We start from the raw sequence: 144,179 nt of genomic DNA, 5'->3' as shown, positions 1-144,179 counted from the left end.
ATATAATATCCGATACTATTCTACGTCCCATGGATTGCAGAATATGTTTACTTGCGATGTATATACGACGTGAAAAAGCTAGAAAATGTAATAATAATAAATAATATTGAGCGTCATTCCACATAATTCTGCTGCAGTATCATAAGAGTATCAATAATAGTGTTTATCGCTACTACAATGCGCACGTTTTCTTAACTATCTTTGCACTAGCATTGCAATCACGATTTATTATATATTATTTAGGAGTTGATAATTTTTAAGCCACTGTCGTGCGTCGCAAAATATTATTATTTTCCCATTTAGCGTTTGTTAGTACCTACATTATTACCATTATATTTACACGCCAGTCTCCGACTATCACACGCAAACACGTACTTTGTAGAGATCAACCTCCTCCCACCCACCACCACCCAAAATAGAATCACTATACACGCGTGAGAAATCGTTCCGCCCGATGATATTATAATATAATAATATACCAGACTAATTTTTACAATAACATTATGTTGTTTTTTACGACGTATTTCCAGCAACTATTTGTCAAATCCCTAATATTCTGCTCACCAGCAAAACCATACAAAAGTTTTCGCAATAAAATATGACGGTGGCTGTTTATCCCACGTGCAATCAACGAACTTTTATTTTCTTTAGGTTAAGAGTTTAAAACACAAAATTTATACTTTTAAGCTGCGATAAAAATTTAAAGATATATACCAATTTATTATACACTATATCATTACCCATATAGAATTATATTATGCTGAATTTTTTTAACGAAATTTTAGCATAGGTATCTTATACTGCCCCACATATGAGTTTCAAAGTTAAATTACGTTCTTGCTACGAACTAATAATAGTTATTCTTTCAAACTATTATAATTTTCAAAATTTAATTATTTAAAATTTAACGTCCTGAATTTTAACACTGTATAATATAATGTCTATTGTTTTAACTAAACACATAATGTATAGGTATATGAGCTATGGATTGGGATTAAAAAATTATGCAAAAACGATTAATATCCTCAATTATAAACATTTTAGCACGTAAATATTGATTTATGATCCAACCTGCACGACGTTTAACATTAATGAACGCATAGATAAAATTTAAATACAAAGCACCGTCGATTACCATATAAGTATTGCAACAATATTCAAATTGCATTTATTTTAATTCACGAAGTAGGAAATGAAATTTATTTTTACCTTATGGCGTGTAATTATTTATTAGTTTTTTTTTTCAATAGTTAACTGAACAGCTAGATAGAGTAGGTATATAGTCTACATCACTCGCGATAATGAATAAGAAATAATTTCACAATAATAATATAGGAACCATATTATGTCTATATAAGACATAATGGAAATACATACTTTGTACAGAAATCATATTATATTTTACATTATATGTTTGAGTGTCTAATTTTTATATTATATATATTATATCATTAAAGTGCACGTCCGTCGGTCGGTATGAATACAATTATTACAAGGACTCGTGCACACATAATACAATATGATATCATACATCAATATATTCTTAAACATTGACTACGTTACCATATGTATCACTATAATGATCGGAGTAAATAAATTTCAAAGAAATGCCTACCTATATGACTTTTCATTCCTTAATATACATGTATCATCGACCACTACAATACAAAATCAGTTTTTTATTTATTATATAGACACCCTATATTATATTATGCTAATGATTGACATTTAAATGATAGGCATTTTATTTTTCATCGATGAGCACAATAGAAAAGTTACATTATCTGCAGACGAAGAATAGTGTTTACTGATTTCCTTATTATTAAATCATTTCGGTCGAAAATACCATAGGTATACAACTCAATCGTGATTTATGTGATTTATGTAGAATTTAATAAAATTATATACCTATATACTGGTACATATCGGTATACTCTTCATTTTATTATTACTAATAAATTAGGTTTCGCGTCAAAACGACGTGTGTATTTGAACGCAGTGATAGACGAATATTATAGTTGTCCATATTAAATGCCTTAATCATTAATGTATTATACTCGCGGGTAACCGACTGGTTTACAACAACGTAACTTGATACACTTGTCGAACTGCATAAAATATTATGAAACGTATGCGAGTTATTGTGAGTGTTTTGTGTAAACAAACGCCCAAAGAGAGTTCGTTTTACAACAATATAGGTAACTGTTAACAATAAATATTATTACTGTTTATTATTATTATTATAATTACTTTTTGAATGAGCTGATTGTTGATATAGTCAATTATTAATAGGTATAATAGGTATGCGACCCATAATAATATTATTATAATCGCGTGAACGTTAACCGTTTTCTGTTTTTTCAGGCTGTAAGAGTTTTTTCAAAAGGAGCGTGCGCCGGAATCTCACGTACTCGTGCAGGGGAAGCCGGAACTGTCCCATCGACCAACACCACCGGAACCAATGTCAGTACTGTCGGCTGAAAAAGTGTCTGAAAATGGGCATGCGCAGAGAAGGTAGGAAAAAAATAAAATCATAAATTACATACCGTCCCACAACGGTAACAATTATTATTACGTTACCTATAACTTATAAGCCATAAGGTATATATTATACTATACACATTATAATATTATAGTATGATGATGATAATAATAATGACGAGCGAGAGAGGGAAAGATGGAAACAAAGAGTGAGACGGACGGGGAGGCCGATGCGAGTATAACGTGAATAGCAATTATAATAGAGATCCGACCGTCGATATAAAGACAAACCGTGTCAAATCGGCGGTCTATTGGTCGTCTTCTTCGTCGTCGTCGCCGTCGTCGTTTTCGTCGTGTACAGGTTTCAATCAAATCGTCTTGTCGAATATAATAACACAACGTGAGAACTAAAACATGTATAGATAGCGCGGTGAAATGCGCGTATAATCGACTACTGCAGCTATATCACGCGTGTAAAATTTTTTAGAATCAAAATTAACGCGCCTATATATATGTATGATGTGCTATAGTGATATGTTATAATAGGAAAGCTATCGCGAGAAAATTTAAAAATATCCGAAATTCCCAAGGACAAGTATATATAGGTACAAGGTGGCCACCACAGCATCTCGGTGAACGTCTCGTGGGTACCGTCTCGGCGACCCTTGCATCATATATTATATTATAATAGAAATACGCTTACATTTAATCTATATAGTACCTATATTAGGTGTAAAGAGTTTATAGGTAGGTACTATATAATATCATAGATAATTTATTATTGTAAGGTGCTGTAGCAGTTGTGCATTCCTTATTTTTATATACTCAAATCTTATCGTTCTGCAAAAGATGATTCCGTGCATAACATAACATATCAAAGCGTGGAAAAATTTTCAACGAGTCATCTCACATCACGCACAATTTTTTTTCCTCCACTCCACCTCTATCACAACCGCTTCGGCACTAAATATACAATATTATAATCGTCCGACTATATCACCTATATAGGTATACGCACTAAATAACTATTATATCACATAATATTAGGTGTACACGATTTCACGGGTTCTCGAGGGGGAACGGGGTGAACAAAAAAACGTGTCTACATGTATAATATTATCACACTGTATAGGTACCGCGAGTATTATTATATATGTAGACGAGATTTGTTTTTTTAACGCATATATACACTTCGACGTCGCAGCACCACCTCCACACCATCGTCCGCCTCCAATAATGTGTATACGTAATATAACTTGATGCAGACACACCGTCCGCCACGGTCTACTAGGACCCGAACACTCCGGTCGAGGGCAATATCCGTGAAATCGTCCTGTTCGAGAAGGTCGGCGGCAGTGGAGTTGTCTGTGCGTTAACGAGGGAAGAAGTGGCCGCGACTAAACGTGCCCGCCGCGTTCGTACTAATCAGTGTTTCTGTATTACACACACTGCAATAAATTTACCTCCCCTGAATAGGGTGACGATCAGTGTAACCGCCGCCTCGAGCCTACCGTGATACCGTAATAATGGTATATATTATAGGTATATAAGTATTATAGACATTATCTTCTAATAAGTTTTACACTCTTTCTCCCTCGACCCTCACGCACACGCGCGTTCTGAAGAATACACGAAAAATCGTGAACCAATGTTATGAACATAATAACATTTTAACACATAAACGGTGACTTATTGCTGCACAATAGTACAAAAAGGTCTCAATTATGCAACGCCTACGTAGAAAAAGTCTCATCCGCATTCATTTCCGCGTCGCCCGTTGATCGCTGTATATAGCTGCAGTTGATATATTTTTTACTTTATATTTTGACCGCCATGAAACCGTTGTAGGTACAAGCTGCTGCGGTAGAAAGTAACTTCCATATAACATAACAATATGACGGTAGTCAAAAAAACTAAGCGAAAAACAAAGATTTCGGAGTTGGAGGGTTATACGATCCCCAAACCACCCCTCTGGTTCCACCACTGGGCACAAGATACGTATGCTATATACATAAATAGGACATAAGGAGGTGGACGGATTAGTGATTACATGGGTACGCACGATATTATAAGCTTCGTGTTTTGGCGTATTCGCTTTGCGCATGGACGCTATACAACCTACGAAAACGTGCGCACGCCGAGTTCGAAAACCAATGACTATCTGGGAAACATACATATTATAGAATATTATAGGCATATCGACATAATATTGATGAGAGCCTGGAAAACGAAAGACGATAATATACGCGTGAATCTTACATTGTATATATAGGTACACTGCAAGAACACGGATATCGCGGTAAATCCGCACACACAATCATTTATTAATTTTTTTTCCTCCACATCACCACTATATAATTTATATTCGTCGTCGTCGTCAATCGCACACGAGTGTACCGGCGGTACGTGCGTGAAGTTGGCCCCCCCACCTTTGCAAATTTCTGTGAAAATTATGTAATCATTTTGCAAATAATTTGCAAATATTTGCAAATTGGTTTTCAGAATTTGCAAATAAATTCCCCACCCACAATAAAAAAAATAAGATAGGGGGGGCCAACTTCACGCAGCCCCCCCTATATGTAGATAGTGGATCCAAGATACTACCAACATTTTGCAAATCATTTGCAAATATTTGCAAATTGGTTTTCAGAATTTGCAAATAAATTCCCCGCCCGGTATAAAAAAAATAAGATGGGGGGGCCAACTTCACGCAGCCCCCCCTTTTGAGCAACGAACTTCAAAATGCTACCAACATTTTGCAAATCATTTGCAAATATTTGCAAATTGGTTTTCAGAATTTGCAAATAAATTCCCCGCCCGGTATAAAAAAAATAAGATGGGGGGGCCAACTTCACGCAGCCCCCCCTTTTGAGCAACAAACTTCAAAATGCTACCAACATTTTGCAAATCATTTGCAAATATTTGCAAATTGGTTTTCAGAATTTGCAAATAAATTCCCCGCCCGGTATAAAAAAAATAAGATGGGGGGGGCCAACTTCACGCAGCCCCCCCTTTTGAGCAACAAACTTCAAAATGCTACCAACATTTTGCAAATCATTTGCAAATATTTGCAAATTGGTTTTCAGAATTTGCAAATAAATTCCCCGCCCGGTATAAAAAAAATAAGATGGCAGCTACGAATTGTGCTGACATTTTGTAAACAGCCCGCTAACTTTTTTATAATTTCGAGTTCAAACTCATACCAATCGTTGGTGTTTATACGTATGTATAGTTTATAGTATAGTATAAAATTATATTATATAATACACAATTGAAATAATATACTAGGTACTTATAGAAGTATTTTACATAATAATATATCGGGCTACTATTTAATATAAGTTTAATAAATTGAGCATAAACATAAAAGTAATTGTTTCTTACCTACCCTTATAGTCTTAATACATGATACTATTATAACATTAAATATATATATTAATTAATTATGACATTTTTCAGATCTACATCCTATCTACCTACCTATAAAATAACAAAACGAATCAACCACAAATTTTAAAGAGTATTAATAATTTAATATTTTTAAATCAATAAATTATGCTTATCAGATCTTCAAATTTTATTCATTTTAAATTTAGGTTGTTAATTTTTAATTATTGAAGTTAGAAAACGTTGTTCCTAGTTTTTGCCATTTATTATAAAACGTCAGGTCCATACATCAAAACAAATTAACACCACCGGCAATTTTCTCATTTTGATGCAGGATCCTGGAGTCATGTCACTATCATAGAATTGGTAAAAGGAAAATTAAAAAAAGACAATTGTTTTAATAGTTTGTTGATTCGTATTACTTTTATTTATCTTGTAACAAACTCATAATATAAATTTAAAATTATTAAAATATAACCATTTTGTCTTTTTGTTTTATAAAAAAAAAAAAAAATAAGCTTCTCTTATTACTATAGTTGACTTTTGTACCTATAAACATAACTTTTTTTTACTCTTTCACATATAAAATTATATGTGGTTTTATTTTTGTTGAAAATGGGGTACTTTTTATTTTTTTTGCCAAATCATTGTGTATCTCCCATCTATTTACGCGGCGTACATACGCTACATAATGATCATGTCCATAAGATACTGCTCCGGATAATATATATTTAAAAATTATTCAAAACAATTAATTAAATAATATATTATTTTAAAATAATTATATTCAACACCTGTTACTGTCAATTATCAGACTATACTGCAAGTCAGCCAGTGAGTACTCATGGTGTTCAGCAATTAAATCTGTTTCAATAAATAAATGATTTCCTAGAACTCTGGTTACATTTAAAAATCCCAAACAGTTTAGTTCTGTGCATTTAGTTTTTTTTTCTTCACAAAGATTCTCATAAATAGTTCAGACCGTAATCAAAAAATCTAAAAAATAAATAATAAGAAATTTAAAAAATATTTAAAAAAATGATTTTTATAATTTTTTTTTAAATTCTTTACTTAGTTTCATTTTTTATGATTACAGTTTTTTTTACAAAATTTTTGATTTCTTATCAAATATTGATTTTTTATTGAATTAATATAATAAATACATTTTTTATCAAGTATAAATGTTTTTATTTAATATATATTTTTTAGCAATTTTATAAAAATGGAATATTTTTTATTCATCTTTAACCTTCAATATATACCTTGTAAAAAATTAACTGAATAAAAAATCAAGATTTGATAAGAAATCAAAAATGTTGTAAAAAACACTGTTATAATAAAAAATGAAACTAAATAAAGAATTTAAAAAAAATTATAAATTATAAATTTTTTATTAAATATATTTTTTTATAATTTGCATTATTTATTAAAAAATCGATTTTTATAAATATTTTTTTTTTATATATTTTTTATGAAATTGAATAACTATATGGTGGGAGGAGGACAGGCTCCAACAAATTCCAACAAATGTTCAACAAGTCCGTTTGAACATTGTTGGAAGGTTTTTGAACGATTTCAATAAAAATGTAATGCTAGGGGTGAAGTTGGCAGTACAAAATACATGGTGGGATAGCTGAAAAGTGGGGGTCCAACAAATTCCAACAAGTTTCCAACAATGTCCAACAAGTCCATTTGAACATTGTTGAAAGGTTAGTTCTGCTAACATTGTAATGCTAACTTCACATAGGTAAAGGATCATGCCACGCGGACTAATGAATAGTGATTAATTAAATTAAATAAATTTAAAACAATTAAATTACTAATACCTTTTAAAATTTGTGATAGGTTCATATTTTTATCTAGGGACACCTATCGTGTAATAACAAAACCTATTAATAATTAAGTAAAAAAATTGTCTTTTTAATTTTCCTTTTACCAATTCTATGATAGTGACATGACTCCAGGATCCTGCATCAAAATGAGAAAATTGCCGGTGGTGTTAATTTGTTTTGATGTATGGACCTGACGTTTTATAATAAATGGCAAAAACTAGGAACAACGTTTTCTAACTTCAATAATTAAAAATTAACAACCTAAATTTAAAATGAATAAAATTTGAAGATCTGATAAGCATAATTTATTGATTTAAAAATATTAAATTATTAATACTCTTTAAAATTTGTGGTTGATTCGTTTTGTTATTTTATAGGTAGGTAGATAGGATGTAGATCTGAAAAATGTCATAATTAATTAATATATATATTTAATGTTATAATAGTATCATGTATTAAGACTATAAGGGTAGGTAAGAAACAATTACTTTTATGTTTATGCTCAATTTATTAAACTTATATTAAATAGTAGCCCGATATATTATTATGTAAAATACTTCTATAAGTACCTAGTATATTATTTCAATTGTGTATTATATAATATAATTTTATACTATACTATAAACTATACATACGTATAAACACCAACGATTGGTATGAGTTTGAACTCGAAATTATAAAAAAGTTAGCGGGCTGTTTACAAAATGTCAGCACAATTCGTAGCTGCCATCTTATTTTTTTTATACCGGGCGGGGAATTTATTTGCAAATTCTGAAAACCAATTTGCAAATATTTGCAAATGATTTGCAAAATGTTGGTAGCATTTTGAAGTTCGTTGCTCAAAAGGGGGGGCTGCGTGAAGTTGGCCCCCCCATCTTATATTTTTTATACCGGGCGGGGAATTTATTTGCAAATTCTGAAAACCAATTTGCAAATATTTGCAAATGATTTGCAAAATGTTGGTAGCATTTTGAAGTTTGTTGCTCAAAAGGGGGGGCTGCGTGAAGTTGGCCCCCCCATCTTATTTTTTTTATACCGGGCGGGGAATTTATTTGCAAATTCTGAAAACCAATTTGCAAATATTTGCAAATGATTTGCAAAATGTTGGTAGCATTTTGAAGTTCGTTGCTCAAAAGGGGGGGCTGCGTGAAGTTGGCCCCCCCATCTTATTTTTTTTATACCGGGCGGGGAATTTATTTGCAAATTCTGAAAACCAATTTGCAAATATTTGCAAATGATTTGCAAAATGTTGGTAGTATCTTGGATCCACTATCTACATATAGGGGGGGCTGCGTGAAGTTGGCCCCCCCTATCTTATTTTTTTTATTGTGGGTGGGGAATTTATTTGCAAATTCTGAAAACCAATTTGCAAATATTTGCAAATTATTTGCAAAATGATTACATAATTTTCACAGAAATTTGCAAAGGTGGGGGGGCCAACTTCACGCACATACCGGCGGTACCTTATAATGCACACTGCACGAGACGACTTGTACATTAGATAGGTAGGTACCTATATATATATATATATATAAGCAAGTACAATATAGTCGGTGTATACCTACGTTGGTATAAACGGTATAATATAATATTATTATTACGTACAGCCGTTTCTCCTTATCCGCTTTCCAAGCACGACCGTCGTCGCGCGCGTCTTCACCGTGAAACCAATTACTGCAGTGATGTGCATTACACTCATGCACTCACACAAAAAATATAATATATTATTATAATTATATATGTATGTATAGAAATATAAAACACACTCTCGAGGAGAAGATAGTGTAATGTATTATTATACATATTATATATACCTACGTTGTTTGATTCGAGCGCGCTGCAGAAAAAACAGCGACACAGACCGCGATTTGTGAAAACTCTTTAGGTACCTACAATATATTTCTATACACATATAATACCGCTGCAGCAGGTATGTGTAAGTTTATTATGTGTGTATACACGATTCACCTCTTAATATACATTTTACGCACACACGCGCCATTTATAAACACATACCCATTTACTAATGTATACATACACTGCTGCAACCCGTTAATTGCTCGAGTCACGCACACACACACACACTAGCGCGTACCTATATAAATATTATATTACGCATGTTATTCGTATATATAATGTAATACGTATACGCACTCGGTCGAGCGCTCAATAATATATATATATATATCTACAGTATGTGAAGTCGCCGTCGGCTGTGTCTAATCTGTCTTGCGGTCTCCGTCGAGTGCAGTGCGTGTACCACAACATATACCAGCCATAGCCATAATATAATATCATATTATTGTGGACTTTTACTCGATTCGCACGGGGCCGGTCTCTCGCTCTCCCTCGGGCATCCGTCTCGCCCCCGCGGTCGATCTCACTCCTACGTGACCCACCGCCGCCACCGCGGTGTACCTTACCGACTTCTGTGTAATATACCTACCTACCCGGTTATAATATTATTATTGTACAATAAATGAAATATAGCGCGTGTACGAGCCAATAATCCGCGTACACACACGCGAATTACATTTTATGTACGGTATACATTACGCATATATATATATATACATATATGATATATATACTATATAGAAATATAGGAATACGACCGCGTGTATCTATATAGGAATCGACAATCGAATTATCTGTAAATCCTAGGTAGCCTAAATAATATATATAGGTAACATGGCGAGGCGAGAAAGAGAAAAGTAACGCGATATTAATATGTATTATAAATACGTCTTATATTATAATACCGACGGCGAGTGGTGGACGAATCGAACATAATGATATTATGATATCGATAACATATAAGATTTTTTTAATCTCGTTTTTACACGTAGACTACATTATACACTACTATAATGTGTAATGTACCTATACTGGTATTTTATGCGTTTCGACGTCCTATAACTTCATCTAGCAGACTCATTTGAATCTCTCGCGTGGTTTCACCGCGGAGTATTATTATTATATTACTTTTTGTTTTTGTTTTTATTTTTTTGCCCCGACGGTCGTGACAGAAAAACGGTATTGCGTCACCGACCGACCGACACACCGGCGCACAACAACTTTGCGGCGCATTTGTCGGATGAATCGTTTATCGTGCAACCGTATCTCACTCTATCTACGCCAGCGAGCCCGCGCGCGTGTTTATATATATATATATTATAAGAAATTGTTATTATTATTATTATGTATATATCTCTCTCTCCCTACCATCCTCTCGTTGTGCACAATAAGTATGGTATAGCAAAAATACGGACCGGCGTCAGAGGACTTCGAGTATTGCGTATTATTATATTATGTATTATATTATGTTATTATCATTACTATTACTATATGGCTATTGTATACACAGCGGCGTTGAGCAATCATCGAACAACTCCAGTCGACCACTCGACCAATATATAATATATATATATAAATTATTTTATACATATACACGTATAATAATATGTAATTTACTAATGCGTGGGCGATATTTCGTTTATACCGTTACGAAGCATACGATTTCTACAACACTATATATATGAATGGTGCAGGTTTGCACGAGATTCTAGTTTTGAAAACTCGGTCAAAAAAACAGTTACATATTATTATTATGTCTTATTAAACACGTGTTTTTTCATTCCCCGTCTCGATGTATACGATAATTATTATTCTCGTAATATATTCCTATTCGTACCGCAAAACTGCGTTTCTGCATTCAAACACTGTACAACTATACGTGTCGCGGTCGGCCGTCTGCCAATTTGTCGGTCTTACGATCACGCTATGTCGGCGTGGGCACGAAAATATAGTGTTATCGGGTGGGTACAAATCAATACAAGATCGTCAAGATAAAATAAAACGATAAAGGGGTGATTTTTTTTTAATTATTATTTATATACGTAGTTTTTTATGTGTCCGATGGAACGACGAGTGAACTTGATCAGAAATCAAATATTACGCAACTGCGGCTATAATATTATAGGCTCATTTATGATGACAGTATTGCTACTGCAGCAATAATTCTATAATACTTTTTGAAAATCTGTCGCAGTACACGCGTTACACCTGGTACCTGGTGGATTTGTGTTATTATTATGAAATATTTATTAAATTGTGCGAATAAACGATGTAGCTGCTAATTGTTTCATTATTCGTAGTGTAGAGTGATACAGAGATAGAATTATAATAACATTGCGATAAAGAAAACATAATATATTACAATATAATCGTAGTGGTATAAAAATATAATCGCTCAAAATGCGCGCGTTTGGCAAAGACAATACGAAGCGGATCAATCGTGTTTCGCAATTACCTACGTTCTGTATGAAAATAATGATTATACGTTCGGAGGAATAATAATATGTTTTTTATTTCAATTTATCAATGATAAGAGCGCAATATCATTTCGCAATCGAGGCAAGTCGTTACATACCCATATATACCGATATTATAGCGCGAAGTGCGTGCGATATACATATACATTTTGTACGCGGAAGAAATTTAAAAAAATATAATATATTATAAAACGCAGCGTAGATCCCAGGACGGCGATCGGTCTGTATACGACCTCGTCCGGGGACGATAATAATATAATATAAACATTATACATCGTATTATAATATACATTTTTACGATATTAATATTGTTATACCCGAGCATCTTGAATATTATTGTCGAATGTCTTTGAATTTATATCATCGTGATTCTCGCGTGTTGAAGATTTTCAATTTATCGACGACGACGGCGTTTGGCTTGGTTTCTGATCGACGGTATTTCATTGCGTCACTTGTTTACCAGTAGTTTTTATTACAATATTATTTATTCATTGAGTTACGTATAGTCCACTCATTCGTATATTATATTTTATCATTCGAAAGAGACGCGTTATTATCGTATTATTATCTCATGGCGGTTTTCACGGTTACCGTAGTTATTGCACACTTATACAACAACTGCACAATAATGATAATAATGATCAACGGTAATACGCGGCTGCGGGTTCCAAAAAGACGTGTAATTTTAATCTCGTCCGGAGAGGAGGATAATATTATACCCACGAAAATCGCGATGCGGCTCTCTTCCTAATTCCGGTTCATTAGGCCCTCGTTCCGCAGCGGACGATAACAAACGCATTGAAATATAATATTGTACAACAATAAATTTCGAACTTTCGCGCATACATTAGATTATAGCCACGGTCTGCTCGCTGGTTTAAGTATTGTTCTGTACTTCTGTATCGCATACGGCGCCGCACAACTGCAATTATTATTATTGCGCTGATTTTTTTTTCACGATAGCAATAATTGTCGGGCTTGAATTATCGTAGTTTACAACATATACCACATTATCGTCCAATCGACGACGTTATTGCAATGTTCCGTCTTGTAATAATAATACGATCGGTATTGATCTCGCTGCCAGTGTGTATATATATATAGGTACTCGTCGATATCGACCTAGATAAAAATATTATAACTTTCGATATCCGTTTTTACCGAACTTTTAACTGCCGGCATTACAATGTACTATTGCCGTATTATTCAATAAAGTGAGGTTTCTCTCGATATCAGACGCTCGTAGGTCATTTCTCGAGTCCTTGGATCGTATACCATACATATTTTTATAAAATTAAATATAAAAAACATTGTATAAATATAGCGTGCACAATTGTTATTATAACATATAATAGGTATCGGAAGTATGTCTCGGAAATTATTCCAAACGATAATTTATTTACAATATCCGTCTGTGATAGTTACGGCGGCGTCGGTGGCGGTGGACGGTAAAAACGAGAAATCGAAAGTGGTAAATGATAATGTAAGGCAGCCGTGTATCGCACCGCGGTAGATCGCGAGTGATGGCGATCGGGGCAGAGAGGATAGTTGAACCTGTTTGCGTGTGTAGTATATGGGTAGGTAAGTACAGGAATAGTCGAAGGTGAAGGCCGCCTCGCCGATGCATACGCGCTCTCGCACACATACAGGCATACAGCACACGCCGGCGCTCTCGTATCGTCTTTCAGAGGTGATATTATAATATTATTATAATAATATTTTAGAAAAACAGCCGCACACATGTAGTGGTTTAAACACGCGGTATATTCTGTACTGCACGTCATACACGCGTATATGTGTAATATATGTGATGTGTTAACATTTAGTTTCCGGTGAGCTTACGCGTTTATAGTCCTCGAATTGGCGCCTAGAGGGTACGAAGTGTGATTGAACTAATTTTTTGTCGGTACCCTCCGCTGAAACGGACGAACTGGTGACCGATATAATGTATTTTCAATATTCTGGTTTTATGTTTTTGTCAACATCAGATACGTATATTATGTATACCTACGTCATTGGATGCTATCATTTAGTTGTGTGAAAACTTAGTTTAGACATTGCAGGACTTCAGTTTATTTGTCAACACCATACGCGTGTTAAAAACTCGGGTTCACGTCATTTCTACAAAATAATATAATTGTGCTTATATGGTATTAGGTCTTATCTATATATGTTATCCATCCTTGTATTATAATTGTTTTTTACGTATAAGTGGCTTTGAAATTTGAATTAACTAACCTAATTTTGCTGTTTTTCATTCGTGATGATCTATTTTCATGTAGGTACAGTAAATGTTTATGCCCGGACGATTATTAGTTTAATGCATTAATTTTAATTTTTATGTGCCAATATTATATACCTAAATATATATATAACTTTGGAATTTAGTATATTGAACATATTTTAATGTGGTATTGATTGGGGGGGGGATATACTGTAAGGCGTATATCATGATTATAATTACATTCATTTGTTGAACCCCGATTTATTTTTATTTAGCAGAACACTCCTCTTCTACATAATTTTTCCAATTCGAGCGCGAAACGGAATTCGGTAGTTGTTCGTCTCGCCGTTTTATATCGTTATTTCATTATTGGAGCAAAAAAGAAAACGCGTTACAGTAATAACAATATTACAATATAATAAAACACTTATACACGTCATCATCGCATCGTCGCCATGTACTATATCATTATACTATACCTATCTATTATACGGCCGAACGGTGCAAGTCCTCTCTCCGGTACGCTGTATAATAAATATCTCTCACGACTATAATATGTCGCATTTTCTCGTCACGTCCATATTATTATATTGTCACACGTCGCGTCAACCGGTCGCGGTCGTCTATCCGGGCTGTGGAAAATGGATTCTTCATGCGAAAAAACGAACCGTCTCCCGGCAAAACTAGAACTCTATACGGTGTAAAAGATTTTTATAAATACATAGGTATCACACCTATACACAGCATTGATATACACCGCGCACGATAGCGTATGTGTGTGTACGTACACGTATACTGATTACGTGTCTACGTGTTATATGTGTGCACGTCGTCGCCGTATTATGACGGTTCAAATGAGACGGCCCACCCATGGTGGTCGTTCGGACGACGACGACGACGATGACGACAACTACGCTATATGGAATCGATTCAAACACGGTGTATTACACGTCCACTTGATACCGAAACGACACGTTAATAGGGCTGTCCCCCTCGGGCGACCGCCTGCCCACCACCGCCGGTCGTCGTCCGACGAAAAACGTATTAACGCCACCGCCTCCGCGAGAAGCATATACGTACAATATTTATTATATACCTAGTTATTAGTAGTTATATATATATATATATATATATATATATATATATATTATATACACAACATAGGTAACTGCATGTCAATTCTCATGAGCATGTGTCCGGAACAAATCGCTGCTGCGACCGTGGTCGACTGGGGACGTGAAATTTCGCCAAAAACTATATACGCGACTACGACACCCAAGTAATATTTGATTTCGCGCCGCGTAGAACGACTGACGTCGTTATTGGTACCGTAAAGTGTGCTATATACGTATATAATGGTCTGATTCCACTACGAACACAGCTTTGTATTACATTTTTACCTCAACTCTCCGCAATTAGATGGTAGCTGGAGGGAGCTAAGCCTCCCTCAATTTGTCTAGCCCCAAAAATTGTATTATTATTATTTAAGTTATTATATTCATAAATAAAATATATATGGTGTAACAGCTAGAAAGACCTGACCAAAAAAAAAAAAAAAAATTATGGTAATTAAACGTATGACAAAAATTGTCAGCAAATTCTAAAAATCCATATTTTTTTTTAAGTTATTACATTCCAAATTAATTTAACCAAAAAAATATTCAATTTTAAAAAAATTCTACAAAATAAACTACTTTACTTAGATAAATCTTTTTACCATAAAAATTTTTCTTATAATCAGATTCACATATAGGCCATTATGAATTTATCCAAAATATTTTTTTGTTAAATTGAATTTTTATATTTTCAGTACTAAAAACTAAATATAAAAAATATTATTTTGAAAAAAAGTTATTCCAAAAGTCAGTTCTATCTGCCACACTTTGTATATATAATATATTATATATATTATATGATTTAAAATTCTAGCCCCTTCCTAAAAATTGAACCAATAAATGTGTTGGGCGCGTAGATACCAGCCGCGCTTTTTCGGACGTTAAAATTCGTCATCATAATAATCACACGAGCACGTTTTTTATTTATTTTTTTTTTTAACTAGCCGTCGTTTTATCGTTATGACATAAATATAATACAGTTATATAATATATTCTATCGAAAGTGCGCACAAGAGCTGCTGGGCTGCAGCTCTTAAATTATTCCCAGCAAATACGACGCGAGAAATAATAATAATAATAATCCGCCCCGTAGATGACCATAACGACTTTAACGCGATTCATAATAAGAGTAATACGCGCGCGTGTGTATACGATACGACGGTATAACAATGCCTGCGTACTGCGTAGTGTGTGCGTGTGTGAGCACAGACTTTCATTAGTGCTATAAAAAGTGGCGTGGTCGTGCGAGGGAGGTGTTACGCATATTTATATTTAAGAATGAGATACATATATAGCCGGAGGACGTTAAAATCGCGCGTGCAGACCATTGTCCGCTGTTGGATACTTTTTTAAATATTGCATATAGGTACACATAATATATCTACACATCACATAACATTCGTGTATAACATATATTGGTAATATATTATTATAATGATTATATTTACCGTCGTTGACGTAAGTCGGCGCAGACTCGTTAAAAGCATTAATGAACGGAACGAACCTTTTTTGGCCGAGTCTCGTTGTCTTATTAGCTCATATATACGAAAGTTTCACGACAACAATGATCTCTATTTCGACCACCAAGGCGTCCCTCTTACAATAAAAATCATTGCATTACAATACTGTGCGAGCGTGTTGTCGGCCGACCGGAAGAATAAAAAAAAAATTAAAACAAAATAAATAAACACTCGGTGATCGAGCACATTTTCTACATAATATAATATATTAGGATATAGGCGTACAACACCCATGTTATAGTTTTTTTTCCATCATAATAATCGAACGCTCGTGTAAAAAAAAAAGTGTGTAGACATTAATTGGAATCATGACTGTTAGGTTTTTCGTAACTTTACGCAACTGCAGTAGCAACACTAAACCACTAGAATCTGATTTGAGTTTATTGAAAACGGTTTTGTTACGCGGCGGTAGTTGTCCAAAAATATATAACAATTACTCCATCTCTACACTGGACGATTTCCGATAGATTTTTTGATATAATATTATAAGCAAAGGTGGCTATTAACTAGTGAGCGTTAAGTTAAATAGTTAATGCTCTCTAACTCAACTATAATTAAGTAATTTCCTAATCAACCCCTAATTACTTAGATTTTTTTACTGAATTTTAAATATAATTGCAATTTTATTATGCTAAATCCATATAGTCTCACAAATTAACAAATTATTATACCTCATATCGTAATAAATTAAATTTAAAAATAAAATATTTTTTTGTTTTATCACGATGTAGACAATGCATGGTTGTATATTATAAAAGTAAACAAATAAATAATAATAATCATTATCATATTTCTTGATTTAATAATTTAATAGAACGATCTTATAATTGCCCAATACATATAGCAGTGAGTGAAATAACAAGGAATAGTTGCATATATATATTTTTTTTTAATAAAACGTTTATAGTTATCTAAAATATTTTAATGTTGCACAATCACTAATGTGACTACGGTTATTAAAAACGATGAATTAATTTTAAACTTTAATGTAGTGTTCAATCATAAAAAAATATTATTTAGTAAAACTATTAACCGATGACAATACTTAACGTTCATAACATTGATTAACCAACTTGAGCTATTTTCTTTCCCATTTACTTGCTCCCGTTTTGAATTTATTTGTGTAATAATTATACTTTATAAAAACTTAAAATAGCAAAAACGTTTTTAGTTTACGCATAAAATAACAATACCATTATAATAATATGTTCTAAATGTATTCGAACCGTTTTATACTGTCACGATCCGCAAAATGCCGTTAACGCGTCTCGTTATGTGCGGATGTATATAATAATGTGGTTATAATATTATGCTGTCGTTATACTCTATTATTTTCCTCGCCAAGATCTATATTGTACACTGTTCGGCGTTAACGCGAGAGATCGTATCGAGAAAAAAAAAATGACGAAGAGTTACAGTATAATATATGATATATATATATTTTTTTTTTCAACTTTTGATCCTTCCGGGACTATCGGTCCCGCGGGAGTTCAAACGTTAAAAATAATAACTATATATATCCACTGCAGATACGACGTTTGACACGTTAATTTATACACTGTGTGATGGGGAGATTTCGGAAAAAACCTCGTAGGACAAACGACGTTCTAAGCCGTCGTCGCCTGGAGGGGCTGCTGCGATGACGCTCAACGACGGTTTTTTCGGCGAGCCAGTCCCGAGACGGCATACATATAATGTATTATACCTATATTGTAAGCCGCATAAGGGTCGTCTGCGACAGATGTCCTGAAGAGAATTTTTCGGTGAGACGATGAGGAGGGAGGGGGTAACGGTGATTGATTCAGAATTTTCGTCCGTCTTCCAACGGACTTTGACGAAACTTTATCGGACCAATCGGTCGTATATTTAATATAATAATGTATTGCATGATGAGAGTTCGCGTACAAAGAAAACACGTTTTGTAAAAAACCCAAACAATTAAAAAACCGCGCTGGCACCAATATTTCGCAGGGGCGCGCGAGGTCACCACCATCAGTGCACTGCAGTATGTAAACGGGTGGGCTCGTTCCGTGGGATCGATAACTGGATCTAAACGGGTTCGGCGATCGGAACGGAATATCGGTTCGTTGTTATGTGTAGGCACCTATTTTAATATAATGATATATTAAATTCCCATACAGGACATCTTCACACGGGGCGACTTGGACGACGTCGGTCAAGGGTTCGAACTCGTTCGATCGGTTTTTGAGCTACGCGCGTAGTAATGCGATAAATGATAATATTTAAAATACGAAAACCGGACGCCGTCATCCGCAACAGCTGCGCAACAGTATGTATCGACAAGGGTGGGTCGTTATGTTACATTACAATGTCGCGTGTATTATTTTCTACCTGTGATCGCCGAGGGTATTGCGATGGTGGCAAGTGTCCGAAATGTGTATCACGGTCTTTGGCTATACATCATTTTCGTTCTGTGTAGTTATGTCCCGATTGTGTTTTAACGTTTGACAAGGTTTTTAAAAATGTTTATTTTAAAAATTATTTTGTAAAAGACGAATCACTCGTTCATCGTCCAATTACCATTTTTACAGTGGGTACAAAATTAATTATTTGTCTTGGTAATCGAGCTGATACTAAACTAGATTTATTCGTGCAGTCTGCAACTCCGCGCTGCGGTGACCTTTTAATACTTTAAACGATTATTATTATTATCAATATTATCCGATGATGAAGTGAGCTGATGAAGTTTCTCAGTGTCCGACACTCTGGCGCATTATTCTATTATTATTATCATAAAAATATCCATAGTATAATATATAATAATAATAATATATACCCAGAATTATCATATTTCTACTCGGTCGATGAAAAAACAAATAAATATGCGAATATGTCGTATTCAAATTCCAAATGACATGTTTCTTAAAAAAATGTATGATAACGATACATATCCATGTGTATACTAGCTTTATTACCAGATTAAATTCGGCGAGATTAAAATCTGTTATTTATGTTGGAAAATAAAATAATATTATTGTGAAGAATCGTTCGTTATTATAGTTATTATACATGCGATGTAGGTACTATAAAGTATAAATTATTACATGAATAATGTTAGTTAATTAACGAGAACTGTGGCGACATTTTTATTTGTTAATGTTGTATTTTTAAAATATGTTCCAAATAACCTGATAGTCTATAGCGGTATACTGTGGCTAGGTTAACTATAGTATATAATATGTGCGACTAAACAGAGTTATTCAAAACGATTTATCCGATTTTAAACGCTTATATATGTTTAATTTATAGACTTAGAGTGATAAATGTCACATTAAATAATAGTATAACAAATTTATTTAATTACCTCTATATAAATGTTCTATGTGGCTTCCCTCTAGGTCGCACAAATGAAATTTAGATTCAAGTCGGAACTAAAATAATTTATTATATTATATATAATATGTGGATGATCCATTTTATATCCGATATTTTTTTTTTTAACTTCTCCATGTTTGATGATATAAAGGCGTTTAACTTAGTATATTATTCTAAAATCAACGATACACTATATATTTAACGTATCCCCAAATTCCAATAGAAGTGTATATGTATAGTTATATATAGCTATATAGTTACATGGCATAAGATCAAGAATTTAGGAAGATTCATTTTTAATATTTCTGTATAATTATTGTTATCAAACTATTTGAAAATCGGTGCCTATTTCGTTTCGTAGAAAACAGTTCATTATTGCCTTAGCGTCACCGAGTACCGTAATAATAATAACACCCTGCAAGATACAATATTATCCTATATGATGATAACAATATGATATACCTACAGAGTGTCCGCGAAGAATTACCCATTGCGATATCTCACGGAATAATGGAGATATCAAAATTCTAGTTTTGTTATAAGACTCATGGATATAATAACTACAATCATAATATTTTGGTAAAAATTTTAAAAAATATAATTTTTTATTTGATTATTTCCGAGAAAATTAAAGATATTGCGCAATGGGTAAATCATCGCGGGACACCTGTATATATATATAGTATGTGGAATTGAAACTATAATGTTTGTCTGTCTGTCTTTCAACACAGCCGTGCAGAGAGGTCGAGTTCCGGCCAGCCAGCCTCCCGGGCTCACCGGACTTCCAGGTCAGCTGTGCCTGGCCAACGGCGAGGCAGCCGCAGCCGCCGCGGCCGCCGCTGGAGCCGTCGGACTCAACGGCCACTCGTACCTGTCCTCCTATATATCGCTGCTGTTACGAGCCGAACCGTACCCGACGTCTAGGTACGGTCAGTGTATGCAACCGAACAACATCATGGGCATAGACAACATATGCGAGCTGGCCGCCAGACTGCTGTTTAGCGCTGTTGAGTGGGCTCGGAACATACCCTTCTTCCCAGACCTGCAGGTGAGTGCGATCGTGCGGCTAATAATAATAATATTAACTCTGACCGAACCGCATATCCCGGGATATTTTCAGGCTAGGAAAAATTATGAGATTTCTCTAAATGGCAAAAATATTGTGTTTGCAGGTGACTGACCAAGTGGCCTTGCTGAGGCTCGTTTGGAGCGAACTGTTTGTACTGAACGCGTCGCAGTGTTCGATGCCACTGCACGTTGCCCCGCTGTTGGCCGCAGCTGGACTGCATGCATCTCCGATGGCTGCGGATCGTGTAGTCGCTTTCATGGACCACATACGCATATTCCAGGAGCAGGTGGAGAAACTCAAAGCCCTCCACGTAGACGCCGCCGAGTACAGTTGTCTGAAAGCCATCGTCCTGTTCACCACCGGTAAGTCCACTTCATTATGTGTATATAGAACTTTAACGAACAATATCAACAATACATCACGTCTTAGCACGGACTGGGGGGGGGGGGGCGGTAATTCGTTTTTGATTTTTATATTATTTTTCCGACTAAAAGTGCGTGTAGGTGAGTCTTACACCGTCCCTGCAGATGAGATGGTACACACCGCGTAATAGTGATGGCACACAGCAGCCGGCGTCACGTAATTTAGAAAGTATAGAAATTAGTTATTTTTCGCTCGACGATAGGTATTATAATATTAAATACTGCGAGTTGAAGGTTGAAGCATTCAGTGATCGGCCGTCACGTAGTAGCCCAAAGTCTTAGGAAACGATAAAGCGCGTCGCGTGTAGAAAGTCGCGAGAATATCGTTTTAACAATAATGCACATTAAATGTTCCTTTATACATATTATATATATATACAAAGTCGTCGCCGTGTATTAGTCTTCGTTTGGCCGGCGGGCACGCGAATCGTGTCCGACCTGTTCTCGTGCGGCATTATAGCTTTCACTCGGGCGGCAAAACGCCATCCCGAAAACGATTCTCGGTTGGCGAGTTTTTTTTTCATCCTCTACGCACTCGTAAACGCATCTGCTCCTCGGAATTCGTCGTTATTCCCATAGCGTCGTGCGTGTCGTCTTCTTTCCAGCGGCGCATCCTTTGACGGAGAGTCTGCCGCTAAGAGTTGCGCATGTTTTTTCAATATTTTTTTTCACAACGGACGAGATAGCGCAATATACCTAATACGTTATATAAAATAAAATACGAAAACTCTTCGCGCCTTGGTTTTTAATTGCCTTGTCGAGGTCTTTTACTCTTTTATTAAGACTATATATTTTTCACACAATCGTAGAAGACTCTAACTGGCAGTGTTTAATAATATTTTGTAGGTTTACGCGAATCGTGATGTAGGCTCGACCGTATATTTATATCTGAGCACAGCTCCGCCGATACCATTTATATTATACATCTTAAATATTATACAGCTTACGACTAGCACATTCCCGTGGAAGATTTTCCGTCGTTTCATGTCAATTTTCGCCCTATTTTACACTTCGATCCGAAAATTTGTTCTGTCATGGTATTTAACAAGCGCCTCCCTCTAACACCATCCTCCACGTAATTGAAATCGCGAACGACGAGTACAGGCGACGTTTGTGTTTTCTCGTTAGCCGTACGTCACGCCATGACAGCGAGATATTATAATGTGTAAATAATTATAAAAAAGGAGATCTACTGACTGAACTAATCAACGTATAGCTATAAGAAATGGGCAAATGAAAATCGAATATTTTTTGCATTATATGTTCACATATAGGGTTGTCATAGGGTTTATAAAAAATTAGATAGTTAGTCACGAAAACTTAATGCACATATTGGTAGTGGAGATTTATTTGGAAAAAAACATTACTTTTCTCACGGTATAAATATTATAAGTGACCATTAGTATAAGGACGCATTTAAATGTGTTCGTACATAAGACGAAAAACATCGTGTACCACACCCTTTTGGGAAATAAACTATTTCGCCATTATTTACCATCTAGTTTTTATTATTTATATAGTATACAAATACCAATAATGAACATTAGGTGTTTTCCTATCAAATTGTACATGTTGTGGTTTTTTTTAAACGTACCTAAGATTAAGTGCAATATATTAAACGAAACACGGCGAACAGATAAATTCGTCTGTCTGTCGTTTTTCCTACAAGAAAGGATTCGGAAACGGATCATTGATTCGATTATGGCGGGGTTTTCACAGGTATTTAACCTAATCCTGTCTACAAATATATATATTTATATGTATATATAAAGTATCATACTACGGAAAAACGGAAAACAACTATATATGTATGAATAAACAAATTAATTTTAAGCCGAGCGGAGATGATGGTTGGGGTAATTCAGCTATATTATTATAATATATCTCGTATAATTATAATATTATTATGTACCTACACTCATCGCGAAGAGACCGTGGCCGGTCACGACGAGGCGATTGCCGCCGGGCCGCACGTCACGGCGACGACGACGAGTGGACGTTTTGTGCGTGTACGCATCATTCGCCAGCCGCCTTATCGCTCTCCTCGGACAGCCGGACGATTCGTCGTGGCAGCGTGCGTATACACGATACTTATAATATAATACCTACGCGAGCGCCGCCGACCACCGACCCACCCGCGCGGCACGTCCTACTTTTTCTCGCGCGCTCATCCCGGATCCGACGACGAAGACGACGAAGACGAAGACGACGACGACGACGACGGAGACGGAGATCGCAATCGCAGCCGCGTCCTACATAACAAAACAACAGCAACAACAATAATAATATACGGCGATAGTTTATTAAATTTTCCCACGACCTACGCCCGAACGAACGGACATAAGGGAAGCCGAAATAGACGTATTATATTATTTATATATTTTCGACAGGAATTAATAATCGCGGTCGATAACCATACCGGCCACCGTGCCGTTTCTATCAGCGGCGCGCGAAACGTTTACGACTGTGGCGATCAAGATATTATGTTCTACGCCTAGACATTTGATTATTAAAAATATAGTAACTTATTAGATTTTATTCATTGAAAAATAAGATGTCACGGAGGGATCTATAATACCCTCGTCAACTACCAGCCCCAACCTCCTGCCCCTACAGTTTGACCACAACTGATTAAAGACATGCCATCGACAAAATCGTAGACTCGATATAAAATATATTTGCATCAGTCGTTTAAATAATAACAATAATAATTAATGATATAAAATATCGACCCACTCACGTACGGCTATAATATAACACTACATCGTACGTCTTCTCATTATTATTATTATCACCTATATATAATATATCATGCGCTTATAGTGAAAGCGAATGCAATAATAATAATAATAACACGTAGTTGTACTGAAAGAACCGACGCGAGGTACAATATCGCACACGCAGCACTGGTCGTAAAAAAAAAAATCGCACGATCGAATTATATTATGTTTTTTCAATTATTATTATCGCCAACTCGCGCGAAACCAGTTGTTGATGTCCGCGTACTTGAGCGCTCGCGCACGTTTAGTATGGGTAACTTAGACGACGACTTACAATAAATAACTTCGGCGGCGGCGCAGACAATAATATAATATATTATTACATTTTTTACTAAATTCTTTGGTGCGGTGGTGGTCATTAAGATCCATTAAGAAGTCTTTTGTTCCCACCCGGTGCAAAACCGCGCGTTCCAAGTGTGCTCGCGAGGTCCTAATGAGATCCGTCGGCTGATATAACGCCCATCGATTTTTCCTAATAGATACGGAGTGTTCGGATAAACGTAAGGCACTCATTATTATACATAAAATCACTAACGATTTTTAAAAATACTTGTTTTTACGAATCAATATTTTTCGGAAAAAATTATATTTTCACGACTATTTTATCGTTATCATTTTTTTTAAAGTTCTTTTTTTTTTTTTTTGAACGACAACATTCGTTTTTAATATATTATTTGGAATATTTCGATCTATATACAAATCAAATTTCGGACAAGTATTAATTTTTGAGTTACAACTTATAAGTATTTTAAAATGATGGTTCAAAATTGTAGGGAAACCCCTCATCATCATCAAAACTTAAAATACTTACAAAAACCATAAACTTCTCGTCCAAAATCTGATTTATAATTTATGTACCTACATCGTGGAATTCAAAAAATTATTTATTTAGATAAATTTTGCTTTTAACGACTAAAAGTTAAATTAAAAATGTATACTAGAACGAAAAAGTCAGTGTCCAATGTTAACTGGATCATAGTATTATAATAATGTTACTTTTTTATGACCGAGGCGTCGGACTGCGGACACGTGCGCCAGGTCGAGTCGACCCAATTTTTGTAGACGTTTATTAATATTTTTCATTCAGTTTGTTTGATGTAGCTTAAAATTTCACTGGCCACCGCGAACCTTCCGCGTCACGGCCACCACGCGCTACGGGGCTTCCAAAGTTGTGAAGCCACTGACACTCAATTGTGCCGAGTGCTGACTGGGTCATAAATCTTACTAGTATAAATACAAATGATAATATACTGCGTCAGTCGCTATATACTTATAATATTATTATATACCGGGAGATTCTCCAAAAATTATCGTGAGAAAATATTTTGAGTGGTGAAAATGTTTTCTATACATGAACTGCAGCAGTTAATTTTTTACGACAATATAAATTAGTTACACGTTTTATAAAATTCTTATTTTAATAATTCGTTACAAATAATCACAAACGTTACCACAGCATCGAAACGTACGTTTTTCACGTTTTTTTTTTTCTTGTAAACATATAGTTTACAATTTGTATGAATGTGCTAATGACTAAATTTTCCAAATTTGCACTAATATTTGTATAATATATTCTGCGTACGTTGACAAGTACGTCGACATTGATTTTTCGGGACGCCCGATAAATCATCGATTGCCCAAAAACAAAATACCTCAGTTGTCGTTGCAGCTTACATAAACACACACGTTCTCTTCGAGGCACTGGCGAGCGTCGTGCATATACGAGTATATATTATAATTTGTTTTTAATCCGACCGATTTCGAAACGCATTCGCGGTAGGTATATATAGATATGCTATTTAACGAATATTACGGCAATTAAATAATGGATAGGGACTTATATTATTTTATGAAACGAGTACGCGTAAAGAAAAGCGCACGTTTGAGTACCTGCAATACACATAATATATAGCTAGACTTAATCATAACAACGCACTAAAACCGGCCGAAAACATCGCCAGCGCGTGGGTGGGGGGGGGGGGGGGGGTTGACGGTTATTGCAGCTTGAACACAAGCCCTATACCTCATATACATACGCTACAGACTACTTATGAATATAATATAATATATATATATATATCATTATTATGTACATATAATACAATTATAATTTACACGTGTCATATATGTATACAATATAATATTTATTAAAACATATAACTATATAAGCGTTGTGCGTTTTCTACTTTTCGACGCTTCGGGTGAAAATCGACGACGACGATCGTTAGCAACCTGTGTGCCGCTGCGGCGTTATACTTATTACATATATACGATAAATCCTTGTGACCCAGTGGCCCCCGTCCGGCCACCGAGGTCAGCCGCGGCGCAACGCCGCAAAACGGACGCGTGGGCGTATTAGCTGTGTACGGCTCCTGCGCATTACACACCTATATATCATATACATACACTATATTATTATATAGATCTATATGTATACATCAAATGTTATAAGTGTGTGTGTGTGGCAAACGACCCGAGACCGTGCGAGCGGGTGCGCGCTAACCGTTAAATATATATATATATATATATTATATATATATATATATGTATATACGAGAGCACGCGCGACTCAACCGAGTCGTAGTTGTTATTATTATTAATATTATTATTATTCAATTAAAACTGATTCGTTTACCAAACGGTATATTTATAATGGCGTACTTAAAATAATACAACATAATGTAGGCGGTCCAGCACGCGCACGGAGCACGGGGGCGCCGTAAATTCACCGGCGAAACGAGGATTCAATGGTTATATACAGCTGCTATCGTGGGACTTTATAATATAGAGTCATAGAAAACAAAATTTCAAACTAAACCGATCGCTATCGATATATAATCTTATTAGATTATTATCTTTTCTATACTATAAAATATTCATTATAGCTAGACCACTGAATCTGTTTTGAGTCATAGCAGTCAGTAGACCTGATTTATTGTGTTTTGATTCTTTTCATACTTTTATATCATATGCGCGATTTTCATATACATAGACTTGTACATGATACATCTACGATATTAGTGTATAATATAGCTAATTATTAATAATTATTCTACACATATTGAACACATGACAGTTTATTTTTTCTGCGAAGATTTTGGTTTTAACGATGAGTGGTTAAAAAGCGAAAATGACCAACGACTGTGCACCCCTATTATAGACGCCCGCTAGTCAAGCTGATGTTGAGTAAATCTTTTTCGTACTATTTGAATTTATTCCGGTATGACGCGTGTTAATTACAACTGCACCCTCCCGCCAAAAACGGTTTTTAATTTTTTAGGGGCTGTTACGACCCTTAAAAAACAGCGATTACCGACACGTTCCGTTTGCGCGACGCCAACTAGTCTTCGGACGTGGCGGAGAGCTTGTGTGCTGCTGGTACGACGGCCGACGGGTGACCCCTGCGCACGCGCCCATAACGAGATATTTATAATTTTTTCTAGTTTTGGTGTTTATAACAATAATTTACCGTAACGACGTAGCTAGAACCGTAACGACGAGTAGCTGCTTTTTATTTTATTTTTAATTAATACAATATAATGAACGCGCGCCTGTGTAAAACAGAATAGAGAGGAATATATAGGTATGCTTCAAATTGGATGCCATCTCGACCACACGAATAATGTAATATAAAATAAATTGTATACTAGAGAAATACTCACCGAAAATGTAGGTAGGTTCACCTTGACCACGGTATCACACATACATTGCCTGTACGGTACAGTCTATCTGCAATAAACTTCGGTGAAGCGAAAATATAATTCCAGTTAATTGGTTAATGAGATCATTTTTACTTCCGACAAGAATGTATGTATCGTATAGCTCCAGTTGTTCGGGATCTGTTAATAACAATAATAATAAAAAAAAAAAAATCATCGTTTTATAAATTAGTTATTTGTGTAAGTCTCTCGTGATCAACCAAGTGTGATCAAGAGCGGCTATTATCCCGTCAGATTATTTACGGTCAGGTCGTTCGAATCTAACCGATTTACGAGAAAATGTGTTAATATTGACTTTTTTTCTAATTGGTGGTTCGACGTCGCAGCCGACAGTCTGCAGTGTATATGTACTATATAATATAAATATTTATATATATATATATATATATATATTTATAAGTACTTGTATAATAAACACCGGGCAAAAGACGATAGGGAAAAAAAACGGATTCCTTTCACCGAGACCGTGCTAGAGCTACGCTCATTAAATACTTATTATTAGGTATTATTATTATTATTATTATTATTATTATACGGTTCGCGATTGAAACACGCTGTATACAATATTATTATTATATTCTCTGTTCGACAGTCGCTAGCTTTTCTTATGATATGAAATCGTATCTCATCCTTCAGCAGTAGGGAAAAAAAACCTCATAATGTCGAACGATGCGTGTTTCGGTTGTGCATTCCGCAGCGGTGGCGATCGAGGTTAATTGATATACAACACTTGTATACGTTGAAGGGAGGTCGCCGCAAAAAATCACAATATCAATGGACGTTAACGCGCGAGTTTCCCCGAACCGTCGGCCGGAAACAGTTTCGGGTGTCGTCGGCGAAAACGCCCCCCCCCCCCCGGAAATATCTTCGGCATCGTCGTCTCCAGCATCAGGTCTATGTAAAAAAATATTCTCGCGGTCGGCACGGCATTCCTTTCGCGCGGGTGAGACGCACGCACGATCTCACATCATCATCGCAGTATAATGTGCCTATGTGTGTCTATAATACGAGTCGTGTATATTGGATAGAAGAAATGTGCGATTTCACGGAAGAAAATATAATGATTTCACACGCCCACGACGACCGACGCCGGCGGCGGATCGTATATACGGGACGCAAACAATGCTGCTCGGCGACGACTACACTATAATATATTATTATTATTTTTTTTTTGTCGTCCGCTGCAGCGGTCGGCGGACGACAGGATAGCACGTCATGAGGAACAAGCGTCGTGTGTATAGGTAACGACTGTGTGTGTGTGTGTGTGTGTGTGTGTGTATGTCGTCCTCGGGGCTGCAAATAACTTATACATTTATAATACGCATAATATACAGGACGATCCATTATTGAACGTAAGGCAATGATTATTTCAACAAAAAATCTTAAGTTTTATGAAAACGTTTCTTTTACATAAGGTTGAGTCGTCACTTTTGGAAAAAAGTCTGTATTTTTACTGTTTTTTATAATTTAATGACGACATTCGTTTTTTTAGTCTCTCGTCTAAAACACAATATTGTTTGGAGAATTTCATTAACTATAAAACCTATAATTTCTAAATAGTAGGTAGTTGATTATTATTGCAAAAATTGAATATTAGGTATATTTAACTCATAAACTACTGACAAATTCGATCTTTATACACCCAATAGTACTTATAAAGTGTTCTGTTTAAGGATATAAAATTAAAAAATATGAATGTCGTCATTGAATAGAACTTTTTTTTATAGTAAAAGTAGAGATAAATGTATTAATTTTTCCAAAATTGTTGCTTTTCAACAGCTTAAGACCACGTAAAAGAATTATTTTCAAAACCGTTCATGTTTTCTGAAATGACGAGAGTGACTGTAAATACTATTGTATCACTCCGTATACAAGCGTGTACACGTAAAAAGGGTCACGTGTGCGTCCGTGTCGGGAAAACGTATATAATACCTATTACCTAGGTACTACACCTATGTAAAAAGAAAGATGTATTATCATCATTATTATTATTATTGTTATTCCGCTCAGGTCCGATAAAAAAAAAAAAAAAAAAAAAAAAAAAAACAACGAATCGGGTTCTCACGATGTGGTCAAATTGTTTGGACGTGTCGGCGTCACGGTGATGGCCGGTAAGGCCGGCGGCGAACGAATCGCGGGCGCGTTAACAACGGCGCGCGGTCGCCAGCAGCTCCTCATCGTCAACCGCCGTCCGCCGGCGCGCGGTCGCGGGACCCGGTCGGGCGGACACGCCGGATCGGACATGGTCGCGCCGCCGCCGACGACTCGACATAACAATAATATTATTATTTTTATTATCATTGTCATCGTTGTTGTTGTTATATTATTGGTATATACGTTCGGTTATCGTCGATGTCGTGTGCATTCGTAGTCGTATCGCATTGCGTCCGACGCGTCGTCGTCGTCGTGAGTGTAATTACCTTGTAACAAACAGATTGATGACTAAATCGGCGTCCGGCGATCGTGTTTACACACGTGTCGTGCTACGGTCTATATAGACGATAAATGTACATTTTGTTATTTCGGACGCGACGCGACGTGTTATAATATTATGTGTGTATCATTAAAACAATTTTATAATGGCCGCGGAAACCGGATCGGTTGTACAATATCATAATATTATTATGCACTATATTAGATACCGGACCGACTACTCAGTTTACACGCGCGCGCGCTCGTCCGGCGAAAGCGTGGGCGTAGTAGGCGACTGTAAAATCGTCGATATTTTGATAGTCATTTTTTTTTTTTGCGCCCGCGATCCGAGAGTAATTAACATAAACCGCCGCCGCCGCTGTCGTACGGGTCAGGTCGAGATTAATCACGTGCGATTAGACCGGTCAGCGCGGCGCGCGCGAGCGACGGACGGACGAAGGCTACGCCTGCGGCGACGATGACGTCGAAATGAAAGTCACACTGGTGCGGAGGGGACGCGCTCGTTTCCCCGCGCATCAGTATATACCTATACGCCCCCGCCGCCGACGTTCGGATCACGTACACACGTCTTATAATAATAACACGACATGGTCAATAATCTACCGTTTCTTTTCTATACCTACATATATTTTTATTTTATTTTTTAAATCACTGTGCCTAGTGGTAATTTTTTTTTTGTGTTCGGTCCATTCACGACCGCCGCTATAATATGTTGTATCGAAAACCGCACTCCGACGGCCGTATAACGAACTCGACTTGTTCGTCCGTCTTTGGCGCATGTCCCGCAGACTATATAGCTGTATATACTTACACGCGTACCTACAATATACGACGCGTGACGTGCAGCTGACAATTTTCGAGTAAAACGCGAGTCGAAACCGTTCGTCGAAATAAGATTATGATATTATCACATCATCGTCGTATTACTATTTTAATAATCGAGTACAAAAATATTAAATATAATAATATATATAACACCATCATCACTAGCGCACGTCGTCAATCAACTGCAGTTCATAATAATGTATTATACAGATTTCAAATATTACCTACTTATTCCTTTTTATTCATTTTGCTTCGCTTTGGAAGGAAGGCTATGCCGTTAATTACACCTTATTGGCGCCTCTACTAGTAGATAGAAGTTTGTGGACTATATTATTCCTATTTTATAGCCTATTTATACCTAGGTTTTGTTTTCATTTGTAATGCATCGTATTATGTATATGCTGTCAATCACGACATCAAGCGCCCGAGGAGTGGGGCAAGAGGGGATCATGGTCACAGGGCAAAAGATTTAAGATTTTTTGAGGGCCTCGATAAGAAAATACCTAATGCCTATCTTAGTCGTTTATAACATAAACAAAAGTACAATAATTAATATTTTTATCTCATATCGAGCCGTCAAAAATCTTAATTCGAACTCTCGCACGGAATACGCAGTCCGCGTGCTTGCGTAATATGCGTATATTATAATATAGACACTTTGTTCCGAGACCATCGAGGCTGCCGCTTAGAAATCTCGACGACCCCGTGTCCTGTAACCCCTCCGAAACGAGCAGCGGGCATTTAGGCCATTTGAATAAAACCAGTGAAATTCTTTGCGGAATCGTAAAACGAGGGTGCCGCAGTACACAAGAGAGATAAGACCTTTTCTCCGGCGCGAACCCTTCTCGGACCAGATAAACGCGCGCGACCCTCACCGTCGTATACGCGCGTATAGTGCGGCCGATAACGATCCCCTTACACTAAAGGATGCGGTCATCTCTCGGGAGCCCCTCATCTCTTCCTGTGGTGCGCGTTTCCTTCCGGTCCGACACTTAACATGGTCATAACACAAAAGCCAGTTTTCATAACAGCTCGGCGGTGTATTATTATAATAATATATACATATATATGTAAACGGAGGAATATATAATATTATATTATTATACGCCACGCATATTCTCTGCGACGACGACGACGATGACAGTGTTTTTTCGTTTTTAAGTTCTTTCTCACTATATAGTTATTCTGTCGTTAAAAATAAAAATTGCCATCCCGCCGAGTGAAAATGCATACGCTGCATTATTATTGCGTATATATGCAATATATACACGAGTACCTATATTATTATTATTGTGCACCAGCTGTTGTTGGACAGCGGCGGCAACAAGCACAATATAAATATTCGGCCGCCCGTGTAAATCTCTCGCGCTGTATCGGTCACGATTCCTCTCGGAACCAGTTGCTATACGCTCTGTGTGTGTATGTGTGTGTGTGAGAGAGTTTATAACACTCGTATTACAAAATAATGGAACGTTTAAGCATGTTCTACGTGGAAACGATTCGCGGGGGAAACGCTCGTTGGTGTATATTACTACTATATATCATACTTATACACTACGTATATCGAATGTGTGTGTAGTAAGTTATATTATATTATAGGTAAGACGTCGTCGCGGGTCCGGCAAAGTACGAACCTTAACACTCTCTTCGCGCGTTAAATTTAATAATATTTTATTGGCCACAGAAAGAAACAAATTAAATGTGCCAGCGGCGCATCCCGTCTCGCCAAAAGCTATATATGCCGAAAAGTATCGTGCAAGCGCTCGTAAAAACGTAAAACGTATAATAATATTAATATTTCGTCGTGGAAAACTGGTATATGACTATATATGAGTATAATAATAATATATAATGCCTGGCGCACGGGTTAGGTGAGTCGCGGCGGCGAAGAAAAGGAGACTGTATGACTAGGCGGTTTGTGTTTTTTAGGACGCAAAGAAAGCCAAAATTACGAGCACGTAATACATATCTTTAAAGTATTTTAATGGTTTCTATTCGATGGGTGTACGGCACGTTATATTATATACGTTGGGTGATTCACCAACCATGTCACCGCCAAATGCATATTTAATTTATTAAATTCATTCAAATTTAATCGTTATGTTTTCATTTTTAAATTAATTAGATTTGCTGTAGGTTCCGTTTAAAAACCTATCCTTTGGTCCTACAAACTTTTATAAATGAAAATCACTTTTTATTTTATTGGAATAATTGAATAATGCAAATATTTTTATGAACATGCTAATACCTACTTAAAATAGTCAAAAATTGATCGAGCTGCACTTTACAACTTTCTGATTAACAGTTATCATAATAATAATAATAATAATAATAGGTTAAATATATAAAGGCGCTATAGTCATCTCAAAGTTATGGTTAATTTTTTAAATATAAATCAGTTATATTATTATATTAGCTCAAAATCTTACATTTTATAAAAGCAACAAACAATACAAATATTTTATATTTTATGTAAAACTATATTACAAAGGATGAATAGTCTAATCATTATAGCACATTAAGTTAAATACGTAACCAATCAATTAGGTATATATAGGTAGGTACTAGTTTAAACATTGATTTAAACGCATCAAAATATTAAAAACATGTGATGTGTAAATTACAGCAAAAAAGTGGGTTTCGTTAAAAAAAAAATATATAAAAATATGTACCACTACAGAACACAACTTAAATTCTATGAAAATCTGATCATATTTTGAAAACATTAACTTTAAGAATATACATATAAATTCCTAAAAATCAGAATAATTTGAATAAATACATTATTAAGGGATATATGGGTCGTGGTTTTATCTCGCAAGGCGGTATAAATTTAAGTCGTTTTATTTTTGTTTCCTATAAATAATATTATTTTCCGCGGGCCATCGTCTATAATATTATTATGTGTGTATATAATAGTACTGTGTATAAATACACGGCTACTGGGTACACTGCATAATTTAGTGTATATAGGTATTACATCAGACACCTTACCGTTCGTTTTACAACTATTATAATAGACGTGTACGATTTAATTACTCAGACAAAAAATGTGTAAACCAATACGCGCGTGTTATAAGTGGCGCGATAGATCGCTATCAATCGTGTCCTCTCGGCACGATCGTATCTATAGTCGTTATATATTATGTAAATCGGTCACTAGCGCATTGAAATCATAATAACAATAGCGTATAATATAATATATGATAGTAAAACGCATGCCGAAAATTCAAATTATTCTAACTCTGGAGGTAGTGATGCTGTAGTAGTCATTAGTAAGTTGTACGCGCGATTGGTCACCGTCGCGATGCAGTCGAAGACGACGGTCGTGCAGAAAAAAAATCCACCTCGAAAGAACCCCGCGTAATAACCGATTATCGTTCCGACCATGCCATTAGGAGGTACAATTGTACATTTGTATATGATATTATTTATATAGCGATTCGATTTTTTTTCCTTTGGCCTCACTCGTTTTGAGAAGCGTCTCGGAGGAGGGATTTCGCGTTGTTATTCTATATTATGTTATGTTTCACGGGTCCCGATAAATCACAGCGTCGTCGTCGAGTCGTTATCGTGTGTACACAAATAACACAAATAACATTACAATGCTAAATGTCAATATACGCGCTAAAGGTACTACACCACCACCACCACCACTACTGCTACTACTACTGTAGCAATTCCGATAATCGACGACCTGAGTTTACGAATGAGTACCTAGTTACCTACCCATTCGTCGTATTATTATGGCCGGGTAAAACGTATTTCAAGCCATTGTCGTAAATATACGCTCACAGCATCACATCATATAATATACATAATATATAATATCCACCCCACGATGTATATAAGACTGTTTACACACACGGATCAGTGAGCGCATCATCAACGAGTCATTGTGGCCCGCGCCGTCGAGAGGAGTCACACACACTGCACTCGCATAATATTGTTGTAATATATCACATTATATTATATAGGTACAAACGAATATAATCACACCTACACACACACACTGACGCTCGCGACAAACGGCATCGGTAGCGGTATATTACAATAATAATAATATATTATAATACGCGTGTAAACACGCGCACACGTCGTTTTGTGTGCAAACATAGTAGATATATAGTCACCGTCGTTATTATTATTATTATGTGCAGAGGAAAAGGACTTGCGACGACGATCATCATCTGCTGCTGCTGCCGGTCGTCTTTTTCTTCTTCTTCTTCTTCCTCTTCTCCGTATACAAACATTACAAACATAATATTATTATTATTATTGTTATTATCGTGTATATAATACGCGATATCACGTCGCCGGGTGCGCGAGTACAATGGGCGCGCGCATAATGTGTTAAAACGACGTCTCGACGCGTTCAATAGTGTGTAAATAACGCGCGATGCCGTTTATCTGTTAAAGTTTTTCGCGTTTATACGTTCATATTATTATTATTATTATTATCAATAATACCTCTTCGGTGGCAGAAGTGAATAATATTATATTGTACAAAGCCGTTCGCGAGAATTCCGAATTTTCAACATCCCCGGCCCTTCATATTATATAGGTAGGTACCGATTCACAAATTACTTTATATGCAGTGGCACAGGAAGCTTCGATGATGACTGCAGCATCTGCAGTAAAAAAATTATTGTTATTATTTACAGCACCTGTTTACGAAAACAAAATACATATTATAAGTAGTAAGATTTTTTTATTTATATTTATTTGTTGTAATTTGTTTTGCTCTATCTACTATATATTATTAATATAGGCATAGTGTTCTGCGCTATGGTCGGGTGTAAACACTCTAAACTGGACGCTGCGCCGCCGATATCGTAATAATATCGTTTCTGATTCAACAGGCGATTTGTATTATTTTGTCTATATTGAGGCCTGCTGTAGTTATAGTGCGCGTTCTCACATTATATGATGACTACGCATGCCGAAAATGGATTCGAATCGCCAGTCGCCATAATAATTACGCGCGGCTGTACAAAACACACGTCATCTTTATAATATTATAACATACATATTTTGAAAAAAGATAGTACGCAACTGATTTAACAATGGCTGGTATACCTACGAATAAATGTTTGGAAAAATTGTAGCTGACCTCATGTGCTATAACTATTAATATTATATAATCAATCTATAGATTTCAGCTGCTGTAACATATTGTGTTGTACCTGTAATATAGATACCACTGGTACCAGTTACGTACTTATTATGTACCTCACTGTAGAAATAATTCGAAAACCATTAAAATATTATTTATAATATCATAATATTTAATATTAATTCATAAATTTCTATAGGCAGACAAATTGTTTTTGTCAATAGTTAACTGGTTTAATATTAATTTACATTAAAAATATATATGTATATATTATATTATTATATTCCTGTAATGCATTCCCGAAAAATAAATGATTGGTTCTGTTCTCAAAAACATCACGTACGACAAAGTCGTATTGATAATAAATAATAATATATCATACATATATTATATAATATGTCATAACTGACTGCCAGTACAGAACATGGACAAAATATTGTCTGTCGTATGAATAACTGTAAGTTTTTACGAATCCTAATATCCTATACATATTATATTTTGTAAGTGGTTGTTTGACTACAAATAACTATGGAAATAAATGGTATGTACTATATTATTTATTATAGACATCCAATTTGTTCTGGAACGTCATTTTGCGTGTTTTCGGACTAGAAATATTATTATTATATTATCGCAGGTACGCTGTAGAATATTACACATTATTATATAATGTATATTGTTAGCCGAAAACACCGCTGAACGTCTTACACGTATATTCGTATATATATATATATATATACATAATATAGTAATCTAGACTTTTATTTACGCATTAGATATATATAATATATATATATACATCATGGTACGTACTTATATATAATATTTTATATACACTTTATTTTGTACCATGTCAATTCCGATGTCAAACAATATATTTATTGCGCTACACAATATATATTCGTGGCCAGTTTTTAATACGAAGCGAAATTGGCTTTGTTTAAACCCCTTCACAAACGGTTATATTGCCGCAGTATGTATACCACACTCGTGGTGGGCTCACCATCATGTATTCATGTGTGTTACCTTTATCATTATATCACATACACGCAAGTATTATTATACACGTGTATACTATATTATTTGGTACATATATATAGTTATTCACGTGTTCGACTTTTACGACAATGCTCGTAAATTCGTAATCCGAAATTGGGCAATGCCGTTTCACTGGCTGGGATATATCATATGTATATACATATATATATATATATATATACGATATATGTATAATTGGCCGAATAATATTGCGGTCTGACCACCCACTAACTCATTGTCAATATTATATAGGTAAATGCGTGCGTATATTAAATATATTATATACTATCTTAGACGTATATAATATGACATGTGTGGAAATAATAATAATATTAATATTAAGTATATGGCTACTAAAAAATATTATGGCAGACAACACGTCATTATGTTATAGCAAATTTCTCTATACCTCGGTCGACGTATAATGGGTACACTGCAATATATATATTATATATGCTATTAATATTTCGTATATATTTAGGTGCCTATACTACCTACACAAGCTTTGCAATATAGGTAGACAATGTTCTGAAAAATTATTATTGAAGTATTATCACCGAATTGTTGGTGCTCGCGGAAACTACAGACTTTGCGGCGCCTTATATGTATATATATATATATATATATTATATTATTTTAATTTTATAATATTTAATGTACCAATCGAATGCGTGTAGGGCACAGGACGATACCATAATGATATCATTCAATCATTGCAATGTTTATTATAGATGCGAACAACTTGGTCGTAGATATACCAGTATATTATATTGTATCATGATATATCACAAACAACATTTCATAAAACCACTTGTGGACAACAATGTCGTTTTACGTATAATATTATGGGTACAGACTTCGTCGTATATAATATACAGTTAGAATAACATCGAACATTTTAACCATGGCATTTAGAACTGCAGCGCTGCATATATCATCGCGTGTAACCCCGCAAGTAAAGGTATAAATGTATAATATATCTGTATGTTTCGAACGCATAATGTGCCCGCGCGAATATAGCCGGAGAAAGGGAGCAAGTCGAGATTTAGTTGGAAGAATAAAGTGAAAAAAAGGACAATATGAATTGCAAACGCATACGTGTTATCTGGTTAATAATATTGCAGTATAGTCGATTCGCGCATGGACGAACAATGTGCTGTGACTTATTGTCTCAAAAATATAATAGTAATAATAATAATAACAACGCATACCGATCATTAAGTTTGACGAAACCGCGGCTATTCTTTTGGTCATCGCAGGTTATTGTAAGACGTATTCACGTATTCCGAATGCGGTTTGACGTTCCGTTGCGCCCATCATAGGGTTCGCCGCAATGACCGTGAAGTGTATAACCTACTTTTTTCTTCCTTGAGAAACTCAAAAGTTATAGGAAAAAAACTGAAATTCAAACCACATTGAAATACATGTACGTGAATTTTAAATCTTATTATAAAAATAGTAATATTATATGCAGCAATTATGTAAAATATAGAGGTACGCGGTGTTTATACGACTTAAACTGCCGTTTTGATTAAAACCACGAATTTTAGCTATTTAACAATACCTTGACGTAAATATGTTTCCGTGAATTTTTTTGTTTTTTTAATTTTTATATAAATTGTTCATGGTGGTAGCGATGTGTTTGGCTACACAATATTAAAAACTTTTAAATGGTGGTCAAACTCAACACAATATATATGTATATATATTATAATAGGTAAGCCGGAAAACAGCACACCCGCGATTCGTTTCATATCGACACCAAATTTTACGACATTGTTTTCGAAAATTATTCTGCACATAATATTTATACACGTACTGACGTACCTATATATTATGTATAAGGGCGGGCCGTATAGAATTTTTGTTTTAATATTTATTACGTGGCTCGTACGGAACGTGACCGAAAAGGTTTTCGTTGTAATCCGAGAAACCGTGACAAAACCTCCTGAAGGGTCAAAGTGTGTTTTATAGTGGACCAGATTGTTCGTAAACAGAGGGGTGGTATGCGCCACGGCCGGCGGCGGAGGGTGGACGCTGACGATTAGCCGACAGTTGGCCGAAATTGAAATTTCTCGAATTACACGGGTCGTTGGTACGTCGTAAAAAATAATAATAATAATCCCTTTGCGCTTTTTTTCTCGCCTGATTCGGGACGGCTAAACGTATCAATCATATAAACGCCGCGAGATGACTGCAGGAATAATAACAAAGCACGTCATTATAATTTTAGCGCAATATTCAAGATTCGTACGAGTATCTCAATATATACATATATAGGTTATACATAGGTACTCGCGCGAGAAAGATTGTGTACACGTCCTAAGTATATTAATGTATGCATATACCTATAATATTGAGAATGCGACGTAATGCAGGAGATTTTAATACAGCTGCAGTATATATAGCTAAACCAAACGCGTTTCTCCTTTATATTTATAGAAATTATTACGCGTATTATTGGCGCGGACTTGTATAATATACATTATGTCTTACATACTCGCGGATGATCCAAATAAAACAAATTGAACGCCATGTTCATTAATATAATATTGTGTTTGTTGAACGTGTGCATCCCCTGCAGATCGTGTACACACGAAATTAATGTTAATTCGAAGATAATTGAAAAACAAAAAAATTTAATACGTGATGGTTGTCGTGCATACTATTATTATTATTGAATTGAATTGAATAACAGAAGACGATATTTAAAAAAAAGCGGGGAGATCGAGGTCGATATGTACTTAACTCGGAATTTGAATTCAATTAACCACAACCAATTGACTCGGTCACACAGCCCATATGTATCAACCCTTTCGCGCATGGTATGTATATAATATTATATGGGTTCGTAATCGGTGGATCGACCTCTGACACACAATCGCACATACACTGTGATGGCGTTGCTGCACCTCGCGCACCATATTATTATAAGTACTTTCGGCAGAATGCGGGCTGAATTGAATAATAATAATAATAAAGAACACCCCCCGAACGCTATGTAGTATATTTAACAAGTGAGAATAATCATTATGGTAAAAAAAGGCTGTTTAATTTTAATACTCGACAATAAATACAACGGACCTAATGTACAACTCTAATATACCACAATCGTATTTACCAATTAACCGACCTGCTTATCTTGATGAATACTAATAAAAAAAACCACAAAAATGCGCAAATGGAACCCTACCACTGCACCAGTGCACGGATCGTATTTGCGCCGAAACTCGTTTTTTAAGTGGGCCCTATTACATATATATATGTATATAAAATAAAAAACAAAACAATTAACCAAGGGAAAGGAAAATGACGATAAAAAAGTAATAACGAAAACAATTTCCGTAATCATTTTACGAGCGTATTTCGCTGCGTGCTGTGCGTCTCCACATTGATTCACGTCCATCATTCAATCGCCATTAAAAAACTACTATTAGCTATACTGGTTTTTAATGCTAAAATTAATCATCGTTAATCTGAATGCACGAATCTCGTTGTAAATTGTTTTTTATTGCGTATCCATGAAAACTTTTACGGTACCTATAATTTATCATTATTATTAATATTATTATTTTTTAAATGTATACGATTATAATAATAATAATTTAATCGTCGTCATATATGTGGAATTGGTTCCGGTCGTTTCCTGCTCCAGCGTCAACTTGCGACGCATGTTGTTCTAATATGGGTGTCCTCCTAATACCTACCTAATACGATTCACAACAGCGACAAAAATTAGATCACGTGTTTTTCAAAATAATCGATAAAAATGGCGTTGTTCAATTATGGCAATAATCTGTAGTCATGATGCAATCAAGATTTCGATCTGTGTACGGAAAAACAAAACGATTCAATTAGGTAGTTAAATATTTTAAGTGGTCCTCAAAAATCGTTCAACCGAACAAAACAACTGCCTACACTCAGCAAACTTTAAAATAAACAATTATATTTTAATACATATTATAATAATATATAATATGATTATCGCCACCGAGCGTATAACCGATGAGTTTGAAAAATGCAGCGATCGAATGTGCCTAGTATATATATATAGGTACTTTTAAGAAGTACCTATATACTACTCCCACGCATATATTATTAGCAAAAGCGGGCCTTGTTAAAAAAGTTAATTTTTCAAACTATTTAAAGAAAATCAATTATTTTAACAATACTAAGATCTTTTCCAGTTATTTTTACAAATATTATCTTAAATTAGTCATGTTTATACATATATACAACTATATAGTCAATAAGTTATGTTATTGATTTATTCACTCTGTGTATGTACTCGTATACAAAATACAAAATACAAAATACAAAATAAATATACACATGAATATTCCTCGATTTAATAATTAGATTTAAATGGCTTCATTATATTAAACCATATGACAGTAATATTCGATATAAAATCTTATACTGACTTGTAATTTTTTCATGTTATACTTAATTTTGATTTATTGATTTTCTCAACTGTTATACATTTTCATCGAGATAACTAAACAATTTTTTAACACGACGATTCCGGACACACGGACTGTCTCTCCGGAAAAAAAACGTCAAAATACGCCACTATATACATCATAATATTATCCTGCATGCGTCTAATATTATAAATACACACATAAATGTCAATTATTGTACACATACAGCTCTGTGTATGTTAAACATATAAATATATTATATATATACCTACATAATATTATTATAAAGCTGATGTGGCGATCGTCTCGGCGGAAACCTTACGTGCGCCACAAATGAGCTTTATATACACGTGTGCTACAGTAAGTTGTAGGTGGTACGGCAGGGTTAGCTTGTATATACGTATAATATACAGAACAAATCGTTGGCCGGTGTGTAGCGAGGCGGTGGATGCCGCGGAGAAAAGAGGGACTCGCCCTCGGACGAACACACCACGCCTTAGCCGTGTAAGCTCCGGGCCGGTGTGGGCGAAATCCCGTATCGCGTATTATTACACATACGGCCGGCCGTGTATATAAACAGGGCTCGTTGCCAAGTGCTGACGGTGTGTTGTACATGCTGCAGCCGAGAACGTCTTCTGGCAACCGAAACGGCAATGGTCGACCACGAGATAAATTCTGTATGTATACACTGCAGCCGTGGCTTATTCCCGACTATGTATATATATATTTATTTTTATTTATTTATTTAATTCCATATACATATAAATACTGAGGTCCAAAGAGTTCAAAAATATAACTACATATAAATAACAAATACTTATAATAAAGAAGTTACAAAAAGAAATAATAGCGTATATGATATGATCTAAAATGTTTACAATTTGAGTTAGCTTATATAATATATATATATATAGTTGTACGATTGAAATGAGAACAATGATGTTATAGGTATTATAAAGTTAATTCGTAAGGAAAATCCAATAGCCACCGTAAAATGTTTTTTTTTTTTAAATTTATTAATTGGGAGGTATGTTATAGGTATAAGATGATATTTTGTAATACAGTTTGATACCAATTATTTCGAAATGTCGGCTATAGATGTGTTTGTTTTAGTTTTTTTTTAGTTAATATATGTATATTATAATATAAGCGTATATACTTCAGCGCTACTATTATGCTGTTGTGTGCGACGACGGTGGCGTCGATTGAATAATTCAATTCCGAAAAAAATCTCCCTGGGCTAAGTTTTTGTTTTAATGTTTATGCAAATCGCATTTCGGGTTATTAGCCGCGCGCGGATTGCGAAGCGCCGACAACGTCACCTTGCGTGGCGAATTACTATATTCGCCGCGACCAGCCAAGTTTTGAACTTTGCCGCAGGTTTTCGCGCCTTTCGAATTATATTTTAATAATAACAATAATAATATACATAATATACAACGACCCTTCTCACGCGGTATACCGTACGTATATATTTATAGAATACTCGAAATTGCCGAGGTTTCCTCTTTCGTGGTGTATATTGTTTTTATTCTCATTTCGCAATTAGCTTAAAATGCTCTCGCCGACTTTTGTACTTATCTATATATATATATATATATATATATATATATATACGTATTACAATACAAAGTCTCCAAACTTTTGTCCGTCATTCCCCCGAGTCTGTTCCACCGTCACCGGCCTAATTGACAAAGAGTTGAAAAGTCGATGACTATATATATAGTTACACTCGTAATAACCCTGAGCTCGACCTACCCCTGCCGTGACACCGACGACGGTGGCTATTATTATTATTATTTATATACAATATTTTTATACATCAAAAGCTCTTTCTTCCCCAGATGGTTTTTATGTTTTCATCATTATGTTATATATATATATATATATATTGTATCTTGCGGCTGACGACCACGCGAAATCTCCCCACGACGTGAAAAATCGCCGTAACCGAAAAAAATAAACCAAATATAATAAAAAGGGGGACATACACATTCATGCACGCACACACATTCAAACTCTCTCGCTCTCTTTCTCTCTTTCTCTCTCTTCCTCTCTCTCTCTCTCTCTGTCGTCGCGATTTGACGTTTAATAAAAACGATTTTCGTGCAACTCGGTGCACTTGGGGCGCGCGACATTTGCGTTATCGTATATACATCTACGATATCTAAAAATATAATAACAACGACGACGACGTGAATTATATTATTATTACTATTATATCGGTCGTGGGTGATGAGAAGCTGTGTGTGTAGCCGGTGTGGCTGACCGCACGATACCGCGAATATTATATGCGCCACGGCTTTTATGCAGCAATGGTAGTCAGCGGAGGGGTGATTGGGTCGTGTGCGTACGTATTGAATGTGCGTATAATATAATATATTATATAGATATAGGGGAAGAGAAACAAAAAACTAATCGCGACAGCTCGTGATGAAAACAGCAGCCTTTGGTATATATACACTCGCCGCCGTTTCCCCGAAACTACCCTGTTTTTTCAACCCCCATTAGTAACATATATATATGTGTGTGTGTGTGTGTGTGTATTAGTATATACGCAATGCAATTACTATCTGCAATATTCGTGTTACCGCGATTTCCGTATAATACATAAAATATAATGTTTCATGATGGCCGTTGTGTCGCATTCACTCGGTCTCGAATTTTCAGTTAGATGAGACCAACAATATTGTATCGTTATTTATATAGCGAGGTTCCGCGGGGTAGTGCGGCGTGTTCGAAAATTGCTGTAATTTACGTCGTCTGCGGTCAACTGCGGCGCCAGCAAAGCGACCTCTACACACTTTTATAACTTTTATGATAAGAATAATATGATATATGTTTATAATGTTTAAATATTGTACTTGGCGGCGGCGTTGTTTGATCGACGAAATGCGAAGCCACGTGACGCGATTATATATGATATATTAATCAAAATATTATTCTCATTTCTCTGGCACATACAAAACCGTATATTACGATGATGAGAAAAATGAATTGTATACGTACACGATATAGCGTCTTCTTCGCGTATATTATATATAGTACCTACGAACCTACGTTAAGTATAACGTTTTCATTACTTCGCCCCACTTTAATTGATGGGCTCGGTTCGCGAACGATTGCTATTGACTATATACGGCCAGACACTCTCTGGAACATAACAAACATAATATTATTATAATAATATAATTTGAGATAATAATATATACGCGCGTATTGTGACAATTTAAAAAGATAAAATTCACTCCCGACGACGCACGCGTAACATATTATATTATAAAGACGCGAGACCAGTGAGAGGGAAAAAGAAGTATACGTCGACGCCGCGATCGACTGGAAAAATAATATTTAAGAAAAGATCGCGCCCAGCACGCGCGCGTTATTAATTTAAATAAACTACGCGTTACGTCATCGTCAATCGTCGTATAATGCGCATAAACACATAATATCATAATGGATATGAAATATTTGTGTGATTACCGCACTCGGCTGCAGCAGCAATGCACCGCCCGCCTGCAGGCCGTCGTCCGCCGAGGTCAAACGATCCATTAGGTGCTATTATATATACGACGACCGACAATAGACACAACTGCAGCACCAACGGTGTATCATATATTGTGTGGGTAGACGATGTTACAGCTGACTGCTGAGTATAACAATATACCACGGAACCAAGCAGGTACAGCTCACAAAAAAACAGAAAGTTTCCAACCACATTATTTCGAATACGACTTTTATACGCACTATAGCTGCAGGTGGTAGGAAAAAAAACCAAATCAAAAAGTACCCTATAAACCTAATTCACATACCTAATACATAGGTAACCGTCGGCGGCGGTTAGTGTAATCGAAAATCAAAGGGAGATCCTTAGCAAAATTTGTCGGAACGTGGTGTTATTCGTCAAATATATTTCTGTATACACTGTATTTATCTGGAACTATATCGATATGGGTAATATATTTTATCCAAATTATTTACTCAGAATCATACTCACTTTGTTTGAAGCCATTGGTAAATATTATTTTGGAATCTTATTTGATTGAATCTATTATTTTATCGGAAAATAATTTGTTTGGAACCGTATACCGTAACTCCATCGGTTCCACGAAAATAATAGGTTAGAATAACACAGTTCCGACAACATAATAATAGTATGTTTCCAACAGAACGTTTTCCACATTTTAATACATTTTTATAAACATCAGAAAATAATATCGAATTTTTATAATACACGAACACAACGTACACCGGTGACTGGACTAGTAGTATAAGTCAGTGACTACGACATACCCACTTCTATAAAAAATATTATTTTATCTATTTTTTTGTTGTGTATACGTATGGAATATTATATTATTATTACAGAGGCGCCAATTTGCGAGAAAAAATACAGAATATAGAAAAGTATAATATAGGTATCGAGAGGATCCACCGCGGACGGCGCGGGATGGAGATTAAAACCAAATTTTTTCATTCATGCATTTTAATCAGCTATGTTATTCTATACGTTATCTAAAATATTGTACGCTATTGAGGACGACGACCGTGACGTTTCACGCGGAAATCGATGTTTTCGGGGACAGCGTTTTTGCCGAGGGGAAGGGTTTGCTCGCACACGAGTTTTTGGCGTTTAAGACCCGGCGGCGGCAACTTGCACTCCGCGGGGATGACGAGTGGCGGGCCAGTCGAAAGGGCAAATATTATCATAACGCTCCGTAGTCGTATAGTACGCATACACACATACGACGTACATTATTACAGTCGCGCGTCATCCCTCTCATGTATGCTAATGCGGGCTGCGCCGGGGCCCAATTAAAGAATCATCCCTCGCGCGTGGTTATCGAAAACCGAAAAAACAAAACAGCACGGCCGAACGAAAAATTAAAAACCGCGCTCGCGGTCACGAACTCCGCGAGGGTGGCACGACCGTCCGGACGAGTGTTCGTACAAACAAACATCAGCGGCGCTCGCGTGCAGTTATAATATTATATTGTTGCAGTATATTATAATATAGGCGACTTTGATGAGACCAGTCGTATCCACATCGCTGCAGATTTTTCCATGATGTGCTGCAGCTGGCATAATCATACGTATATCATACCCCCCCCCCGGAGGAGTATATAAAATGCCTTGGTAATTCGTACGGGGGGCGCCCTGTTATATGAAATATCGGGAGTTTCATATAGATCTCCTATAGAAATATTATGACACAGTTTTGATATAACGAAAAATGTTTTTACGATGATTATATTATGATAATAATAATACTTCTGAATGTCAGCTATACCTACATGTATAATAAACAATTGAAATACGTCACACCTTTATAAACGCAACCATCATCTAATAATATTTTGTTTTTTTTTTCTATCGTTTTACAGACGCGTGCGGGTTGTCGGACGTGGCGCACATCGAGTCGCTACAGGAAAAATCTCAGTGCGCCCTGGAAGAGTATTGTCGGACACAGTACCCGAATCAGCCGATCCGGTTCGGCAAGCTGCTGCTCAGGCTGCCGTCACTGCGCACGGTCAGCTCGCAGGTCATCGAACAGCTCTTCTTCGTCCGGCTGGTGGGCAAGACGCCCATCGAGACGCTCATCCGGGACATGCTGCTTAGCGGCAGCAGCTTCAGCTGGCCGTACATAAACTCCATGTGACACTCCGTCTGGAGGCAGATGACGGGCACGCCAGCCCCGTTGTGATGCCGCGCCGCCGCTTAGTCTACATATTATTATACACTCCGCCGGTCGTTGTCGCGCGTCGCGAGGTAAACATATTCATCGGTATTGGGCGCGATGCGATGTCTGCCCACATAATATTATGCTGTTGGAATATTTCAACGCGGACGCCGTGCCATCGCCGCCGGGTACTGGACGTGCCGTCACCTTTTCCACGCGCCGAGAGCAAACCACCGCATCACCAACGCCGCCGTATCACCTGCACCGATCGTATATTATAATATTATAATTATTATTATTAACTGTGCGTTTTATTATTATTGTATCTTTATTTTGTTTGTTTTTATTGTTTATTATTATTATTATTATTATTATTTTTTTTTTTTTTTTTAATGTCCAAAAAATTAGGCCCTATAAGCGCGTTTTAGTCTACAAGCCACTTAGACGACTGGGAGAGTTGCAATATTTATTACGATTTTATGCCGTATAAAACATTTCTTTAATCGGGTCGAGCTTGATGAAAAATTCCATCGATGTACATCAAACAATTTTAATTTCATTATAACCATTATCTACCCATTATTTTTACTATAGACAAACTTGCAGCGACTGTAAATACCTATATATATACAAATGGCATGTACAAATGTTTGTGGGTAATGTTATATACATATTATACCAACCAAAAAAATATATTTAAATAAATAAATAATAAACACCATGCCTAAAAAGCACTGTAATATAAATAATAATAATAATAATAATAATAACAATAAACGTTTTTGAGTCAAATTATGATATTATTATTTAGGTTATTGTTTTGTTTCCCTTTGCAGACTTTTTTCTTTTTTTCTAATTTATATTACGATATTATTACGCATTTATGTATGATAATTATTATTAAATTATAATAATACGTTTAAAACCATATACTTTCATTATTACAATATTACTTTAACTAAACACGCCATTTATCTTTTACTTTATCTTTATATGGTATATATACCTATGTACGTATAAAATATTAATCTGCAGACGCTGCACGCTGTAAAAACATAATTATAATGTGTAGGTACGTTTTTTCGTTGCACATGCATTGCAGTGCTCTGTCATTTCTATATAAAATATAACGTAAATAGATACCTACACGCTTTTATTTATTTTCAAGATATTCGAATACGTTTAGATGTTTAAGTGGCATGTCTAGTTAAATTGATCAAGGTGATGGTTATGTAGCCACGCCTCGTCAAGAGCTCATAGTATAATCATTTTAAAGTTTGTCTTGTCTATATAACCATTATACAGGTATAAATATATATTATGACTTATTAATGATTGGTTTTATTTTTGTTTTTATGTTACCGTTAAACATATAGGCTTATAGGATATAGAAATTTTTATTTATATTCGATTCGGAAATCGAAATGTATAACTTTTTATTATAACTGTTTTGTTTTCCTGTAAACGCTATCATAACACGTTATATATATTATACTAGCTATACGTATACTTATATAATTTTTAAATAATATGCAACAATAATACATCTGCACCCACCCGGTTAGTTGTTTGGTTGTTATTAACATGAAATGTGAAAAAATAAAAATAAAATATCACTGAATCACAGCGTTATTATAATAAGACGATGACATCGGGTAAACATCACTAACGCAACTGCAAGGGACGATAACTATAATATTATAATACGACAACCGTAACCCCCACCCTAGGCACCCTTTCTTCGTATCTGTCGACCAAATATGATTATCAGGTCGGTTCATTATGTACAGGTGTTGCGTATAAATATATTAATACATCAACATGATAAAATAAGCGTTACAATAACGTTCGCATAGTATATAATATATATAACATCTCGCCGTCGTCACAATCACTTACAAATCAAATCCGTTTTTTTTTAATCAATTAATAGAAAGCCTAGTATGATTTGTGCAGTTGTTCGCAATACCTAATTTATACACATAACCTAACCTTGCATAGTGTATAGGTACTTTTACACATCATATAACCAATATCTTATTCAATCGTGTAGGTAATAAACTACCTAAATGATTTCACTTAAAATAAAGCGAATGGATTAAAAGATGAATCCAATAAAAGTAAAAAGATTATTTTATATACGTGTTATTTTTTTCTATAATGATTACGATAAATAATAATTCCGGTTTTATTCGAATCACTAGATTAGTCATATATATATATATATATAGACGTACAGGAAGTATCACAGTACTGTCCACGTAATAAAAACATACCTATGTATTTAATATATACGTATATAAAACTATTATAATATTTATAATATAGGCGACAACTATATAATTTGTAGAAGAATAATATTCCTAATGATTACTGTGTATTAAAGGAACCAGAGAATGAACAATGCTGTCCAAACAGCATTTCTGCCTTAATGCATATTCCACAATATAATCAATGATTGTGTAGATAATATAGAAATCTTAAAAATGTGTATAGTATTGTGTATATAATATCTAGTTATGAATTTTTTATTATTATTATTATTTTTATTATTATTCTTTATATAATATTATATAAAATGTTAAATTTCGCAAAAAATTTCGTAGTCTGCACGTGTTTTACAACTCGACCGCGATACCTAGTGATTTTGCGTCAAATGTAAAGCCTAAAATAGATGGTATATTAAAATAATCTGGTCGTTTGTAATAATAGTATATTGTAATACTTTAAGCAATATGTTCATGTACAATTAATATATAATTGATTTGCATAATGTTATGATTTATTATATGTAATGATGATGATGATGATGATAATAATAATAATATAATATATTATACTTGTAAGGCGAGTGTATTTTCACGTGGATTTGTTGTAAATATTTTACTATTTTAAATGTATAGTAAAGAATGCCATATTAAAAAAAAAGGATTTTGTTTCAATATTGTTTTATTGGTAATTATTATTTTGTATTTTGATTTCAAATAACGATTGTTAGCCATCTGTACCTATGATAGGTATAGATTATACAAATTACAATATTGACAATATTATTGTGCGTATATAAATCGATACAATACCATCATACCGCTGTCGAGACAAATATTATGTCTAATAAATTTAGTTTTATTGAAAGGGACAACAATATTGGATCTATATTATATTATAGATGACAAGGAAGAAAACCAATTATTTTAAATGAATCAAACAGCAGAAAACCAATCAAAATTTTGATACCAATCCTTTAAGATAAATTAAATTAAATCGAAATGAAAATCATTATTACCATATCCTATAGTCCCTTTAAACATCGGTCCATATTATGATGGATTTGATATTTGAAATTGTTTCGTTGACCATTGCAGGCCGTCCGTCACACGCCATTCAAAATCTTACATAGATAAAACTAAAGTATTTAAATCAGCAGTTTCAGAATAGAATCACAATAAATATTATGATTAATTAAATTAAATATTTAATACCAAATAGTAAACTCAGGCTGTAATCGAAAATATTTAAGGGTCGCAAAAATTTTAATTTAAAAAATTTAAAACTTTCTGGTTAATGAAAAATAGCTTCAATAAACTTTTTTTCAGACAATGCTTATACTAAAATATTGAAAGTTAAACAATAAACAAAAATAATGAAATTATTTTTAGACGAAAATAAGACAATTTTAATTGTTCATCATATTTGGTCGAAAAAAAGAAGTGGCTAAAGTAGTCGTGCCTATATCATTAAAATAGTGTTGTATATAGGTTATACCTATAATAGGTACCTACTATGCATATCAGTGAGCTCAGTGCTCACACAAACATCAGGGCGAAAGATGTGTCTCAATTTACTCCCAAAATAAATTAGGGGGTGATGGTGACAAGACTATATGAGATGGCCCGGGATACTATTATATAGTGATTAGGTACCTACATCGATATCATAGCAAAAACATTTTTATTTTTTCATTTAAAAATTAAAACGAGTTAAACATACTATATGGCCAACACTCTCAAAACTAAAACAGAGTGCCCACTGACACGCGAAGATGGTGAGTATATGTAAGTAACTTTTGCATATTATAGTAGTATATATATCATATATGTATATGTACAGTGGCGTGGCGAACTCGAATATTTTCAGAGGCAAGTATATTTTGCGATACCCACCCACCCGTCAACCATAATTTTGTCTCTCAATTGGAAATAGAGTGGGGGGAGGGTGATTGTACTTATTAGGTAGGTATTATTACCAACTAATGGTTAGTAACCACTGCCCACTAGCTTTCGTATATATCAATATTAGACAATATTAAAATATTATTTTCCGTGTTATTTTCCTGAATTCGTTATTATGAATTTAAATTATTTCCCATTCACCCAGTGTCGCCCATCACCCACCAAAAAAAAGTGAGAGGCCGCCGCCTCTCGATTACCCCCATCGCCACGCCACTGTATATGTATTCACATTAAACTTCTATATAACTGTGTTTTGTCCATCGTTCACGCCGCGGGATTGCTTATCCCGATATAGTGTTCGCACTTTAGCTGTATCAGCAGATATGATGCGCGTTGTATATACCCATACGGTCGTCCATTTACATATTATTATCAAGATATCATGAGCTACCGACTGTGTGGTATAATAATAATATGTGCGCATGTGAAATATCAAGTATCGCATTTTCGTTGAAAGGTCATTGCGGAACGTACGTTTGCATGCTTGTATGCAAGGTGCATACCTTTTAAAAATTTGGTTTCCATTCGGGAACCTTGCCAAAACAAAAAGGAGAAAAAAATAAGCTGATAAAATACTTTTGGTGTCCGCGAGATTTTCTGTACCCGAAATAGAAAATGGATTGCACTTTTTGGCCAACCGATAGACCATCAAAATTCTTTATTTTTTTGTTTTTCATTCATTTGGCAAACAGCGAATAAGTGTACCTATATGTAACGCATATGCATAACGACGAGGATATACCGACGACAACGACGACGAACACGCCGAACGAGGAATGAATGAAACTTATTTTTAAAACCATTGTTTAAAATGTATTTATGATTTCGTCCTCCCACATTTCAATTATCTCTTTGTTCCTTTTAAATTAAACGTATCTTCATCACCGAATAAGAGAGAGAATAAAAAATTGGGTACTTACTCATTTAAAATAGAATCGTTGACGCGCGTCGTTTCGTCTTGGGTGTTCCAACAGGCATTTTTTTTTTTTTTTTTTATCATACGGCCTGTAGTACCACTACTATACATAAATTTATATATATATATGATATAAGCATTATAAGCACCTAAATTATAGTACACAACGCCTGCAAGCAGATGCTAATAATTATTATATAACATCAGGGGTGACATTATATTTAAAGCACACAATCTGCGTGTTGACAGTACTTGAAACTACACCATATACAACTATACCGTCTATTATACCGAAGTTAAATATTAAATTGTTATTTATATTATAAAACTCTGTATAATATACTGCGAGAAATGAGTGTTCTATACTTCTATCGGTTCTATAATATCTATATTATAGGCGGCACTTGGCAGAAATTCAACACAGTTTATAGCCACTCCTCCTCACTCCACAAACATATCATAGAAATATATGAATTACAGCCTTAATAATTGTCAAATTACCATTATATTCATAAAATAAATGTATACATAATACATAATACTTACTATGAGAGTATACTTAAGAATATCCTAATATAATATATTATTATAGGTATACAAGTAAAATATTATAGTTATATTATTATAAAATAACTAGGATTTATGGAAGACTATAAGTTTAACTGCATAAAAATAATATCCTTTTGATTCGATAAGCAGAGATGAAATAGCCATCACTTGCACTAAAATATAAGCCAATGTCATATAACAAGTGCGTATCAAAAAGGTACCAGATAGACCAGTATATCTATATATACCTAAGACCAGTATGCGATATCAGTATCGTAATTCTAAAAACAGAGGATATACCTTTCAACTTTCTCAAACACACCAAAGCTCGCAATATCCTCAATAACCCTCCCATATCTCACTCAATGAACAGAAAACAGTCACAATCAGTGCATTTTTGCGTAATACAAACTTATACCATAAATTGTAATATTGCCAATATTAATAAAATATGACGATATAATAATAGTGATGTAAGACGAATTGCCTATTAATTCCTGTTTTGTTTAAATATTAAGTTAATATGGGCTAAAAACCTATTTAGTTGAAGTATATTAAATTAAAAAAAAATATTTAAGCATATAATATATCTTTGGGTTTTAGTTATACAGGGTGATTCTTTTAAGTGGGTACACTAATTATCTCGAAAAGTATTTAATTTTTTCAAAATATTTTTTTGCATGGTTTCAAGTTGTTAAAAAACCAACGTTTTTATTAAAAAATTATATTTTTAAATATTTTTTATCCTTATCATTTTTTAAGTTTTTACTTTTTTGAATGACAACATAGAGTTTTAATTTCATATTCCAAAGCAGAATATTTTTCTAAGTATTTTGATTCATAATAATCGAATTTAGGACGAGTAGTTTATGAGTTATATGTATTTAAAGTTTAGACAAGCGGAGTAGTGGAAAATATTTTGCGGAGTAACCCCGTACCACTCCACTCTGCCAATCTAAACTTTAAATACCTATAACTCATAAACTACTAGCTCCAAATTCGATTTTTATATATCAAAATACTTAGAAAAATATTCTGCTTTGGAATATGAAATTAAAACTCTATGTTGTCATTCAAAAAAGTAAAAAACTTAAAAAATGATAAGGATAAAAATATTTTAAAATATAATTTTTTAATAAAAACGTTGGGTTTTTATTTTTTTAAGAACTTGAAACCATGTAAAAAAATATTTTGAAAAAAGTCAATACTTTTCGAGATAATTAGTGTACCCACTTAAAAGAATCACTCTGTATAATATATAATGATTGCATTAAAATATTAATTGAATGGTGTTATTTCCTGAAATACCTAGGTATATAGTTTTATTCTATTACTCTAAAACCGATAAGACAATGTTATACATCACACAAATTCACCAGGTGTTTATAGTATACGTATTTATGAATCCCCCATCTTCGAATGATAAACTATAAGATCGAGACGAATTGTATATTGTATTATGGTATTGTAATTATTGTGATGTACTATGTATACTACGATACTCCTAGGTATTCCAAAAACCAAAAGTCCAGTTTACCGATATTTTCGTCTCTCCTCAGCACATTACATAACGCATAAGTTTTTTAAGGTGCATCGTACATCACTAATTGATTTAATTTACATCGTAAAAACGTTGTGTTGTACAATTAAAAATGTTATCAAAATCATTTTTGCATTCATGCATTTTTTCACCAATAAATAATTATTGATACAACAATTGTTATTATTAAAATATTGATAATCTTACATATTTTATTTGAAAAAGTTAAAATTTAATAATTTAAAATGGTAGACAATAGACATTGTTGTGTAAAAGTTAACTAACAGTCTTGAGTTTTAGTATTTAATAATAAATGGGTAATCGGCAAATAATAATAGAATAAATATTAGGTATAAAATAACGAATTTCAAACTAATGGCAGTTATAGGTATATTGCACATAAGCACAAATAATAATTTATTATATTATAGGTGCATAAATATAAATAGGTACACAGTACATAGTATATAATATACACACCAACACACCCACACACACTTCTTCAAATTCGAGTAACTCAACTATACTGTGGAGCTTAAGTCAACAAAATTATCAATTATTAATTATTCAGTATGTAAATTTACATTAATTTTAAACATTGACTTAAGAATATAACATCAAAGATATAAAATTGTAAGTAAATAATTTTATTTATGTTTATTTACTGTTATTACTTATTAAACTTACGTGGGATGGGTATACGGTTGATAAAAAAAAACTAATGCAGAGTTAAATTAATATAAACAATAAACATGCAAGTTTTTTTACTTAGGTATAGCATACAATACCGATATATTAAGTTCCATAACTTTAAAAGCATTATTGTTTTTGAGAGATGTTTTATATCAGAGCATAAGGAACTATTAATCCCTTAATGGTCCTTTTTTATTTGAATTAGTAAATGTATTTAATTTTTACTCCAACATATTATAGTCTTTTCTAACCCATCCAAAAGTCTGACATGAACACTATATACCTACACCAGTTTTACATCCAAATTCGATTACATAAAATATTTATTAGTACATGGCTACTAATTAATAAATAATATGATATAATCTCTAGAGAAAAACATCCCGTTACCAAAATTCCATCAGTTAATTCTTACAACTTTCGTAAATAAAATGGTAATCGTGTATAATATAGATCTAAAAAAATATATGTACAATATTACCAATAATATTATTATGATTATTATTTTTCTATTTAGACTACCTAATTATAATAACAAGATTTTACTACACGCTAGATTCTTTAAAATAATTTAATATTTTAACTGTAATAAAAAAATCAAACTTTAATTTGTTTCCTATTAATACCTGTATGTGTTTGCCATTTGGTAGGTACCTATAATATTTAGAGTTAACGGCGCTAGCTGCTACGAAATAATTGTATTTATATAGTCTATCTACAACGCCGTGTAATTATCCATAGTAATGTATTGAAATATTATGGATATTATAATATGAGATTTAATAATGCTGTGCCAAGAAAATTTGTATAAGGTAAAAATATTATCATCAGTTTTACTTTTCTCAATCATTGTTATACTCCACAAAAAACAATTATTTTAATTTAGCCATTCATTTGCTTAGTTAAAACCTCCAACTCCTATTATGTTAACATACTCTTATCATCTGCTATTATTTTATTATTATTTGTTTTATTACTATTATATTTGTACCACATATATTTGTATATATCTAATTACTACTGTCTACTATTATCTTCTGACAGTTTAAACACCATTTATTGTTACTATTATTATTATTAATATATTTATTTTTATAATGTTAAAACAGTCAAAATAGGTAATAATATATAACATCCATAGATGTAGATGCCTAGGCTTGGAACATTTTTAATAAAGTTTCAAAAAAAAAAAAAGAAGAATTTAGTAATTTCCTCCCCCCCCCCCTGAAAATTATCATAAGGCACCCATGGCCCCATGGGTACAACAACTCATGTTCACTGACGGAATAAATTGATTTCAGATAGAATAGACACAGTTTATTTATACACGATATTTTTAAATAAAATGTTGAATTTAAAGTAAATATAGTTATACATATATGTATTGTATAATATAATATTATTATCTTACCAGAAATATTTGTTATTTGCATAGGCGCAAATAGACTAATTATTTTTGGGTGACTAATGACTTTTGAACTGGGGGGACTTAGTACCCCAAGCCCCAACCTATTTGCGTCAATGGTTATTTGGTACCTTATTCAAGTTCTAGTTATTCTTATCGATCAGATCTCCTTTTTTTAAATCAAGACATCAAGAGCAATATGCTACGATATTGTACATTGTTTCATCGTAAAATAGGTACCCAAATGACGTGCTTACACAATTGTCTCAGTTTCATGGACGTACCTATAACATTAAATATTTTACACTTGCGTTCATCAGAACAAATTTTGTATAGTGAGCTTTATCTTTTTAAAGTTAGTTTACCAATAGGCAATATTGCAATAGTGAGTAGGTATATATTATCATCTGTGTTCGTATGTTGATTTTTTACCATATTTTAATTTTAAGCGAGTTCTGAGCCAATTTGGGATTTTATTTTTTGACCTTTAGAGTTACAATTTTTCATAAATTATTTCGCTAAAAGATTTTGATACCTAGGTATTTCAAAAATAAATGTAGATTACACATTACTTTTTACTTTTTATATTATTTTTATAAGACGTCAACAATAAATTTTACTCTAATATTAAAGCTGTTAGTCGAATAAAGTTACTGCCACACAAAATTGGTTCTGGTTATCGTAAATTTGCAATTTGATACCTAGGTAGTATAATAGGTACCTACTTAGAACGTTTGTGTGATGGCCTCTAACATTATGGACAACATTTCTTATAATTAATAATAATTTAATATGAGTCGATCGTCCATGTACAGCTAATCACTGGCTAGTTTTACAAAATAATACATAATCGCCATTTTATGAAGTACTTTTCATACAACTTTTTTTTGCAGCATCCACAATCCACATCATGGTAGAAACATTTGACCATACCAATTACCTGACACCAAAGGAGAATAATTCTCTATGGACCATAACACGGTCTTATGTATAGGTATATTATAATGCGAATGGACCTTTGCAGGAAAAAAATTTTTGTGTCCGTATATAATATTGCCTACATTTCGCCCCTTTTGTGCAGCTATCAAAATGTGATAACATAATTTTCATTATAAATTATATTATATTTTATTATAATTAGATTTAATGGTTTTATATATTGCTAAATTGAAATTCAAATAGTTAAATAAATTTAATATAATACACAATTTGAATAAAAACACGATATTCACTTACGGTCGTCATTTAAAAGCTACCATTAAACAATTAAGGAATTCATTTTTTTTAACGCTATAAGAATGATCGTCATATAAATGAACATTTAAAATATTTTAACGAAGAAACGTGGTTGTTTTTCAATTTTTTTTTTTTTATGTTAATTGTATTCATATCCTCAGTTCGCATGGGTTTTGACTAGTTTGTAAGTGATTCACTAATTTTATTGCAATGTTTTAAAATATGTTTTAGCTGATGGAGAAAAATTGGCAAGTAGCAATATTATTTTATATAATACTATATAGTACCATCTATTATAAATACTGGTTCCTATTCAAAGAGTATTAAATGATGTTCAAGATTCTGTGAAAGGAACAACATAGGAACGCTTACACTATGAGTGTTCAATTATAGGCCAAATAGTTAGTAAACTGTATTTATAATCTAATTTTGTATTTGAAATACTTGACGACAAGATGATTTTGTATTTAAAAAAAAAAAAAAAAATACAAAATATAGCCTAATTATAACATTTCTATTATAATATTTTCGCTTGGAGTATTCGCAACGAATTGTGTATTATTACATTTATTTAACTATTAATGCATTTAACTATTTTAATTTGAATTTAGCAATGTACAAAATCATTAAATCTAATTACAATAAAATATAGAATTATAATTTATAACGAAAATGATGTTTTCACATTTTGATAGCTGCAAAAAAGGGGCTAAATATAGGCAATATTGTATACGGACACAAAAAAATTTTCCTGCGAAGATCCATTCGTATGTTATATAATATGCGTTATCTCATAGTAATGTGATAATAATACAATATCGTGATAACGGTTGGAGTTTGAACCGTGATAGTGGCAACGGGCTAGTCAAAAACTTCGCGCGTCTGAAACTCCGAACATGTTACAATAATATTATATTGTAATATCTACGTCGAACCTTAGAATTCCGTCCGGCGGAACTGCTCGGTTCGGACCCGGTTTGCGTGTACCGTGTAGCAAATCTGGCGGCGTCGCGAGAATCGGGCACTTCCGGTCACCTGTCGTGGAATTTTCGAAGGACCGGCAACACGGTTACCTACGTTCGACAGACGTTTGCAAGCACCTGTTCAACACACGGTTCCTTGGTCGTCTGTCCCTCGGACATAGAGACATGTCGGCCCAGTGCACAAAGACGGCGTGGCTGTCGTCGAAACTCAAACAATTCGCGTTGGACGAGGAGATCTATTTAAATTACATCGAAAGTGTGTTGGACGGCGAAGAAGATCGATGTGAAAAGATCAGCGCACTGGAGGCGATTCTCGGAGAAGTGTTGGTAAGTACCTCCTCATATCATGGTTTCTCCGGCCTGTCAACTGGTTTGCGGTCTGCTGCAGTTTTTGGGTTTTGTGTTTTACAGAGTGCCTACAGTTGGTCTGTGACTGGGATCTCGACGTCATAATCGTATTTTTTGTCGTTATAAACCACTTCCTACATATTTTTAACTTTTAATCTCGATAATTCAAGTGTTTTAATGTCATTAGGTCAATAAAGAAAACAATGGTTTAGTTGGTCCAGTATCATACAACGTGTATTATGTCGAGTTACTCAGAACTCTCCTATGGTAGATTAAAATCATCTTTTTGAAATGCCAATGAAAGAATTCCATATTTTCAACCTAATTACCTACCTTAGTACCTATAGTTGTTAATTACATAAATATTATTAATTTCTTATCTATATAAAATTTATATTTTGGTAGACTGCACATTGGAATATAGCCCATATGCATTGTGACTTGTGGCGAAACAGAAATCTCTTTCTAAACGTGTATAAACATTTGAATCATACAAAATTTATGTTATTTTTACTATTCCACAGAGCGAGAACGAAGTGAAATCCCAATGTATGGAAATAATAGACATGTATGACACTCAAGATGACAGTGATGCTAATGAAATCAAAACACCCATAGAAGACACCGAAGAAACTTTAGTTAAAATGCTAGAAACAAACATAAGGACCGTTGTGACAGTTCCAAATAAAGCTAATAAACTAAATTCAGACGAGGAAGATTCTGATTTAGTTAAAATTAGAAAAAATATTTTAAGTCAATATGCACAGGTATGACATGATAAGAGTTTCTGATTTTTGGGTTTCACATATTATTACATAACAGTTGTAAACAATTTTTTTGACATAGTATATAGGATAATTTTTTTTTTAATATTTCAAAGATTAGTGAGTGTTAAGTGTCAAATTTTTAAATTTTTATATTTTTTAAGCCGTAAGAAAAGAAACTAGTGAAAGAGTACCTATATATTTTAAATTCGAAACATACATTTACAATTTTCTTTTATTATTTAAATTTTAATAAAATAATATTTTTTCTTTTATGATTAAGTGAATTTGTGTTCTTTTTTTATATTTATTATCGTTTTTTTCTTTATAATTATTTTTACATTTTTCAAGAATATGTGACAAATAGCAAATGTGTTTTATTTTTATAAAAAGAATATTAAAACATGTTTTGATTATTGATTAACTTTGTATACTCTTCTCATTTTTAAGAACTTATAAGTAGAATAATAGGTCAGAGAATATTAGTATCATCTTTCAGTTTTCTTTGATCTTTTGGTTAAAAATCTAGACTATCTTCATGACTTTGTTATCAACAATGAATTAATTGTAAAACTTATTGCATAAAATGTGTTTATATTAATTTGTTTGTTTTAGAAAGAAGCAAATTCAGAAGAAGAAGAATGTGACGATTTAGATATAGAACATAATACCAATGTTAGTTCTGTATTAGCTTTAAAAAAAGAACAGAGAGAAAGGGCTAAAGAACAAAGTATACGTAAAAAAGAAAAAGATAAAGAAGACAGGTATAATTTTGATTAATATTATATTATATTATATATGATTAAATAATCATGATAAAGATAAAAATGCTGGTAATCCTGCTAAGCACCTTTTTATAAAAATGTTTGAAAGAATAATTCTCGATAGTAATAGTATAGTACTATACTACTTTACATTCAATTAGGGTTTCACTTCTCTCAAATCTAGCCCAAACAAAATTCAAACATTTTAAAACAAAATCCTACTTTCAATTACTCTCACCTCTCCTTATATATCCAATTTTGCTCTACATTCTACAAATATAAAAATTGAAACTATTAACGAAAAAGCTAAAATGTACCTATAATGAACAATTTTTTTTATATACTTCCCTCTCATCCCAACCCCTTTATATCTGATTTAATTACTCGAACAATCGTTGAATATTTTCTACGGTGTTTAAAAATGAATTGGTGAAGAGACCTCCTTAATGATTAATGGTGATTACTACTAATGCATTACAATAGTTAATTATGCACATAATATTATTCACATTATAGATATTTACTAGTAAATTGTATGAACAAAAGGTAATGCTATTACTATAGATGACTTCTTCCCTCACTTTTTTTCATTGTGTTTTAGGACACAGATAGCATGTCTCTAAAAAAAATTGTTATCATCATTACAATCGACCATGTTATATAAAATCGCAATCACACTTTACAGAGAAAAACAAAAGCAATTGGCACAAGAAAAAAAAGACGCAAAGAAGAAAAAAGCTCAAAAAGTCGAAAGAAAGCGTTGAATATCTTCATGAACAAGAATCCTCTGCAGATTATAAAATATGTTATTTCTTTCAATGTAATTAGAATTTGGTCGACATCCAATAATTACAATAATTCTAATGCTTAAACATTTGTACTGTGTTTGATTAATTAAAACAATGTTGATTTTATACATTTTGTTTAATAACTGTTTTTTTTTTAAAAATTGTGAACGCCCAAGAGCTTTTTTTAATATAATGATTATGATGAGAGTTAATTAAGAGTTTATTGTATTTCTGTGGTAATTAATAATTATACTAACATAAAATATGTATTAATAAATTATAACTATTGTTGAAACTAGTTCCTTTATAGCAGTTGACATTTTTTATAATTACTTGCTGTGTCCAATTTGTTTCAAATTCATATCAATTGTTTGGTTAATATAATAAGAGGTCCTTTCAGCAGTATAGTGGGCTCAGACCAGCGTGTGAAAAGAGTGTGCACGGCAGTGGCAGATTCTTGTTACTCGGTAGACCTTCGTAGGTCGTAATCATGAGTTGAAAAATAGGAAAAAAAATTGTAGCACTTTGTAGGCAAACACAAGCCCTAGACTCTGGCATTTGCTAGGGTAAGTGGTCTCCGATCTCCTATGTGTTCTGTAACTACTATATTTTTTATAATTTTTAGTATGACGCTATATGTAGGCAAGCCTTGTAAAAACATTTCACCCTCAATGAATAAAAAATGGGATTACACAATTTGTGTTTTAATACTGGTAACCTAAGAGAAAATTAATAATTAATCCAATTAGATGCATTGCCCACATCCACACATATTCTATTTCATTAAAATTGAAGAGGTTAATTTCCATAATTTTTCGTTAATCTAATACTTAGTACATACTACTACATGTCAGGTTAGCTGTAATGAATAATAATGTTTTCTTGTTAATCAATAACCGTTGCCAAAGATTGAATTACGAGATTCAATGATCTTATTATTCTTATTCTACTCAATAATAAATGAGTATGTTTTGGAGATAACTATTTTAGCTATCAGAAACGTCGGTATCCAGGGGGGGGGGATTTGTCCAGGCCTTTGCGCTTAAATTTATATTAAAAGATATTTTAAACGGAAATCATATAGGCCAGAGGTTCTCAAAGTGTGGGGCACAAGACAAAAACAAGCCCACCCATCACATTAAAATTGGCCTATTAATTAAAATATTTTATAAAAAATACATTTATTTTAAAATAAATTTGTAATATTAATATCAATATTTGTTGTTTGTTTTTAACATTTTTTTACTCTAAACATGACTATTAAAATTATTTTTATGAGGGGGGGGCTCAGGTCTGGGGTTAACTAAAAGGGGGGGCCTGGCCTGAAAAGTTTGAGAACCTCTGATGTAGGCTATAGAAGAGGACAAGGGGTGGCCAACATGAGTAGATTCATGAGCCACATGGATAAATATAATGGTACCAAGTGCCAAAATGTCTATATATACATATTATAATTTTTGGTTTTATGGTTAATAAGTAAATACTGTATTTTTTTTTTTTAATAAGACGCAGCTACAAGTTGGTTATCCCTGGGTTATAGGCTATACATGACTATGGTTATTGGTTGAATAAGTTTTGCTCAGAGCCTCAAAAAAGGTAGCACCGGCCCTATAGGTACCTAATCTAAAGCCACGAGTCCATAAGACTTTATAATCAATTTTAAAACAAAATAACTGTCAAAAAAATATATTGCAATACATAATAAGTTTAAAATTTTAAATTTCAACATCGATCTTTTCATTTACAATTACAGTAATTAACATTTAAGATGAATATCTAAACAATCAGAGACAAATCTACTGAGATTCGAGGATAACTACAGTAGCAATATCAAAAAATAAATTGCAACAATAATCAAAATTATTACTAATTCTAAAAAACAAAATATATGACTCGTATAATATGATCAATTATTTTTTTACAATACAATTAAAAATTATACAATATATGTTTCATTTGTGCTACAATGGTGATTATTAATTTAATTTCAATTAATTAAATACAACTATCAAATAGAAATGACTTTCAGTCATTGAATTAGGCGTTCAATACAATTATCATGAGTTATAGTAAATATACACTAAGTAAATTAATACTACAATTTTAAATAACATTTAGCAATCGATTAACAATAGAATGTTAAGTGACTATGAAAGGAATACATATCAACGTGCAATTGACTAATAAACAGATGACAAGTCAAGTGTTAAATGGCGAAGTAAATTTGAACGATTCACTCTAGACGTTTTGATTTCTTGCAATACCATTGTCTTACAATCCAAGCAAACAGCCATTTGTGCACTATATTTGGTGCTAAAACATCAAGTATTTATAAAAAAAAATTTGAATAATTTTCTGTAATTATGGGTTTCAGTAAGAGGTCATTACCGAGTAATGTTCTGTGTGGCTGTAGATGAACCATGATAACTTGCAGACATACTGTTATTGGGACAGCCAATTGTTTTTTGAGGACTAGATGGAGCACTGCCCCAACTACTCTTTGACCACCAAGGATTTTGTTCAGATATCGCTACATTTGGACTTAGTGCTACAACCGGGATTTGGGACAAATGATCAGTTGGCATACGCATCTATATTATAACAATTCATATTTATTTAACAATTAAGTCAAATTCTGTATAAATTTACTTAAGATAAATTACCTTGGTACAACATTTTGAACACACTGTACGTTGGCACATTTTGCATTCTTGTCCCCAGGGTCCAAAAATTCCAAATCTGGTTTTCATACATAAAAAACAAACCTAAAACAAAGAAGGTATTTTCTTACCCACTTCAAACCTTTCTTTATAAAATTAATAATAAGTACTTTTCGATTTTCAACATCTTCTTTAAAATTTCCTTCAACTGGTAAACTTTCTATCTCTGCTTTAGTAAGCACACTACGAATATGTATGAGCTCTTGCAAAGTCAAGGTCAAACAATCACTCTATAAAAATATATATTAATGTAAAAGATTAAAACAATCCATTATACTTAATTTACTTAATATAGGTAAATTAACAAAACTAAACATTTTCTAAGTAAGCTGTTATTTATCATAAAATCATATTAAACCAAAGTTTATTATCAAAGTATATCATTTCATCTTGAAGATTTTTACTTTCTTTTAAACTTGAAATTAAATATTAAAAAATTGACACAATTATTTTTACCGAATCCAAATTTTCTGTTATGCATTTGACAATTAGTAGGATGGAGATAAAATATGCAGGTTTTATGTTCTCTTAATACTGATGAATAAGAAAAACCTTTAACTTGTTTGCAAATATCAATTTTGAAGTAATATGATTAATAAATTGTATAGTATAGACTATGAAAATAATTTTGCAATATGCATGTTGTTGTAAAATAACTTTTATCATCCACGACATTCAATTTAAACTACAAAGACAGGAGGGGAACCACTTACAGTAGGTAAAGTGTTTTTGTACATAGATTGTCTACGAGATTGCTTCCACAATCCACCCATTGGTTTGATAAAAGAGAGAGATGATTGATCAGCAATAGTATGCCTTCGTTGCTGTTTTCTAATAGCATGGATATTTTTATTGGATTTTGAGTCTGTAGGTCCATGTTTTTCTTCTCTTCCTACAATCAACAATATCAGTATCAAACAATAGTACATTTTATTAATATGTTATGCCACAAACAACAAAATATCAAATATTTATTTAAATTTTAAATATTCAATTGCTTAATTAATTATTTGCTTGTTCCCAATTAATAAGCTATATATTAATAAAAACATTACTACATTCAATATTAATTATTAAGTAACCAGTTAACAATTAACCAAATTAATTAAAATGTGAATCATTATAAAAATTTGTATTGTAAAATTAAATTGTTTAACATTATGGAATATAATAAACATCTAATAGCATTTGTAAGACATTAAAACATTAATGTTATTATTTATTGTTAATGATATGCCAATTTGTTCACTATGATTACAGTAAAGTTGTAACAAGAATAAAAAAAAACTAATTTGTTTAAGTTACATAAGTTATGTTGATTTATTAAATTTTGAAACAAAGATTTAGTTACTTATTATTATTCCAAGGATTTTTAAAAACATAAATAACAATGCATTTAGAATATAAGACGAGTATTAGTATAAAGTTAAATGTTATTATAGCAAGCATAGAAAAAATCTTAAGATTTATTTTGCGATCAAGTAGAATTTTACCCAAAATGATAATATTCAATTACTTACCAGAATTTTGTACACATAATTTTATATTATTCTGTTTATAATATACATAACAGCTGGTCTTTTAAGTTTCAACATTATGTTAAATTCTACAAAATAAAATGCTGTTCCTAAATAAAATATTTACAAAAACAAAACAAAAAAAAATCATAAACATAAATTACCAAGACCGATGAAGCAAAAGTGTTGATTGTGGTGCAGTCTAAATAATGAATGTGGATAGTAAATTAATTAGAAAAAAATAATCCTTAATTTCATATGTCAATCACCTCATATTTATGTACAAAATATAATACAACAATTATAAACATTTTTTAAGATATGTGTGAATAATAATATAAGATTTAATTATAACAATATTTGTTTTTTCTTATTTGGAATTATAATATATCTTACTATTTATTATTCAGACTAAATGAAAGATTTTATTTAAAATATTAAGTAGTTTAAAATGTCTTATAATATTGAAAATATGGCTGGGCGGTACATGAATAGTCCACAACACAAAATCACAATGGTTAAATGGTTTTGACATAAACAATAAAATGATGAAATAATAAAAAACAAAAAAAAAACAAAGATTTAAATAAACATAAAAGAACTAGGAATGTTTCAAGAACTTAAGGCAAGACAGATTTTAAGATATCACACAGGATGAGGTTGGTGATAATGTTTTTAATCGAAAGTGCAAATCACAGTTGTTTGGTTGGGAATCACTACCTTGAGTGGACACGCCCAAATATGTAGATTCTTCAGTGTTTTCCACTGTAGTAGTCTTAAATTTATTATTTTCATCATCATCATCAAAATCATCTTCAGAATCAGAACTCTGAAAATTAAATATACAAAATACATAATATAAACAACAAACTTAAACAAAATAATGTTATCATATTGACATACCACTAAACGTGCTAATGCAGAAAAATCTACTTTTATAAGTTTGCGTTCTTTATTTGGATCAAGCATGCTTTTTAAGGATTGGTTTGGCATATATTCTTCTTCTGAGTTGTTCATAGATGAATTGTCATAGTGAACTAAACAAATATTTAAAATGTATTTGTTTAGAATCATTAAATTATTGAACAAATAAAATATATTACTTTTTGATTTATTGGAACGGTTAGGTGGACTTGACATTGATCTTGATGATTTTATATTACGGAAAGGGCTTTCTAAGTAAAAAAAAAAAAATCGAAATTAAAATTCAGCACCTATTATAGAACAAAACTGAATAGTTCATAAGCTAATAAATAACAGTATGATAAACAATATTTAAAAATAACAAAAAAATATTACATTAATTTTAAAATTCAATGAGCTTACTTAATGAAGTAGAACGCAACTTGACATTTCCACTTTTTATACATTCCAATAGATGTTCCCTTGGAGATAATTTATCTTGTCGACGAGGAGCTAGTTTTCTTGCAGCGGCCTGAAAAAAGTATGAATATTCAAGTATGTAAAATAACAATTTATGATTTATAATTAATATTCAAGTGACAATGTAGATTGAAAAAATTTTAAATACATTATTTAACATTAAAACTTCTTGCAAATACAAATATGAGCAAGTTATGTTAGGTTTATCAAAAGGATAAAACATTTTAAATATTGAGCTTATTGAGAGTTTTAATTGCACTAAATATAAATCTAACAATTATTATTTGTTTTATTCATAATATGTATTAATATAGACACCAACAAAAATGAAAGTACATTTTAATTTTTTTCCAATTAAATATACCGCAATATAATATAAGAAACATTGTTATTATAGTATATAATTTAGATTTAGTTCACTTTTTCTTAGAACAATAGAGAGTATTCCGTGAGGATATACCCAATAGTCGTTGAGAGAGACTCGCCGCCCAGATAAAAACAATTTTTTACCGTTTTAACTATTAACTAATAAAATTATTAAAAATCGAGAGATTTGTGAAAATAAAATGTTGAAAGGTCAACATTTACAGAAAAATAAACTCTATAAAATAGGTATCTTTATTTTTTTCAAAAATTAAGAAATAAATTTTTTTTTTAACTTTTTTACCAAAAAATTTAGATTAAAAAATAAAATTCATATAGTCCTTGTCTGTGAAAGTCTAATTAAAAAACAGATTTATGATACAATATTTATTATCTCAGGAGATATCTCAATGGGTAAATCCTCGGATGGACACTCTGATGATTTTAAAATTACCATATTAACATTTATTAAATTAGGAATGTTATAGTAATAGTTTCTAAATAAGAAAGGTTTAACCAATAACTAAATATTTGTTGAAACAAGGTCACCAGACACAACACTATTTACAAATTTAAATACAATAGAGTTCTAAAAATGTACACAAAACTTTACAAATATAAAATGCACTAATATTATTAAATATTGATGTATATATATATATATTTATATTTACATATGTATAACTTAAAAAAAAAATTAATTTAAAACTAGTTTAACAATATTTGATGGGAATAAAATACTTGAAACTTGTCAAAAATTCTACTATCTAAAATTGTAGGCATATAATATAATAATATAATAAGCCACACAAGCTTTATGATTTCACAGTGATAGGGTTCTATACCATTTAAATCAGTGAATGTAAGCAAATTATTTGCTGCATAAAATTAATAAAACATTTGGAATTTGTTTTTAGAACATCTAAGTGAGATTTATTTTTTATTATCTCCATTTGAATTTATTTTTTTATTTTTTTCAATACTTCTTCAAGTCTTCTAATATGTATTATAATATTTTTATTTTTGTTTTTTTGTACAAGTCCTTTATTTGTATATAAAATTATAGTTATTGCCAAACAGACAGTATAGTTTCATCGTGTATTATATATTTATAAAAGTGTTTAGTAGTTTCAAACACACCTAGTTAAAAATCAAAAATAATGAAAACACAAAAATTCAATACATCAATAGATTGCACAATAGACTCCATTAAAATGTAATAAAATTACAAATATGTTGATCATCAATAAATATTATAGAATTATATAATATGTAAATATAATATTATGATACATAATATATATATTGACTAACCATAATTATTAAAATCTACTCACGCTTTTTAATGGTGGTCTGGATCTAATAAATTCAAGTATTGCATCATGAGCATCTCTTTGAATTCTGGCAGGAATTTCTGGAGGGGTAACTCTTTTTAAAGTATATCTTCTAGACCTTATGTCATCCATTAACATTTCATAAGGGGTTAATGCATATTCGACAAATCCATCTCTAGTATGAGATCTTTGATCAACTTTTTTTAACTGAACCCCACGCCGTAATTCTCGTATTAATTGTATCCATAAACGTGCCTACAATTTTTTTTTTTAAATATTATTTTGATTGTCAATTATGCAAAACATTTAAATATTTTAAATAGTATAAGACTCCAAAACCTACAGTAATTCATATCTGTTATTTAATTTACATAATATGTTAGTAAAACTATTAAAATGTATACCATGTATAAAAGTCGAATATCTCAACTAAGTTCAAATGTAGAACAAACAACAATATTCCTCATAAAAATTATAATATAAGTATATATTAATATAACTTTTAAATCAAAATTATTATTTTGAGCTATGATAAAATGTAATTTGTTGTATTATATTATAATGTAATCTAGACATACTTGTAAAATACTCCACTTTCTGCGGTTGGGCTAACAAAAAGTAACACAACAAATGTGTTAGTTTTGATGCCATAATAAATATAAATAATAAAAACTTACAAATTCACTTCCTAAAGCCATAATGCAGTAGAAATTATTCACAATTAAACTTAATTATGTGAACAAAAATATTAAGGATCAACGCTCTACTATTTAACATAGGCTAATAAAATTATACTTTTAGGATGACCATTAGTTGATGCATAAAAATCTACAATAATGAATGTTCATTAGATACTTAATAGCTTACCCAATCACTGTAATCCAATGTACTTAATTCAGCTGAAGTAGAATTTCTGTGTCTTAAACTGACAGTTCCATCAGATAATTTATCTAAAAATGATGAAAGCTCTAAAGCTTCTGCCACTAATGCTCTGCATACTGCTTTATAATGAGTTTCAGAACCCAATCCTGACACACCTATATGTCTACTGCATTCCTAGAATAAACATTTTAGCATTACCAAAAATATATCAATAAAAGTAAGGAATTCTCAATAATCCAAGGTCAATCGAAGAAGCTCTCAATCAACATAACTTCGGCAACATTTTTAAATTTTTCAAACAAATAGATATAGATAAAAAACTGCAAATATTAGAATATTTTACATTGTATAATAATAATAATAAGATAATCTATAAAGACAACGTCAACTTTTATATTGTATAACTATCATTTTGTAATTATAGGCTAATAATCCTAGTAATTGAAGCCATTATGTTAATAAAAAATAAAAAAAGTAAGGAATATTAAGAATAAATATGCTCTAAATACACTTTCATAGAGTTGGTCTTTAGTCTTTACACATCTTTAACAACTAAGGAATTAATATAAAAATAGATTTTTAAAGAATAAATTTGAGTAGGTATATCAATGTAATATACATGATGTTACCAACTATACAAATATACTAGAATCAACTCATGATACAAATTAGCAAGCAACTACTATAACTATACAATTTTTTGCAAGGAAAATCTTGAATTAGTAATTAATATTAACTTTTTACTATTTTTATAATTATTAAGTACCTATTTAAAGTAAATTCTTTATGAAATTAAGAATAATATTTTTAATATAGCAAAACAGATTTCCATAAAATAATATTTATTTCTAATATTAAAAACTCCGAAAACAGGCAACTGTTGTTTCTCAAATTTCAAAATCTTGGGCAATTTTAAAGAAAATTAAATAATAGTTATTTATTGGTAAAATTAATATTTACCTCTAATACATCATCAAAAGTAGCAAAATTATTTCGTGATATTTCTTCACATTCAGCAGAATCTCTTTCAATTCCTTCATCATCAGTTTCGCCTGATTGCCCATGGTCCATAGATTGAGCATGCAAACCATATTCAACTGAAAATTTAAGAAGTTTATAATAATTAAAACGAGAAACCTATAAAAATTGATTTGTAGTAAATTGATAAAAAATTTAAATAAAACATAGAAATGATTAGTGATTATTACTGATTTCTTATAAAATAAAACATAAGCATTTTTGTGCTAAATTGTATAAGTATTTAAGGTTATCTTGACCGTCTTTTAAAAATATTTTTCAAAAAATTTTAACATTTCTAATATCAATAAATACAATTTATATATACAGGTTATCTCACTGGGGTTACCCATTGAGATATCTCACAAAATAATGAAGATATTAGGAATCTTTTTTTATTTTTTTTATTTTACACAATATATATACAATCTGTACAATTTTGCACAATTAGCATATTTGATAAGGGTTAAAAATATAATACATGAGTACTTGAGTAAGAAGCCACCCACTAATGGCACTTAACTGGAGGTAGATTAGGAATCTAAAATTACAAATATCAAATGTTTTTAATAAGAATACTGAATAAAGGTCATAATTTTTTAGTTCTCAAAAAATTGTCTAGAACTTAACTTTTGGATTAGATTCAAAACACAAGAATTAATCAACCCATTAAAAATTTATATAGAATACATAATGGGCTTTGTAATTTAATTAAATCTTAAGCAACCAAATTTATAATTAATTAGTTTTTTATCAACTATAAAATATACATAAATATATGTTTTAAAGGAAATGAAAAATAATCATCTTTGTCATGGACTACTTTTCATGGAAAGTAGTGGCAACTGTAACATACTTCTTTATAGTACTCAGTACTCAGTTCTAACAACTGCTAGAATAAGTAGAAATGGATAATAGTGAATGGAAACTGGAAAGTTTGTACATTTGAAATGCAATGATTACATTCATAACAATACAAATTACTTTATTCATCACAGAAACTATTATGAGTAAAATAAAACTTTTTTCAGTATACACTATACATTGAATTTTTTTTACTGTCATAAAGTATAATAATTATTGATAATATTAAAAAAAGATATGTATCTGCTTATTGATACACCATACATATTATGTAGCTTACTTGAATCAATTTTAGAATTTTAAAATTCAATAAATAATAAATATTTAAATGACTAGCTACCTTAAATATAAAAATTGATATAACAATGGCATGAATAATAAATATAAAAAAATATATAACATTCATATCTATCAATTAAATTTTAATAAATATTTCTTGTTTTCTACTTATTCATTTCTGATTATTAAAATTATGGTATTAGTTAATATTCTTATTTACTTACATGATGCTATCATTCGTTTAATTAATGATTCCAACTCAGGATTTAATGACCTTTCTTCATCTTCATCAATTCCAAAATCTAATACTTGAAAAACTATATATCCTAGACTTGCGATCACCTATGTGAATTAATAAAATGAAAGTATATAAAAGACAAAATAAAATTTTTTTATGTGTCAGTTAATAATAAATTTTTTTATTTTGTTTATAAATGTAGATATAGTAGTAATGTTCAATACATTTTAAAATACCTTGTGTTTTATAAATGTTTAGCAATATAACTTATAGTCTATCTTATAGTTTAAATTGTTTTCAACAATATATATATATATATATATTAAAGGATAAATAATTAGTAAAATTATGTTTTATAAATGGAAATCTCTCTATAAATATTAATATATTTTATATCAGATTTTTATTTATGAATTCTTAAATTATTATTCTTCTTAGTCTTAATATTATAATTCAGAGGGTTATAAAAAGGGTTTTTTAATTTTGTATGATATATCTAAGGTATAAAATTGACAATATATTTTAATTTAAAAATAGAAAGTATATTAAAAATATAAGGTAATGTATTCTAAAAAAAAAAAAACTAATAAATGACCACAAATACTGGTTGATTAAAAAAAGTAATTATTTTAATTATAACCTTCCTCCTTATTTTTATTCATTAAGAATTATGTAAATTAGCAAAACAATACACTGTTCCCAGAATACTAAAAATTAAAATTTAGGTATTTAAAAACTAATAACCGACTAAACATTTATGTAATTATACATTTTTAATGATACCTATTGAATAAAATATACTATGAAAAAAATATGCATGTATACAGGGTGTCCCGTGAGGATTTGCCCATTGCAATATCTCACGAAATAATGGATATAAAAATTCTGGTTTTATAATAAGATTCACAGGGATAAGAACTTTATTTATTTCATTTTTAAATTTATTTTAATGTTTTTGTAAAAAATTTAAAAAATTAATTTTTTTATTTAATTATTTCCAAAAAAATAAAAGATAGCCATTTTTCAGTGTTTATTTTTCTGAAAATATTGATGTTTCAACATTTTCATTAATTTCCTGATTTTTTTATATTTTTTTCTAGTTTTGAAGAAATAAAATATGATTATAAATGTATAACTATTAGGAATACGGAAAGTATTCGGCCGGCCGTATAGGATGCGTGCGGCGAGGAGGTCACATGTTTGATCACATTATGGTGTTAAATAATTCCCAATTTTTCTCAAAACTAAAAAAAATATTTAAAATCAGGAAGTTAATGAAAATAAAATTTTGAAACGTCAATATTTTCAGAAAAATAGACTACAAAACGGCTTTTTTTCGGAAATAATTAAATAAAATAAATATATTTTTTAATTTTTTTATCCAAACATTAAAATAAATTAAAAAATGAAATAATTGGAGTTCTTATCCCTGTGAGTTTTATTACAAAACCAGAATTTCGATATCACCATTATTTTGGGAGATATTGCAATGGGCAAATCCTCACGAAACACCCTATATATATATATAATGTCGATATTGCACTGAGTATTAGAGAGTTAAATTTGTGTTAAAAAAATAATAAACAATTCAAATTTAAGTAAACACTTATATACCAAAATGTACAAATAAAATAAAGATCTTTCTTATATTGACAATTAATTACTTTAATTAAACCAATAAGTATTTTTTTAGTAACGTTAATTAGATAGGTAACAACTATAACTTATAAGTCAACAACTTTTAATACTAAATAGTCAATTAGTTTAAATCTAAAATTAATCTAATCATAAATAATTATGAGTTTTCTCATGCTACATAAATACATAATATGATATTGAAAATATGTTCATAATAGGTACTTACATGATGTTGAAGTATAGTCTTATTTTCATTTTCATTAGTAAGTTTTTCAATATTTTCACATGATTCAGCTGAAACAAACATAAAAAAGTAAGTGGGTATCGCTCTGCTGTACATTAGGGGGTGGGGTGGACCTCTGACTAGGGTAGATAAAATTTGAATGCAATGATAGGTATCATTGTGTACGAAAAACGATTCTGAACGGACATGGTTTATCTGTCTAGGGTATATTATAGATTATTATAAATTTTCAAATCTTAGATTTAAAAAGAAAATTTTTATGAATTTCTAGCTTAAAATAATTTGCGAATTTTCGTGATTTTTACGTATGTTGTCAAAATTAAAATTTAAATGCATGTAAAAAAAAAATTGTGACTATGTATTTCTTTTATTTTGCAACTGCTATTGTAAAAATATGTTAGTAGCCTTGTATTCAATTTTCAAATCTTAGATATAAAAGGAAAATTTTTTAAGAATTTCTAGAATAAAATAATTTACGAATTTTAGAGATTTTTACGTATGTTGTCAAAATTAAAATTCGAATGCATGTAAAAAAAAAATTGTGACTATGTATTTCTTTTATTTTGCAACTGCTATCGTAAAAATATGTTAGTAGCCTTGTATTAAATTTTCAAATCTTAGAATTAAAAAGAAAAACTTTTATGAATTTCTATCTAAGATAATTTGAACATTGCCGTAATTTTTAAGTCAATATTTGAATTTCAAATGCTAACAAAAAAATTGTGCGTATATATTCTTATAATTTTTTAATAACTATAAGAATAACTTATGAGAGACTTTGTATTAAATTTTCAAATATTTTGATTGGGCCGAAAAAATTTTGTCGACACTTCAAAAAAAAATTTTCAGACAAATTGAAAATTTCAGTTGTCTATAAATATCTAAAAAAAAGTCAAAATATTTCGAAAATAAAATCGTGTAAAAAAAATGCCAATCTAAATAACTGGTGAAATTTTCGAGTATCTACGACTTATACTTTTTGAATAATAACAAATATTTAAAATCGTTTGAGGATAAATGGTTATCGTTACGCTATTTCGTAAAAATTTAAAATTCAAACGCACTTAAAATTTTTCCTATAACGACGCTTCGAGTTTTCTCTATAGCTATTTGAAGGAAAACTTATGGAAAATTTAGTGTTGAATTTTTCAACCTTAGATATAAATACAAACAATTTTATGAATTTTGAACTACAAAATAATTTGCAAATTTTCGCGTTTTCGACAGATTTCGTAAAAATTTTAAATATAAACGCATATAAAAAAAAATTGTGACTTACGATTATTAATTTTTTTTAGCTACAATAAGAAAAACTCATAAGGAACCTTGTATTAAATTTTCAAGGTTTTTTGGTCATCCAACATTTTTTTACCGACACTTAATTCTCATAAAAATCGAAAATTTCAGTTGTCTATAAATAACTCAAAAAAAGTCAAAATTTTTTTTAAATTAAACTGTATATAGATAACACTAACATAAACATTTGGTGAAAATTTCAAGTATTTATAGTGATCAGTTTTTGAATTCAACCATATAAAAAAATTGATTTGGTCGAAAACTGGTTTTGCGTAAAAATTTCCGTTTTTTTGTCATTTTTTTTTTGTTTTTCTCGATTTTTTTGAAAACTGTTGGAAAATGTTTACTTTTGACCTCTATAATGCACCAAGAATATTCACTTTTACATCGGAAACCACCCCCAAAGTTTGAAATTGAAGCATTATTTCGACAAATTATGCTGCACACAGACACAAAAACAAAACAAAAAAAAAAAACACACATCATTGTAAAATCAATACATTCATCACTTCGTTCAGAATCTAAAAAAATGTATAATGACATTACTATAAGCCAAACTTTTAAATTTTACAAAAGTATAAATTAATTTTTGTAGCATCGCAAATCATCTTAAAAGTACCTAGTAAGTCAGGTGCATAAGAAATAATAATTTTAATTTGGGAGAGATAGTGTTTAACATCTTTATTTTAAATTGATATACCAAGTTTTTTTTGGAATGCATTAAAATTTGTATAATTATATAATACAAATCATTTAACCCATTACAATAGAGCTACCTTCTTTGCTCTTGGGTAGCTCACTCACTTTAGCAGATCATAAATTAGTCATCAGTATCTAGTATATACAATAATTAATTTATCCAAGAATGTTTTACACAAAATAATGAAAGTAAAATTTAGTGAAATCGATATTTTCAGAAAAATAAACTCAACAAAATGACTATCTTTAATTTTTTTTGAAATAATTAAATAAAAAATATATTTTTTAAATTTTTTACCAAAACATTATAATATGAAATAATTTTAGTCCTTATCGCTGTGAGTTTCATTACAAAATTAGAATATTGATATCTCCATTATTTCGGGAGATATCTCAATGGGTAAATCCTCGCAGGACATCCTGTATACAATTTATTATAAAGTATTAACTAGAGTATTAATAACATTAACTATTAATATTAGAATACAAAGTATGCTCTAGAAATTTAAGTACCCACGAATAATGTTTTTAAATTACAACAATATAACTAAAATTGTTATTCTTGATTATTTCATCTAAATTTGAATTTATAATGACTATATTATAAAGAAAGCGTGTTTGTATAGTTTTTAGATGTTTTTTACAGCATAATTAACAACTTATGCGGAATCTTTTTTTAAATTTTCAATCTTTAGCTATACAATTTAAACGTTAGATAATTTTTTAACAACTAAAGAATTTGTAAATTTCTAATTAAATAAATTTTATCAAAATTTGAACTTTAAATGGTTATAAAAAATAAAACATGATTATGTATTTTTAATATTCTCCAACTGCTATCATAAAACCTTATGGACAACCTTGTATTAAATTTTTATGTGTTTTGCCTAATGAATACGATTTTATAGACATTTATAGAATAAAAAACTAAAAATATATTCTATAACTAACTTTAAAATTCTTGAAATATTTTGAAAATGTTATCAAGTATAGGAAATGCCAATATAAACATTTAATAAAATGTCATGTGTCTACGGTAATTTGCTTTAGAGTTACACCAATATCTAAAATCAATTTTCTCAAAAACTGATATTGTGTGCAATTCCCATTTTTTCTTAATTTTTTTTTTGTTTTTCCCGCGGTGCTTTTGAAAACTACAGGGAATTTCAAACTTTGGCCTCTCCAATGCATCAACTTGATCCACTTTCCAACCAGAAAAGCTACTAAAGTTGAAAGTCGAAGCATTATTTCGACAATTTATTGTGTACACACTACACACACACACTAAAAAAACACACATTGTAAAATCAATATATTCATCGCTCCGCTCAGAATCTAAAATGTAGTATAAATTTGACAGTTTTGTATTTTTTTTCATAAAATATGTTATGTTACTTTTAACTTTTTTATGATTTTTTAAAATTTTTGAGCAAATGAATTTGATCAACTGTATTTTCAGGCAATGATTCAGGGTACCTATCTTTATTTTCATTCAATAATTACCTATACTAACCTATAATAAGTACCTGTATGGGTTAAAATGAGGGTTTATATTATTATTGTCAAGTAAATCTAATAAAATAAATGTTGTAATCTATGACATTTTTTTTTTTTTTTTTTTTGTTTGAGTTAAGGCTCAAATTTTTGAGATTATAAGCCTTAAAGTTATTACTGTAAAGGAGAGTATGAATGGTTAAAACTCAGGTAACCACCCATCCAGGAGCTAGTGACGCAAGTCAATGTTTAGCCTCATAATATGTTAGTGACTACAGCTAACTACTGTACTACACCAGGCCCAACCTACCTATAACAATTATTATATCGACTATCATTTACTATTTTTAAATAGCTTAGGTAACAACCAAATAATAAAAATAAAAATTTTAAATTTCAGTAAATGATCATAAACAATCATAAACTATAAAGTAGAGAATATTATAAAACATTTCAACAACATATACATAGGGAGTGTTGAAAAGATAAGTCTAGAATTATTGTTCAAAGTTAACATGTCTAATCCTCAGAGATTTCATGATGTAATGGACATATACGGAGATAATAAATTAGATATAAATGCTGATGGGACATAGTGGTACTTATTAAATAATGTTCCTATACAATTATACAAATGTTTACCTATTAATTACTCATGGTAAAAGAGGCAATGTGGGTGATGGGTTGATTAATATAAGAATCAAATTCTTAACTGTAATACACAGAAATTGACACCTACTTATTTTTATATATTTTAAAAGAAGTTTTACAATTTTAGATCATACATTTTAGTAGGATCACTTTTTGGTAGCAGATAATAGGTTTTTAAGTATTATAAATTTTATTTAATATTTATAAATTCATAAAACTTTGGTTTAAAACCAATTAGATCTAGATACTAATTAAAAAGTAATCATCAATTAATTAATATGTTTTAAATGTTTTTACTATTCACACATACATATACTTACCCTACATTGCAAAACATATCATATCTAGGTACTTATCTACCTACATAATTATTTCGATTTATTTTACAAGAATAAAAGTTAGTTAAAATAAATCAACCCCAATTGTTAAGTACCTATTTAAAATACATGCCTAACTAATATTACTTTTGAAACATATTGTGATACAAAATTAACAATGTTTAATACAAGATTTACATTTTACAGTATAGTTATTTTCTGAACTATAATAAAAAATTATGCACACTTGTGTAAATAGACAAATATATATTTAGGCAAAATAAAAATGTTTTTTATGCTTATTATAATTTCCTACTCGACAACTAGGTACTCCAGCTACTTATACTCTTCGATTCAACACTAAAATGTTATCACAACTGCTAAATAAATTTAGAAAAAAAAAACAGTTTTAATGACAAACATAATTTTCAATTATAGTTATATAAATGTTTTACAGTTATTGAATAAGTATAAACCTTGGTATAAACATACATATAGGCTTGATTATTTAATAAACCGTGACTATTTAGTTTTATCACCCTGTTTTATCACTTTAATACCTACTTGGGACATTTATCATTTACTTCAACTAAGTTTGGCTAACACAAATTAAAATGAAAAATAAAATAAAACATTCAAACAATGTCAATTTTATAGGTATTAGCATTTCTAAATTCAGAGGTTCAATTGTTTGCCCAAATAATGTGTAGGTACAGCTAATTAATCCTAGTCATAGGCGCAAATAAGGGGGGGGGGGCTTTAGGGACTAAGCCCCCCAAATATTTCATACATTTTTAAGATTTATCAGTATTATTATATTTTATGATGCAAAATTCGTATCCGTATTTTTAAGAATTTGTAATTCGTAAATGAACAAACTTTATTTGTTGTGATATTATTTTTGCTATTATCTTTTTTTTTTTGATTGATTATTATAAAGTAGGTTGTAACTTATATTTAAGATTTGAGCAATATTTATAAATATTGATTTCCATTTGACAAATACTTTTCTTTAACTATTTTGTTTTTGTTTATATATGTATGGCATAAATTGTATGCACAATATACTTTTGATATCAAATGTTCCAACTTAAAATGTGAAGTGAATATGATAAAAGAAGTTAATTTTAAAAATATCAAAAAACATGTAAATGCAGAAGTATTTCCTCATTTATTTAAAATTATGCAAGTGGCAATCACATTACCAGTGAGCTCAGCCACTTATGAAAGGTCCTTTTCATCTATGGGAAGGATCAACTCACATGTCTGAGCTAACATGACTCGTGGTCAATTTACCAATTTGGCAGTATTAAATATTGAAACATATATAGTAGATACTGAAATAATAAACAAATTTGCTAAATCTAACTAAAGAATACAGCTTTAAAAATGTGTTCTATAATTATCTTACTTTGTTGTTACTTGTTGCACTAAAACCATTCTTACAGTATTAATAATTCCTATTGTTTTCCAAAAAGTTATCTGGGGTATAATGTACAATGTAAATTATATATTATAAATATAATTTTGACAACTATTATAAGTACATAAAATGGTACATTTGAAAAAAATGTTAAACAAGTTTAATTCACTGTCAATATTGTATTTAAGTACCTAATTAGTATGCAGTATACGGTATACCTATATGTTGTATTAAGAACATTTTTAGATGTTAAATTACTTGCATAAATGCTTCATTCAATAGCTTGGGATTCAGCCCCCCCCCTCCGAAATGTCAAATGCTGTTTGCACCTATGATCTTAGTCCAGAATAAAAGTGCACATAACACATTATAATAGAATAAAAAGTCTAAGAATATCAAGGGCTAAAAATAGGTTCCTACCTTAAAGGGTTCAAATATTACAAAACTTGAATAGCTATTCAGAAGATACATATCTAAGGTAGAGACACTTATAAATATAGAAACTTATCGTTAAATTTAACTATTTTTAAAGTAGCTAGGTAGTACATAACTATTGTATACAGACTATACAGTAAAACATGACCACAAGCAACTGTGTATAATAAACACATCAATCAATGGACTAAATTACTAAGTCCTAGCAAAAAGATAGATGTTCCAATGTTTTTCAACAAGTCTATCTCAATGTATATAAAACAGACTGCATGTACTACACAACTGCATTGTTGGTTGTGATAGTGCGCATGTAATATCAAGATACAGATTATGGCCAATTATATACTTGGTACTTCAGTATCGCTGATAATATTTGTGTACCTATATTTATATGTATGATTTAGGTATGAATTATTACTTATTATTGGCTTTTTATCATAAAAATCTTTCATTGAATAGATGATACATACCCATATGAGTTTAGGTAAAATAATTAGTACTAGAGTCTTTTTAATTTTAATTGCTATGCATATTTTAGGTAATTGGCCGAGTCTCTATGTAACCCTAAATAAAAATCATCTTTATGACAACAAAAACTTAAATTAAATTTATTATTAAAAATAGGCAGGTACTATAATATTCTGCAATCATAATGTTTAGAATTTGAAGTTCTTAAAAATTAGTGTGAACTAACTTGGTAGATAAAATAAAAAATGCACCCCATAACACAAATTTTCATTTAAAATTAAAAATAGATAGATGATTCATAAAACATACCTATTTCTTCGGTGTTCAAAATCGTACTGGGATGTATGAAACCATCCCTGTGGATACGGACTTCTTCTAAATTCTTGACCACTCGACACCTGTTTGGTTCACGTTCAAAAGCATTCTTGAAACATTTGGCACACTGATAGCACAGAGCCCATGCATGTTCTTCACTGACAGGTGTATTGAACGACTTGATTATGTTCACGAGCGAGACACAATCATTATCGTCTAACTTACAGAGGTACGGCTTGAAATTGTTTGGCACGTCCATGTTTGATACTCACATGGGACTGGTGTAATCACAGGTCAACAAACAAAACTTCAGTAACCGACAAGGACCACTGACGTTGGATGAGCGCGTCGCGAACATCAAGGAGTTCAACGAAAAATAAAACGTAAAAAAAATATCGTCACAAAGTACGAAGACCTATCCCACAAACGACAGTGACGTTTTTGAGGACAGTACGGACACAGATTTAGTAAACGAAAACGCGAATAATGTAAAAATTCGAACGTTTGTTTCGAAAATTAAAGAGGATAAACGAAAGTCGAACGGTATCGCGACTCACGAGATCTCGTAATGACTTAAGGTAAAAGGTTAAACTGAGTTATAGGTACGTAAGTCACAAACAATAATGCCACTTACGAGGTATAACTCTTTCGGCAACCATAACTTCCCAATGGACGACGTTGACTGTTAATACTACTTAATAGTTGTAACTTGTAACTGTGTCAAGAGCTAGGAAGTCGGATGATCACACATTCGGACACAATAAAAGTTTAAATGATGATAAATTTTTAAAAAAACACTTCACAGTTCACAGGAAAATAAGCGAACGAAAAAGAATAACAGACGAACCTACGGCGATGGTTGCAGTGGTGGTAACTGGTCGACGGTACAACGGTAGTGTTGTCGGTGGCAGCGGTCGCGGTCAGTGTTTATTCTGGACTCTGGTGGAATTTTGTATTGTTATTAGAAAGGTTATTAGAACGGATTGATGTGTTAACGAACAGGTATGTGCCACTTGTGCCGCCCACGACAACGACACTAGTCCGAATAAAAAATACTATTACCGGTAAATCAACAAAATTATTATATAACGTTGTTAATATTGTGGAGTAATTCAATAATTTATTCAATATTTCAACTATTTAAAAATGTTTAATATTAATAACATGTGAAACATATTAATTTTATTATCAAGTGACTTCTAGAATAAAACTCTAAGCGTGATGTTTATGTTTGTACCTACATATTTTTTTAAACATTATTGCTAAAATAATATTTTACTCAAAATACCTACGATATCAATAATATTTTTTTGTCTGGGCCACTAGGGGATTTGATTAATTCGTCGTATCTAAAAAAACACAAAAGCCATATAACTTTCATCATTTTTTTCGCAAGCGTTCAATAATTTTATATTCTTACAATTAATTGATTGACTATTATGGGTAGGTATATTGAAAAATGTTGTGTAGGTATCTATGGCGGTTAACCTTGAATAATAAATTTATAAATGTAATATCTACGTGACTACGTCTTTTGAATAAATAAAAGTTGTTATTTTACTCAATAAAATGTATTAAATTTTATTAAAAATGTTGCAAAATATTATGTAATATACAATTTTATATAAAAATCAAAATATTTTACTCATACAAATTTATCATGTTTTCTACACAATATATTAAATTAAATTTTAAAATTGTAAGAACCTATTATCTGCTAATATAATGACCGTAATATGGTCCATATTATGTTATGTATATACAATGCACGTACTACATACCTCCTGTATAGTTATAACTTATAACTTATAAGCATAGGCGTGCGCACAGGGGGTGCCTGGGCACCCCCGAACTCTTCACACAAAACAGTAAGGGCCCTAAAATAATAATAATTATTATTTAAGTGTAAATTTTAAACCTTGAAATTTTCAAGTATTATAAAACAGTATTAATATGCTTTTATTTTTACGAAAAATAAGAATTCCTTTCGAACAGAATCATGTGTTCTATAACATTATATATAACATTTTTTTTATAGTTATTAATAAGCTATAAATTGTTAAATTGTTTACTCAGTTCGCTGATAATATTGTCGAATTTCATAGAATATTTTGATGTAATATTTATTTTATTACAATGTATAAAATAAAAATAAATTATTTTTAGTGCATTTTATATATATATATATAAATTTTGCTGTACCTATAATGGCTTTCAAAATTATTTTGGGCCCTAATTTATACTATGCACCCCCGGAACCAAATGTCTGCGCACGCCTATGCTTATAAATACTTTATACCTAAATAAATTAGCATCATTCCAAATAATTGCACAATAATCAAAATAAAGGAAATTGGAAAGTATATATACATACTTTTATTTCTTATTTAACTTAAATTCATCCAAAAATTATATTTAAAATTTACCGATTTTATGTCATTAAATAAACTAAGTAACATTGCAAACAGTAGTAGCTATAGTGTCATTATTGGATGCCCTCTTCTTTCACGCCAACAAGCCCTGTAAACATTTAAACATTTTTCTAAAATTTACTTATTATACCTATTAATTGTATACAGATTGTAAATATTTTCAAACAAAAAAAAAAAAAAATTAAGTAGATATACAGATTACAAACTTGTGTGTATGGAACTTTTTTATTATTATTCATGCCATAACCTATGAATAAAATTTTTTTTAATGAGCCTCCTTCAATATTTTACATATTTTTCGCCCATAAAATGACACACCTATATATATCTACATACTACAAATTATATTTATATCATGCTCATAATTATATAATATACTGTGACTAGACAATGCTTCATTTTCAATTAAACAATACCTAATTTATATAGATATTAGATATAGATATTTGGCCAGCAGGTATACATGGGACGTGGGTTGTGGTCTTATGACATATGAGCATACAAGGACTTACAAAGTGTTTGATATATAATTCTTAATTCCTTAGACATACTGCAATTACTAATCAACATTAATTTGAATTAATTTGAAACAACCTAGGTGAAAATAAAAACATTAGGATACCTAGGTATTGAAGTATGAATTATTTCACTATGTGATGAAATATTTCACAAAAATGTGAAACATTGTAATTTTTTCTAATACAAATATTAAAGATGAATAAGATGATTATTTATCAATAACCTAACTAAAGAAAACCATCACTAATGGGTAATTAGTGATTGTTGTGCTAGTTCCTAGTATTATACAATTATGAAGATAAGTTATGACAATTATATAACACCTACGTAAAAATAAAATCTATTTAAAAAAATAAAATTATTATAATAAGTACTGAAATATTTTACAAATTTTTTAATATTTTATAAAATGTTCCACAAATTTAAATTTCACGAAATTTTCAAACACTATCTAGGACCTAGGTACTCACCATAAACCTATAATAAATTAGGTAATTTATTTTTGCGAAACAATGTCAATTTTGTATTTTCTCGTTGCCACACATTAAACTATGGATTCGTGTTATAACTTAAATTATTATAAATTATTTTAATAGCGAATCGGTATTAGTGATTAGTGATTACCGCATGGTGTTATGGAAAATAAGGGTAGGTATGTATTTTAATATTTGTAGTATTTTTAAGTTTTAATTATTATTGCGATGTACTGACGCACTCTTGCCACTCTTACATTATCAAATATTATAATTAGATAATATGTATAAAGTAAAATAACACACTTTAAATAAAGTAACAAATTTAATATTACCTACTAATAAGTAACAACATAGTATAAAAACTATTATATATGCTTAAGCATTGAATTTGAATGATTTTTTTGTGAAACTTTACAAGTAATACAATATATATTATATACCTATAATTTAAATTTTTGTGTAAGAATTCGTAAGACATAGTCGGAACTAATGGGATCTCCAGACTTAAGCCTCTTCATAATTATTATGTTTCTCAAATGTTTTTTATGACTTATGTAATATTTTTTTTAATGATAATTGATTAGTTATTGAGTATCAAGTAGTTATTAGTTATACAATGTTTGATAAATAGCTAATTTAAAATCACACGTAACATTCCCATATCAAAACACAAAACATGGATGAAAATGTCAGTGATTTTCAATATTTAAATACAGTAATGAATAATATAGAAATAAATAATCATGAATACATTGTGAAAAAATAATAAATAACTAAAATACTTCAATGCCTAATATCAAAACTTTATAAATTGCTTAAAATTATTTAAATATATTGAAAGTGTAATTGTAGTTTTGATTTTTTTATGTATAAATGTATACTATTAAAACATAAAGTATATACTATATTATTATTACACCTATTTATATGATCTATTTTGAAGGTAATAAATCAGAATATCAATGAACTAAAACATAATATTTTAATATTAATATAAGTAATTATAATTTATTTATATGTTTAAGTAATATATATAATATATATGTATTACAATCTGTAATATTATTTTATACAATACCTGCCAGGTAAATTTAGTAGGTAGCTTAAAATAACACATGTGAAATATACCTATCAGGAGGGTGTCCACCTGTGGGCAGGGACCCACCCGTGTGGAAATCCTCCATAATAATAATAAGTATGGTATTTGTTAGTATTTGTTGGTATTTATTATATAGATTTATAAATAAACATTATTATTTATTAATTATTACATCTTTGTTGTTAAATGCGTATTAACTTTTATAAAAAAAAAGCTGTTATCAGTTACCCTTATTATAATATTTTAATAGAAAGGGGTTGTTCATTGAACTAATTAAGAATTTCATTTAGAACGATTAGAATGTGACCTAATTCGCAGAAGTGGTTTCTCGCAGATGGATTTTATTTGAACAAAAATTACAAAAGCTGAAGGCTTTTTATAAATATAAATTATGTTACATGCGGACATACAGGCTATGGCCATCATTCATTAATCTTGATACATAGGTGTACAATATACATAATATAATAGTAAGTAATAAATCAAACCACACCATTTGTCCATTCATTTGATAGCTATACTATAAGACATGTAGTATCTATATTTAATATCATATTATAATGTTAATAATTGATAAAATAATATTATAATATTACATTCAAGTCTCGGTACTTGCTGCAGCTGCAGTAAATCATTATACAATATAATAATATATGAATCGGTCCGGAAAACGTTCCGTTTCGGGAGGCCGCTCATTATATTATATTATACACGTGCTTATTGCATGCGAAATTATTATGTAACGCGCCAGTGAGTTTATTATTAAACTCGATTCATATATTAACTTGTAACGACAAAATTATGCGATAATATTATGCGGTTATGTAAATATCGTATATACCTATACCTACGCTTGTTGTCGGCACACATACCGCATTACCGCTGTAATATCATGAATTCATGAGCGTATAGAACGTTGTCTTTATAATATGCTATATAGCCGTCACTATATTATAGTCGTCACCTACTTGTTAGTTGTTGTTGTGTGGGCGGTGGGGTGGTATTATAGGTGCGACCGACCGCGAGTTAGTGTGACGTAAACACGTTTTTATACAGCGGAATGTCGATCGCGGCCGCGGCGTAGAGAAGAGAACGAAGCGACGACGGTTGGACAAAAAATAATTATTCGACGGCGCGCTTACATAATGTAAATACATAAATACGTCATTTTATAATAACACGTAAATAAAAAAAATTAAGGATATGCACGAACGATTTCCAAAAGTTGCATTCCAATCCAAATAAATATGAATAAAACCTTTACAGATCCACAAAACCTATTAATTGAATGACGAAGAAATCAGTCTCACAATAACAACCGCACTAAACTTCGACAATTTTCGATCATTTTAATTAATCAATAATCCTTACTTGTACAGTTATTATTCTTAATAATATTATAATATTATCAATGGAAGTAACAAGGTTACGATTATTCTTTGTATTCTGACGGTATTTAGTTTTAGTAGGTACATCAACAGAATCGCGGAAAAAAAGTATAACAAATATCAGCAATTTTATATACGGATTACGGATACCTACTCAAATACAAAAATAGTAGGTACATAATATAGTCATATAATAACAATAATATTATAATATAAATATTTTGTCGGGTATAGTGTAATATGATATTAAATATACCTATAATGAAATTAAAACTATGTTATCATTCATAAAAGTAAAAAACTTAAAAAATTATAAGGATAAAATGGTAAAACGGTATACAAGTGTTCACATGTATATTTATATTTCTGGGCTTTTTTTCCACCTACCCATCAACAAGTATAAAAACATCACAAGAATTCATGATCATTATACATATATATTTCTTACAGCTTCAGCTAGTTGGTAATAAAACTGGTTTTAAATTTTAATGAGTGAGCGAGTGACGTAATTTCATAAGAATCAATTATAAAACTTAGTTCCAATCTTCAACTTTGAGGGTTACATCCGGCAGAAAATGGGATCTAGCTTCTACTTAAGAGTTCAGAAAATTCGTTACTGTGGAGACCTATGATTATAATAATAAATAATTATTATTAAATATTAAAATTAGCATCTTGTGTACAGGCACAATTTTCAAAATGTCTTGGATATTTTTGTGTACTATACATTTGATAGTTTTTAAACTATTTTTAATTCCGCCTATTTCGAATTATGCATGATATTATTCATTTTTTATTTTTTTTTATTATTTTAACCTTATTTATACAATTTTTTTTGGAAGATGTTCTGTGGTTGATTAAAAAGTACTGAGAGTAGTGTAGGTATTCAGTCACAATTTTCTATTAATAATTGTTTAAAGTTCACATTTTTAAGAAATTTAGAAATTTGTTAACGAAAATAATATTTAAACTTATGTTTGTAATTAGAAATTCATATATTTTTTTTAAATTTTAACACCTGAAACCTAAAAATATAGTGCTAGAGTCCTCATATGTAATTATAGAATAAGGATAAGCGAAAAGCAACATAAATGTATATTGGTATAATAGTATGTGTGTACTTTATGAACGTTTAAAGTTTAAATTTTGACTATGAGTCAACATTGAAATATTGGATGTTTTCTCACTCCCAACCCGAACAATCTTTCACACCAACAATTTTTGTTGTTTTGTCGTAATTCGAAAAATTATTTATCATAGGAACTTGAAAAATTCTATTAAGCCACAATGCCACAGTAATAACACTACTTGTGTTACTCAAAACATAATAGTAGCAGGTGACCTAATGTTTGTATCAACAGCTATAATGATGATAATTAATCACCGCATTTCACTATTACTTGAATTATAATAGAATATAATACAACGTTTATGATAGGTACACTATGGAATCTTATGATCGATTAATGCTATTACTATTTTATTTGAAGTTATAGATTTTTTGATTTTTTTTCCTAAAATATAGATATTTTTATACTTAAAAAAAATTATAAATTGTAAACCACATTCCTTTTAATTTACGTTTCACGACGTAGGTAAATATAAAATTATAGCAATAATAACTATCAATAAATGCATAGGTAACAGGTAAGTATACTAAAGAAGTAAAGAAACTCTAAAGTATGGTGAGAATAACAATATCATCAACACAAGTAAACATTGGAGCATTATTGGCTTAAGTCTTGGCCTTCTCTTACTTAAGTTGTTTTTATAGCATTAAAATGTATATAGAGATAAAAAAAAATATATAAATTTATAACTACAATGTTTTGGTATACTTATTTAAGTTTAAACTTGCAAAATGGCACTAACACATTCCTGTGGGTGACTCCTGATTAAGCCTAATAATTCCAACATTTGTTTTCTATTAACTAGTTTTATTTCAGCCAAACGTCATAGTTATGTTTAAACTTTTTTTTCATCATCGTTGTTCAGCAAATATTACTGTATATTTATGTGAAATTGGTATTTCAATTTTTCTATTTTTAATAAGTCTACAATAATATTATTTAACATTAACAATAGGTACATAATTTTTACTAGATAGTAAAAAGAAAAAATATTAAAACTTAACGCAGAAGCCTGACCAAAATATAATAATATAAAATATATTAAACACAAATTTTTATACAAATTAAATACATTTTATAGAAATGACGGCATCGTCCATACCAAACATGTTAAATACCAATCCAATTTCATCAGGTTTAAATTATTAGAAATGAGTATAAAAAAATTGTTCCTATAGTTTCTCCGGCATTCGTATAGTTTTACCGTAACATATTATATATAATCAAATTGATACACAGCTTAAGTGTTAGAAATTCAAAAATATTTTTTGTAAGGACTTGAAACAGTTGAAACTTTTCGTCACTTTATATTATGCGTATTATAATGTGTATACTATACTATTTACTAATCACAATTTTAAATAATATCAGCGATAGCGACGTAAGTAAGTGTTCTTGAACAGTTGAACATACTAGCGTAGAAAATTTTTTATAGACCGCCATCTGCCTCACATCTATATGTCCCAGGCACATTGTACCCTACATCATATTACAAAAATGTATTAAATAAAAAACCAATAATTTTTCAACAGAGCTAATTCTGATAGTGAATATATATATATCGGTGTATATTTTTTCCTATTTTAGTTTTAGTTATATACCAATATTGATTTCTTTTCAAGAACATTTCCAATTTCGATATCGATTTCGGTTTTTAACTGTTGTAAACGATCTCAAGATTATGCACTTACATATTATAAAAAAGCGGGTAAGTCGTGGATGTCGCTCTGCTGTACAGTAGGTTACTGTAATGGATGGGATTAAATTTGAATGCAATGATAGGTATATCATTGTATACGAAAAACGATTCTGAACGGAGATGATTTGTCAGTCTAGGATATATTATATTTAAATATTGTCATATATTCTATTTTGAAACAAATATTTTATTTTTCAATTAAGACGCATTTTGCATAAGGCATGGTTAATCAATTAGTGTAGTTATCATGTAGTTATCATAATTCATAATACCTTTACGAATACCTGGTTTGAGGATAAATCGTTATCATTACGCGATTTCGCTAATAAAAATTTAATTTGAATTTCCGGTGGACATTTTTTTGTGATAAAGATTGACAAATTTTAAAGGAATCTTGTATTAAACTTTCAAATCTTAGATTTAAAAAGAAAATTTTTTATGAATTTCTAGCTTATAATAATTTGCGAATTTTCGTGATTTTTACGTATGTTGTCAAAATTTAAATTTAAATGCTTGTAAAAAAAAAAATGTGACTATGCATTTCTTTTATTTTTCAAATGCTATTGTAAAAATATTTTAGGAGCCTTGTATTAAATTTTCAAATTTTAGGTACAAAAGGAAATTTTTTTATTAATTTCTAGGATAAAATAATTTACGAATTTTTGTGATTTTTACGTATGTTGTCAAAATTAAAATTTGAATACATGTAAAAACAAAATTGTGGCTATACATTTATTTTATTTTTCAACTACTATTGTAAAAATATATTATGAGCCTTGTATTAAATTCTCAAATATTAGAATTAAAAAGAAAAACTTTTATAAATTTCGATCTAAGATAATTTGAAAATTGCCGTAATTTTTACGTATTAAGTCAATATTTGAACTTCAAATACTAATTAAAAAAAATTGTGCCTATGTATTCTTATAATTTTTTAATCACTATAAGAATAACTTACGAGGAACTTTGTATTAAATTTTCAAGTATTTTGATTGGGCAAAAAATTTTTATCGACACTTCAAAAAAAATTTTTCAGACAAATTGAAAATTTCAGTCGTCTATAAATATCTCAAAAATAGTCAAAATATTTTGAAAATTAAATCATGTAAATAAAACGCCAATCTAAATAACTGATAAAATTTTCAAGTATCTACGACTTATACTTTTTGAATAATAACAAATATTTAAAATCATTTGAGGATAAATCGTTATCGTTACGCTATTTCGTAAAAATTTAAAATTCAAACGCACTTAAAATTTTTCCTATAATGATGTTTCGAGTTTTCTCTATAGCTACTTGAAGGAAAACTTATAGAAAACTTAGGGTTGTATTTTCAAACATTAGTTATAAACGCAAAAAATTTTATGATTTTTCAACTTCAAAATTACTTGCAAATTTTCGCGTTTTCAACAGCTTTCGTAAAATTTTGAACTGTAAACGCTTATTAAAAAACATTGTTACTTACGATTTTTAATTTTTTTTAGCTACAATAAGAATATCTCATAAGGAACTGTGTATTAAATTTTCAAGTTTTTTTGGTCATCCAACATTTTTTACTGACACTTCAAAAAAAAATTCTCAAAAAAATCGAAAATTTCAGTGGTCTATAAATAACTCAAAAAAAGTTAAAAATGTTTGAAAATTAAACTGTATATAGATATCACTAATATAAACATTTGGTGAAAATTTCAAGTATTTACAGTGATTAGTTTTTGAATAACAACCATATAAAAATATCTAACTGTTGGAAAATGTTTACTTTTGACCTCTATAATGCACCAAGGATCTTCAATTTTACATCGGAAACCACCCCCAAAGTTTGAAATCGAAGCATTATTTCGACTAATTATGCTGTACACAGACACAAAAAAAAAACACACACATCATTGTAAAATCAATACATTCATCACTTCGTTCAGAATCTAAAATTATTTAAGGTTTTAATAATTTCTAGCTATCAAAAAGTTCTCATATGAAATAGTTTAAAATAAATTTATGGTTTTTGAATTTTAAATTTTTATTACGTTTATTGGACTAATATTTTATTCAGAAAGTTTAATAAATTTTAAAAATAATAAACCATTTGACTTTTAGATATGAAAGTAAAATACAGGGTGTAACAGGTCTATTTGACTAATGCTATACAATTTTTAAGTTTTTATTTTTTTGTAATGGTTTCTCGAGTTCTACACTATAATTTTTATATGTTATATTTTATTTTATATTTATTTTTACAACTAAAATTAAGTAATTTAAATACTGTATTAAATTTTTTGCTCATAATTCATGATAGCTATTTTATAAATAAGTATTTAAAAACAGTTTTGGCGTTTATCACTTTTAATTTGGTTACGTTATTGATTTTTAAACAATTTTCAAAGTTCGTTAAAATTCAAATTTATTTCTTGCTAATCCGTGTTTTGTTATCATTAAAATGTAGCTAATCAATAATAAATACATATATTTTATCGTTATTTAATTTATACCACCAACATTAGTTAAATAGACCTGTTACACTCTGTATAGGTCATTAATAGTTTAATTTTTATAAACTTTTTGGCAAAAGTGTTTCCCGGCGAATTGTATAGGCAAAATAAGTACATAAAGTTCAATTTAATTATTGCACAGTAGGATTTTGACGTTTAAATGATTTTATAAGTATATATTGTTTTCCCCACCTAATGGTGTTTTTACACTTAGTTCCTTCCTTAATACTGTAATGATATAAGCGACTCTAAAATAACTGTGGGTTGTTATATGTCTTTAAATCAATTACTCATTAACTATTATATTATAAATTAAATGATATTACCTCTCTGATCCTTGCCTGTTGAAACCGTAGTCAATATCTGAGGTATTAAATGCGATGACAAATAAAAAAACACTTTTCTCTTTAATTTACTATAATACTTATTAATTGATTTAACCTTTTTAACACACCTTATTGTACATATATTTTAAACATTTAAAATTACGTATTACTAAATTTCTTTTTTTTAGTGTAAACATTGCATTTAAACAGAGAATCAATTCTTAATTTATTTTATTATTATAGTATTATCCATAAACTAAATTACTTGAAAGTACTCAATGCAGGATGTCAGTGTTGCATTAGTTTACACACCATCCTTGTTAAACGACATATCACATTGCGCATGTTGTTGATATATACAATATCATATTGAATAATGATGTAAGTCAATAAGTTTGAGCATCGCAAGACAATAATTATTCACTGCATGATAAAGTAAATACTAAATATAAATTATAATTATACAGAGGTTATATGTTAAGTATCTGGGGTTATTTATTGAGAAAAATAGCTACTGTGAGTAAAACAATTTATATTTTCATTCATAATTTATTGTAACAACAAAAATACTAAAAATATGGACTTTTGTATATTTAAATATTTCTCCAGGTTCTTGTTTTTGCATATTTAAATTACAGTTACTTGTTCTTTTTTTTTTAAATAGTATTAATTTCAAATTTCAATTTAATGTAAAATTAATATAGAAATAGATCATTTTGTATATATGTGGACTAACACTAAGATTATAATAGTATACTATTTGTAATAGCTGCCCTCAATCACTATCACTCAGTGTGTGCTGATAATATAACCTAACCATACATTTTAATTACACACAAATCTAAAAATAAATGAAAGATACAACGAATACCTTCTTATTTTAGTCATATAAATTAAATATTATATTTTTTTAGTAAGTAATCTATGCTAAATCTATGTTACACGAATTTCATACAGTTATCATAGAATGTTTTATTTTGAAAATCAAATACTGAAAGTTTACTTTTAAATATGTCGACTAAAACATTTGATTTGGAAAGGAATAAATAATTAAATAACATTTAATGAATAATCATGATTATTCAATAGTTTATTTTAAAGTTAGCCTAAAAAATAATATTTAATGCAATTCATAAAAACCAATTTGTATTAAGTATTTAAAAAAATATAAAATCAAATCTAAAAATTGACTTGCTGGCGGAAATGCTTTTGGAACTTATTGGCTTTAACTCCTAATTGCATGTACATTTTTGTTTGAACATGTTTCATAACTTTTAAATCTCTTGCTTTCCTGAAAAAAATAATTAAATTTAAGTAAATTAATGAAACAAACAGAAACTACTTGTTAGGTATTAATTAGTGAGAAATAGGAAGTCAAATTATGGTGTAAATTGTGGCATTCTTCTACTACACCGCTGAGTTCTATACGAACCGTGTAATTTATATGTCATCATAATATACTAAATAGTTGAAAATATTTTGCTACTTCACAGTTTGGTTAGGTTAAACATTAATTAACAAATGTCAGAGTCGGTGGTAATGAATTTACCTAAAAAGTGCCCTTTAATATAGACATACAAGTAGGCCCATAAAAAGTTAACTTTATTTAAATCAAAGCAATATTTATTATAAAAAACTGTTCTAATAAAAATATTGCTTTTATAATTATTGATATTTCAGTTGAAAAATAAATATTAAAAATTGCTTTGATTGGCAAATCAAATCAAAGTAGGTAGGTTAACAAATACAAATCCTAGTTTAATCAAGCAATCCAGGTTTAAATATTAGAAAGAAGTAATAATAATAGGTATTTATGTACCTAATATAACATATTATTAAATATAATTTTGTATGATGACTTCAGTTAAAATTTCTTTTACATTACTAGCTGCATTTTAATTGAATTAGATTCTTACCTAGCAGCAGCAGCAGGGAAAGTGCCTGTCCATCCAATATGTCTGTAATGATTGATTACTTTGTTCAGTTTTGTTTCCTTCATGGCTTCCCAATCATGATTTGGATTCAAATTTTGTCTAAAAGATAAATAATTGACAATTATTAAATTACACTTCATTTTATCACTATTCTGTAAAAAAGACTATAACAATATATTGAAATATATCTTAGTCAACTTGGAAACATTTATTTTATTGCTTTATCTGTACCTGTAGTATCGCATTAGTGATCGTTTTCCAATCCTAGCTCCAGAAGGAAGAATTAATTGAGAGGTAACATCTTCAACAATGCGATAATCATCTACAGCTGTATCAGCTGGATAACTAGATGAATAGTCGTAAAAGTCTGAGTATTCAAGTAATGCTTCACCTTCATGAATCATTTTAGTGTGACCTAGAGTTATTTTAAATAAATTTATATTTTTGACATGAGCTGCGTAAGACCTTATTTCATTACAAAAATACCTTTATCAATCATGTGTGCTTGTGCAGACTCTATCGAATGGAAATTTTTTCCAGAATCGTTACACCATAAACACATAAATCCTTGACATACCTTTTCTCCTAAATATATCAATAATCCTTTCATATCGACCAGATACTCAATATCTGGTATGAAAAATGAGTGAACGTCAGACATGTGTTTAATATTTTGCAACAAGTTTTCACTGCTCTGAGGACAGAATAAACATATATTGTTGACTATGGGATTGTTTTCGCTGACTACTTCACCCCATTCTTCGTCATCATCTACATCCTCATACTCATCATCGCTCTCTTCAACAGGTTTATTCTCAGCTGGTTTAACTATTTTCTTGGCAGCTGGTACACCAATATCTTTATGTTCGTTATCTGATTGCAAAGCCAAAGTTTTATGCTGTTTAGAAGACGTGTGGCTATCAAAGGACTTTTGTGAATTATAGGATTTCTTGCAAATAGTGCAATAAATCGAACTCTTAGCATTTTCTTCATTTTCCTTGATCTGTTGACTTAGTATTCTGGATTCAAATGTTGGCCGGTCAACAGGAAGAAGATTAATGATTTTTCTTTTCAAATTATAACGATGCCAGTCTGTTTTATAGTGAATGCGATGTGCATCACCAGTTTCAAACACAATTTGACATGTAACACATGTCAATGCCCCTTGATACGGGGAACTCATTTTTCTAAAAAAAAATTAACCATCATACTTAATTAATTTAAACTTAAAATATTATATAAGGTATAAGAAATTGAAAAAATATGTTGCTTAATATAGGTTTCAAAGTACCTACTAACATTTAAAAAATATTTTCATTCATAAAGTAACAATTTTAGTGTGAAAGCTTTATGGAATACAGCTTTTTTATGTATAATTATGATAAATATTACTATCATAGAACCATTGTTGACAATAAGCTATTTCCTGGGAAAAAACTAAAATTTTGCTATAAACACTTGAAAACAAGACCTAATATAGTTCAGCCACGGCACTCTACGCATTAGTATTAATAACCTTAAATTCATTGACTTTATAATTAAAAAATTGGAATGTTTGACTTTTTGGTGAAATATTTTATACATCAAATGCTTTATTATAATACTGTACCAATGATAAATAAAATCAATAGCATTGTAAAAACAATATTTAGACACGAGCATGAGTTTAATCAAATCAAACTAGAAAAAGTAAATTAGGTATATATCTATTTTTTAAATATTCTTAAATGGAATATAGATCATATTATTTCAATTAAAAAGAGCCTTAAGAGTTTACAAAATGCAATTGTGAATTTAAAAGAGTACTAATAATAAGTTCTACTGGTCAGTCAGCCTTTATAGTATACCTATGGTACATCAAGATTTTGACACAAAAATGTACAAGAACTAAGAAATATTTACTACTCTTATCTTCGATTAAAATATTTATTTGGATTTCGAGCTTTTTCGATTCTATCTATATTAAACACCATCCATTTTACAGGAAACGTTGAAAAAATAATATGATTCTAATAATTATTCACAATTTTTGTTTGACACAGACGTCACCAACCAGGAGTCTAACCACGATCAAGGGACATGAATCACTTACCTCAGTAATTAACCAACAGACGTTCAACAGCCGACACGACGAGAAATTAATTGTATAAAATGAGTGAGGACTAATGCTATCACTAAATAAGACCAAACAAGACAGTCAAAAAGAATAGATAAGAATATCAGAACTTGATCTGAAAAAATATGTATACAGTAACACCAGTTTTGAAAAGGAGAGAACGCTGACATCTCATTTCCGAACAGCCTGGAATACAACAGCTGCCGCACCATAGAACAGTACCGACTACCGAGAGGATGGAAGAAACCCGCGAACTACACAGTATTTTCAAATATATCAGATGCTAGTCCTTAAACCAATATTAATTTTAAATTACAAATAACTGAACAAAAATTGTCGAAAAATAATACAATCTTAAACCCTTTTTTTTAGTCGCATTTCAATTTTCAACCCACAACCCCCTCTCCCAGCAGTAATAATCGTGAACAGTAGAGCCAGTGACGAGTGACGTACTTAAAAATAAATTCGAGACTCGAGAGCGGGGTTATCCCCGACTGTGCAATGGTGTTTGGGGGTATTTGAAATAATCTGAAATATTATATTTCGTCTAATGCTAAATGCATTTTTAAAGTAATATTTAAAATACCTTTTATGATGATTACCACTTGATTAGAATATGGAATTTTGTTTTAAGTGTTTTTTATACTGATGACTGAACACACTATCTACTTTCAATACGTGATGAATAAATTATTTTTAATTTTTGATTAGGGTCTGGAGTAGCTTTATCGTTGATTATAAATACTTTTTCACAATTAATGAAAAAAAGGTAGGCTATTGGTTACAGGCGAGGATCCGGGGGAAGGGGGGCAAGGGGCCATGCAGAAAGCAGAATTAAAAAAAAAAAAATGTTGAATAACTGTATAAGTGGGTACCACTTTGCCATACACTAGTTGAGTGTGTCATTAAGATTTGTAATTTATAAATTTGTAAGAGATGTGTTATACCTATTGGCTATTCGAATCCAATGACAAATCATTGTACAGTTGTACACGAAAAACTATTCTGATCTGTAACGTTATGTTCTCAAATAAATAATCTTTGTATAAACAGTCAAATTCAGAAATTAAATAAAAAAAAAATCGATTATGTGTTTCACACAGATCTACAAGTCTAAATCGTCTCAACAATGTATAAACGTTAACGTTCACGATTAGAAAAACACCCTAACCCACAAATACTCAATACTCGGAAGCGCCCAAAGACGGTTAAAAGATGGTGTTAACCTTTTATCAAAGTCAAAATAAATTATAATAATATGTACACATATATTTATGTAAGACGTAGGTGTAATTTAACAAAAAAAAAAAAAAAAAATTAAGAAATCAAAAATAATGTGGGTATAACCGCTGGGTTACTTTCTTTTTAATGTAACTCATTTTTATTGTAAATTTTACAGATTTTATAATCAAAATAGAAAATTGAAAAAATAAATAAATATGACTATAATAAACAGTGTATACCTCCGCCATTTTTATATTTTTTCAAAGATAGATAAATTTGTGTGAAATTCTTCTTTTAAAATTTCTAATGTCAGATATGAAAAAAAAAAACATTTATAAATTTCTAACTGAAATGTATTTGTATAATGTCTCATGGCAATAAATAGCTCAAAAAGAGTCAAAATAGTTTGTATTATAAGTATGTGATGGTGAACATTTCAAATGCCAAGCATTATTTATTTTAGAATTACAGCAAAATATTAAAACCTGATTAATGGAAGTTTATTATTTTATCAAACACCATACAAATTTTAGTTGTATACAATAATCTATATTATTTATTATTAAAGTGACTTATTTCTCATTTGTAAATAGTAATATAGTACTAACTACTTATATAAGGTTGAATTAATTTCTGAAATATTGCGTTTATGAGTTTATTTTATTAAAATATACTTAATAAGTTTTAACTAGGTTTATAAATAATATTTTTAAGTTACAAGACAAGTAACTAAAATTGTTATTCTTCATTAAAATACCAGATTTGATTATTTTTATATAAAATGTTTTTAAAAACTATTGTAGGAATGACCAAACAAAGGTAAATGCAAAAATAATGTTTAATTTTTCAGAGGATCTGCAGCGACCGATTACAAACACTGGAATACTCAGGAATGGTTGAGAACTTCTAGTTTTGTAATATTTGTAATTTATAGATGTCTCAAAATATAAATAGGTTACACTAAAAATTGTATTTTGCATATTTAAGCACATAAGAGACAATAAGAACATATTATGTTATTTTTAACGTAATTAAGTTGGTTTGAACAAATGAGAACATATTTTGAAAAATTATAACTGTGATATGTTGGACAAATTAAGTGCATACATATTACATATTATACACATCTGGAAAATATAATGTTTAAAAATAAAATAGTGGTACACTAATTGCAGTATATTATACTGTTACGAGGAAGTGACACCTACATGTGTTGCTTCTGTCTTACAAGTGCGTAACATAGAAAATTGTATGCTCAGTAGATCACGTTTAACTCAGTTAGTTCAAAAATTAGAATGAATTGATCTCTTAAAAAATTTAAAGTTATGATAATTATTTCGACGACCTACTGGAGTTTTTTCTATATTTAAATTTTGAAGCGAGTTATAAGTATTTTAAAAATAAAATTTTTTGCACATCTTAAAATACTAATAGCTAAACGTGATCTGCTGAGTGTAAAGTTAACAAAGTTACACACTTGTAAGACGGAAGCACATCCTCTTATACTTTTGTTTGATAATAATGATTAGTCATTGAACCATTGCCAGATCATCTCAGTCTATAGCTGTCATTATCTGGCCAATAATACTACAACAAAAAGTTTAAGTGAACTTCTGAATAACTGTTACTGAATATATTTCATATTTTAAAATGATAGGATAGTACTGTAATTCATATTTAAGTATTAGTGTTTTATTACATACCTATATTTTCAAGTTCATTTAGTAATATTAATGTCTATGACTGATGAACTAGGACTAGACATAGCATTATTATTCTATCAATTAAATGCAGTAATGTCATTTTAAAATATGTTTAATAGTTAAATATTAGTTCCTGCAAATTGTAAAATGATGATAACCAAATAAAAATAACAAAATTTTGCTGAAGTATCATTTGTATTGAATCAAAATAATATGTAAAAGTATTTAAAACATAAATTCATGTTGTACAAATATGTTGTGGTGATGAGTGTTACAATATAATTTCTGTGGCTAGGGAGTAAAAATTAACATAAAAAGTTACGCGATTAGTTTTTTAAATTACTGGAAATCTTTAAAAAAATGGCTACTGTAATTGAATAAATTATTGGCTTATGGCATATGCACCTGTATAATAATAGTAAATAGCCACTTAGTAGAATATATTTGCACACACCTAGCAATTATAAATAAATAAAAATAATAAAACAAAGGATACAAGAAGTATTTTAAATGTTACTTAATGTTTATATATTGTATTTTAAATTCAAATCCAATAAATGAAAATTTGATAATTAATTAGTCGGTTACAGCATACATTAAATATAGAATATTGGTGACTAATTTTATTTGGAAAATTAAATTTTGCACGTTCTGTCCATCAAGATATATTTTTAGATGGCATCTATATCAACATCATCTTCGTTATCATCAGCATTGGATTTGACAGCAACTTGTGGTACAGGTTTTGCTTTTAATGTGCTAGTGTGCACACGGTCATTATATTCAATCTGGAAATAAGTAATTTCAATAAATGATAAATAACCATTTTGATTATATAGAAAGACTAAAAATTTTTAATTCATTAACAATATCAATGAAACAAATAAACAAAATTATAAAAAATAAAATTATACAAAACATACCTAAACTTATATTAAAATTAAATAATAAATGTATTACCTCTACTTCATCATCACTATCGTCTCCACTCTCCTCTTCTTCTTCAGCTTCACGTAACCATGTAATGAACTGATTAGCATAGTTATGTATTTCCTGACTAAGTTCTTTAGAGACATATTTCTTGCTTATCTTACTAGCCCAGTCTAATAATATAGACTCCTCCAAAATGTCAGCATCGTAGAATAACTAAACATTATAAATAAATAAATAAATAATAACTGATTAATAAAAAAATAATAGCAATATTTGATAGTAAAAAAGAAATACCTTTAATATAGCAGAAACTTTTGGCAACAAACTACTTTTATGGAGACCAATAACTTGTTCTATCCCTCCCAATAGATATCTTTGAGCCTTTTGATCCTCATGACAAAAGCGTAAGAACAAGACACGATGTTTTTTCAACTACAACCAAAAACAAGAACCATATTAATATGTACATACAAATCAGTGATTGCTATCAAGAACACATAATAGTATTAGAAAATGTACCTGCAAATGGATTTTATCATCAAACAATAGTTCAGCCAATACTAATGTAGCTTTGCTCTTTACTTCTAAACGTTCAGCTTCAGCCACAATTTCTTTGATTGTAACTGAATCTGAAATTAAACCTGAATCACGTGCTTTCTGAACCTATAAAACATATATAGTATTTATAATATTGTAGTAGGTATAATACACGCAAAAACACTATACACTTAATTTTTAAGCTCAATTAGTGCTGCTTGATTTTTTTTTTTTAAGCATTAAATAAAACAGAAATAAAGAAATATTATAAATTGCAGGCGATTGATAATAAGAGAAAAATGGTTGTGGCCTTGTTAAGAATGATTATTTGTTACTGGCTATGCATAACTTTCTTACTGGGATCTTTATTACCCCAGACACAAATGCAAAATCAGTCAAACAAATAAGGTGTATAAAAGTGTTCTTTAATTAATCTCTAAAGTAAAATGTTGAATGATTTAAAAAAATAAAATATTTTCTACTAAAAATCGCATTATACATTTGATTGTTATTGATATAGATACAGATTGTTAGTGCAAAATGATGGGTACTTTATTAATTTAATAACTATTTTATTGTATATAATATCTTTTACAAAAAACTTATGATCATTAAAAGATACTAACAAAATTATCAGTTAAATTGTTAATAGTATTAGCTACAGATAAATGTATATCATTTATTTATGTATTTAACTATCAAATTGTTACCTTGTTGTAAAATATATCCATTCTTTCTTTTTCAGTCTTATCAGTATCTTCATCGATGGTTAATCCTTTAGCTCCGTCAGTTAAATCTTGCATACGAGCTCTAACTGCTGCTTCAGATACATCAACAGCCCAATTATCATTACCGTCCTAAATTTATAAAAAACACAAAAACAAGTTCAATGTCATGTTGTTTATATTTGGAAATGATATCAAAAATTATTTAAATGGCGTCAATCAATAATAATATCTCATCAACCAATCAGTTAATGTTTATAAACTAGAAACAACTGGTTTTGGTTTTCTTGCATTTTTGTATTTATAAACACATCATGATTTAAATTATTAATAGGGCTTTGGGTGGCCAGAGAAGACATATGATGTACACGTGAATGTTTATATGTAATAATTAAAAAAAAATTAATAGCTTACGTCTTCAGCTAATTTTTCTGGAGCTTCAACTATCAATTCTGAATTGTTATCTTCTGGAGAACTAGACCTGCCTCCTTCACCGTTTTCACCGCCATTTTTCTTAGAACGTTTGTTACGTTTTCCTTCAGTTAAAGATGACCCTTGGGCTGCTGGATTTAAATCTATAATTTAAAAGGTTAATATAATAATGGTTACACAAATGTATAAATTGAAAACTCATACTTGGCGGATTTTTCAATATGTATGCATTGAGTTTATGGTTGGATTCCAAAGAACCATAATAACCACAAGCCTTACAACCCTGATGTATTGTTCCCTTTCTAGTACTGATCATCAATTCAGTTTCTGGATTATCACACTCTGGGCATAACACATACTTGCGAATAAAACCATCCAAAAGATCCTTAAAATAATAATTAAATTACCACAAAAAACTAATGATCAAATAATATTTGAATATGGATTAAGTAAATAAGTTGTACACTTACTTGTAGTTTGCCAGCATCATGAGCTCCATTTACAATGAATCTATCATGTTTAAAATCAAATTGAGTTTGAGCACCCAGTTCACAGCCAAAGAACTTAGTTGGATCTGATCAAATAATAATAAAAAATATATTCAATAATGTAAATAAACTAATAGTTTTGGTTTTAAATTACATGTAGCTGGTCTTCCAATAGCCTTAGCTACTTCAGCCATATTGACAATTACGGTTTTGATGCCATTACCCTTGCCTTCGACTTTAGCCATAAGTCTAGGCATTTTATATCGATAGAATGCATCACTGACATTCCGATTAACATTTAAGCTACCCATGGTTGCAGCTGTGTTGTTCCTATTAAGTATAACCCGTCACGTTTCCCTGAATGGTTGCGATTTTCTGTGTCGGTTGCTGCAGTATTTTGATGTCCTGTTCCAACAAATTTCTATAAAAATAAGACATTTAAAAAGTAAAATGTTGTTTCAATTTTCTTTTTTAAATGGCTTTATTATAATATTTACCGAAAACTAAAACCTTGATATTTTAAAGAACTCATGCACCTTGTAGCAGGGCCAATAAATGGCTCTATGAGCTTTTTACAACTCCCAGATCTTGCTCTGGATAATGATGGCGATACTGGAAAAAAATCATTCCTTCATTAATAAATGAAAAATCAAATATCTAAAAAATAATATTGTAACCATGTGTTTACACAAAAAAATAGTTATTATTGATTAAACAAATATTGTTCACAATCTATTTTTTAACAACATACACTTTATAGCCATCATAATTTTTCTAGAAGGAAAAAAAAACAGTTAATAGTAAAATAGGTAGAGATTAGTGTGTATATTCGTCCAATTTTTGTTCATTCATCCAATTTCAACTTTTTTATAAACCATTACACTATTACAGATACTAAATTGATAAAATATATTAAACTTAGAATTTACTACATCATATACTGAAGATATTGACATTTCATAATATCAAAATATCAAAACTATAACGTTAAAAATCGACATTTAACCATAAGTACTACCTTAGGGCACATACACATACTCACCTATACGAGATAGCACCACCATATGTTTACGAGAGGTTTTCGGTAATATAATGTTTAAATAGTGAATCAGTTTCAGACGTCTGAAATCTATTTTGATTTGCGACAGTTTAAAAATTTTTAAACGATTTTTTTATATAATTTACTGACGAAAAAGGCGAGCCACGGTGAGGTTAGACGACGAGAGACTAACTGGAGAGTGTGCACTGTGCAAGCGGCGTAAAATCAATATACCTACTGGTGGTCTGGAGGAGGCGCGAGACCAGTGACAACTCGCGGTTCGTGGGCATGCCCAAACACGCCGCCGAACGTCGTTTTGTCCAGGTCAATAAATTACCAGCGTGTGTACTGACTTCTGTTTAATGCATACTACATTACACGCTATACCCAATACTACTTACTCTCATGTCTCGGTACAGATTTTCTTTTAAACGATAATCATATGCACCATGTTCGTCAGAATTTGAGAACATTTAGGATTCTTTATGCCGTTGAATTCGTATTTACGGGATCAAATAACTGACGAAATTTACATGACGTCGCGATAATTGCTGATTTGGGGAAAATGTCACTGGTTCGATGTAACTGCAAAGCATTTGGGTGTGTTAGCAACGAGTTGTATTTTAAAATTCAGTTAGCGAGTTCGGGGGAAATCGAATGATATGAATAATACCTAAAACGATTTATTTGAAGCAATACAAGATATATGGTGAAATAATGACGATTAAAAGTGGTAGTACTTTTACGCAATTGCATGACTTTTCCTCGTGTCCTAACATTGTCAGGTTTTGGATTATTCTCGATTAAATAAAGCAATTTTTGTTTTTGCAAATTTCGAACATTTTGTATATAGTTATGTACGTAATTCGATGAAAATCCTATGAATTTTTAATGGCATTAGTCTAATTAAAGTTTATAATTATTGGGTATTTGACGAATTGTAGTAAATTTATTATCTAGCTATTCTTATGTTGGTCTGACGATCCATAGAATTACTTAAACATTATTATTTTTTTATTGATCTTAAGTCTGACGACTAAGGCCATAAACTGTTGGTGTAATAGGGTTAGGTTTTGGTACGGTTGTTACGGTAGGTAGCAAACACGTAAGTGTCATGTCTGGCAAGGTTTTTAACTACTATGGACCCGGGTGGTCACCCATCAGGGAGGCGGGAGCTAGTAGCTGTGGCCGACGGCCGTTACTTATTCCGCGATTGGTAACAGCCTAAGCGCCACGCCGAGCCACAAATAAACATTATTTATGTTTTTCATTAGTATGACAAATTTTATTCAATATACCTATAAGTATTTTTTGTTTCAATTGCCGGTCATTCTTCATTCGTGTTTAAAATTTGAAAGCAAATTATTATTATTATTACAGCTATTTCCAATGCAATAATGACTACTTCACTACTTATAATAAATAAATAACCTAATTTCAGAATTATATGTTTAAAATGTTAAATAGAAATAAAAAACAATTGTTTTTGCATATTTTACAATTTTTATTGCATATAAATTTTAGTCCTAAAGATAAATAATGAACAAGTTCAGCTTCCAAGGGTTTACTAAACACTGCAAGACTTATAGCATTCGATAAATTGTTATAGATACAGAAGTAATTAGGTATATATATATACACATAATTACCATATTATTCAAACAAAAAATCCTTGATACTACATTTTTAAAGAATCCAAGAAAGTTAAATTATTTATTTTTGAAACTATTATTCATTATTTCTTGAAACAAAAATTATTAATTGTTGAGTATTACTAGAGTTTATTTCATATTCCCATACCTACTTAGTGTATATGGGCACCTAGTACAAGTGTTATTTAAATTTTTTAATACATTGTTTTCTATTTTATTTAAAGAACATATTAAAAATTGTTATTTAAACACAGCGAATATAAAAATCTACATGTTCATTAAATAATGAGTAAATTTTTGAACAAAAAATGTAAGTAGTTATATAATATATATCATAAAAATTAATGTAAGATAATGTTTCACATTTTACATCAGGAATCTAGAATCCAATCTACGGCTATTAAAGTAGTATATAATTCCAAATTGAACCATCTATAATACATTATTTTATTTATTTGAAACTATATAGATTATTATAGTGCTACCAGTGTCGGCCTGGCCATGGCCGCTAAGCCACAAATGCATCCGGGGCCCCCCGGCCGTATTTGTGTTGAGCGGCCCCGATATTACTAAAAATATAATATTTCACTACTTATAAGCATTTTTTATCATTATTATTTAATAACATGTTTGGGGGCCCTTCTGAAGAAATGCATCCGGGGCCCTTCAAGTACTAGGCAGACACTGAGTGCTACATGCAATATTAATACAAGACTACAAGACTTTTTTCATACTTAGGGACTTTTACACACATTAATAATAAATTATTTTTAACATATTTCTAAATAACACGATAATTGTTAAGAACTTACAATAATATATATGTTCATTGCATTTCTATAAAATTAAAATTGTAAAATTGTGATTATATTTATGTTTTGGTATACTTTTTAATTTTTAAACAGCCCTCAAATAAATGGTTTAAAAACCTCTGCATTGCAATATTAGAAGATGTGAATGCAAATATATATATATATACATATAATATCAGCTTAACCAAACATTTTAAATAAAATAACAGTTAAATCTATCATAAATAATGAATTGAACTCAATTGGTATGTTTAATGTTTGTTCACATTTACAAGTGATGATATTATCATGAACACACACTTTAACTTAATATCAACTAATGTTAAGTAAACAAGTTTATGAGCAATGAATAAAGAAACAAAATCATTATTTACAGATTAATATATGAAGATATGAGTACAGACTATATTTCTTTTTTATTATGGCAGACCTCTCAATATAAATTATAATCATGATTCATGACGATCAAGTTAACATTATTTATTACTTTATTAGGTTAGGTTAGGTATTCATTGAAGTTAATTCATAGATAATAAAGATATGGATAGGCTACGCCTATATTAAACATATTTGAGGCCGCGTTCCCGGAGGAGAGGCAATTGAGGCTCTTTTATCAATGCTTTTATATTGATAGTCGATACTCGATATAGGTATACTTATTTGGCCTCAATTGTACCCCTTAATTCCCACTTATAAGACCGTTATGTCTTATCCATATCTTTATTATCTATGAGTTAATTAATAATATTTCCATATGTTTGAAATTAAGCATGGACCTACTCGGCTAGAAACTTAAAAATATATAATATTATGTACTAATACCTAATCTATAGCATCTACAAATATGTTTCATTTAAAAAATTAATTCATATTAAAGTATATTGTAACATATTAAACTGATAATACATTTTAAAATTAAAAAATAACTTTGAGTAAAATAATGTTAGTTTTTAAAGTTGTAAAGTAAAATTAAAATGTAGGGAAAATATTCATAATTATAGACAGTACAATTATCAAATATTGACTCGACTCAACAATAATTGTTGGGATAAGGTCATTTTGCTTAAGAATCAAATAGTTGCATAACTATTAGAGCTGTATAATTTATTCAGGTATAACACAGGAATTAAATAATTATAAATTATATCAATACATCTTAAAACATAATGTTAAATTTTGCTAATTGAATTATTTTAAAATCATAAATTCATATCACTTATTTATATAGCATGATCTACCAATGAGAAACGTTTGAGTAATTATTTTTAAAATAAGTTAATAGGTTATTATCTAATTTTAAACCTCGGATACGAATATTAAACTTTGTTAACACATTTATTGAAATATATGAATAACAAAAAGTACTCGGCCAAAAATATTCATGCATTCATATGAGGTTGAAATAAAAAATAAAACCATAGTTACTTACATTTAGTCAGAATATTGGGATACAGCTGGTTTTATAATTAAATAATATTTTTGTGATCAAATAGATGGTTCATGAAATTTCATTAATTCATAACTAATAAGATTTGCCTATCTATTCTATCAACTTTTAAAAACATAAAATTATTAATTTAAATATTAGTAGATATGGTATGGCTATATGAATACCCAATTGATAAAATAAAAATCATAATTGATGTTTATTATATTACCTATACAACCAAAAATACAAATTTTTAGTTTTATAACTTATTATATTATTCATTGGTTAATTAAATTCTCTAAAAACTACCACATTATACCTAGCAATCAAACAAAATTGAACACTTAAATATTTTGTTACACTTCTTACTCAAATTTGATTAAGTGAATAGGTAAAATAAATGTTGTATCTTACGATAGTTAAAAATGAAGTTAATAGCACCTATCACAAAAAATATATTTGAATTGTAAAAAGCGCTTAAAACTGGAATAATAAATATTATCAACACAAATTCAATTCAATTTAATTTTAATTATTAGATTTAAATGGTACTTATCGGTTATCTCGCGACTACCTTTCTTTATGTAGCGTAATTTAAAATAAATGAATTAAAAAATATTAAATCTAGGAATACAATTGAAAATTATTAATTATCTCGTGGAAGAGAATATTCAGCCATGTAGTTAAAAATGCGCATAAATGGATTGTCGTGCTTTTGATTATTTGATTTCACATGAATTCAACCAAATAAATAACTGTCTAGATGTTGACATGAGCCGTAGGTACCTTAATTTTTTTTTGTTGTGGCATATAGAGGATCCCCACAACTTTTCAATATTCAATGCGTGAGCACCAGTTAGTTTGATAAATTTGTAATTATGATTCACGGTTAAAAGGTTATATCCAGCATTCTGTAGTTCATCAGTTTTATAACCACACAGACATTATTATTAGAATAAATAGTTGTAGGTACCTTGATTTATGTTGTATGTATTTTATTGCTTGTACAAGTGTAGACGCAGTACCATCTTTAACATCAACAAAAATCATTGTCATTTCCTGACAAATGCTCTCAAACATCCACTGTTGTGGTAAAACTAGACATTTTTTTTTACATCTTTTATACAGACTTTTGCCAATTTCCACTAATTTTCCTAGGCCACTAAATCTAACCGAATTATTCATTTATTACCTAACAGTTATTAAGATTAGGTAGTTGCGATAACTGATAAGTACCATTTAAATGGTTAAACTTTTAATTTTTAATTTTTTACTCTTAAGTAATAATAACCATTAAAAATCCTTTTGAAGTTAGTTTGTACAGTATACAAATGATCAAACTCTTGTTGTTTTAGGTAATAGTATGTTTTATATTAATATTTTCAAAACACTAACAAAGTAGTAAGCACATTTCTTAGTTAGGTAATATCAAAAAATAATTTTTTTTGTGTCTAGATAGTTCTTACTATGAAAATAATGATAATTATTTATTCACACTATCAACTTAGTGTTTTTTATAAGCTATAAAATTAGTTATAATATAACCTATGACCTAATAAACCTAATGGCTAAAATTGCAACTGTACCTACCTATAATTAATCCATAGAAAAAATTATAGTTACAACACTTCAAATCACACCTCAACATGACTTAATGATAGATAACACATGGATGAACAAATACAAAAATATTTCCTAATTACCTATTTTAAAATAATAATAATATACTTAATACATTGTTTGATGTAGATTAAGTAAGTAGATAGTTACTAGACTGAAATATTTTATAAATAACATGGTAATTATCTATGATTATGATATTGTACAAGATTCCAAAAATATACTTATGTTGTACTCTGTTTGTTCGGTAATTAATGAAAAATTCTTAAATAATAAAATAGGTATACAAGTAAGAAGTGGGGAAATAATTGATAAAAGCTAGGTAGGTATAGGTATTGTTTATTATTATAATCTACAAATATAAAACTTTATAATTATGGAGTGGATAGTGCAATTAAATACTAAATAGTGTCTATTTAAAGAAAATATTGTATAGTTTCATAAAATAGATATTAAAGTTATTTTAAATTACTATATGAAAAAAAGCCCCACAATGGAACTTAGAATAGAATACTACTTAATCTACCTGCCTTATACCTACTAACAGTTAATAAAAGATTAAATGTAAAACTGATTGGCTATACAATTTTAAATTTAATCCCGAATTTAATACATATTAGTGAATACCCACCAGTATGATTTCCGTGGGACTATGTCAAAATGGACATAATATAATAATTAATAGGTATTAGGTACCTACATCCAATAGGAAAGAGCTTAAGACGAACCGCATTCAAATTAGTTGAAAGTTAACCTCATACATTTGTATTATTAAAATTTGCGACAGGGAATCTTCTGGTGGAGAAAGGAAATATTGGCAAATACGATACTTATAGCGAGATAGGAAAAAGCTCCAGTCGAATTTAGGGGAGGACGCGTGAAACATTGAAACATATGGCCGCTGAGCAATAAATCCGTAAATTTGACCTCTATAGTCCGTATTTATAGAACACGTTGGTCACACGGGATTTCAAGGTTATTATGGGCGAAATTCTAGTGACACGTTGTAAATAATCGGAAAAATTGAAGAGACATGTAATACATCAGAACTTGAGGGGTAATGGGTAATTAATTAATCACTAATATTAATGTGTAACAACACGTGTGTGTCGCATCGTCTGCTTACCCGTGTCGAAAAACTTCATATAAATGGTGTCGCCCTTCTGGGACGCGGGACTGACGATGAAATGATTAGCGAATATCGTTCGCTTCCGACGACTTGGCCAAAGCTGGAACACAAAAAAAAAAATCGTACACGTATTACAAGACGGAAAACCCGTGGAAAAACACAGGCGCTTCACACTTAAAAATACGAAATATTATTTTTATAGATGGGTAGTAGCACGCTTCGACTCCTGCGGACAGATCGATCGATTAATCAGGTATCGATTAATCGTCGGGATCGAAGAGCATACTTGCACACAAAGTTATCGTCACGATTAGCAATGACTAATACGGGCGATTAAAATAATCAAATAGGTTTTGGTAAACTCACATCGGTATCTTTGACAAGTCTCCAGACACGTCGCGTTCTTGTCGCGGGAACCGTGTCGTCGGCTTTATTGATGCTGTTGCGAGACGGCGCAATGTTGCGATATTTGAAATTCAAAAGAGTCGGGACAGACGGCGAAACGGGAATGACAAATGCTAGCGACGACGACGGGACTGCGTCTGATCGATGCGAATCGCAATGCGCGCGCGCGCGCACACAAAAACAGAGATGGAGATAGACAACGCGCACGTTGCCGCGACTTCGGGACGGGTGTTGCACTTGTGGAGCGTTGGTGGCGAGTTGCGACCGATCCACCGAGTGCGCGAAGCGGAATGTGTTGCTCTACGACTTACGGTTCGCGGGGGCGTAATAGAACTTCTTTATCTATGGTGCGTAATGCACGATGTGGAATTTGTAAGAGATCGGAACGGACAACGTAAAACGCCAAAAACGTTTGTTATATTAAAAAAAAAAAACATTTATTAATATGTTGATAAACGTACGAAATCACCTTCCCTGTGGACGAAGATCGAACATCGAACGACAGAAACGTCGTCCGTCGTCGGCACTCGGCAGTGGAGGAGGGGTTACAAAAATTGCGAAAACGAGTTACGTACCCACTACGTAGTCGTACGCGGTACGGTGGCGTGATCAAGACGATGACAACGGTACTGCCAACGCGACTGGCCCCGGGGGGTCACGGCTAAGTTGGCCAGTCTGTTGCTCCGCCGGGTTGCTCTTATCAACCACAGACCCCCTCCTATTATACCGGATGTGGTTACGGATACGGGTCATTTATCTATTCCGCGGGGTCACGTCGTGCTCGTTTTAGTAAGTTGTAGTCGCCCCGATTATATTATAACGCAAATGTAGGGGGATAAAAAATAAACCGTGCTACCGACCAACTGAAGATCGAACACTTATCACGCACACACGCACACGTACGCGTGTACAACAACTACTGTGCTATTGGATTTCGGTTTTTTTCCGTTCCGTTTCGTCTGATAGTAAGACGTCTCGCGTGTGCCCGCCCTGCTCGCCGGACGTGATAATTCGCACTATTCGCAGTTTCGTGGTTCCGCTAGCAAGCGGCACGACTACGTTACTTACGCGCACCGCTCGTGACAGCCGCCGTTGATGGTGTTCCGTTCCGTAACTGACAAAGCTAACGTCTGAGACGCACGTCATGGCCGAAGTGGCCAGGAGAAACGAGGCGCCGCCGGGCGATGGGGTGAGACAAATACCTAGCGAATAATGTTCAAATATATTTTTGTTTCTGACAAATGGATATCGTACGGAAGGCTGCTGTAATTCCGGCTTTTCGTATCGTTTCCAGACGTGCGCACGGTTTTTGACCATTCGCCGAGTGTACCGCGTGCGGCCAACGCCTTTTAGTCGGTTTCTTGATTTTTCGCATTCGACAGACATCGATGAACTGCATGTCGTCTTGATACATTTGTGCCTTAGTGGTGCCCATTTATATGATCCTTATTAACTAATTCCGTGTTAGCATTTGTTTATTTGAATTAAAGAGATTAAAAATAATTGACATCGATCTTGTTATTAGGTTCAGGTTACAAAATTATTAAGTTTTTGTTGAATTTTTTATGTGTATTAAATCCTAGATAAATCTTAATCTTATAGATGGAAAATGTTAAAAAAAAATTGATAACATATTAACATTTATATTGATATGATAAAACTGATTTAAATATGGTTTGTTAAAATAATATAATTTTCCTAAATAAAATGTCTTATTCACTCGATTTAACTGATTTATTGAATGTACGGTTCGTTATAGTATTGGGTATTAGTTGTTACTCAAAATAGTTTGAATAATCAATAAAATTAAAATTAGGTATTCATAAATCACACTCTTTTTTTTTAATCTCAAACCCATTTAATTTTTTTGGAAAATTTATTTTTCACTGCCGTGTTACTAAAAGCAATATAGGTACTTACATAAACAAATATTCCTAGAAAGTGTAGACTGATGGTTTAGGTTTTTCCGGAGAATTTTTTTTTTTATGCTATCTTTGATCAATTAGGTATTTAACTAAAGATTTATCATTGAATTTCAATTTAACTCATTAGGTCAGCGGTTCCCAAACTTTTAGAATCGCGGAACCCTTAGGAAATAGTTTGTGTTTTGAGGAACCCTAATGTGTCTTTACTTCCAACTCAACCCCATTTTTTCTAAAAAAAAACAGTACTACAAAAAATGTTTCAGACATCACATACATCTGACGGAACCCTTGAGATAGTCCCACGGAACCCTAGGGTTCCGCGGAACACACTTTGGGAAACGCTGCATTAGGTAATTTTAGGTACAATGATCTACTCAAAAGCAATGTCAATAGTACATACATACAATAGAATAATTTCTACAGTTTTTTTTTTTATTATTAAATAAAATAATAAGACATTAATTGTGATAGGATATCTATATCTACCAAAAATTGTGAAGTTTACGGTAGTTTTAACAGATTAAAGTGATGATTGTAAGTATATTTTTACATAAGTACCTTCTTTAATAACCTAGTTAACAGCAAATAATTAAAAATTTAAGGAGTGAGATTTTGAATATTATGGAAGTTAGAGCAACAACAAAAGCTTGAGAAAAATCTTGATTTTTTAAGGAAAGTGGTGATGATGTGTAGAGGTTGATTGGGTGGTGATATTTTTGTTGTGATTTCAGTGTTTGACTGTTTTCTGTTTTGGTTTGAAGTGCAAGTGGTACAGCAGATGTTTGGGTATGCTGAATTTGAACACTCTTTCTGTTATTCCGGTTTTAGATTAAGTGCGGCTTAATATTTTTCTGCAGATTTAGGATCGTTTATAATTGGCAGTGTGGTTTTCACACTTTACACATTTTGCTGGTTCCTCCAGTTTTTTAAGTGCAATGATTGGTGTAGAGATTTGATCAGAATTTCACACATAGCGGTTTGTGGTGGCTTTAGTTGTGAGTGTGTCCCTACTCCATACATTTGACAGTGGTGGTATAAGAAAGGACCAAGTTTTCTCTTTGAGTATTTATTTTGAATTTCACAATCGAGTTTAATTTGTTGGCAATTTTAAATATTTCACGATTATTTAAATATAAAATAGTAAAATTAAGTATTGTATTAAATAAGTTATAGCTCTAATGTTATATGCCTATTAATCCACTAACAACATGTTGGTTATATAGCAAACTTTTTTTCTCTCTATCCCGTGCATAGCATGTAAATTTGTATTCAGCAAAATCAACCTTGTGCTATTTGCTTTAGTATTATAAGATTGATACATTATAATATAGTGTGTTTGTTGCTGATATCCTTTCCATATATTTTTTTCAATTTATGCAAAAAAGATCATTTTTAAATTTTGCGTGAAAACTATTAGGTACATATTATTACAAAATATTCAGATGTTAGGAATTTTTTATAATTCCCTTTGAATCAACATGTACTATGATTCCTTACAGTAAATTATAAACAATTTAAATTAAGTTAATTTGTAAAATGAAATACTTATGTCTTTTGTTTTGTTTAAGGCTGGTAATGTGGAACCGGCGCAAGGAGAACAGCCACAACCCCAACAAGGGCGGTTTAACATGTTCTTTGGAGTAGTAAAAACATTAATTGTTCGATCATTAGTTATCTACTTCATTACATCAATGTTTAAAAAGTCCTCCAATGTACCTCCTGATGGTGTTACTCCAGTTGCTGATTCCATTCCAAATGTCAATTTTTTTGAGTTTGGTACTAAGTTTGTATGTATTTTTGATAATTATTTATTTAAACATATTTAGTACCTATTAGATATTGAACAATTAAAAATTAAATATTTTTTTCAGGATATGTATGTGTATTTATCAGAAGACAGTGTTAAGAATATGATAAATGAAAATGAACTTATTTGGAAAAAAACAGATTTAGAATATGGAGACTGGTCTTCAGGACCTAATAACGATGGCACTTATACTATTCAAACATCATTCATTCCATCACCGGTAACTAATTCATGATACTTATTGTTTGATACCTATATTAGATTATGTGAATGTAGCTTTTTGTTTTTTAGAGCCTGCAAAATAATGGATCAATTTATTTACATGTATACTTCATTAAAAAGACAAATCCAAATATAAGTAAAAATGACCCTTATGTTGTTTACGCATACAAACAATTAAATAAGTTTAAAAAAGTCAAGTTTTTAAAAACCCATAACTTACTTACTGGTGAAACATCTGCCACTCCAGAACAAATTGAAGTTAGTGAAATAATCTTAAATACTTTTTATCTATTATGTTATTTTTTTTTTTTTATATCATTAGTAATAGTTTGTTATATTACAGACAAGATTATAATAAAATCTAGAGAAAAAGATTTTAATTAATTTATACTATTTTTATGTTTAAGAAAGCTGAAAAAATTGAGACTGAAATAGTATCACATTGGCATCCAAATCTCACAATTTGTTTAGTAACTGATCAGACAAATTGGACTAAAGGATCTCTTCCCGAGCCATTTTCTGAATGTATGTTAACGTATAATTAAATAATTTTATCTATTAAATATCAATATTTTAATTTTATTATTTAAAAATAGATCTAGAATTTTTACCACACCACCGATATAAGCCAATGGTGTTTTTCAATGATTTTTGGAACATGCTGAGAGACTATCAACCAATCAACAAAACTGTGAAGTAAATTACAGTAGTTTTTTAATTAATTACAAATTTAAGGTTGTTTTTATTTATTGTTATAGTAATTTGGATTTAACACTAACATTCCAACCATTATCGTTATTTAAATGGCAAATGTATTCGGCTCAGACTATGCGAAACAAATGGACTGCTGGATTTTTAGGTGATACTTTTGCCACAGATGCTAATGAAGATGATCAAGATCAAGATTCATTAAAAGAAGCATTGTTAGAAACATCACCATATATTTTGGCAGCTACAATCATTGTATCAATATTGCACAGTGTTTTTGAGTTGTTAGCATTCAAAAACGGTAATTAATTTATATAAAACTTCAAATTTGTATTACCTATTAGAGTGGTTAAAGTTTATTGTTTTTCAATAGCTTTTATATTTATTTAGCATAGAAAACCACTGTGTTCACTAGTGGTGAAGTGTCAAAAAAAGACATAACGCTATGTTTACGTGTGATTATTGAATGAATTGAATTAGCTATTTATATTTAAAGTACCAAATATGGTTGAAAGTGAGTTCTCAACTTCACAAATTTTATTATTACTAATTAATAACTTGGTATATTATTTAAAAATATAGAATCATATTTTTTAAATTATTTTTTATTGAAGCTGGGTGTTCACCTAAGCAGTGTGGTTGCAGTATGCCTCAAAGAAGTTCATACGATCTCAAATTACTGAGAAAATTCGAAATATCATTGCTCTTTAATAATTTAACTTGGGTAGATAGTTGGGTCTTTATTTTTTTGAATTTTCTTTTTCAAAATGTATATACTTGTGAGTTATTTACTTTTTGCCACTGGTGTACACTGTACATAAATAATGTAATATATTCAATTAGTTTAACTTAAAACTTTTATTTAATAATACTTTATAGATATTCAATTTTGGAAAGAACGTAAGTCATTGGAAGGTTTATCCGTACGTGCAGTATTTTTTAATGTTTTTCAATCCGTCATTGTGTTATTGTATGTGCTTGATAATGATACAAACACAATCATTCGCATCAGTTGTTTTGTCGGGTTGGGTATTGAATGTTGGAAAATCAATAAGGTAAAATACATAAATATTTTTTGAATTTAAATTGACAGTTAATTACATTGCATTTTTGTATGTCTTAGGTGTTGGACATAAGCATTGATCGGCAAACACGGTATTTAGGTATTATTCCAAAACTTACATTTAAAGAAAAAGGGTCTTATGCTGAATCTAGCACTAAGGAATATGATCGAGCTGCATTTAAATACTTATCATGGGTACTATTTCCTCTCCTTGCTGCATATGCAATTTATTCACTTGTCTATGAAGAACATAAAGGATGGTATTCTTGGGTACTAAATATGTTGTACGGTTTTCTTTTAATGTTTGGTAAGCATTGTTTGTTTTACTTAGTGTAAAGTAAAATATAGCCTATTAAAATTATTTTTAACTCAATTTTTTAATATTATTTTATTATACATTTGTTACATTCTTTCAGGTTTCATTACTATGACTCCACAATTGTTCATTAATTATAAGCTCAAGTCTGTAGCACATCTTCCTTGGAGAATGATGTCTTATAAGTGTTTAAATACATTCATTGATGATATATTTGCATTTGTCATTAAAATGCCAACAATGTACCGTTTGGGATGTTTTAGAGATGGTATGTAAAATTATTGAAACTACTATAATATCTTATCTAACTCCACTCACTTATCCTTATGCTGGTACTTGAGTTGTTAGATTTTATTATGTTAATTAATAAGTCCTCAATGGTACAATATTATTTTTATGAACTTTTCACTTTATGATTTACTTTTATCTATTTGTACATGTAATTTATTTATAAACTAACTCTCAACTTCTCTTAGTACTGGAGGCCTTGAAAACGAGAAATTAGTTTTCAGGAAAATTAATATCAGAACGACATTTTTGATTAACACTATTCAACAAGACCTCTATTTAATGTGAATAATTTTACCAGAAGATTACATTCTCAAACCATCCTACACAGAACTGTAGGTAACTGTAGGAACGGTATTTTAAACTACGCCAATGATACCTGCCTGGCACTCGCTTGATGTGCTGCAGCTGCGCTCTGTCAAAAAAAAAAAAAATATATCCCTTGACTTGTTATACAACACCACCTTAAGTTGGTCACAGGGTAACCACGAGTATACCAAGTGCTTATCAAACTGTCCTGATAAAATCTGTCTCGAAAAGTATGGTTCTTACCAATATTAATCCCAAAAAATTGTGTTACAATTTACATACTCATTTAAAGGATACTTGCCTCTACTTATCATTCATTCAAAAAGTTATTCCTTGATAAATTCTGGCTTGAATAGTACGGGTCCCAGTAATTATTATCTTGCTTTTTACACGAGCCCGCTGTAATTCACTTGAAAATTAAAATATTAAGAAAGAAAAAAACAGATAATCTTTTTACTTTTAAATTTGATGTTAATACACTTTAATATTGAAATTAACAACACAATATTTTAACACCATTTCCCCTGTCATACGATTGTAAGACAACCACACATGTGTGTATCCTTTTTAATTTGATATGATAACATTATATATTCGTCATCATATATTTTATCACAATTTATTATATTGAAACCACTGCTAATCTTCAGACTTCTCTACTTAACTAGGTATGTAACCTGGGTAACTTTTGATAAACTAATACAATGTTAATAGTATAGGATATGTTAACTAATACATAAAGGCAAAATAGTAGTGTTTTTTTTTAAATTCTTTTAAAAAAAAAAGTATACTCGCTAAAATATTTTTTTCATTTATTGTAGTATTAAAATGAATAACAATAACTTTAAAAAATAAAATGCATTTTATATATTTTTTTCTTATAATTTAAATATTCTTTACTCTATGAAGTATTCTCAAATGTGTAGAAAGAATTTTTCTTATGAATTTTTTATTAATCGTTCACATTTTTACTCTTGTAAGACTGCATAAATTTAATAATGATGTATAAAAACATATAAGTCTGGACTTTAATCATAACATTAATTTGTAATTGTTAGTATATATTTTCTATTCACCCTTTCTATATTGACTATTGAGGTTGTAAAAAATCATTAAATAAAACACTATATTTATGTTTTTTTTTGTTTTTAGATATTGTATTTTTCATATTTTTGTATCAAAGATGGATATATAGAGTAGATCCCACTAGAGTAAATGAATTTGGATATGCTGCCGAGCCTATTGAAGAACAGCCACAAGCTATTGAAGAAAAGATACAAGCCATTGAAGAAAAACCACAAGAAGTTGAAAAAGAGAAACCTAAAGATGATAAAAAGAATGATTAATACAATCTTCACAATCAACGTGTTTTACAGTCAGTAGATGTATTTTGTTTTAATTTCTTTTTTTTTTTTAAATATTTAATATACCTACCAAAACAAAATTATAAAAATATATCAATTTACATAAAGTACTGCTTTAGTAATTTAATAATTTACAAAGATTATTCAACTATTATTGTAATAAGTTAGTAAGTTTGTATGGATAAATTAAGTTTCTTTTATTTTTTGTTATTTAAAGTTTTGTTAAAGGGTATGGCACCTAATTTTTAAACTAATATTTAAGACAAATGAAGTGTTAAAATATTTTGTTTTGTGTTTTGTATTGTTATTGTATAAAAGGCTTGGGAGTTCATGCCTTAACGCACTTCAGTATAGCTATTACAAACTTTGTATGGATGATAAAAAAGTTAAATAACCTATCAAAAATTTAAAATATCTTGTATTACATACATGTCTTCTCTTTGTGAAACCAATAAACTTTTAATTTATAATAACCTTGATCTGTTGACATTTCTTCGAATATTTAGATCTTAATTATATCAAAAACAACTGTTCAGATTAGCTCATAATATGTATTTACCTTATTTATTTTTGCATAATACACCATATTATTATGATAAAGAAAACACTTGAAGTAGTTTTTAAATTGCAAGATTAATAAAGGTGTATGCATGCTTAACTTTTCTTAAATGCATGAACATCTATATTCTAGAAACCAAGTATAATTCTTATAGTTTTGTTGTAAATAAGGTAGTTAATCAAAATAAATTTGATAAAACTTATTTATAAGATTGATTAATTTTAGTACTATATTCACGTCCAGTTTTTGCTATGGAGATAAAATAAAACCAGAAACGACTACCAAATCACTTGTTAAATTTAAATTCTTCGAATAAATATTATTTTTGTGTTGTATTACGATATTATATTGTAATATTATTTTAGCACATTCTAATGAACAGTTGTTATTGACAAAATATTGGATTTTATATACCGAATTAAATTCTTCAATGATAAATGTATTTCAATTTTTAGTTTTGATTTTTGAATATGAGTTTTTGAAATATAAGAATTAGTAAATATAAAATCGTAGGATCAAACTACTAAATTAATAACGGATCATCAATTTGTAGTTTATAAAATGAACAAAACCTAAAATATTTGGGACTATTTATATTAATCCATTGACTTATAAATATTACTCGCAAGTAATTTTACTTATATTACTCATACATACAAAAATAAATTTCGTTTTTAAATAAAGAAAAAATATTGTAATAATTGTGAAAATATTTTATATACATCGACGTTTTGAATGTTGCATTTTTAAACTGAATGATTTGTACCATAACATTATTCCAAATATTTATACAGTATTAAATAAACATTACCATAATTTTATATCTAAATATGTTATATTATTAAACAAATTAATAATTGTATTTGTGATATATTACTTTAAAATAAACTTATAATATTCTTAACAATTGTTTACTGTGTGTTATTTATTTTAATTATTAAATATTTTGTATTCTAAACTTTTTATTGTATTAAAAAAAAATTACTGTTTGAACCTTTGATATTAGGTTCGTTTCATGATACTCCTGAGTTATGGTCATCTTAACATTTAAGTTTTATCCGTTGGTTTATAAAACCTGTACTTGGTAATTACTAAATACAATATGTACTCAATGGTATCATGCAGGTACTTTAAAAATGTCAACTTATCTTGCAAGTAATAATATATAGTTAGGTATGTAATAATGTAATAAAATTTAAAATTATATTTTGTTAAAATATATGCTAGGAATCTAGGACCTAGATAAATATTGCAATTTTAATTATATTATTAATATGATCTGTGTGTTTATTTTAACAGTTCTTCACGTTTTTTCTGAAGCTCTTTAATAGTATTTTCTCTAGTCATTATATCGCGTTTTTCGATGTTGATTTGTTTTTTCAATCTATCTATTTGTTCTTCGATTTGAACTAGCACTCGACTGTACGTTCGTTCCTTTTCCAATATTTCATTTCTCTGTTCGGCTAATTGTTCTGCTAATTGATTATTCTTTTTCGTTGTTGACTTATTAAAACAAAAATAAATTATTATAATGATTATCTACTACAAGACTGGAACCTACAATTGGTTTTTAAATAAATTACTTTTAATTTTTGTTGTGACATGTTTATCTCGTTTAAAATAACTGTTATGAATGATTCTGACGATTCATCAGCAGAATTTTCAACCGCACACAAACTATCTTTAAAAGTCTTTTCTTTGTTATAAGCATCGATAACTTCTTGGGCCGCATGCCATTCCCAATGTGCCTCTTTGTACTTTATCATGTTTGACATAATAGAAGCTCCAAGATCATCGAACATTTCATCTAATATCTTACAATATTTACCAGAGATACTGTTCAATATTTTTTTCTTTTGGTGCATTAACACCGTCAAATATCTTAAAAATATGTAACAGACAATAGTATAAGTTATTAATGTTTTTTTTTATTAAATTTAAATATAAGTTAAAACATAATAGTATGTTACTTCAACAACTTCGTAAGTAATTCAGATATGTTACAGAAATATTAACGCTTTATAACTTAGGTAGGGGTAACCGGGGTAGTTCCGTACGAGAGGCATTACCGTAGGATGAAATATCTGAACAATGATTGAAGGTAGAAAAAAAATCATTGATGATTATTTTTCTATGACTGTATGTTTTTAGTTATTGATGTAACTATTAACCTCATTTGTAATTAATTCCTGCTGAAATTCCTGTTATCGCAAAATATGTATAGTCACTATTTTTTTTTCATATATTGTTTTTAAAAATTGCTAACTTAACTTTGTCTGATGTAAAAAAAGTGCATCAAATTACGAAAAAGGAAGTATAGATTATTTAATGATATAATTTTAAGGAATATTGCTTATACTTTTTAGTTAATTGCTGTTGATTTGAAACCACCTACTGTGGGGCAAGAACGTATGTATTCAGAATCGCCTCAATGTGTTATAATTTACTTTATAACTTTTTATTAAATATAGTTTGTAATTATGTGCTCAAAACAAATCGTCAATAGTGGATTATCGGAGGAGGGAAGGTGGGTCAAAATATTTTAACCAATAATACATAAAAAATACGTATATAAATATATACCTACTTTAAAAATGTAGGGAGGCTTGGACCCTTCTAATCCTTTGAATACGGACTCGAGGGTGGGGGGATATTAAAATATATTACAAAGTGCGACTATATTCACTGATTATATATATTTTTAGTATTTTAGATCATAAAACCGTCTGAACGGTTTTGCCTCAAGGCTAATACAGTTTTACCCCACCTATGGGGCAAAATCGTTTATTTTAGTATTTTCAAAATTTGATTTTTTAGGTTCAACTTAAGATTTTTTTTAAATGTGTAAATATTATCGAAGATGACAATATTTGAGATATAATTACATAATCCAATTTCAAATTCATAAAATATTGCAAGTTCTACAACGCTTAGAAGTTATAATAGTACGGTAATGCCTCGCTCTCCCCTATAATTTTATCGGTACGTTTGTCAAAAATCAAATTCGATTTAACACAATAATTATTATTAATTAATATAATATCTTACATATATTATGGTAAAAAATTATAATCGTGTATTAAGGTTTTTATCGCATATTATCAATTATCTTTAAAAGTTTATAAATCTAAAGATTACCAAAAATTCAAATAATAATAACACAAAAAAAAACAGTGTTGAGAATTTAATGTAATGATCATGATCGGTAAATCGAAGATGACGCATACAAAAATTATCACTGTATATTTTGTATAGGTGCTTACTTTGGTAAAAAATATTGAGGATACTGATATGACAGTATATTTAAATATTTAGTGCCGGGTCGTTGTTGGTGTAATTCATTCCAAAGAGCAGAGGATATAAAGTCATAACAACATTTCGTTGGTAATGGATCAATAGGTGAAATTGTTGAGAACTTCATCGCAGTTTCTAGATTGTCAGTCCGTTTCTCTATCTAAAATACAATATTGAAAACGTGAATTGTCCTTATTTGGTTTTAAATTAGGCGATAAGAATTATAGGTAAATCGATGTAGGCTAAGCGGACTTAGCTCGCGGTTTGTTTTATCTTTATAGGATGATAAATAGTCGTTAAACCATCAAAAAAACCAAAATAGTAATAATAGGAAAACTATTTAAGTATCCCAGTATTATCTGTACTTGATTAATTTTCAAAGGTATCTTTTACAAGACTAGGTATATTTGTTATATTTTTAAAGTGATATGAAATGACTTGTAAGTATATAATATTAACTATCTACTCTTAAAATTTAATTTAGTATTACATCATATAGGTATTTAAACTTTTATATTTTATTATATTTTTCCTGTATACAGTTCAAAAAAATTATAATTGCCATTCAAATTTACCGACCTGCAATGTCTACTGTCTACACGATTACTTTGTTTGGTTAAAAAAATATTCGTTTTTTTATTAAATCTTTAAATAATTTATAACTTAAAGGTAGTTAACACGTATGTATATTCTTACTTCACATATTACAGATTTTATTTGCTTTTTCAACATGGAAAGCATCTTGATTTTATTAAATATTTGGAGGTCAGTCATACCAATAGCTTTCAAGTCGATCTATTTAATTAAGTGCATATTTTATAAGTATTAAAATAATTGTTGTCGGTTTTATTACCATATTTTAAGTAATGATCATTACTCACCACGAGGAACTCAAGTAACTTATTGATGAACGGATGCGAACATTTTCGGACTACGCATGTGTTTGCTTCAGCCACCATTTCTTGTTGGACGTTTTCGTACAACGTTTTGTAGAAATCATAAAATTCGTTTCTTATACATACTGATTTCCTGTTATTCAAAACGCCCCACACCTGTTTGGCGTCCGTCTCATCGTACGCCAAGCATTCTAATTGGATATCTGTTTTAACTTGTTCCACGCGCAAATTAAATGGCACCGGTGTACATATCGGCTTGCCATTGCAGTCCAGCCATTGAGGTTCATTCGTATCACCCATTGTAATAGCTAAGTAACCAAACACACCACCACTATTCGGTAAAGTGCGGATAGCTACATAGGTTCGATTGTCAGCAGAAACCAAATTGTCAAATTCGGTGACTTCCATTTCACGGTTTTCGGGTACAGGTTCCTCGTCCAACTACAATAATATCGACATGGTTTCTTAATAATATTCTTGCAAGAGTATAAACTATACAACATCTATAGTACGCGTATATTTTCAGTGTATTGTACCATAGCTATAATTAATCTTTGAATCAAATAACTGATGGATGTAACAAGTGGCCTAGGTAACAATACAATAATTGCATGTATCAAATAGTATGCTGTATAAACGCATAAAATATCAACGTCTAAAAAATGTATACAATATTTCGTGTTTAAAAATTATAATAAAATATTATAGATCTCGCCAAAAGCTTAAACCCATCCATATGTTTACAGTACGTCAATTTATACGTGACTTCAATAATATAACACTCTGTATTATTATTGTGTCCCACATTCATAAAAGTATATTATTAATTATTATACTTCATCTTCTTCTTCTTCTTTTTCCAAGGACGCCTGTTGATTCAACACGGTCTTCAACCAGTCGATGAGTTCGGCGTAAGCTCGGCAGGATGGCCTCTCATTGAACGGAGTCCGCAGTTTATTGCTCTCGATGTCCATCAACATTTGACTCAGGGCCATGTTTCGGATTCGAGCATCGTCCAAATCATTACTTAAATGTTCAAGAATCATAAATAACCATTCCTGAACGTAGGTAAATGTAATTTGTAAGCTCATCATGATAGTCAGTGATACATATAGGTAACAATATATTACATTAAATTATTTCAAACAACGGGTACCTAGTTAAATGATTTGTCCTTGTATTTAACTTATATTCCTAGTTAAATTATTAGACTTGCATTACGCTATCTTTTATTTTTTTGAGGTTGTTATTATTAAAAATATAAATCCGATTTACCTGCACAATAATTTTCTCCTCCGACTCCTCTATGCGGTTATAAGATTCCTCGAGATGTGATATGTACACCAGAAGATCTTGAGAAAGAATATTTAATTTTTGTTCATCTGTGACTGACATTTTATTTAAAATTTTGTTAATTTAAATCATGAAAATTATAATTTTTACTATTTTTATTCAAAACTTTTGACGTCTTGAATATTAACTATGGTAACAAACTTACATGTAAGTTGAAATTCTACGTGTAGCCATGCATAACACAATAGATTATCACTAACTACTGCAGAGATAATCATCGAATTTCATAATAAATACCTACAGGTACAGTAGCCAAATAGCCAATAATGGAACACTGACTTGAAAAAAAAATCTCTATAGGTAAATACAAATATAATTTATTTAATTATATGGTGGATATGTTTTTCTCAACTCTCAAATAAAATGTAATAATAAGAACCACGTTAATTATTCTTCAATGGTTTATGGACTTTTGTTCTATCATAACAGCTGCGACTAAATAATATTATATAACAATAATATCGTATTTATTTATTGAATGAATAATTTCATATAGATATAAGTTTATATTCCTATTTAAAACATACCATAGACCTATAAACTAATATGCAACATGTACCTACTTATTAAAAATTAAGCATACCAGAAATTCACAATTTATAAATCATCCGGTATTCCGGTGTCTGCACTCACTCTGTCATCTGGTAGGTATCCTGGCGTGTCTCTATAGATTCTAGAAAACAATCAGGAATGCAGCTGGCCCCTGATTTTATAACTATACTACATTAAAAGTACGTGTATGTTAGTTATAGTGTATCTTACAAATTACAGGAGTTTCATATTTTTCGATATATTTTTTTTATTTATAGCAGATCAAGCAAGTAATTCATTCTACACAATTGCATTTTTTGACTTTCTTTACGTTGCCTATAGGTTATTTTTCCACATTTTTATAAATTTACCACTAGTCAAAAAAAAAAAATAAATAACGAGTTTCTAGAAAACCCATTATTAAATAATATTATACAACCGTCAAATAATTTTATATACTTGCCTTGTTATTGCATTTTCACTAATTTAATAAACTTAGTAAACATTTTTGACAAACGTTTTACTAATCAAAATATTTTTGATTTTAAATAATGAAAACATCACCTATCGTTTTCGCAACCATAAAATATAACGAATAATTTTACAGTAAGCTCACCAAACAGGTTCTTTGATTTTTCAAGTTGAAATGACAATGACACTATATTGTCTCTACAACAAATGAAATGAGAATAGTCTTCGATAAAACTACGAAACACCCGTTGATCGAGAGGCACATCATTTTATTCCAATCTCACATTGATGTTATAGAGAAACTGCAAATATAAAATAACAATCTATTTCAGAAGCACGATAAAGTGGTACTTTAAATATTTATGCAATGTCGTAGATGAGGTTCTATCCAGTTATATTATATTTGCTTCTAAATTTAATAAAATAAATTTGAAAAATAAAATGATAATAATATATCGTATAATCTCTAGCCGCAACATTAGTGCGTTATTTTTGTGAATATGAAAAAAATTTACTGTGCGTTAAAAATCACCCACAACCTACGTCTGCTAGTTTACTACCAATAATAATATATTTGGTACGATATCTTTGTAAGCCATTGGCAGATTAATATTTCGTAGGTGAATCTACCTATCCAATTATTCATCGACCGTGGTATAAACAAAAATGTTATTCTGTTTTTGTACCTACTTAAACCTTTTGATAAAAAATTAAAATAAATAATATAATAAGTATATTTCATTTAATTGATAAAAACGTAATAATTTAAATTATCCATATACATAACTGTAGTTGTAAAAACTATTAAGATAATAAAGATTTAAGAAGTTGGTCTGAAGGTTAATTTTGAAAAGTTGAAGGTTATAAATTTATAATATTGAAAAACGAAAAACTGTAGCTATGTAAATTCATGAAACTTTTAACAAATGTTTATTTTATTATCTTCTAGGCTTAAACGATAACATTTTCAAGATATGTTACTCTTTTTTGAGTTATTTATAGACATTTGGAATTTTTAACTTTTAAAGTTTTTTTTTTTTATCTATAAATTTCGATAAAACTTTTTGTTAGGTTAATGGTTAATGGCTTAAAAAATTAAAACAGATTTCTTTATAAGTTGTTAAAATTAAACATTTTAAGTATACACAGGCTCGAATATTTTTATAAAAATAAATGTTATCAAGAGAAAGGGGCAGTGCCCCTACAAAACGGCACAAAGATCTATGTATAGTGGGTCTTTAACCAAATATATTTTATTATTTTACACCTATTACCTGCAAATATGTGATTTTATAAAATGTATCAGTGTAAATATTGGCGTTGGGTAAAAACACCATGATTAACGGTTCGAGTTTTTAATATTTACATTATTTAAGTGGGTACGTGTGCCTTTTACGTGCTCAGAATTCAATTTCAGAATGTATAATATTATGTAGTATTCTTAAGCCATCTCTTCTTTAATTGGTCTAAACTCACTTGAACTCAGGAATTCGTTTCTATTCTTTTTATAAAAACTTTGTAAAAGTATACTATTAATATATGCCTACATATTATTGATAATAATATTTTAATATATAATGACATAAACATCTGTAGTGACAGTTATTCTCAAAATATAATGTGTTGGTCAAGATATTTCTGAGGACCAATCTACCTAGTATAGTATAGTATCTATAAAGGATATTGGTCGTTTTTAATTGTAAATATAAAAAACTGTATAAAAATCGTTCCAATATATTTATTATTAATTTATTGGATTGTCTTAATGATCTTTATCTATCAATTTTGGCCATTCATATTGATATTGAAGTAGAAAATGATGAATTACTTGACATATTGGGCATATTATTATTTTTTTTGACAAAAACTTACAAGACTAGACATTTTGCTATACAATTTGCTGTAGTATATTTTAATAATAATGTATCTAATTAAGAAAATAGTTTGCTTAATATTGGATTTTTCGAATGAATCACTTTGAATAAATGATTAGTGGTAAGTCTTACTTGATGTGTGAGGAAGAGCCCCTTCTCCAAGGGATGGTGGCTATAAAACATTCCATATTCCATTCTATAAAACATTTATTATTACGCCATTGACGTGTATACAGAAATATTTATATTAAAATATAGTTAACTATTATAACTATTATTTTACAAATTCATATTATGGCCTGAAGTCACCTAAAATCATAAATTACATTCTTTGTAGTTTAAAATATATTTAAACCTGATAACTCAATAAAAAATCAAGGATACTGTATACTTAAGATTATTTTGAATTAATAATTTGATAGATATTAGAATATTTAAAAAAAACTATGTAATAATGGTGAATGGCACCTGATAATACAAAAAAAAAATTAACTGATCACAACATTTATTCAGTTTTTTGAAAAGGAATAAAACAACAATTAAATTGTGTTTATTTTTGTGTATTTACAAAATTAATAACACATAAATATACAAAAATATTTGTTCAAGATGATAATATAATATTGTATTATGCACTTATAATAATAAAAAAATCGTAAAAACATTATGCAAAAATGTGTTTACCTACAAATTATATATTTACATAAGTGCTGAGACCATGAAACAAATTTATGTTTTGACTAAATTATACAACTATAAATTGTACACACCAAAAAAAATATGATAATATATTAACTTCTCAGCCTCAATTCCTGGTTTAGTGTTTACATTTGCATTGTCTGTTATTTTGATTTTTCTTATTCGTATTTGGATTTTTGGTGTTGATAAAACTATAAACATTTTCGAAACTAACTTTTTACATAAATTAGCTGCAAGTATACTCAATGTCACTCAAATCGTAATATATTATTCCCGACATACTTTGTAAAAACACATTAGAGATGAAAATCATATTTTCGAATGTAATTATAGTGAATAATATATAATAATTTATAATAATATTATCATGTTTACATTTTACATAATAATATTATGTAATTGACAATATTGCACCACCAATAACTACATTGTATTTTATTCATCGTTTCTATTCGCATCTATCTGTTCTCTGTGCAACACGGCCACCCATATCCAGCGTACCTTTATATGGCATAAAAATATTCTAGCATAAAAAACCGAACCTAAGCTTTAACCTGCGCGGTACTTTATCGCACCACCTCCATTCAATATTTACAGCTGTATATGCTGATATTTCTACAAACAGGTGGGTATTATACGTATCATATTATTATTATGCCTACTTTACGATATAATATTATGTATAATGGGTACGAGTTTATTATGTCATACGAGTGTACAGAGTATAATAAATTTCATGACCTATTCAATCGTATATACCACCTATAGGCGCACATTGAAAACGTTCGAGTGAAGTGACAAAAACGTTATTAATAAATTGTATAAATATTATAATGTTAAAGGTAAATTTACACGAATATAAAGTATAAATTAAATTGTAGTCAAAGTGCGTACGTGCGTAAGTGCGTTCTATGTGACTCGTCCTCGGCGTCTGCATTTAGCTGGCATATAAAAGCCTTGTTACAGTCACCTGAGGGCTGAGGACACGGCCATTACAGGTCTATACATAAATATATAATACATCTTATATGAACATAAGTATATATTCTTAGTGCATTACAGTACCTAATGTAATATTATACAATAGTTCCACGGCAGACTTCGAAATGTCAACGTTCAATAATTTTTACAGGCCGTTCAGTTCCAAACGGAATTGAGGCTCACTGCAAGGACGTCCAGTGCAGGATTTTTGCGTATCCGAAATCGTCGCGGCACCTACGTCGTCGTTGTCACCATCATAGTAATATATTATATTAATGTAATAATATGCATTATTGTCATTATTATGTTAGTTACGTTATATATACCAAGGGTATTGTTCGTATAGTATATGTACCATATAATATCGACTATAGGTCGACTAGGTTGAACTGGCACATAGAAATTGCGTCTCTATAAACCATTTTTCTATATTCGTGTACAGCTATGCATATAATATATATGCTACAGCGTGTGTGCATATTTTAAAATTGAAGTATAGGTTAGCACCATATGGTATATAGGTATACCGCATATTGTTGACGTAATCTGGTCGTCACTTGCTACAAAACGAAAGTTAAATCGATTTGTTTACCAGTATAAACATGTAGGTAGACCAAAGAATAACAAAATAAGAGAAAAAAATAATTGAATTGTTTGGGAACTACGGGGATGGGGAAGTACTAGAGTATTGTGAACTATTCACTCCAAAAACTAAACACGTTTTTATTGATTGAACCATAAGATATTATACAAAAATCAAAAAACGAATTGTTAAAATATAATCCATTGATAATTTTTTAGCAAAAATTAATATGTACATGTATTTAATACAGCGAGATTTTGCTGAAAACTTAATATTTTGTTTTCTGTAACAATGGCAATTAAGATAATCTTTGATTTTCGTGAGCTGAAATAAAACGAACACTTGACCGACATTTAAGGGTTGAATTCATTTTTGAATAAAAAGAATCCTATGTTACTCACCTGTGCATAAAGATTGCGACGTATGAATATCATTAAGATCTGTTCAGTGGTTTAAAAAGTGTATAAGTCACAAGCGTTCGCAGGCTGATATTATATACATAAAATTAAGATAATCTGAGCATCTAAACCATTCGTCATGGTTCACCATTGATCACCTAACAATCAATCATAATCATATTTATTTTGGTTTTATATATTAATAAATCTTACTAACAAGTATTTTCACAATAAGTAAATGGAATGATATGATTATACCATTATACGTAAAATATAATAATTAATAACATCATAATAATAAATATAATAATAACTAAAAGCATAAAAATAAAATAATCGACAATATTAAATAAAAATCCCCTTTTCCGTGTAAAAGAAAACAAATGAAAACTAGACGAACAATAAGTAATTTCTAATTTATTCTCACATTGATTTTCCCACTAAATGTTCAAATTTGGTATAATATATAAGAGCTTATTGCTTAGAAGATAGTTATTGTGTTTATATTACATCCAACAAAATATTTAAATGAATTTCTAATATCGGAAAGTATTCTTGAACAATGGAATTATTATTTATCATACAAATAAATATGATATTCATATTTTTTTTTTATTGATCTAAAGCCCGGTGACTAAGGCCTTTAGCTATACATAGGTCATTGGGTGTGGGGTGGTACGGTAGATGTTATTTTTATGTATTGAGTTTGTAAGTCTTTTAAGTGGGTAGGGTTGTAACACGCGTTTCACGTGTTTGTGTATGTGTGGCGGCAAGGATATGTTGCTAAAAATCCCGAGTGGTCACCCATCCGGGAGCTAGCAACTGCGGCCGATACGTACACTCAGTGCGTTTCCGCAGATTGAGCGTACGACCGTGCCTCACCAAGCCACAGTATTAAATTATTAAACATTATTTTCTACAAAACCGAAAATAATCAAATAAGTAATAACGCGTAGGTAATTCACTGTAAATGTTTAATAGTCAATTACTATTATGATATTATGTACAAGTCCGAAATTATTTTTATGTTACGAGGTATGATTGTTTGAAATTTTGACATAGTACATAAATATTAAGTTTTTCTATATTTTTATTTTTAAAAATATATTCAATCTGTTAACAATAAAAAACAATAAGTAATAAGAATAGCATAGAAAATATACAAACACGAATAACGCGAAAAAGAGACCGTTCATTAACAGAACCTCAGAAAATTTTTTTTCCCTATTTTAAGGGAGCTCTAGACCAGTTTCTTTTTATTCGATGGTGAATTTGTGGTAATGTAAAAGAGGACATATTTTGAATGAAGGTGTGTATGTGGTTTGTTAATTTTGAATGGAAACTTTTGTAGTGGCTTTTTGGAAGCTTGTTAACTGATTGTATTTTTAAGTCATTATGGAGGTCTGCATTTGTTATGTACCATAGAACACTGGTGATAAGTCAAAATATCAAGTTAGAATATATTTTAACTATTTAAAATGGATATGGTAAATTATTAATTACTATAAAAACATTTATTTATATTATAAATTATTTTTAATACATTTTGAGGAAATAAGTCGGTAACTATTCGTATATAGAATATTATAGATACTAAATAACATATTATTTAACAAAATGTAGGTATATTTTGTGTATAAATAGGCAATAGCTTAATATTAGTCAAAATATTTTGGAAATGTCATTGTTTATGCTCGGCTGAATTTAAGTATATAATAATATAATATAAAAGGTTCAAATCCTCACAGTAGAAAAATCTAAATAAAATTATAATTTAAAAATTTAAAATGTCTATAAATAGCTTTAAAAATTAAATAAGACAATATATTTTGAAAATGACCATCATTTATAGAAAATTCAAAATGGTCATTTGTACAAACTTTTGTAAACATTGAATGTGTTTACAGCTATTCGTTTCATGAACTATCATAGAAAAACAACATTTGTTTTTGTCATGTGGTGTTGTGTAAAATCTCCAAAGTATTTCTCGGCGTGTATGAAAACTGTTGATTAATTTTTACTTTTTATCTCTCAAAGTACGTACTAGATTCACCTTTAGGTAATATATTAGGAACACTGCACTAAAGCTAAACAGCGTACAATATAAATATAATTAACATTGATTAAGTTATAAAGACTACCTACCCATGATAGATAATTATGATTTTAAAAGTTCTACAGTTATTCATAATACTTAATAAAAAATAGATCAAAAAATTATATTTAAGCATTTTATTATTTTAGGTTAGGTTTGTTCATAATTTGTTAGAGAGTTTTAACTTTTTGAGGTGATGGTGAAATTGATTAGTGAAGATTATTTTGGAAGATATTGTACAAGTGCTAAAGGAATAATGATAAGTACCTACAATAATCGAAATAATGTCATCTGCCACCTAAGAGGTCCGGTTTGTTGTTTATTTTTAAAATGCGCAATTCCAGCAACGAGGTGATCTTCTTTATTCGCGACGCGTCCCCTGCAAATTACGGTACATGCGTATAAATACGGGCTCATGTCAGATGGATCCGGCACAACGCAATCATCAACACACTCGATCGCTCAAAACGGTCTGCAATACTCAACGATTTGATTGAAAAACATCACAACAGCCAAACATCAACATGTCCGGAAAACTCGTTGTAAGAAATAAGTATACCTATAACATAAATGTAAATACGAATTCTAACTTTCAAGCATATACAAGATATCGTCGCTATGAAATTCGCATTTTTGTATCTTAGAGTATAAACCTAACCTAACCTAACCGTATACGGCTATATACTTAAAAACTTATTATTTATAATTTATTGCACATATTCGATGGATTTAATATAACATTATGCGTATCGTTTTGTTAAATTTGCCTTTAGATCTTTTTCTTGGTTGCCGTCGCTCTGGCTTGCATCGGTTCCGCCGCCGCACAACACATTGTCTATCCGACACCAATCATCACTTCCTACTACCACCCATACGGATACACCTACCCCTTGACTTACAACTACAGGTTCGGTGCTTACCCATACCTCTTGCGCCGTTGAATTACACATCCAACGCCTTCACCCTTTCAATCAGTAAGTATATTAAAACGGAAAAAACTACCTAATTATTAATACCTATTATATAATATTATAGCGTATATTATCTATTATACCACTTAAACCAGTGACATAAAATCACTTTTGTAATACATTTCATTCGTAAAATGCTATATATTTCATGTTCCGATGGAATGGAACTGTAAAAACTCGTTAGGTAATTCGTATAGTTTAACTCGTTTAAGATTCGTTCATCTAATCATATTTTACTGTAATGATTAGTAATTACTAATTACAGTACATTTATTCATTAGGTACTCACTACATAATATACTTATAATGTTATAAGTATATAAGTTACTACATTGATTTTTACTCACGTTAGGAGTATAATTTTAGAACATATTATAAATTATTATATCGATATTGTATCATAATAAATACTTATAAACTTAAAAAGGTAGTTTTTTCTATATTATTTCTTCTAATTGTAAATTTTAATTTTTGAATAGTTATTTGTTACTGTAAAATGTAAATTATAATATTAAAAAAACAAATCGTTAGAGCGGGATTATTTTTTATTTTTTATAAACATTAAAGTATATGGTTGATATAAGTTTACTTAAAATACGGTTTCTGTTTTCAGATATGCTTTGAAGAAGAATAAACAGAATCTGCACTAGGTAAAACGATATTTAAATGATATGTAGTGCTTTTATTTATTTGGTAAAAAAAAATTGTAATTTTTATTGAAATGTTGTAATTATTGCCGTAATCATATTATATATACACGTCATGTTAATATAAAAAATAAATATTTTCATACAAAACGTACATACTCTGTTTTTTATTTATTCTCCCATATCATCACCATGCAGAATATTCTTGACATTTGTTTTTTAAATTGTATAATTGATAATAAACTAAAGGACAATGTATTATATTATATTTATATGTCACAGCCTAAAAAGGGGCATTATATAGCTAAAGGTTTAACACAATATTTGGAATGAGACGTGACCTATCGGCTATATTATTATATTTTACTACCAAGTTCTAAGTGTCTTTTATTTTCATATGTCTAGACACATAAATTTGAGGGGGTTTTATTTTATTTGAGAAAAAAGGTTGTTCTAGGAAATATGGTCTGTGTAGAACAATATAGTGCAATATACGGATAAATGTATAAACTCGATTCGTGAGTTTAGATTACTTTTTTTTTGTCGTAAACTCGATCTCGCAATAGCTGATAATTAAAATGTCGATTGTTAACTCAGCCTCGATTATTTTTTCAGTTCAACCCATGTTATGAATATAATATATTAATATTAAATTACAAGGATTATAGAAATTACAGAAACCTAGAAACCGACTAAATCTATATTCAAAAATCGTTTTAATGAGCCATTTAAACATTAATGATCTAGTATAATAATAGAAATGAAAAAAAATTAGCAGATAATGAGAATACCTTCTTCTGAAATTGAGTGCTAATGCTAAATAATTGTCATATGTAAATAAAAATAGTACAGAAACATAATTAAGGTCGCATATCAAAACAAAACGTTATATATATATATATATATATATATATATAATTTTTTTTTTTATTAAGAACTTTCAGTTTAACTATTATAGTTATATATATATATATATATATTTACTGAAAACCCGGATCTTAAACACTTCGCGCGCTCACCTTACATTTAGATACTTAACAAAATATGTATACTAACCAAAAAAATCTGAGTCGAATTTACAATTATAGACCTTTTTTATCACCAATATTGGCGGATAGAGTTTACAATAGCACCATAGTCCGCAATGAACATAATGTGTAGAAGTTAGTCAGTCCTATTACTACTCGCTAGCCGGCCTTAGGAGTGATAAATAACAATTAACCGTCAAAATACGGATAGAATTGCTGAACTGTTGAAGTCAGAAATAAAGTGGTACAAATTAAAATTTGTAATTGTGTTCTCGTTCCTCAGGTCTATCATAAGTCTATGAATTTATAACAATTACGGATCAAAAAAAAAATCAAAAAATAACTCTTCCAATTTTGGTTGACTATTCGTCTATTCGCTTTCTACAATCCTCTCAAGTTTATAAATTTAAACCAATTGATTTAATGGTCCGATTCCCGCAAAGAACTCGGTTTGATCAAAATTCTTATATCAAATATTATAAGTAAAACTACCAATATAATAGGCATATTATTGTTATCGATTCAATACTTATACTCATAATATTTAAGTAATTATTGTAAATTGTAGTTTAATGAACATTGTATTTTAAAAATGTGTAATATGAAAAAATAAAGACTTTATTATTTTTTAACAAAACAATGGAGTTATTTTTGTATTCAAATAGTAACGAACCGGTCGACAGTTCAAAGGAAAATATGAATTCAGACTTCCGAGTACTAAAATATATGATAAATCTACTGTATAGTGTATATTATACACTTAAATAATTACATTTTATCCCCGGAAACTAATTCAATTATCATTGAATTATTTTCATCTAAATAAGATTTTTTTAAATTGTGATCATCAACTATTATAGTATATATTATTATACATAAAGGTGAAACTGCTAGGAACTACTTAACTCGTATAATACATCCACGATAATGGGGAGAGGCCAGGAACTCAAGAGTACATAATATGCATTAAACACAAAGTACAGATGAATCATGAATGATAAAAACTATATACTATTAACATAGTTAAAACTGAACATATTATTTAATTATATGGTAATCGGAAAAGAAAGCTCCGGAAAAAAAGCCCCAATATCAAAATACGGTAAAAAAAGCCTCAACTAAATTCATATCACATTTTTTATCATAGTGTACATTTTATAATTTTAAATTTAAAGGCAGTTAGCTACAACATTAGAAAGCAAAGCTACTAAATTATGTTATTGCAGCTATACTTGTATATTTTGTAATAAGTATTAGATGTTAAGATATGTTATTTAACTCTTTATTATAATATTATATGTTTTGATTTATGGTTTATATTTTATGATTTTTTAACTGTGATATAATTTGTTAGTTATTGTTTAATTCTATATACTCGATGTAATTTTTTTTATAGTTTCCTTTCAATACGATAAATATATCACCTACTATAGTAAATTAGAGACATAATACTATAGCAAAATAATTTAATAATTAGTGAAAAACAATAAATAGTAAACATATTGATAAAAAATTAGTATTTTACTATATTATATTTATGGTTATAGAGTTGAAGAATTGCTAAGTAAAAATTGGTATAAAATATAGGTATTATAGCCTATAGGTACCTATATTGTTTAAAAATTTAAAATTATAAAATGTACACTATGATAAAAACGTGTTATGAATTCAGTTGGGGCTTTTTTTCCTAGATTCTATTATATACCTATAATATGCTTAGAGCTTAGATTCGTTTAGGAAGTTTTTACGCTAATTTTAAATGTGCAAGTAATTTAGCATTAGTAGTATTGACATATTTGACACAAAAGTTAATATAATAGTCAATAATCATATAATAATATGATAGAAATATACAGTATTATAACAATTATATATATTTATTAGCCTATCACTAAATTCAAATTTAACACATTCATTACGAATAATATTTATTTTTAGTTTGTGAAATTTCATATGGGGTTATTTTTACCTTAATAATTTTTTTACAGAGTTATTTATTTTTGGGATGGGGATATGGCTGATTTTTAACATGTGCTATTTGATTTTAATTTATGGTTATCAGCTCTTAAACAATGAAAAAAGATGATCCCTTCCGCTGTATGATCACCACTGCAGGTTTAATACAAAATATTTAAAGTACTAATTTAAAATGTATAATAAATTTACTTTATACAGTTTTATGGTGATTTTATAATAGTTATTAATATATTATTTCACTTAAACACTCTATTGACAAATGATTGGTATTATTTGTATGTTTTATCATTCTACATTTTATGCAGTTTTCTTTAAAACGAACGAACATTATTATGTGTCGGTCGTTTCGACATGTCCTGTAGGCTGAAGCATCGACCCACAATATCCTGCGATCGTTCATAAATCCTTTCACGAGACAGACTGAAACGAGTATGTATTATAGGTAGATACTTAGGTACAATAGTTATGGGTTATTGTAACCGTCGGTGTGGGATATATAGTAGCGAGAAGTCGGATCGATAAATAAATAATATAATATATGAATTTATTGTCATGTCCACACGTTCTCGTGTTATTATTATAGCACTCTGACGCGCGTATAAAAAGTCGTTGGATATATATTAATAATGGTCATAAAATATAACCATCGTTTGACCGGTTTTTTAGGATTTTTTTTGAGTGGCCTGCAATCCGGTAGCCATTCATAGTTTCATTTTACGACATAAACATTATACTATATATATTTTATAATTTATATATATATATGTATTATTTACATTGCAGAGACATTGTATATATTAATATAATAATATAATGATAAATAATTACTCGTATAATTTATAATACGAACCCGTTTACCTACAGAAGACGCTAAGTGTAAGGTGTAACAGAGTTTTTGGTTATGCCATAATTATTATAAGTTTTTTTTTATTGTTCCCTCGACCTTCTTGTACACAAACGTGGGTCATCGTTGTTTGCAGACTAGTGATGTGTATGATGAAGTGATTTCTTACATAAATAATTGTGCCATCATCATCATCTCTATAATTCATCCACAAATGTTAAGTAAACAACATTTTTTCTTGCAAATAATACGATTTCAAACAGATGTCCGAGTACAAATTTGAGCATTTAGACAAAAAGAAAAAAATCATAAATAGGCTGTATACACATAGCTCGTAATGGAATTTATAGGCTGAGGCACTAGGTACCAGTTTGTATAGGTATACAATACAGTGATTAATGAAGAATCATTATTTTGAGTTCAGAACCAGTAAAGTAAAGGGAGCTGAATTTATTGTAAGATCATTTGGTAAATAACTAAAATAATAATGTTATTGTATATTATTACATTATTATATTTCAACGTTGTTTGTGTATTTCAATATTATTTTATATATTATAGTATGTTGTAACAAAATTGATTACCTATATTACTGTAAACCAATTGAAATGTTATGGCGGTCATTTTATAATAATATACTGTTTGACTCATCTAAACATATAATGACATTAGCAGTTGTATATTATATATATATATATGGGTATGATATTATTATTATTATTTGTAACATATCATAATATATATCATGTTGTTACTGAAGTCCTATATTGTGGCTGTAGTTTTTACCACTATGCCAGCCATGTATAATAAATATAGGCAACTTCCCACTTTAAATTTTAGTCCTGTTTATGAGTGCCCTATAAAATATTATTTACTATAAAATAGTATTCTTATCAAAATTTCAAAAATTAAAAAATTAAAAATTAATTTAAAGGCCCTTTAAATAGCCGGGCCTCTTAACTCCAGGTTCAAAGCCCCCTCCCTTTGGAGAGCCTGTATAAAGGCCGCTTGCAATACTGATTTCTGTAGATCACAACTAGTAGTGGTGATAAAAGTTGTATAAATAATATAAAACCTTCGTCATGTTTTTACATGGTGATGAAATAAGCCAATTGGAGGGGGGTTTAAATACCTCCCCTCATGTGTGTATAGGTCACCGGTACACAACACCATCAAGACGACCATCATAAAAATCGCCCACTCCTATTTATGGCTCTCATTAATATATATTATAGTATGATGTCGCCATGTCGGTAGTTGGTGAATGATGCGGGGCCCTATAGGTTGAAATTTCTTGTTGAGTGTGTTGACTTGTTGTTAACTATTTGTTAAACGACACTATTTTTAAGATACTAAAATATTAAAAATTCATACTTATTTTGAATAAACATTTTGAATTGAAAATGTATACTTGTAAATGTGTATACTTTTGCAGCAATGAAATTGTGTATAGGATGATTAAAATACACAATTTTCGTTTCCACAATGCCAATGCACTAACGTATTAGGTATGTAACAAAAAATCATTGATATTAAACTTCTTCGATTGATTATAATGATTATATAATTATAATGTTTAGCCTGCCCTTTCTAATAGACATTTTAAATATTTAGTATTTCAATTCAAATTTAACCCATTCCCTCCCGTCGGTTCCAAATTACGTAAACGTTGCAGTTAAAGCTCCCTATTTTCATCAGAAGCTTATCTCATGTCTAAGTTCAAGTCTTTTTATTGTTATTTTTATTTAAATTTGAATTTGTGTGTGTTTTGATTTACTAAATAAATAATAATTATTAATAAATACCCTTTGCCCCACGTAATAAAATAATAGTAACTAATAATTATAATATAGTAAATTATCCAAATTATCTTGATAACATTTACCCGATTTAAAGTTTAAAGTGTACCGGATACTCATACATGATATAGATTTTACATATTCTGTGCTATGGAGGTTTTTATCATAATCTCGGGACAGCTTCTTCACTATTGTACCATTTATTCACATATTAATATGTTTTTGTGTTTTGTAATTATTATTTATTTATAAAACTTACCTAATGTGCTATTTATAAGTATGGCTTGTAAATATTCTTTATTGTATGATAATATAAAGTATAGACTAATCATACTATAGTTTATAAAGTGCCCATAACCCAATACTGTTATACAGGTCTTATACGACTATACATAATATTACCTATGTTTGCACATCTCTTCTCATAATGTTCATTGCTCAAGACAAGCCATTCAGCATTCTATATATATTAATATTGTATTCGTCAAAAAGCCGGTTTTAGTTGGTCTCGCTGGTTCTCTCAAAAGTTTCCTTATTCGTTGTATAGTACCTATTCAAATGTATGACGCATACTATATAGGAGTTGGCGATGTGTATATTATAGCAATGGGACGATAAGCAAACAAATTTCCGGCGGGTGCGACGAATTTTCTAATCTCCGTCGAACACGGAAGTCCATACACACAAACTAACGTCGACAATACATAATATATATTATTATACATACATTTTAATAAATACAACGTGCAATACTTCAATACATATCTATTGTACAGATATAGGTGTGATTATAATAATAATATGCAGCATAAATGTACGATAATGTGTATCGATTTTCGTTGAATCGACTCACACCATAATAACATATTATTATGTATACGCACCACTGCAGTGCGTTATTTATAATATTTTATATACATTTTGTCGTCCCTTGCGGCGACCGCGTCGTATAATATGTATATCAGACAACATATGCAGTGTACACACGATGTCGTATAATATAATATTATTATTGTATTATGTACAAGGTGTTCGCAGGGTTTGGACACTCGTGCGATTTCTCGGCCTTACGATCACGTATCCGTATCCAGACAGTCTCCACACCCTGTCGATACGCCCCCGCACAATGCACGTGGAGTGATGACGGTCTCGACAAACACGGAAACGGGTTTACCACGTCGCACAGGGTTTAGTCGAGGAGGGGACCTATTGACACAGTTTTTCTGCGGACCCTTTTTCCGCAACAACACACACATACACACACACACATCAATACACCATTGCCTCCTGACCGACACACACACACACACACAATGCGACGACAATGCGTATACTTTAATAATATATCATATAATAATACATTTTATTTTATACCATTATCGTCGTGGTCGTCATTCCGTCATTGTGTCTGCGAATAATGTGCGCGACCTGCCCCGCTCCGAAAGAGTACGCGCATCATATTATAATATATTGTGTAGGCATAATATAATATATACTATATATATATATATATATATATATATATATGTATGTATGTATATATATGTACCTACGAATGCGCGAGGAAAACACGTTCCAAATGTCAACCCTTTTCGCAGCGTAGCACACTGCAACTACGCGACCAAAGCACCTGTTTCTCATCTGCTGCTCGTCGGCGTCGACCGCCCGCGATACACCCTCCCACTCTTCGCTTACCGTCGTATTATGTTATATTATTATGTATACATATATATATATATGGATATTTTTTTTCGCAAACAATTTAGGACCGTCCTGGGCAAATATCCTGCAACACCGGGCGTATTCAATATTCCACATAATGTATTGTATATAGTTATATATAATATAATGCTCGTGTGAGAGCGCATGTGTGTGTGCGTGTGCGAAATTCGACGAATCAAGATTTCCTGATGGAACATGTAGTATATTGTGCAGTATATAAAACACTGAGTGATGGATTTTTCATTTGAAAAAATCGTTTAGTTTTGTTTTTATTTTTATAACGATGGTCGTTCAAGTAACGAGAAGTCGTTATAATATATATTACGAGTCCGTAGTCATACCTCATACCTATAGGTCAGGTTACCCATGTAAAGATAAAACATGCGTTTCAAAACTAGATTATCATTATTAAATCTAGTGAGTACAGCTATTCTTTTTTTTTATTATTACTTTAAAGCCTCAACAACTAAGGTTATTAGCTTACATATTTAAATATTACTTCTGCATTAAGGTACAATTTACAATATTAAAATATAATTATTTTTGATATGTGCAATGTAGAAAAGGAAAAAAGATCAAAGAAAAAATATAAAATTATATAAAGTTATACAGTTTGGTTATTTTTAGAAAGGTTAAAATATTGTTGGATTTTTCATGATCTGGTCCAAGTGCTTCATAAAGGTGTTCTGGAATGTTTAAGGAGGTTCTGGTATCAGCAAAATTGCTGCAATGTAGAAGGACGTGTTTAATGGTTAGAGCTTCACCACAGGTTAAACATTGGACGGGATCTTCGTGTCTCATAAGTGAACTGTGTGTAAGCCACGTATGGCCGATTCTGAGTCTGTTAATTATGACTTCATGACGTCTCATGGTAGTGAATGTTGGCCAAGGGTTGATGGAGGGTTTGATTTCTTTTAATTTTGTGTGTGATGATGTCCAGTGATGTTGCCACTGTTGCAGCATCAGAGACTGTATTACTCCCTTGATATCTCCCAGAGAACAAACTACTAACTAGCAATGTATTATATTATATAGTTTTATAGTTATAGTAGTGATATTATATAGGTCTGACAAGTATGTTTTACTGTAACATGATGCTGTGTATACGACCGAAAACTATTGAGATATTCAACTTAAAATCGATGTATTACTAAAAAAAGAAAAACTACCATCGAAAACTTATTAACTAAACACGATATGTATCGTAAACAAAATCCATCGGGTAGGCAGGTTGGTTAGTAGGTACATAATAATGTAATGAGGACCCTATCGCGGCCGTCCAGCATATTATACCATGTGCGGTAGAATTCTTGACAGTCTCTCGAAAACCCGAGTAGTTGACTGCTATACGACTACACATGTGATCGTTTCGAAACCTTCAGGTCACCCATGCCGAAAAAAAAACGTACGAAATTCTATCCATTGTTTGGCAAGGGATGTTGTAGTTGCATCGATTTCTTTTTACACTAAACATGATATATATACATCATGAATTTACGTTTTCGTAATTTGTTAACTTGTGACAACCAACAATAGCGTATAACCCAGGTATACAGTATGTACATTGTAAGGCTATAATATAGGTAAACATGTATTTTTTTTAAGCAACAGTAAGTATATTACACGCTGCACATAAATCTTGAAATTTTCGTTTTATTGGATCAGTTTTCGATATAGGTATATTAGCGCGTAAGGAACCAGTCCTCATAATAATAAAAGATGTTGTATACACATAAAACCCACAATTGTAAAATACTTTAAAATATTTTATAAAACACCAAAGCCCCCACTGAGCCTGCACTCGTTGTACTTGCGACTTATTTTATCTATGTTGGGTGTGATGCCATTGTCGATTTGAAAACATTTTACCTTTTTTCACCCCGCATTTCCATTGTGCAAATTTTTATGTTTGGAGTTTCATTTTATTATTATCATAAAGATTTAACCGTAGATCGTTAGATTTATAAATATACAATTGTAGTATAGGTATATTTGATTTAAAGGTTTGATTATGTTTTTTTAAATTTTACATTATTACACTGATATTGCGTTTTTTAGATTACATAGGTATCTATATATTTTGAGCGCACCACTGATGAATTGATTTTGAAATGTGTAATATTTTTTGTGTATATCTAACGTCACTTTTAGGGACAGTACAAAGTTTAAATTTTAAACTTTGAAGGTTGTT

At 30.4% G+C, this 144,179-nt stretch overlaps 7 protein-coding genes and 1 pseudogene across 13 annotated transcripts in view; 4 read left to right on the top strand and 4 right to left on the bottom strand.

Moving 5' to 3' along the window:
* svp (COUP transcription factor 2) overlaps positions 1 to 49,067 on the top strand; it is a 60,300-nt gene extending 11,233 nt beyond the window's left edge. Inside the window, exons 2-5 of the mRNA XM_089226311.1 lie at positions 2,365 to 2,514; positions 20,961 to 21,277; positions 21,402 to 21,660; positions 47,440 to 49,067. Coding sequence (XP_089082437.1) covers positions 2,365 to 2,514; positions 20,961 to 21,277; positions 21,402 to 21,660; positions 47,440 to 47,714 — 1,001 coding nt within the window. The 3' untranslated portion in view covers positions 47,715 to 49,067. The remainder of the gene's footprint in view (positions 1 to 2,364; positions 2,515 to 20,960; positions 21,278 to 21,401; positions 21,661 to 47,439) is intronic.
* Positions 49,068 to 59,151: 10,084 nt separating this feature from the next.
* LOC107171703 (coiled-coil domain-containing protein 43) lies at positions 59,152 to 62,081 on the top strand. Of its 2 annotated transcripts, none has more exons than XM_089225854.1 (4): positions 59,152 to 59,616; positions 60,162 to 60,404; positions 61,017 to 61,165; positions 61,767 to 61,948. In XM_089225854.1, the coding sequence occupies exons 1-4, from the start codon at positions 59,455 to 59,457 to the stop codon at positions 61,786 to 61,788; spliced, it is 576 nt and encodes a 191-aa protein (XP_089081980.1). In that variant the 5' UTR covers positions 59,152 to 59,454; the 3' UTR covers positions 61,789 to 61,948. The 2 variants fall into 2 exon arrangements, with proteins under 2 accessions (XP_089081980.1, XP_089081979.1); XM_089225853.1 differs by having other exon boundaries at positions 59,154 to 59,616; positions 61,851 to 62,081.
* Positions 62,082 to 63,623: 1,542 nt separating this feature from the next.
* Positions 63,624 to 82,450, bottom strand: spir (spire type actin nucleation factor). 2 transcript variants are annotated; one of them, XM_089225851.1, is made up of 16 exons: positions 81,525 to 82,450; positions 74,415 to 74,482; positions 72,537 to 72,654; positions 71,113 to 71,249; positions 70,138 to 70,326; positions 69,849 to 69,878; positions 69,274 to 69,525; positions 67,517 to 67,625; positions 67,294 to 67,365; positions 67,094 to 67,227; positions 66,911 to 67,019; positions 65,387 to 65,565; positions 64,784 to 64,903; positions 64,617 to 64,718; positions 64,342 to 64,544; positions 63,624 to 64,266 (listed from the first exon to the last, which is right to left on the bottom strand). In XM_089225851.1, exons 1-16 carry the CDS (start codon positions 81,787 to 81,789, stop codon positions 64,134 to 64,136), a joined length of 2,220 nt encoding a protein of 739 aa, XP_089081977.1. In that variant the 5' UTR covers positions 81,790 to 82,450; the 3' UTR covers positions 63,624 to 64,133. The 2 variants fall into 2 exon arrangements, with proteins under 2 accessions (XP_089081977.1, XP_089081978.1); XM_089225852.1 differs by lacking the exon at positions 69,849 to 69,878 and having other exon boundaries at positions 81,525 to 82,447.
* Positions 82,451 to 94,146: 11,696 nt separating this feature from the next.
* Positions 94,147 to 97,248, bottom strand: LOC107165806 (cytoplasmic 60S subunit biogenesis factor ZNF622). Its single transcript, XM_015514204.2, has 5 exons — positions 97,113 to 97,248; positions 95,507 to 96,207; positions 95,252 to 95,435; positions 95,003 to 95,119; positions 94,147 to 94,377 (listed from the first exon to the last, which is right to left on the bottom strand). The coding sequence occupies exons 2-5, from the start codon at positions 96,201 to 96,203 to the stop codon at positions 94,266 to 94,268; spliced, it is 1,110 nt and encodes a 369-aa protein (XP_015369690.2). The 5' UTR covers positions 96,204 to 96,207; positions 97,113 to 97,248; the 3' UTR covers positions 94,147 to 94,265.
* Positions 97,249 to 100,239: 2,991 nt separating this feature from the next.
* eIF5 (eukaryotic translation initiation factor 5) lies at positions 100,240 to 110,875 on the bottom strand. Of its 4 annotated transcripts, none has more exons than XM_015514205.2 (11): positions 110,857 to 110,875; positions 103,676 to 103,790; positions 103,333 to 103,599; positions 103,161 to 103,264; positions 102,895 to 103,075; positions 102,673 to 102,833; positions 102,244 to 102,390; positions 101,516 to 101,659; positions 101,291 to 101,428; positions 101,024 to 101,209; positions 100,240 to 100,851 (listed from the first exon to the last, which is right to left on the bottom strand). In XM_015514205.2, the coding sequence occupies exons 3-11, from the start codon at positions 103,487 to 103,489 to the stop codon at positions 100,735 to 100,737; spliced, it is 1,335 nt and encodes a 444-aa protein (XP_015369691.1). In that variant the 5' UTR covers positions 103,490 to 103,599; positions 103,676 to 103,790; positions 110,857 to 110,875; the 3' UTR covers positions 100,240 to 100,734. The 4 variants fall into 4 exon arrangements, with proteins under 4 accessions (XP_015369691.1, XP_015369692.1, XP_089083015.1 ...); XM_015514206.2 differs by having other exon boundaries at positions 103,333 to 103,583; positions 110,857 to 110,873; XM_089226889.1 differs by lacking the exon at positions 110,857 to 110,875 and adding an exon at positions 104,221 to 104,385 and having other exon boundaries at positions 103,333 to 103,583.
* Positions 110,876 to 112,031: 1,156 nt separating this feature from the next.
* On the top strand, positions 112,032 to 119,740 carry LOC107171256 (putative lipid scramblase CLPTM1). The gene is made up of 11 exons (XM_089226882.1): positions 112,032 to 112,453; positions 114,758 to 114,976; positions 115,061 to 115,216; positions 115,288 to 115,476; positions 115,626 to 115,743; positions 115,815 to 115,914; positions 115,977 to 116,227; positions 116,806 to 116,981; positions 117,050 to 117,296; positions 117,406 to 117,573; positions 119,055 to 119,740. Exons 1-11 carry the CDS (start codon positions 112,409 to 112,411, stop codon positions 119,246 to 119,248), a joined length of 1,863 nt encoding a protein of 620 aa, XP_089083008.1. The 5' UTR covers positions 112,032 to 112,408; the 3' UTR covers positions 119,249 to 119,740.
* A 997-nt stretch (positions 119,741 to 120,737) lies between these two features.
* Positions 120,738 to 125,410, bottom strand: LOC107165802 (uncharacterized). Its single transcript, XM_089226890.1, has 7 exons — positions 125,291 to 125,410; positions 124,852 to 125,073; positions 124,001 to 124,456; positions 123,816 to 123,914; positions 123,089 to 123,279; positions 121,409 to 121,706; positions 120,738 to 121,328 (listed from the first exon to the last, which is right to left on the bottom strand). The coding sequence occupies exons 1-7, from the start codon at positions 125,408 to 125,410 to the stop codon at positions 121,113 to 121,115; spliced, it is 1,602 nt and encodes a 533-aa protein (XP_089083016.1). The 3' UTR covers positions 120,738 to 121,112.
* A 7,905-nt stretch (positions 125,411 to 133,315) lies between these two features.
* On the top strand, positions 133,316 to 134,772 carry LOC107171258 (uncharacterized; annotated as a pseudogene). Its single transcript, XR_001506317.2, has 3 exons — positions 133,316 to 133,542; positions 133,774 to 133,974; positions 134,585 to 134,772. The product of XR_001506317.2 is annotated as an uncharacterized LOC107171258 (transcript).
* Positions 134,773 to 144,179: the final 9,407 nt, after the last annotated feature.

Source organism: Diuraphis noxia, unplaced genomic scaffold, assembly GCF_037042655.1.
Source record: "Diuraphis noxia isolate RWA-SAM2 unplaced genomic scaffold, SU_Dnox_SAM2 contig0004, whole genome shotgun sequence".
Lineage (NCBI taxonomy): Eukaryota > Metazoa > Arthropoda > Insecta > Hemiptera > Aphididae > Diuraphis > Diuraphis noxia.
Note: the sequence above shows the minus strand (reverse complement) of the source record. Positions and strands in the feature narration are given on the sequence as shown.

Excerpts from the sequence above, each read along its gene's own strand:
- spir (XM_089225851.1), bottom strand. The coding sequence starts at position 81,789 with ATGGACGTGCCAAACAATTTCAAGCCGTACCTCTGTAAGTTAGACGAT. Across the intron at positions 67,020-67,093 it reads CTGCATTAGCACGTTTAGTG|AGTTCTGATTCTGAAGATGA; the intron begins GTATGTCAATAT and ends TTTAATTTTCAG. Across the intron at positions 64,719-64,783 it reads AAGATGTTGAAAATCGAAAA|GTTTGTTTTTTATGTATGAA; the intron begins GTACTTATTATT and ends TCTTTGTTTTAG.
- LOC107165802 (XM_089226890.1), bottom strand. The coding sequence starts at position 125,410 with ATGTCAGTCACAGATGAACAAAAATTAAATATTCTTTCTCAAGATCTT. Across the intron at positions 124,457-124,851 it reads AAGAAGAAGAAGAAGATGAA|TTGGACGAGGAACCTGTACC; the intron begins GTATAATAATTA and ends ATATTATTGTAG. Across the intron at positions 123,915-124,000 it reads AGTTACTTGAGTTCCTCGTG|ATCGACTTGAAAGCTATTGG; the intron begins GTGAGTAATGAT and ends TTAATTAAATAG.
- LOC107171256 (XM_089226882.1), top strand. The coding sequence starts at position 112,409 with ATGGCCGAAGTGGCCAGGAGAAACGAGGCGCCGCCGGGCGATGGG. Across the intron at positions 112,454-114,757 it reads AGGCGCCGCCGGGCGATGGG|GCTGGTAATGTGGAACCGGC; the intron begins GTGAGACAAATA and ends GTTTTGTTTAAG. Across the intron at positions 117,574-119,054 it reads TTTGGGATGTTTTAGAGATG|ATATTGTATTTTTCATATTT; the intron begins GTATGTAAAATT and ends TTTTGTTTTTAG.
- LOC107165806 (XM_015514204.2), bottom strand. The coding sequence starts at position 96,203 with ATGAGTTCCCCGTATCAAGGGGCATTGACATGTGTTACATGTCAAATT. Across the intron at positions 95,436-95,506 it reads AGCACACATGATTGATAAAG|GTCACACTAAAATGATTCAT; the intron begins GTATTTTTGTAA and ends AAATAACTCTAG. Across the intron at positions 95,120-95,251 it reads TCACTAATGCGATACTACAG|ACAAAATTTGAATCCAAATC; the intron begins GTACAGATAAAG and ends TTTATCTTTTAG.
- eIF5 (XM_015514205.2), bottom strand. The coding sequence starts at position 103,489 with ATGGGTAGCTTAAATGTTAATCGGAATGTCAGTGATGCATTCTATCGA. Across the intron at positions 102,391-102,672 it reads CAGAAAAATTAGCTGAAGAC|GACGGTAATGATAATTGGGC; the intron begins GTAAGCTATTAA and ends TTATAAATTTAG. Across the intron at positions 100,852-101,023 it reads ATAGTGATGATGAAGTAGAG|ATTGAATATAATGACCGTGT; the intron begins GTAATACATTTA and ends ACTTATTTCCAG.
- LOC107171703 (XM_089225853.1), top strand. The coding sequence starts at position 59,455 with ATGTCGGCCCAGTGCACAAAGACGGCGTGGCTGTCGTCGAAACTCAAA. Across the intron at positions 60,405-61,016 it reads TTTTAAGTCAATATGCACAG|AAAGAAGCAAATTCAGAAGA; the intron begins GTATGACATGAT and ends TGTTTGTTTTAG. Across the intron at positions 61,166-61,850 it reads GAAAAAGATAAAGAAGACAG|AGAAAAACAAAAGCAATTGG; the intron begins GTATAATTTTGA and ends CACACTTTACAG.